We start from the raw sequence: 144,179 nt of genomic DNA, 5'->3' as shown, positions 1-144,179 counted from the left end.
AAATGTTAGAGTCGGACTAGGGAGTCCTCTCTCCCGACGAGCCTCTCGGAACTGTTCTCGGATCCTTATGTCAATCTGGGCGGCCAGAAGAATGAGATCGTCCAGGATAGATGGCAGATCTCGGGCGGCAAGCTCTTCTTTAACCCCTTCCCGCACCTTGACGTAACTGCACGTCGATGTGTGCAGTAAGTTCGCGCACCTTGATGTGCAGTTACGTCTGTGCTTTGACAGTTAACCGCCGCTCGGCGCTAAACCGCAACGGCGGTTAACTGTGCAGGGTGTCTACCCTGCATTCCCCGTTGCCGATCAGCGGCCCATCGCCGCTGATTTCGGCAGTTAACCCCTTAATTGCGGCGTTCGATTTTGAACACCGCAGTTATGGTGGTTAGCGCCAATCGGCATCCCCCACGTGAAATCACTGGGGCTGGCGATGGTACCCATGGCAATCGGACGCTAGACAATGGCTTTCGTGCTGCCATGTACAGAAGCCTATGAGGACCAGCCGGAGGGTGGTCGTCGTAGGCTTCCTGTCAGTGTGACTGTTACGTCACAATGATAGTTAGAATACATTACACTACGTAGGTAGTGTAATGTACTCTAGCAGCGATCAAAGCTGCAAGTCTAAGTGTCCCCTAGTGGGACAAGTGAAAAAAGTAAAAAAAAGAATAAAAATGTTTTAAAAAAAGTGTAAAAATAAAAGTTATAAGTGACATAAACAAGAACTGCTTTTTTTTCCTATAATAAGTCTTTTATTATAGGAAAAAAATGAACACGCAAAAAAAAAGTACACATATTTGGTATCACCGCGTTCGTAACGACCCCAACTATAAAACTATAATGTTATTTTTCCCGCACGGTGAACACCGCAAAAAATAAATAAACGAAAAACAATGCCAGAAACACTATTTTTTGGTCCCCACCCCTCCCAAAATACACAATAAAAAGTGATCAAAAAGTCGCATGTACGCCAAAATAGTACCGATACAAACTACAACCCGTCCCGCAAAAAACAAGCCCTTACACAGCTTTTTTGACTGAAAAATAAAAAAAGTTATGGCTCTCAGAATATGGTGACACAAAAAATAATTTATTTTCTAAATAAGTGATTTTATTGCGCAAACTCTGCAAAACCAAAAAAAAAAACTATATACATATGGTATCGCCGTAATCGTACCGACCCGCAGAATAAAATTTAATGGTCATTTATAGCCAAGGGTAAACGCCGTAAAAAATAAATAAAAATCATTGTCAGAATTTATGGTTTTTGGTCACCTGGCTTGTCGAAAAATTGAATAAAAAGTGATCAACAAAATCGCATGTACCCCAAAATGGTACCAATGAAAATTACAGATTGTCCCGCAACAAATAAGCCCTCACGCAGCTTCGGTGGTGAAAAAATAAAAAAAGTTCCGGCTCCCAGATTATGGCGATGCAAAATGTGCAGAGCGTTCCAAAAGCCATTTATAAGTGCCACACTGGCCACATATCTGCGGATTATTATTTATTTACCCCATGATTGTACCCTCTTATTATGCCCCTGATGTACTCTGCCCAGCTTACATATGCCCCCACATTATAAACTGAAATACCAGCAAAACGCCAGAGCTACTACCAAGCTAAATCTGCGCTACAAAAGCCAAATGCCGCTCCCTCCCTTGTGAGCCCTACAGTGTGCCCAAACAGCCGTTTATATCCACCGATATGGCATCGCCATACCCGGGAGAACCCGGTTAATATTTTATGAGGTATTTGTGGCACAAACTGGGCACAACATATAGTGCACTAAAATGGCACATCAGGGGAAAATTTTAATTTTCACTCTGCACCATCCGCTGCGCATTAAACCCTTTGCGCACCATGACTTAATAGCATGTAGTGGTGTGGGGGGTGATATATGGAGCGTCTCACGCGCTGAGCCCGCACCATACGTATTACAGCTGATACCCGGGACTACTGGACAGAAACAGCGATCGCGCTGTTACAGGAGCCTGTAAAAATCACAATATACTGCAATACATTAAAATTGCAGTGTATTCTACCAGCGATCTAACGATTGCTGGTTCAACTCTCCTAGGGGGACTAATAAAATACGTAAAAACAAAAGTAAATAGTTATTATTAGTGGAAAAAATTTAATAAATATTTAAAGTCCAAAAAGAAACCATTTTCACATTTTTTCTCTAAAGTAATGTAAAAACAAAAAAAATACACAAAATTGGTATCGCTGCATCCGTAAAAGTCCAAGCTATTACAATATACCATTATTGAACTCACACGGTGAACACCGTTAAAAATAAAGAATTTTAAACTGCAAAATCACAGTTTTTTGGTCACCTTGGCTCTACCAAAAAATTTAATAAAAAGTGCTCAAAAAGTCTTATGTACCAAAAAATGGTACCAATAAAAACTACAGCTCGTCCCGCAAAAAATAAGCCCTCACACCGCTCTATTGACGGAAAAATAAAAACGTTGTGGCTCTCGGAAAGCGGGGAGGAAAAACGAAAAAGAAAAAGCAAAACATGGATCAGTTCGGAAAGGGTTAATTACTTTCTAATGAAAAAACATTTATGACCACATGTGGCGTATAGCCGTACTCGGGAGAAATTGCTTTACGAATGTTGGGGTGCATTTTCTCCTTTATCCTTTGTGAAATTGAAAAAATTCAACATTTTAGTGGAAATAATGTTGATATTAATTTTCACGGCCTAATTCTAATAAATTCTGCAAAAGACGTGTGGGGCCTAAATGCTCACTATACCCCTAGATAGATTCCTTAAGTGGTGTAGTTTCCAAAATGGGGTTACTTTTGGGGTGCTTCCACTGTTTCGGTCTCTCAGTGGCTTTGCAGATTCGACATGACACCCAAAAACTATTCCAGCTAAATTTGAGCTCCAAAAGCCAAATAGTGCTCCTTCACTTCTAAGCCCCAGTGTGGGTCCAAACAGCAGTTTATTACCACATATGGGGTATTTACGTAATCAGGAGAAATTGTTTTACAAATGTTGGGGTGCTTTTTCTCCTTTATTCCTTGTAAAAATAAAAAATGTCTAAGTTCTTACAGAAAAAAAGTAGATTTTTACCTTTACAGACTAATTCCAATGAATTCAGCAAAACAACTGTGGGGTCAAAATGCTAACTTTACCCCTAGAAAAATTACTTGAGGGGTGTAGTTTCCAAACTGCGGTCACTATTGGGGGGTTTCCACGGTTTTCATCCCTCCAGTGCATTGCAAACGCGACACGGCACTGAAAACTATTACAGCAAAATCAGAAATCCAAAATCCAAATGGTGCTCCTTCCCTTCTGAGCCCTGCTGTGGGTCCAAACAGCAGTTTATTACCACATATGGGGTATTGCTATAATCGGGAAAAATTGCTTTACATATATTGTGGTGTTTTTCTATTTTTATTCCTTGTAAAAATTGAAAATCTACTTTTTTTGTGAAAAAACGTCAATTTTAATCTTTGCATACTAATTCAAATAAATTTAGCAAAAAAACTGTGGGTTCAAAATGCTAACTATACGCATAGATAAATTCCTTGAGGGGTATAGTTTCCAAAATGGGGTCACTTTTGGGGGGTCTTTACTGTTTTGGTACCACAAGACCTATTCAAACCTGACATGGTGCCTAAAATATATTCTAAAAAAAGGAGGCCCCAAAATCCTCTAGGTGCTCCTTTGCTTCTGAGGCCTGTGTTTCAGTCCATTACCGCACTAGGACCACATGTGGGATAATTTTCTTGAAAATATGAGAAATTGCTGCTAAAGTTCTAAGCCTTGTAACGTCCTAGAAAAAGAAAAGAATGTTCAAAAAATGATGCAAACATAAAGTAGACATATGGGAAATATAAACTTGTAAGTATTTTGTGTGGTATTACTATCTGTCTTACAAGCAAATACATTTAAATTTAGAAAAATTCAAATTTTTGCTCATTTTCTCTAAATGTTGGTGTTTTTTACAAATAAATATTGAATATTGAATTTATCGACCAAATTTTTTCCCTAACATAAAGTACAATATGTCACGAGAAAACAATCTCAGAATCACTTGGATAGGTAAAAGCATTCCGGAGTTATTACCACATAAAATGACACATGTCAGATTTAAAAAATCGGCTTCGTCCTGAAGGCCAAAACAGGCTCAGTCCTGAACGGGTTAATCACGGGGGACAGTCCCAAAATGTTGCCACCAAGGCCTCGTTGTTCCATACCAACTCTCCCACTAGGGTGCGGAAGTGAATGGCGTTCTCGCCCACGGAAGTGTCTCCCTGGCGAAGGTTCAGCAAGGGGGCGGCTGGCAACGAAACTCGTCCAGGTTCCTCAAATACCATACGAAATGTCCGTAGGAACCCTTGGAAATCATGGGTCTCTGGTCCTTGTCGTTCCCAGATGGGGTTCACCCATGCTAGGACCCTGCCAGTGAGGAGAGAGAGAGACGATGAAAGTGACCCTTGCGCCGTCAGTGGAAAATGCTTTGGCATACAGGCTGAAGTGGATCTGGCACTGGTTGAGAAATCCCCTTAAGGTCCTCGCATCACCATCATAGTGATGAGGAAGTGGCAGAGAAAATCGGGGGTCAGCACTGCCAGGAGGTGTAGTCGGAGGATCCGTACTGCTAGGAGGTGTAGTAGGAGGAACAGCAGAGGCAATAGGAGCAGGAATGGGAACACTGGAACTGTAAAACACTCAAGGAACCATTTGCAAAGACAGATACGGGTAGATACAAACATGCTCAGGCAATGTAGGGAGGGGCAGAGCCCTTTTTATAGTCCAGGGTGATGTGGGAGCAATCAGCTCAGACTCACACATGTGTGCGCTCTGGCTCCTTAAGGCTGGACTGAGCTCGCACGCGCACCCTAGTGGTCACTGCGGAACAGGACGGCCGCATGTGCAGACATCTCTGGAGAGAAGAGCGTCTACAGGATGGGAGGAGTTCGTGGTCAGCGACAACGGACGTTACAGTGTATATATAAACTGAGCTTGGGTCTAGTGCTGTATTCATGTACTGAGCTTGGTTCTAGTGCTGTATTCATGTACTGAGCTTGTTTCTAGTTCTGTATTCATGTACTGAGCTTGGTTCTGGTGCTGTGTATATATATATATATATATATGAGCTTGGTTCTGAAGCTGTAATTATATAGGATATATTTATAAAAACAAAATTGCAGGGCAGAGGAAATTGTTTTTAATTCATTGTATATTTAATGGGAATCTGTCAGATAGTTTTAAACCCTTGAACCGCCACCATGCAGTAATACATGACCTGACAATATTTCAAAAAATTCCCTTGTATGTTTTTTTCCGATGCAGCAACATTTATAAAATCAACTTTTAAAATAGCGCACACTATATGCTAATTACTCATTAAAGGTTCATGGGGTGGTGCCACTATCCTGAAGAGTCACATAGTCCTGCCTCCAAACCCACCTTTCCATGCTTGATTGACATCCCCCTGGCTTTTCTACATCACTACCAGTCTCCTCCATCTTTCTCGGATGCGCCATTGCCTTGTACTACATGGGCACACACCGTGCAGCGAGATATACTCTGCTCGACTTCATCGCTGCACCACGCATGCCAGGGGAGTACAAGGCAATGGCGCGTCCGCAAGAGTTGGAGGAGGCTGGTAGTGATGTAGAACATACTGGGGGTTGTCAATCAAAATCTGGGGGGCAGCAGAGAAGCTAGAATCGGGCCTGCGTTTAAGCAATCTGTGTGCTCTATTGATGGTAAGATCAGACTTGTCTGGTTGTAGAGTCATCATTAATTGTTGGAAGTATGGAATCAGTTCTGTTTGAGGGATTGATTCAGGTATTCCTTTAAGGGCTTATTCTGACAAACGTATAATACATCCGTGCAACGCGCGTGATTTTCACGCACGTCGCACGAACCTATGTAAATGAATGGGGCCGTTCAGACTGTCAGTGAATTTCACGCAGCGTATGTGCGCTGCGTGAAACTCATGACATGTCCTATATTTGGCCGTGTTTCGCGCTGCACGCACCCATTGAAGTCATTGGGTGCGTGCAAATCGCGCTCGGCACACGGATGCACTTCCGGGTGCTGCGCGTGATTCGCGCAACAGTAGTAAAATGAACGAATGAAAAAAGACAGAAAAGCACCATGTGCTTTTCTGTTTACAAACATAAAAACAGTGTCATAATGATGGCTGCTGCGTGAAAATCACGCAGCCACGCATCATATGCTGATGACACACGTAGCTTTTGCGGACCTTTTGTGCGTGCAAAACGCTGCATTTTTTGCGCACGCAAAACGCACACGCTCGTGTGAATCCGGCCTGAATGTTATATTGTTGCTATGTGGACGATCTTCAGTATCTTCCAATTTCACAGGTAGTGTAGTAATTGCTTCTTCCAAATTGTTATGAGCATCCACTAATGAGTTCTATCTTCCATATGGTTAACCTGTTCTCCAAGGTCATCTATGCGGGATGACATTTTGTGTGCCATTTTAGCCATGTCTGATTTAATGGAACTTTTTAGAGCTGTGGGCATGTCTTTCATTAAATTTACAGAACTTGTTCCTGTAGATGAAGGGATATGTGCAAAGACCGTTGTGGTTGGAGTAAAGTGGACATCAGATATATCTTCTGTTTCATATTCATACTCCTGATGGGATTGTAATCTCTGTTTTTGTTTTGCTGCATTCCTGATTGTTGGGGAGTCTAGTGAATCTTCCTCCATAAATGGTTGTTTGTATTTGGAACTAGAGCAGAGTTGCCAACCGTCCGTAGATTTATGGATTTACGCAAAAAGCTGGTATTTTTCTCTGCCGTCCCTAGTGTCCAGCAGAAAAAAACACTGTCCGGGATTGTTCTCATTCCCTCGAAACATTGCACTACGCATGCACCAAAATATACATGCGCAGTGCAAACAAGGGAAGAGTAGGCCGCTGCCAAGTGAATGACGGTCTGAGTGAGGTATGTGCCAGGGATGGACCAGTCCAGTCACCTGACCAGTGTCACTAAGACGCTTGAAGACCCTGATAATTGGCGGGCAACAGTGAACAATTATAATATTAAATTGCCAATATTTAAAATATATTCTATATTATAATCTTTATTAGATTAAAAAACAAACCACCCACATGTTAAAAGTATAAAGCAAACTGGCAGAGAAAGTGGAAAAATCAGTGCCTGAGTAGTACTATGCTGTCAGAGTTGCAGCAAAATACTTACTAGTAATCGAGGTCAGCGGCTGCAGTCCACTATTTTTTTATCTATTTTCTAATGCTGCCAGGAAATTGCATTTGTTTAAAATTCAAATAGCCCCCTTGTGTAGTTCGTGTTTTGGTTATCTAATAAAGATTATAATAAAGAATATATTTTAAATAGAACACTTCTATACAATTAGGTAGTTGAAAAAAATGGCTTTTGTTGCCTCTTGCCAATTTGATATTATAATTCTGACCTGAGTCACCTGACCTCACATCAGTGACGTGAGGTCAGGTGACTCAGGTCAGGTGGCTGGACTGGTCCACTACCAGGCCAGCACTGACCTCACTCAGACTGACGACGCATCACCGCTTCATTCACTTGGCTCCATCCGCCCTTCTGCGCTTAAATGTGAGTGACGTCAGGCAGAGCAGAGAGTGGTAGGCTACCATTCTGGGGTCTGTGTGGCACTATGTACAAGGGGGTCTGTGTGGCACTATGTACAAGGGGGGGCTGTGTGGCACTATCTACAAGGGGGGCTGTGTGGCACTCTGTACAAGAGGGTCTGTGTGAGGGGGGCTGTGTGGCACTATCTACAAGGGGGCTGTGTGTGTGGCACTATACGGGGTACAAAGGAGGCACTATTACAGTGTGGCGCCACAATGTAATAGGGGGCTCGGTTACTTATGGGTTACTTTTATTGTGTTGAGCATTGAGGGATAATTATTACCATCTGGAACACTGTGGATTAAGAGTTTGTTTAGAGGATGGGGTATAGGTGGGAGGGTGCTGTAAATGCGAGAAACCAACATGTCTGTGTGTCAAATTCTGCAGAGACATGTCATGGCTAGAATAACTTGTCACAGTGGTCTAGGCTGGATGGAGAAAAAAAGGGAAAGTGATCGACTCTAATCAGAGAAGTGAGTGGTGAGTGAGTCTGACTCACCAATCACAACCCCGCTTGCAGCTTTCCTGCACTAAGTTAGTGTGGGAAAGCTACACGTGGGGTGGTGATTGGTGAGTCACTCCTAGCACAGTGCACTGGCAATGATTTTGTAATGTGTTCGTAACAATTTTGGACTGTCCATGATCTTTAGTTGTCCAGAAATGAATGAAGTGGAGGTTGGCAACCCTGAACTAGAGCAGTATTTGGATTATTTTTATTCCTCATTCCGGAATTGTTGATTTGGTCTATGTTATGTGTATCAATATTGCTAGGAGATACCGTTCTTTAAGAATTTGCCAAGTCTCTATGGCGGGATCTGGTGCTACTATCCTTTTTTCTTTATCCATTAAGACGTCTGTTAGGCGTTTTGGTGGTTCTTTGTTTCTTTTGCCTCGAGTCATACTTGGTTCTAGGGAATACAGTGGTATTAGTTGCTGTATATAGAGGTTATATAGATGATACTCTGTTATATTGACTTATGCAGTCTATGGGATTCATATCTTAATTATTAATATTTTAGGTCTTAAATGACCCATGAAGGATCACCCAGAGGTTGAAATGCAAATGTAGATGTTTAGATTTCTTTGTTCTATTCATATATTGAGTAAATATTTCATGTCTACCTCTTGCGACTTGTGTATTAGCAGTATACAAGACATTGCTCATAAAATTGTACCCCCAATTTATTTGCCTTTAGTGGTATTTGTGAAATATTGTAATCTGCAGCTTTGAGACAGTCGGTGAGCTGCGTTATGTCCTGGGTCTTGTGTTTAACCCCTTCCCGCTTAGCTCAGTAATATTACGTCGCGCTGAGCACATCGTTCGCACTTAGCTCAGTAATAGTACTGACCTGAGTAAACACAGCGCCATTTAATCCCGGCGCGTGTTTGAGCTGTGATAACTGATGTTTCCGACAGCAGGCTATCACAGCTCAATACCCCGGGACCAATTGCAGTGGTCCCACCCCAACGATCGCTGCTATTGGTTAGTTAGTTAGTGACTACTAACCAATAGCAGCGATCGCATACATAATTTCCTGCCCCAGACCCCACATCCTGACGCACCCGCCCTGAACGTCTCTGTTGGCGTTGGAGCAGTTGTGTCGGAGAATTGTTCTGAGAAAACTTGAAAAAAACGTACTAAAAGTTACTTTTTTGTACTTCCCACACCTGTCCTCCTCCTTGTGTTCCCCTTGTCACCCTCGTATTTGGTCAGTGATCTCCTATCACTGACCACTTATTAGTCTTCAGGGCCACATTTTCTGGGTCCCTGTGGATTATTTTTTTTCTTTTTTTTTTCTTTATAAAATACAAAAAAAACGAAACAATATTTATTAAAATTAAAAAAAGTTAGTTTAGAAAACTATCATCTAGCTAGAGCAGCGTTCAGGGCAGCAGGGGATTGCTAGGGCAAGTACCCCTGCTGCTAGTCCACATATTATAGCCCCCCCACAGGCTTTAGAAGCTACCACAGAGTCGGTTCACAGGCCACAAGGCCGTTTAGCTCGATGGTTCGGGCGTAAAGCAGCTCCTCCTCCCCCTGCACTACAGCTTCCCACAGTAAATGCAGCAACACTGCCGCCTAGTGTCGGTTCTGCGGAATTGCAGGTTCAACAGGGAAGAATCTATAGTGATGTAGTTCCCCAAGAGGAGCTTGGCTCTCAGGCCTTTCACAGCTCGGATGAGCTTTTTGATTGCGTGCCAGGCACGCCTACGGATGGCGCTCAGGTCCCCATTGCTGGACAGCGTCACAGGGCCCGTGTATCATGCCAGAGAGATGGGCCCCGTGGTGGGCGTAGTATTTCCCCATCTGTGGCTGGGTCGAGTCGCTGCTTAGATAATAGGCGTAGGAGGCGCAGTCGATCACCTGGGCGTTCTCGTAGCGGGGAACGCCGGAGCGGTTATAGACGCCATTCCAGGAGCAAGCATAGTAGAAGACGTTCCCGCAGTTCCCGCAGGGGCTGGTCTGGTCGCCATTCATCGTCATCGTCTGTGAGCAGTAGGGACAGTCGCTTTACGAGGTGTTCGCATAGGAGCCGGAGACATGGGCGGAGCAGGCGGTCACACGACCGAGGGCAGGAGAGACATCCATCTGCACCTGCTGCTGCGGTTACCGTAGTTCCTCCGCTGCCTACCGTGTCAACTCCTGATGCACTTCCCTCGACGCATATGACTGGTGAGTTGTCCTGCGTTCCAGCTTGGGGTAAGGCCGCCTTGAATGGCGGGGGTGAAATGTTGTTTATTTAAAAATCTATGTTGGCTAAAATGGAGGGTCCTAGCCCCTCAGTGCATTCTCCAGGGGCGCCAATCGCACCGCCTGAGTTGGCCCCGGCTAATCCGGGTTTATTATTTCGGGATTCTTATTTTTGTGGCGTCGCCCCCTTGGGGACGCATTTGTCCTCGGACACAAAGGAAAAAGTGGAGAAATGTGAATTTGTGGATATATGGACATTATTGTCCCCGGAACAGTTAACTGTGGATAAGGAGAGACGGTTTGAGAAAACTGAGGATAAAAAGCCTAAAGTGGCTAAAACATTTGGGAATTGGGTGCAAGCTTTTGCGGTTTTAGCAAGTGTGTTTAGCAAAAAGCACCCGGAGAAAAGTTTTGAGTTGTTTACATATTTGGATACAATATATTCTGCTTATAAATTGCATGGTGGTACAGCTTGGTGGAGATACGATGAGGAATTCAGACGACGTCTGGCGCTGAGGCCGGAGGTCGGCTGGTCTTCAAAGGCTACGGATGTTTGGATTCAACTTATGTTGTCTCAAAAACCGTCTAACTCCTTTCAGTCATCCGCCGCTGCGGGACATTCCGGACAGTCCGCAGCGGTGGGGAGATGTCCCGGAGCGTGCTGGCTCTTTAACGAGGGTCATTGCAGGTTCTTTAACTCATGCAAATTTAAACACGAATGTTCATTCTGCGGTGGCTCGCATACAGCCTTGCGCTGTTTCAAAAAGGGAAAGATGCCTGCCAGACTTGTGCCTTCAGGTAAGCCAGAGGACACCAGTGAGCGTCACAAAGATGCGCCCATGGCTGGACAGGTATCACAGGACCGAGGAAGCCGTAATGTTAATTGAAGGTTTTTCACATGGTTTTTATATTCCGCACGTTAAGCAAGCGGCGGTTGTTTTTGCCGCAAATTTAAAATCTGTTACGGAATTCCCCTCTGTGGTACAGGAAAAGTTGGAAAAAGAGGTTAGCCTGTGCCGCGTCGCTGGCCCTTTCACCTCCCCACCTTTGGAGAATCTTCGGATTTCTCCTTTGGGTGTGGTCCCCAAGAAAGAACTCGGCAAATATAGACTCATCCATCATTTGTCTTTCCCTGAGGGTGATTCGGTCAATGATGGTATACCTAAGGAGGAGGCGGCTGTGTCTTACATGTCTTTTGACTGGGCCGTCCAAGTAGTATCAAAAGCGGGCCAGGGTGCCCTGCTGGCCAAGTCAGAAATTGAATCCGCTTTCCGTCTCCTCCCAGTACACCCTGACTGTTTTCACCTGCTTGGTTGTCAATTGGATGGGCTATATTATGTTGATCTTTGTTTACCAATGGGGTGTTCCATATCTTGCCACTATTTCGAGATGTTTAGCACTTTTCTCGAATGGGTGGTGAGGTCGGAATCGGGTAATTCCGCGGTATTGCATTATCTCGATGATTTCTTGTTCGTTGGCCCAGTTGATTCGCCGGTTTGTCGTTCTACATTAGACTGTTTTCGTTATTTCATGTCCCTGTTCGGGGTCCCGTTGGCAGAGGACAAAACGGAAGGTCCCCCGACGTCCTTGTCTTTTCTAGGTATCATGATTGACACCGAAAAAATGATTCTTAGTTTACCACAGGACAAATTAGCCCGGCTGCAGGACTGCATAGGTTCGTGTCTTAAGGTAAAGAAAGTGACGTTGAAGGACTTACAATCCCTGTTAGGCCAATTAGCTTTTGCTTGTAGGATATTCCCCATGGGTAGAGTTTTTTCGCGTCGTCTATCACTCGCTACGGCGGGTGTTAAGCAACCTCATCACTTCATCCGGCTGCCGGCAGCCTTGAAGGACGACCTGCGTATGTGGTTGAAATTCTTGTCAGATTACGACGGTCTCTCTTGTTTTCCTGAACGGGAGTGTTGCAATGCAGATTTCGAATTGTTCACCGATGCGGCAGGGTCTTTGGGTTATGGCGTGATTTTTGGCAACAAATGGTCGGCCCATCAGTGGCCCCAGGATTGGTTTGCAGCGGGTCTCACTGGGAATTTGACACTGCTGGAGTTATTCCCTATCGTTGTTGCCTTAGAAATATGGGGAGGTGACATGCGCAATAAGAGGATATTGTTTTGGTCAGACAATGAGAGCACTGTCATAGCCATTAACAAACTTACCTCGAGTTCTCCGCCAGTGCTGGCTTTGTTACGTCATCTTGTTTTCTTGTGTTTGTTGTTTATGGTTGTCAAGGCACGTCATGTTCCTGGTGTATGTAATGAGATTGCTGACTCTTTATCTCGTTTCCAGTGGCATCGTTTCAGGGACCTGCACCCGCTGGCGGAACAGGAGGGTTACCCATGCCCCTCTTTCCTTTGGGATCTGCCGGTGAACATCTGATACCATTGGTGCAGTCCTTGGTTGCTCCTGCTACATGGAGCGGGCATGGTAAGGCGTGGCGAGAGTGGTTAGCCTGCGCGGAGGAGGATGTGCTCCTCTCTCCTCAGAATTGCCATGGTATTACTGTTACTTACCTGTCTTGGTTGCGGGATAAAGGGGTGTCTGCCGGGGTGGCTCAAAAGCGTTTGTCTGGGGTAGCCTTTGCGTTCAAGTTGTTGGGTTTGCGGGACGCCACTAAAAGTCCGGTTTTCTCGTTGATCTTGCGGGGTTGGAAGAAGGAAAAGCCAACTGTTGACATGCGCCGGCCTGTTTCTTTCTCATTATTGCAGCGGTTAGTAGGTAGCACGGCGGAGACCTGCGTATCCGCGTACGAGTGTTTATTGTTTCAGTGTGCTTTTATGTTAGCATTCTTTGGCGCATTGCGCATAAGTGAGTTAGTCTCCCCTTCGCGCATGCGTGTAGCGGGCCTCCTCAGAGAGGATGTAGTTTTGCTGCCCGATTCAATCAGGCTGAGGGTTAGTCGTTCCAAAACAGACTTATATGGGCAGGGCGCGTGGTTGTCAATTTTTAGTCTTCCTTCATCCTTGTGCCCGGTAGACGTTATCACGAGATATGTTGCAGTTCGTCCCTCCGGTCCTTGTTTCTTGGTACACGCCGATAGCACCCCCTTAACAAAATTCCAGTTTACGAGGGTATTCAAGCGTTGTTTGGGCGTAGCTGGGGTAAATCCGTCGAAATATGGTACTCACTCGTTCCGCATTGGTGCTGTGACAGTAGCGGAGGCTGGGGGTATGTCTGATGCGGAGGTTAAAAGGTTGGGGCATTGGAAGTCAGATGCTTTCCGCCGTTATGTTCGCCCTCATTTGTTGATTTGATAATTATTTCTATTTTCTTTCTTTCTAGGTTTCAGGAGGCCTGTGGTGTGGCTGCTGGGCCACTCATACATTTATTGGGCTGCACAACGAGCCTCTTATCGGCCCGGGGGTACCAGTCACGGCTTCCGTCAAGCGGATGTGCATTGGAAAGGTTTTAGGGGCCTTAAATGGCTCCAGGTTCTCCCTGAAGCGGTTAATTTAAGCAAGGTCACAAATGGACCAGCAGTTGTGGTCGTGCATGCGGGGGGAAACGACCTATGTTCTGTTAGGGTGACGGAACTCATTTCTATCATTAGGGCTGATTTCAATCGTTTTGCCACCTTTTTTCCGGAATTGGTTATAGTATGGTCCGAGATAGTCCCAAGGGTGTTGTGGAATGGTGCTCGCAACCATTCGGCCATTGAAAGGGCAAGGCGTATGGTCAACATGCGGGTGGCCCGGCATGTTAGGTCTATAGGAGGAGTGGCTATACGCCATCGACAATTGGAGGGGGATAACAAGGGGTTGATGTTACAGGATGGTGTCCATTTAAATGACATAGGGCTGGACATCTTCCTGTCAGGCCTTCAGGATGCCATTGATAGGGCGCTTTTCCTTTTGGCTGGTGGGGGTAGGAGCTCGGTATAGGGGTACACCTCACTCCTGTGGCGGTGTGGAGGGGCCTTGTCCGGTCAAGCTAGGGATGACGGGAGTACAGTCACCTGCCGTATCAACTAGGACGTGCCCACCGCGGCAGCGTGGCACGCGAGGTGACGGTTATTGTCAACGAGATCAAGATCTTCCGGTTTTAGCTGCGGACAAGGTTTTTTCCCTCCATGCTATAAATAATAAAGCTGTGGCCTACCCCCACTTTATACCCACGCTCAGTCTATTGTGTCAATTATTTGGAGAAGACAGACTGTTTCACTTATATCCCTTTAGTCTAATCTAGTTAGCTTTAGTGTCAGGGATTCGTCGCTGTAGTTAGACTTAGCGTTAGGGAAGTTAAAAAAAATCTAGTTAGGTTTAGTGTTAGGAACCCTTGCCCTAGTTAGCTTTAGTGTCAGGGAAGTCCACTTGTTCTCTAAAAAAAAAAAAAATTACGTTTTGGGTAGCATTCTATTGCTTTTAGGGATTTATTTATTTTTTGCTGTATACATAATACTACACGTGTCTAAGCACACAATTTACACGTGTCACACAAATAATAAAATATGTTCCAAAGGTCATTTTCTGCCGAAGAGGCCTTTGCATTTCTTGCCTCCAACACAGACTCGTCGGATGGTGAGACTTTTTTATTTGTCAAACTGCTCATCTAGTTATGAAGAGGAGGGACCACATAGGAGACATCCCAGGACCACCACCACAGTTGAAACCCCCAAGAGAAGTGACCCCATATGGACAACCACACCAGACAATTATGAGCCTCAAATCCCCGAGTATACGGGCAGTCCGGGGATCAAATTTAACACGGCAGGGCTCAGTGAGATGGACTTTTTCAAGTTCTTTTTCACTGATGACTTTATAGAGCTAATGGTCTCCCAGACAAATTCATATGCCCAACAATATATTACTAAGAACCCCACATCATTTTATTCCCAATCCCACAGGTGGACCCCTGTAGACGCAGCAGAGTTGCGCAAGTTCTGGGGACTTCACTTGAACATGGGGCTGCTGAAAAAGCCATCCATTAGGACCTACTGGAGCACAGCCCTGTTATAACACACCCCGATGTACCACATGGCCATGTCCAGGATGCGTTATGAGGCAATACTTCGCTTCTTACATTATGCTGATAATGAGCAGTGCCCACCCCGAGATGACTCCAGTTTTGACCGTTTGTATAAATGGAGACCCCTATTAGACCATTTCAGTGCCCGGTTTTCCCAAGCATACACCCCCGAGAAGTGTATTTCTATTGATGAGTCCTTGGTACATTTTAAAGGGAGGCTTCAATTCCGCCAGTACCTGCCGAGTAAGAGGGCAAGGTATGGTGTGAAGATGTATAAGCTGTGCATCAGGGTATACTTACAAATTCTGAATATTTGAAGGGAAGGACACCAGTATTCAGCCCCCAGAATGTCCCCCTTACTGGGAGTTAAGGCAAAAATTGTGTGGGATTTGGTGCATCCACTGCTGGACCAGGGTTACCTCCTCTACCTGGATAATTTTTATACCAGCGTTCCACTCTTCAAGTGCCTCGCTTCCAGAAGTACTGCGGCACTGCTAGAAGAAATCTGGGAAGCCTCCCTAATACTCTGCTTGGGCAAACACTCAGAAGGGGTGAGAGCAGGGCACAATCTATCAGCAACATATTGTGTGTCACGTGCAAGGACAAGAGAGATGTCCTTGTATTGACAATACATGGCCACACCAGTACTCACGTACCTGTACGAGATACCAGTACAGAGACCCCCAAACCAGATTGCATCCTTGACTATAATAGGTACATGGGAGGGGTTGACTTGTCAGATCAAGTCCTGAATCCAGGGCCGCCATCAGGGTGGTATTAGGGGTACTCCTGTAGGGGGCCCGGCCAAACTTAATTGAAAGGGGGGCCCGGCAACTGCCGCGACTTGCCTTTGGTAGAAAAAAACAGGCCCCTGCAATGGGGCTTGTTTTTTTCACCAAAACAATGTCGTGAGCTGCGGGCCCCCCTCTGGTGAAACACCGCCGTGAGCTGCGGGCCCCCCTCTCATCACCGCCGCGAAACACCGCCCACTTGCGCGCGTACGAGCGAGCGCGCGACCGCGCGCGAACGACCGCAAGCGCGTGCGCCCACGCGCGAACGACCAGGCGCGCCGCCGAGAGGGAGGTGGTGCGCCCGCAACACAAGATCTAGGGGGAAGGACAGCCACACTGGACAGCGTCGCAGTCTACTTACCTGCTGGCCCGCCTCCGACTCGTCGTCCTCGTCCTCCTCCGACTCCGCCTCCTCGTCCGACTCCGCCTCCTTCTCCAGAGCGTGGCTGCGTAAGGAGAGGGGGAGGAGTCTAGTTGTTGCGCGGCGGCAGTTCTACGATCCCCGCCATTTTCTGGAGCCTGGAGGTGAAGGACGACATCTGGACCGAAGACATCGCCTGACGAGGACTGGAGTGGGAGCAGCTCTTCTGACACGGTGAGTAAAGTGTCTCAAAGTGCTGTTTATGTATGGCCCTGTTCACACAGAGTATTTTGCAGGCCAAAAAAATCTGCCTCAAAATTCCTTAAAGAATTTTGAGGCAGATTTTGACCTGCCCACACTATCTTGCCGCATTTTTTGCTGCGTTTTTTGCCCGCGGCGATTGAGGACAACAGACAAAAAACGCAGGGAAAAATGCATTTTCTGCCTCCCATTGATTTCGATGGGAGGTCAGAGGCAGAACCGTGGCAAGAAAGGACGTGCTACTTTTTCTTTTTTCTGCGACTGGCTCCCATTGATTTCAGATTAAATCAATGGGAGGCGGTTTTGGAAGTTGTTTGGTGCTGATTCTGACGCAGTGTCCGAGTCAATATCAAGGCCCAAAAACTCTGTGAACTGGGCCTTATTGTTAGGGCTTATTCAGACGAACGTGTAATAGGTCCGTGCGAGGCGCCTGAAAATCACGCACGTTACACGGACGTATGTTAGTCTATGGGGCCGTGCGGACTGTCAGTGATTTTCACGCAGCGTGTGTCCGTGTGTCCGCTGCGTAAAATTCACGACATGTCCGATATTTGTGCATTGTTCGCGCATCACGCACCCATTGAAGTCAATGGGTGCGTGAAAATCACGCCCAGCACTTCCGCAGCAGTATAAACTATGAATGAAAACAGAAATGCACCACGTGCTACAAACATACAAACAGAGTGTCATAATGATGGCGGCTGCGTGAAAATCACACAGCCGTGCATCATACGCTGCTGACACACGGAGCTGTTATGGACATTTTGCATGCGCAAAACGCCACGTTTTTGCGCATGCAAAAAGCACACGCTCGTGTAAATCCGGGCTTAGGGTAGGAACACACTAGGCATGAACACTGCGGATTTTATGCAACACATTTTACTGTGGAAAATCCGCAGCGTATCACAGTGGCAGCAGAGTGGATGAGGTTTGAACAAATCTCATCCACACGCTGCAAAAAAAATGGACCTGCCGTGTGGCTTTTTAAGCCGCAGCACGTCAATTTATTCTGTGGAGTCGCTGCTCCTTTGTTGCGGAAATGCTGCGGTTCTGCCGCAAAAATCACAAAAGAGAAAAAAAAAAGGTACTTTTTTACATTTATAAAAAAAGTTTAGACTTACCCCGGCCGTAGTCCTGGTGACGCGATCCTCTATTCTTAGCGCAGCCCGGCCTCCTGTCATGACGTTTCATACCATGTGACTGCTGCAGCAGTCACATGGTCTACAGCGTCATCCCAGGAGGCAGGGCTACGTTCAGAAGAGAGAGACGCGTCACCTAAACTACGGCCGGGGCAAGTCTAAACTTTTTTTCCCTTCAGGATTCCCGCAGCGGACACGCCTCACGAAACCTGCGCCACTATTTGGTGCGGTTTTGCTGTCGGAATTCCCTGCGGCTACCGGGGCAGATAAGCTGTGTAGTTTTACTCAGCGTATCCGCCTAGTGTGTCCCTTATGATGTCGCTCCTGGAGCTGCTGCTGGTCTCTAAATAGGCAGTTGGTCCAGTAGAATTTGGAATTATTTTTTTTTGTGAACCAGCTTAAAAAAATACAAAACTTTTGTGTTAGGGCCTGTTCACATCACCTTTCGCTTCCGCTCCGGGGTTCCGTCTGAGGTTTCCGTCGGGTGAACCCCGCAACGGAAAGTGAAAGTGACAGCACAGCGTCCATTTCAGTCACCATTGATCTCAATGGTGACGGAAACATCGCTAATGGTTTCCGTTCGTCACCATTCCGGCTGGTTTTCGGACGGAATCAATAGCGTAGTCGACTGCGCTAATCGTGACGGAAATGTAAGCTGTGCTGTCACTTTCACTTTCCGTTGCGGGGTTCACCCGACGGAAACCTCAGACGGAACCCCGGAATGGAAGCGAACGGTGATGTGAACGGTGTTTAAACCTCATCCACTCTGCTGCCACTGTGATACGCTGCGGATTGTCCACAATAAAATGTGTTGCATAAAATCTGCAGTGTTCATGCCTAGTGTGTTCCTACCCTAAGGCCGGATTTACACGAGCGTGTGCTTTTTTGCGTGCGCAAAAACGTGGCGTTTTGCGCATGCAAAAGGTCCATAACAGCTCCGTGTGTCAGCAGCGTATGATGCGTGCCTGCGTGATTTTCGCGCAGCCGCCATCATTATGATACTCTGTTTGTAGCACGTGGTGCTTTTCTGTTTTCATTCATAGTTTATACTGCTGCGGAAGTGCTGGGCGTGATTTTCACGCACCCATTGACTTCAATGGGTGCGTGATGCGCGAACAATGCACAAATATCGGACATGTCGTGAGTTTTACGCAGCGGACTCACGCTGCATGAAAATCACTGACAGTCCGCACGGCCCCATAGAGTAACATAGGTCCGTGCGAGGCACGTGAAAATCACGGGCGTTGCACGGATGTATTACACGTTCGTCTGAATAAGCCCTAACAATAAGGCCCAGTTCACAGAGTTTTTGGGCCTTGATATTGACTCGGACACTGCGTCAGAATCAGCACCAAAAAACTTCCAAAACCGCCTCCCATTGATTTAATCTGAAATCAATGGGAGCCAGTCGTGGAAAAAAGAAAAAGCAGCACGTCCTTTCTTGCCGCGGTTCTGCCTCTGACCTCCCATCTAAATCAATGGGAGGCAGAAAATGCATTTTTCCCTGCGTTTTTTGTCTGCTGTCATCAATCGCTGCGGGCAAAAAACGCGGCAAGATAGTGTGGGCAGGTCAAAATCTGCCTCAAAATTCGGTGCGCGGTTCTAGGCGGTCGCCGGTGCGCGTGCGCGGGAGTTTGCGGGTGCACGCGATCGGTCGCACGGGTGGCGGTGTTTGACGGCCCCCATGACGACCCCCATGCTACCCAGGGCCGCCATCAGGGGGGGGTATTAGGGGTACTGATGTGAGAGGCCCGGCCAAACCTAATTGAAAGGGGGGCCCGCAGCTCATGACATTCTTTTTGTGAAAAAAACGGGCCCCATTGCAGGGGCCTGTTTTTTTTCTACCAAAGGCAAGTCGCGGCAGTTTGCCGGGCCCCCCTTTCAATTCGGTTTGGCCGGGCCTCTCACATCAGTACCCCTAATACCCCCCCTGATGGCGGCCCTGGGTACCATGATATAGTGCTGGACGGAGTACCGTTAACAGGCGGTGCCACGGTAGGGGGGCCCAGAAAATTTAGCTGTAGGGGGCCCTGAAATTCCTGATGGCGGCCCTGCCTGAATCGCTACAGCGCCATGCGGTGCGGTATAAGAAGCTGGCCGTGCACACCATACAGATGGCATTGTACGTCGATGTACAGGCCAGACGGGAACTTTCCTGGAATTTCAAGAGGTGGTTATCAAAAACCTAATCTTTAGGGACCAGGAAGTGGGGGTACCCAGTACTTCTGAAAGCGAGGCCACACACATCGTACCAGGGCAACACTTTCCAGGAGAAGTTCCCCAAACTGGCAAGAAGGGAAAGAATCAAAAGAGGTGCAGTCTGCTCAAAGAGGGGGATAAGGAAGGACACAATATACCAAATGTGACGTGTCCCGAAAAGCCAGGGCTCTGTATGGAAGAGTGTTTTAAAATTTATCATACATCCCTTGATTTTTAATTTACCCCAGTTTTATTTACCCTGATGCACTCCGCACAGCTTATCCCCCTCATCTTTCCCTTCTGAGCCCTGCCATGTGCCCAGGCAGCTGATAACACATGTAGGGTATTGCCTTACCCAGGAGAACCCAAACTACAATTTATGTGGTGTATATCTCCGGTGGCGCATGCTGGCACAATATATTGGACACTGAAATGGCATATATATATATATATATATATATATATATATATATATATATATATATAGAGAATTGCAAATCTCACGCTGCACCATCTGCTGCGCAATACCTTTTAGACAATACCTGTGGCCTCAAAATGCTCACTACACCTCTAGATGAATGCCTTAAGGGGTGCAGATTTTAAAATGGGGTCACTTGTTGGGGGTTTTAAATGTACTGGTACCTCAGGGGCTTCTGCATTCATGACTTAGCACCAGAAAATCTCCAGTAGGCCAAATGGTGGTCCTTCCCCTCTAAGCCCTGCCGTGTGCCCAGGCAGCAGATAACAGCCACATGTAGGGTATTGCCGTACCCAGGAGAACCCACATTACAATTTATGGGGTGTATATCTCCGGTGGCCCATGCTGAGCACAATATATTGGACACTGAAATGGCATATATATATATATATATATAAAATTGCAAATCTCACACTGCACCATCTGCTGTGCAATACCTTTTACACAATACCTGTGGGCTCAAAATGCTCACTACACCATCTAGATCAGGGGTCTCAAGCACGCGGCCCGCGGGCCGCATGCGGCCCCTGGGGCTGTCATCTGCGGCCCGCGGGACACAGAGCCGCTAGTATCGGCTCTGCTCCGAGACTCTGGAATTCCCTGACATCGCTGTCCACATATGAACAGCGATGTCTGGGGCTTCCCCAGAGCCGGAGTCCCGAGCAGAGCGCTGGTGTCGGCTCTGCTCAGGGACTCTGTGGAATTCCCTGACATCGCTGTCCACATATGAACAGCGATGTCTGGGGCTTCCCCAGAGCCGGAGTCCCGGGCAGAGCGCTAGTACAGGCTCTGCTCCGGGACTCTGTGGAATTCCCTGACATCGCTGCCCATATATGGACAGTGTGTCAGGGTCTTGCCCAGAGCGGAGCAGAGCGCTGGTGTCGGCTCTGCTCAGGGACTCTGTGGAATTCCCTGACATCGCTGTCCACATATGAACAGCGATGTCTGGGGCTTGCCCAGAGCCGGAGTCCTGAGCAGAGCGCTGGTGTCGGCTCTGCTCTGGGACTCTGTGGAATTCCCTGACATCGCTGCCCATATATGGACAGTGTGTCAGGGTCTTCCCCAGAGCGGAGTCCCGGGCAGAGCGCTATTATCGGCTCTGCTCCAGGACTCTGGGGAAGCCTCTGACATCGCTGTCCATACATCGACAATGATGTCAGGGGCTTCCCCAGAGCAGGAGTCCCAGTGATGTCAGGAGCACAGCTGGAGTCCCAGGAAGAGCCTACTAGCGCTCTGCCTGGGACTCCAGCTCTGGGCAAGCCCCTGACATCACTGGGGCAGCCTCTACAGAGGGCACTGGGGCAGCCTCTACAGAGGGCACTTTGGCAGCCTCTACAGAGGGCACTTTGGCAGCCTCTACAGAGGGCACTTTGGCAGCCTCTACAGAGGGCACTTTGGCAGCCTCTACAGAGGGCACTGTGGCAGCCTCTACAGAGGGCACTGTGGCAGCCTCTACAGAGGGCACTGTGGCGTTATCTGAAGAGGACACTGGCATTATCTAGGGGTGTGTTGCATTATCTACAGAGGGCACTGTGGCCTTATCTACAGAGGGCACTGTGGCCTTATCTACAGAGGGCACTGTGGCCTTATCTACAGAGGGCACTGTGGCCTTATCTACAGAGGGCACTGTGGCCTTATCTACAGAGGGCACTGTGGCCTTATCTACAGAGGGCAGTGTGGCCTTATCTAGGGGTGTGTTGCATTATCCACAGAGGGCACTGTGGCAGCATCCACAGAGGGCACTGCGGCAGCATCCACAGAGGGCACTGCGGCACTATCTAAAAAGGGGCTGCCCAATCTTGACATGTGTGCTAACTGAGCAGCCGGACTGCATTTAGCGACACTTAAACTGGAAAGCTGGATTTTTGAAATAAGCACGTGGAGAAATATCTCAAATTTTAAACCTAGCGCTATTATTATAGTAATGTAGTATTATTATTCTAGTAATATAGTGTTATAGTAGTTCAAATAACTAATTGATTAACAATAATTTTGTATTGTATCAAATTTGAAAGTAATGCGGCCCGTCAACTTCCCATTTTTTCTATATGCGGCCCACTTACCCAGCTGAGTTTGAGACCCCTGATCTAGATGAATGACTTAAGTGGTGTAGTTTCCAAAATGGGGTCACTTCTGGTGGGTTTCCATTGCTTTGATACCTCTGGGGCTCTGCAAATGCGACATGGCACCCGAAAACCAATCCAGAAAAATCTGGATTCCAAAGAACACATAGCGCTCCTTTCCTTCTGAGGTATTGCCACACTCAGGACAAATTGGGCAACAAAATGGGGTATTTTGTTTCCTGTGAAAATAAGAAATTTTGATGAAAAATTACATTTTATTGGAAAAAATTTAATTTTTAAAATTTCACAGCCCAATTCAAATACGTGCCGTGTAAAAACGGTGGGGTCAAAATGGTAAATTAATTCTTTGAGGGGTGTAGTTTCCGAAATGGGGTCACTTTTGTGGGATTCCTACTGTTTTGACACCTCAACACCTCTTCAAACCTGGCATGCTGCCTAAAATATATTCTAATAAAAAAGAGGCCTCAAAATGCACTAGGTGCTTCTTTGCTTCTGGGGCTTGTGTTTTAGTCCACGAGCACACTAGAGCCACATGTGGGACAGTTCTAAAAACTGCAGAATCTAGACAATGCATATTTAGTAGTGTTTCTCTGGTAAAACCTTCTGTGTTACAGAAAAAAATTGAATAAAATTGATATTCAGCAAGAAAAATGACATTTGCAAATTTCACCTCCACTTTGCTTTCATTCCTGTGAAATGCCTGAAGGGTTAAAAAACTTTCTAAATGCTGTTTTGAATACATTGAGGGGTCTAGTTTTTAAAATGGGGTGTTTTATGTGGGTTTCTAATACGTAGGCCCCTCAAAGCCACTTCAGAACTGTACCTTAAAAAAAAGGCTTTTGAAATTTTCTTAAAAATATGAGAAATTGCTGTTTATGTTCTAAGCCTTGTAACGTCCAAGAAAAATAAAAGCATGTTCAAAAAATTATGCCAATCTAAAGTAGACATATGGGAAATGTGAACTAGTAACTATTTTGGGTGGTATAACCATCTGTTTTACAAGCAGATGCATTTAAATTCTGAAAAATGCTATTTTTTCAAAATTTTCTCTACATTTTGCAATTTTTCACAAATAAACACTGAATATATCGACCAAATTTTACCCCTAATATAAAGCCCAATGTCTCACGAGAAAACAATCTCAGAATCGCTTGGATAGGTTTAAGTATTCCGACGTTATTACCACACAAATTGAAATATGTCAGATTTGAAAAACGGGCTCTGAGCATTAAGGTCCAAACTAGGCTGCGTCCTTAAAGGGAAGGTGTCATGATTTTTATTTTATTTTTTTATTATATTGCTTTTAATATAATATTAACAACATTTTTATTTGTGTTCTCATTTTTAACTTTTTAATGTATTTTTACTTTTACTTCTCTATGGGGGCTGCCATTTTTTTTTTCATCTCTGTATGTGTCGATTAACGGCACATACTCAGATGGAATATGGCACATACAACCCCATAGAGAATCTGAACGGGAGCCGTTCCATTCTCAGAAGCGTACACCATCTGTGTGGGGACGGCGCATGCGCCGCTCCCACACAGACTAAAATGAAGCTCGTTCATAGAGCGAAATCTGGCACCATTTTTATGTGGACCGGAAGCAGCTGCCGGACAGTAAGATGACGACTTCCGGCCGCGGCTTCCGGCCGTATTCAACGAAGCGAAGGCGCAAGGAGTAGGAGCGTAGACCAGCGGAGGCGGTGGCAGCAGAAGCAGACAATTTATGTTTGTGTATGTGATGTGTGTATTATGTTCGTGTATGTTCATGTTATACTGCCTGCTGAGCCCTGTATCTAATCCTCCTACACTGTGCAGTCGCTCAGAAAATGGCAGTACAAAGTGTAGGAGGTTTGAAGACATTGAAACCCTTCCTTTTCCTGGCACTAGCCAGAAGAAGGGAGGGGGGATTGTGTGAGGACACTAGAGGAGAGTGTGTCCACCCCAAATTTGCAGCATAAATCAATGAGGTTGCTTTACCACAGTGAGCATGCTGCAATTTTGGGAACTGCTCCCTCTAGCAAATGGAAAAGTTATAAATTAGAATCTAATTTATAATATTTCCTGACTTGTGAAAAAATTTAAAATATTAAAACAATGTGTAATCACTTAAATACTAATTGTTTAACTGAAAAAAAAAAATATAATAATTTCTAGCGACACATTCCCTTTAAGGGGTTAAGCTAGTATATAGGCTATTATTACCAAAGCCGTTTTCCTAGTACCTTTGCCTTTAATGGCGTTTGTTAATTTTTGCAGGCCGCTGCTAAGAGACAGCAGGTAGGTCACGTTTTAAAAGCTGTCACCCTTTCTGCAGTACAAAACTGTCACCTCTTTATTTTAGGGGATTAAAGTGTCAGTAGGCTTATAGTGCAAATAAAAGGGAGGGATCTAAAATTGACTGTGAAATTTTCTACATCAACATTTTTTAATGTTTCTTTCCTGCCTCTGACTCTGCAGGTCTCCAGAGAGCATTCATTTAATACCGGGGAATTCGGCGCATATTCCTTTTTCAGACATTGGAACCTGCGCTGCCCTTGGCTAACAGCATAAAACTATTTCCCAGATGGTAATAAAATCAGAGAATTGTGATGTGAGCTGTTGAGCGGCTTCTCTGTGCCGCATTCCTCCCAAATGATCTACTACCTTTTATTCTGACACAAGGGATTAGTTCGAAGCCTAATGGAATCCTATGCAGAACGTTACGTGATTTACTAATGACAATACAGCTGAGCCATAGACAAGACACTTAGAAGAGGAAGAGTCAATAACTATCATATTATAGGAGATCGCACCATATAACTACCCTGTACATGATCTAATACTGATAAATGTAAAACTCATCAGGATGTAACTCATGGAATTCAGATTTAGCCGGTCATTCATTCAGGAGGATGCAATCGGTTGGGTAGGGGGTGGAGGTTCATAACTAATGGGTAGTGAATATTTCAAGTGAATCCCTAGTTCGGAGCCACTTTATACTGAGTGTTCATCTTTTTATACCATGTGCCAAAATTCCTAATGTTGATTAATTTATTTGGGTGAATTCACACACTGAGGAATTGCCATGGATTTTCGATGCAGACTCCACACTGAAAGTCTGCAGCAATTTACAGGTCAATACATGTGGATGGGGTTTTCAAAAGCACATTCACATGTAGCAAAATAAATGCTCTAATCCACAGCATGTCAATTCTGCTACGGATTTGTAGTGGAAGTTAACAGCGGATTTCATCCCATACATGGCGTAGGGTGAAATCCACTGCAAATCAGCATGTAACATGAAAATATGCAACGTGTAGGCCTCAGCTTTATTGTATCTTTCTAGCAATCTGAGCTCTGTTTTTAAGATAGAGAGCGTGAAATAATAAAAAAATGTGGGACTTTTGATGCAGTTTACAGCACTTTTGAAAGAGCGAGTGGAACTTACCGGAATGGGGTGGAGCCACCTACGCCTGACAAATTTACTATAATTTACACCAGAAGCTTGCGTAAGCTATAGCATAAATCTATGCCAGCTCCTAGCTGTCTTAGATTTCGCTCTGTAATAGGTAGAGATCCATACTGTCTTAAATAGCAGTCTTAATAAATTTTCCACTGTAGATTTAAAGAGGCTCTGTCACCAGATTTTGCAACCCCTATCTGCTATTGCAGCAGATCGGCGCTGCAATGTAGATTACAGTAACGTTTTTATTTTTTAAAAACGAGCATTTTTGGCCAAGTTATGACCATTTTTGTATTTATGCAAATGAGGCTTGCAAAAAGTACAACTGGGCGTGTTGAAAAGTAAAAGTACAACTGGGCGTGTATTATGTGCGTACATCGGGGCGTTTTTACTACTTTTACTAGCTGGGCGTTCTGACGAGAAGTATCATCCACTTCTCTTCAGAACGCCCAGCTTCTGGCAGTGCAGACACAGCCGTGTTCTCGAGAGATCACGCTGTGACGTCACTCACAGGTCCTGCATCGTGTCAGACGAGCGAGGACACATCGGCACCAGAGGCTACAGTTGATTCTGCAGCAGCATCAGCGTTTGCAGGTAAGTAGCTACATCGACTTACCTGCAAACGCGGATGCTGCTGCATAAAAACGTTACTGTAATCTACATTGCAGCGCCTATCTGCTGCAATAGCAGATAGGGGTTTCAAAATCTGGTGACAGAGCCTCTTTAAAACACATTCTGGCTGCCTGCAGCCACCACTAGAGAGAGTATCAGAGCATCAGAAGTACGGAGCTCTGACCGCTATAAACATATATTAAGAAATTAACCAACACAGAATTGTGGACCTACAAATGACAGGATGATAAACAGGTGGAGATTCACTTTAAGGAGTTGCAATTCCCCATCAGAATATCATTCAGCAGCAATGTGGGGAATTCAAATTCCCTGACAGAGTACATGCTCCATTCATGGCAGTCTGTATTCTGCAAATAAAATGCTGACAAAGACATGTGCACACAGGCATCGTATCAACAGATTCTTAAAAATATGCAATCAACTTTCATTCAGAATTATTATGTATATTGTTATTTATTATACTGTACAAGTTACTCCACCAAATAAGAGGCGTTAAATACGAGATTATCAGGGTTATGATGTCCCAGATTCTTTTACTTTTGTTACCCATAGTTACAATGAATTTGTCACATATTTTCTTAAAATGCGGGAACGATGGTCATTATTCAAAAGCAACCACTTTTAATCCCGGCATTCAGACTAAATTGATGCCAAGTAAAACCATAATTTCCAATTATACAAAGCTTTTAATGAATAATGAATGGATAAAAAAAAACCAAAACGAAGGATGGTTGATAAAGCCTGAATCTGAAATGTAGCATTTAACCATTTATGATAATTATAAGGATACATTTTGCTAACAATTTATGAAGATTTTCATGGCAAAGTAAAACATGTGAAATAACTATGTGAGTTTGAAGGTAAAGGCTTTTGTGACAAACAGGTACAGGTAACAAAGAAGGGCAAGGAGTCTCAGAGACCGTTTTTTGCACAGTTTATTCTACTTGATCTGTCCAAAAAGCTGTAAAAATTGGTCCTCTCGGTCCTCTGATGTCACATGTGCCTGTTTTTAATACACACACACACACACACACACACACACACACACACACACACACACACACACACACACACACACACACACACTACGATGTGAACAAATCCTTAAAGGATGTTTCATCATCATCTGAATGGTAAGAATTCGATAATCTGCCCCTCTCCCCAATTCCTAAAACAAAAAGGTAGTAGCATGACTTGCCTAAGTAGAGTCATGTGTTATTGAACATTTTATTTCTCCCTTTTTCCCCCATTCGCCCGAGAAAAAAGACACGTGGCAACCAAGGTTGGATGTGAAATGGCCACAGCAGCCGTTTATTAACCCCTTCCCTCTTTAGCCACTTTTGACCTTCCTGACCGAGCCTCATTTTTCAAATCTGACATCTGTCACTTTATGTGGTAATAACTCCGGAATGCTTTCACCTATCCAAGCGATTCTGAGATTGTTTTCTCGTGACACATTGGACTTTATGTTACTGGCAAAATTTGCTCGATATGTTCAGCATTTAATTGTGAAAAACACCAAAATTTAGCGAAAAATTGCAAAAATTAGCATTTTTTCTCAATTTAAATGTATCTGCTTGTAAGACAGGCAGTTATACCACACAAAATTGTTTCTAATTAACATCACCCATATGTCTACTTTAGATTGGCATCGTTTTTTGAACATCCTTTTATTTTTCTATGACCTCACAAGGCTTAGAACTTTAGCAGCAATTTCTCACATTTTCAAGAAAATTTCAAAAGGCCATTTTTACAGGGGCCAGTTCAGTTGTGAAGTGGCTTTGAGGGCCTTATATATTAGAAACCCCCAAAAAGTCACCCCATTTTAAAAACTTCACCCCTCAAAGTATTCAAAACAGCATTTAGAAAATGTCTTAACCCTTTACACATGTCACAGGAATTAAAGCAATGTAGAGGTGAATTTTACAAATTTCATATTTTTTTGCAGAAATAAATTTTTAGTACAATTTTTTTTATAACACAGAAGGTTTTACCAGAGAAATGCAACTCAATATTTGTTGCCCAGTTTCTGCAGTTTTAGGAAATATCCCACATGTGGCCGTAGCGTGCTACTGGACTGAAGCACCGGCCTCAGAAGCAAAGGAGCACCTGGTGGATTTTGGGGCCTTATTTTTGTTAGAATAAATTTTAGGCACCATGTCAGGTTTGAAGGGCTCTTGCGGTGCCAAAACAGTCAAAATCCCCCAAAAGTGACCCCATCTGGGAAACTACACACCTCAAGGAAATTATCTAGGGGTACAGTGAGCATTTTGACCGCACAGCTTTTTTACAGAAATTATTAGAAGTAGGCCGTGAAAATTAAAATCAACATTTCTTCAAAGAAAATGTAGGTTTAGCGATTTTTTTTCTCATTTTCACAAAGACTAAAGGAGAAAAAGCACCGTAAAATTTGTAAACCAATCTCTCCCGAGTAAAACAATACCCCACATGTGGTAATAACCGGTTGTTTGGAGACACGGCGAGGCTGAGAAGGGAAAGAGCGCTATTTGGCTTTTGGAGCTCAAGTTTAGCAGGAATGGTTTGTGGAGGCCATGTCACATTTACAAAGCCCCTGAGGGGACAAAACAGTAGAAACCCCCCACAAGTGACCCCATTTCGGAAACTACGCCCATTGAGGAAATTATCTAGGGGTATAGTGAGCGTTTTGACCCAACAGGTTTTTTGCATAAATTATTGGAAATAGGCCCTGAAAATGACAATCTAAATTTTTTCAAAGAAAATGTAGGTTTAGCTAATTTTTTCTCATTTCCACAAGGACTGAAGGAGAAAAAGCACCGTAAAATTTGTAAACCAATCTCTCCCGAGTAAAACAATGCCCCACATGTGGTAATAAACGGTTGTTTGGAGACACGGCAGGGCTGAGAAGGGAAAGAGCGCTATTTGGCTTTTGGAGCTCAAGTTTAGCAGGAATGGTTTACGGAGGCCATGTCACATTTACGAAGTCCCTGAGGAGACAAAACAGTGGAAACCCCCCCACAAGTGACCCCATTTTGGAGACTACACCCATTGAGGAAATTATCTAGGGGTATAGTGAGCTTTTTGACCCCACATGTTTTTTGCAGAAATTATTGGAAGTAGGCCCTGAAAATAAAAATCAACATTTTTTCAAAGAAAATGTAGGTTTAGCTTATTTTTACTCATTTCCACAAGGACTGAAGGAGAAAAAGCACCACAAAATTTGTAAAGCAATTTCTCCCGAGTAAAACAATACCCCACGTGTGGTAATAAACGGCTGTTTGGAGACACGGCTTGGCTTAGAAGGGAAAGAGCGCTATTTGGCTTTTGGAGATCACATTGAGCAGGAATGGTTTGCGGCGGCCATGTCACATTTGCAAAGCCCCTGAGGGGAAAAAACAATGAAAACGCCCAAAAAGTGACACCATTTAGGAAACTACACCTCTTGAGGAATTCATCTAGGGGCGTAGTGAGCATTTTGACCCCACAGATGTTTCATAGAATTTATTAGAATTGGGCAGTGAAAATAAAAACAATCCTTTTTCTTCAATAAGACGTAGCTTTAGCGCAAATTTTTTCATTTTCGCAACAAATAAAGGAAAAAAAAGAACCCAACATTTGTAAAGCAATTTCTACCGAGTACGGCAATACCCCATATGTGGTCATAAACTGCTGTTTGGGCACACGGCAGGGCTCAGAAGGGAAGGACCGCCATTTGGAGTGCAGATGTTTCTGGATTGGTTTCTGGGCGCCTGTGGGCCCAAAACAGTGGAAACCCCCCAGAAGTGACCCCATTTTGGAAACTACACCCCTCAATGCTTTTACCTAGGGGTGTAGTGAGCATGTTAACCCTGCAGGTGTTTTGTAGAAATTAGTGTGAACTCGATGTTGCAGAGTGAAAATGGGATTTTTTCCACAGATATGTGGACAATATGTGGTGCCCAGCTTGTGCCACCATAACGAGACAGCTCTCTAATTATTATGCTGGGTTTCCTGGTTTTAGAAACACCCTACATGTGGCCCTAATCTCTTGCCTGGACAGTCGACCAGGCTCAGGAGTGAAAGCGTACCATGTAAAATTGAGGCCTAATTTGGCGATTTACAAAGTATTGGTTCACAACTGCAGAGGCTCAGATGTGAAATAATAAAAATAAACCCCTGGGAAGTGACCCCACTATGGAAACTGCATCCCTCAAGGCATTTATTAAGGGGTGTAGTGAGCATTTTCACCCCACAGATCTTTTCCATAAATGAATGCGCTGTGGATGGTGCAAATTAAAAATTTATATTTTTCCCTAGATATGCCATTCAGTGGCAAATATGTCGTGCCCAGCATATGCCACTGGAGACACACACCCCAAAAATTGCTAAAAGGGTTCTCCCGGGTATGACGATGCCATATATGTGGAAGGAAACTGCTGTTTGGGCACGCTGTAGGGTTCAGATGGGAGGAAATGCCATTTGGCTTTTGGAGCGTGGATTTTGCTTGGTAGTAGTTTTGTTTGGAGTCTTACTGGTGTTTCCGTTTATAATGTAGGGCATATGTAAGCCGGGCGGAGTATATAAGGGGCATAGTCAGGTGGTATAATAACGGGGTAAAAAAAAACAATAAAATAATCCATAGATGTGTGTTACGCTGTGAAGCAATCCTTTCTGCACAGGCCGGTGTCGCACTGATAAATGGTGTCATTTCTTATCCCCCTTTTGGTCCACACTCCGCGCCTTTGTAGTTTGGGGAATTTTGCTGGGAAGTGTTGTCCTGGTATAATACGGGCACCGTCGCTTCCAGCGGATATGTTTGGGCCCTCCCTTTCCTGGTTCCCTAATTTTAGGTCCTTGAAAAATCGCCTCTTCAAACAGAAGAAATGTTCCCCTCGGGCACAACTGCATATTTTTTTATTTCCTGACTTATTGGAGCCATAACTAATTTTATTTTTCATAGACGTAGCGGTATGAGGGCTGGTTTGTTGCGGGATGAGCTGTAGTTATTATTGGTACCATTTTGGGGTACATGCGACTTTTTGATCACCTTTTATCCTATTTTTTGGGATGCCAGGTAAACAAAAAAACGCAATTCTGGCACAGCTTTTTTCGGGTTTTTTTTATACAGCGTTCACCATGCGTTATAAATTACATGTTAACTTTATTCTGCGGGTCAGTACGATTCCGGCGATACCTAATTTATAGAACTTTTTCATGTTTTACAACTTTTTTGCACAATAAAATTACTTTTGTAAAAAGAATGTATTTTTTCTGTCGCCAAGTTGTGAGAACCATAACTTTTTAATTTTTTTGTCGACGGAGGTGTATGAGGGCTTGTTTTTTGCGGGACGAGCTATAGTTTTTATAGGTACCATTTTTGGATACGTGCGACTTTTTGATCACTTTTTATTCTAATATTTGTAGGGCAAAGTGACCAAAAAACAGAAACTCTGGTAACGTTTTTTACGGTTTTTTTTACGCTGTTCACCGCGTGCAATAAATAATATAATATTTTGATACCTCCGGTCGTTACGGTCGTGGCGATACCAAATACATATGGTTTATTATTATTTTTCAATAATAAAGGACTTGATAAGAGTAAAAGGGGGATTGTGTTTTATTTGATTACTTGAAACTTTTACTGTTTTCAAACTTTTATTTTGTGCACTTTTTTTTACACTTTTTTATACTTTTTTTACACTTTTTCTCAAGTCCCACTAGGGGACTTGAAGTTCCAACGGTCAGATTTTTTTTTTTCTAATACATTGCACTACCTATGTAGTGCAATGTATTAGATCTGTCAGTCATTCACTGACAGCAAGCCGATTAGGCTTCGCCTCCCGGCGGGGCCTAAATCGGCTTCCGTAATGGCAGAGCAGGAGACCATTGTGTCTCCTGTTGCCATAACAGCAGTCGCCAGTCCCGATTGCCTGTCAGGGCTGGCGATCTGCTAGTAACCGCTACGATGCAGCAATCGCTTTCGATTGCTGCATCGAAGGGGTTAATGGCAGGGATCGGAGCTAGCTCCGGTTCCTGCCGTTACAGGTGGATGTCAGCTGTACAGTACAGCTGACTTCCACCGCTGATGACGCCGGATCAGCTCCTGACCCGGCGCCATCTTGCCGACAGCTACGGAAGCCGATCAGGCTCCGCCGCCGGGCGGATCTTGACCGGCTTCGGTGCTAGGCAGACCGGGAGGCCAGTATTAGGCCTCCGGTTGCCATTGCAGCCACCGGAACCCCGGCAATTTCATTACTGGGGTTCCGATGAGCTGCAAACACCTTAAGTGCAGCGATCGCGTTTGAGCGCTGCACTTAAGGGGTTAATGGCGGGGATCGAAGCTAATTTCGGTCCCCGCCGTTACAGTCGGATGTCAGCTGTAAGATACAGCTGAGATCCGGTGATGATGGGACCGGCTCAGCTTCTGAGCCGGTCCCAAACATTTGGCGTACATGTACGGCAAGATGCGGGAAGTCAGTACTTTCCATGACGTACATGTACGGCAAATGTCGGGAAGGGGTTAATTTACATTGTTTATAAAATGCAATTTAATCCGAAACATTCGGATAACTACTTAGGAATTCAACCAGAGAATTCCTCCTATAATTCACATGACCCAACATGGGTCAGAATTAATAAAACAAATCAACATTAACACTAATCAGAGCAGGGGAAGTCCTTGAAGCCATTTTTACGATATGTTTACCTCGAGTTAGCCATCTGCAACCACCACCAACTATTTACCTCCAGCCGTAAACCAGCTCGGAGGCACCGCTCACCTCTGCAGATGGCTCCAACCACCAGAAGACCACTTCAAAGGGATAACACCCTATGAAGTCTTCAAATAATGTACCTTTTTGGGGGACGCATACCCCCGATGCGACCCCCCCACCATTTCGTACTGACCAACCTCAAGGACTCCCCCCGCCACAGCGAAACAGGCCTTGACCACCTTAAGCCTGTGAGTTCCGGCTAACCACCACCGCTCTTTCAATTCCTTCTGCTAGTGCTAGGCTCCACAAATCAATCCCAACCTCGGTCAGATGCACTCCATCACTCCTCCAGTAATTCCCCTCTCCTGACTCCAAATCCCTGTGCCGCACAAAAATGCCCCCGTTCTTGGCCACAAAACGTGACACCGCCCGATTCACTTTAATGCGGGCTTTGTTAACCCTCTCCACAGACCGTGCCAGCCGCCAATACCTCCTCGGAACTATGTCCGACCAAACTATCACTAGGCAGGGATAAGATGCCCATAAACACAACATATCGTGTTTGCCAACTCCCGAAAGGGGCGCACCCCCAAATCATTTCCCCCCACGTGCAATACCAGAACCTCCGGAACTCTATCCAGCCGAGAGTATGTCTGAAACTCGGCTAAAACCCGGCTCCATAACATACCTCTGAATCCCAGTCAATGCAAAAACCGCATCATGCCGCGGAATGCGCAGCTGATGGCCGTCAGGGCGGATGTCCACCCTCAAGGCCCCCCAATGCACGTAAGAGTGTCCTAACAACCACACCAGGCAAGGGCGCTTATCTGAAACGAAAAAGGACAAGCACACACGCTTTTAACACCAAACAAGCAAACAACAACACGACTCATAACAAATGAGGGCGCACGTATGTCCGAAACCTGTTGGACTCCCAACGGCCAATGCGACGCACCCCCTCGTCATCCAACCCCTAACGCCCAGCCTCAGTCGCTACGCCAATCTGAAAGGAGTGAGAAGAGTAAGGACCCGAACCGACTCCGACCGCTGCTAAACATTTCTTAAATACTGCGCCAAATTGATATCTGGACAAAACGACCCATTTTCATGACGTAGCAATGGCAACTCGGGCGCCTCCACCCGTGGCTTGAAAGCAAGCATACAAGCGACCGGACACATCGCCGATCCCGGGAGGGCAAACAAAACTATGCGCTTCCCTTTCCCATTTGGTCAGTTTTTGACCGCCGCAAAAACAACTCAAGTCTATCCCCATATAGACCCACATCCTCCAATCTCAACCCCCCTGCCCGCTCGTTACTAGGCGAAACCAACTCACCAATTCGAAGAGCACAAAAAAACGCTAAGGAAAACGCTAACTGAAATAACTCAACCTCAAAAGGCGAACGACAGACAGATGCTAGCGATAAACCCAAAGAACCGAGGAGAGTAAAAGACACGGGACGCCTCCGATCTGCTTCGACCCTGCCTCGACGCAAACCCTTCAAAGCTTGCCCTACCAAAAAATCCTTAGACAAATCCCGCAGACCCAGCAACTTACAACCAAAAGCCAATGCAGAGACGAAACGATTGACCTTAGCCAGGGAAAACCCCGCCTCCCAAGCGTCCCCCAACCAATACAAAAGTGCCACCAACCTGTCTTGATCTGTGCTGACGTTACCCAAACCTCTTACCCACTCTTTGCACTGACTCCAACAAGCAGAATAAGCACTCCATGTCGTACTCGCCAACGACCTTTCAATCAACCGTTCTACGGAACCGAAACCAGATCCCAGAGATGTTCCGGACAAGCCAAACCGAGCAGCTCCACTCCCGGTGATAATTGACGGAATCGATCCCACTTTGAGCGAGAAAGAGCATCAGCGATACAATTCCGAACCCCCGGCACATGCACTGCAACCACCCACGCGTTTAAGGACAAGCACACCAGAACTAAGTGTCGCAACAACTGAACCACAGGAGGAGAAGTTGCAGACATGTTATTAATGGCCAACACCACCCCCATGTTGTCCCAGTAGAAACGAACCTTCTTGTCCCTGAACCTATCCCCCCAAATGGTCACTGCAAGCACGATAGAGAACAGCTCGAGCAGGGCCAGATTCCGCGTAAGTCCACTGACCACCCAGCTAGCCGGCCAGTTACCCGCACACCATGGACCTCCACCATACGCGCCAAAACCACCTGCCCCAGCCGCGTCCGTAAAAATGTCCAACTCACTCGTATAGGTACGCCCATAGGTAATCAGTCTGCACCTGCTTCTATGTAGGTGAGACTGACTCCATCTTCCACCACTCAGGATGGCAGGCTTAGGAGTGGGAGAGCCTATCACAGCCTGGCCAGACGGAGCTAGCTCCCGCCCTCTGTCTATTTATACCTGCCTTTCCTGTTCCTACTTCCTTGTGATTCTTCTCGTGTGGTTTCCTGGCCCTGCTGCAGCTTCTTGATCTATTTGACCCTGCTTCATATTGACCCTGGCTTACTGACTACTCTCCTGCTCTGCGTTTGGTACCTCGTACACTCCTGGTTTGACTCAACTTGTTCACTACTCTCCTGCTCTGCATTTGGTACTTCGTACACTCCTGGTTTGACTCGCCTCGTTCACCACTCTTGTTGCTCATGGTGTTGCCATGGGCAACTGCCCTTTTTCCCTTGCTTCTGTGTACCCTTTTCTGTTTGTCTGTCGTGCACTTATTGAGCGTAGGGACTGTCGTCCAGTTGTACCCCGTCGCCTAGGGCGGGTCGTTGCAAGTAGGCAGGGACTGAGTGGCGGGTAGATTAGGGCTCACTTGTCTGTTTCCTTACACCCATCATTACATAATCACAAGCCCTTATACCTAGTCTACCCTGGTCCCTCACACTACTATGGACCCCCTTGAGACCCTGGCTTAGCAAATGCAGGGTCTCTCCTTACAGGTCCAGGCCCTGGCTCAGAGGGTCAACCAGCCTGACGCTACCATGGTAGTGCCCCTCACCTCTTGAACCCCACCTCAAGTTGCCTGACCGGTTCTCAGGGGACCGGAAGACTTTTCTCTCCTTTCGGGAGAGTTGTAAGCTCTATTTTCGCTTAAAGCCCCACTCCTCAGGTTCTGAGAGTCAGCGGGTGGGTATAATTATGTCCTGGCTCCAGGAAGAGCCCCAAGAATGGGCCTTCTCCTTGGCTCCTGACGCCCCTGAACTTTCCTCCATTGATCTTTTCTTTTCTGCTCTCGGACTCCTTTATAACAAGACTGACAGGACTGCCTTTGCCGAGAGTCAGCTGGTGACCTTACGTCAGGGTAAGAGACCTGTGGAGGAGTATTGCTCTGACATTAGGAAGTGGTGCGTAGCTTCTCGGTGGAATGACCCTGCCTTAAGGTGCCAGTTTAGGTTGGGTCTGTCGAACGCCCTGAAAGACCTGCTAGTTAGCTATCCCTCTTCTGACTCCCTAGACCAGGTTATGGCTTTAGCGGTACGACTTGACCGACGTCTCAGGGAACGACAACGTGAACATTTTTGTGTTTTCTCCTCTGACTCCCCCATGATGCATCCCGAGGTTCCGTTGCTTCGTTCTTCCACGGAAGACTCGGAGGTACCTATGCAACTCGGGGCCTCCGTGTCCCCCCAACTACGTAGAGAGTTCCACAGGAAGAATGGTCTCTGCTTCTATTGTGGGGATGACAAGCATCAAGTGAACACCTGTCCTAGGCGAAAGAATAAGCAGCCGGAAAACTTCCGCGCCTAAGTGATCATCGGGGAGGTCACTTGGGCGCACAGGTATTTCCCGTAAATATGAAACGTAATAAAGTCTTGCTTCCCTTTCAGGTCTCTTTTGGTGGTAGGTCTGCTACCGGCAGTGCCTTCGTGGATTCAGGGTCGTCTGCTAATATCATGTCTGTGGAATTTACTATGTCTCTAGCTATGCCTTTGATTGATTTGCCTAAACCTGTCCCGGTAGTGGGTATCGACTCCACTCCTCTTGCTAATGGTTATTTTACACAGCATACCCCTGTTTTTGAACTCCTTGTTGGCTCCATGCATTTGGAGCAGTGCTCTGTACTGTTGATGCAGGGATTATCGTCCGATTTGGTTTTAGGCCTTCCCTGGTTGCAGTTGCATAATCCCACGTTTGACTGGAATACTGGGGATCTTACCAAATGGGGTAATGAATGCTTGATGTCATGTTTTTCTGTTAATTCTATTTCTCCCCCTGAAGAGGTGAACACGCTACCTGAGTTTGTTCAAGACTTCGCTGATGTTTTCTCTAAGGAGGCCTCCGAAGTGTTACCTCCTCATAGAGAATACGATTGAGCTATCGATTTGGTACCAGGAGCTAAGCTCCCTAAGGGTAGGATATTTAATCTCTCTTGTCCCGAACGTGAAGCCATGAGAGAGTATATCCAGGAATGCCTGGCTAAGGTTACATTCGCCCCTCTACTTCTCCGGTAGGTGCTGGCTTCTTCTTTGTAGGGAAGAAGGATGGTGGTCTTAGGCCATGCATTGACTACCGTAACTTGAATAAGGTCACTGTAAGGAACCAGTATCCCCTTCCTTTGATTCCTGATCTCTTTAATCAGGTTCAGGGGGCCCAATGGTTCTCTAAGTTTGATCTACGGGGGGCGTATAACCTAATCCGCATCAAAGAGGGGGATGAGTGGAAGACTGCGTTTAACACGCCCGAAGGTCATTTCGAATACCTCGTCATGCCCTTTGGGTTGTGTAATGCTCCCGCGGTCTTCCAGAATTTCATAAATGAGATTCTAAGAGATTACCTGGGGGTATTTCTTGTAGTGTACCTTGATGACATACTTGTGTTTTCCAAGGACTGGTCCTCCCACATTGAGCATGTCAGGAAGGTCCTCCAGGTCCTTCGGGAAAACAAACTGTTTGCGAAGACCGAAATATGTGTGTTTGGGGTGCAGGAGATACCATTTTTGGGTCAAATCCTCACTCCTCATGAATTCCGCATGGACCCCGCCAAGGTCCAGGCTGTGGCGGAATGGGTCCAACCTGCCTCCCTGAAGGCGTTACAGTGCTTCTTGGGGTCCGCTAATTATTACAGGAGATTTATTGATAACTTCTCGGTCATCGCTAAGCCTCTTACGAATCTCACTCGCAAGGGTGCTGATCTCCTCCGCTGGCCTCCTGAGGCTGTCCAGGCTTTTGAGGTCCTTAAGAAGTGCTTTATCTCGGCCCCAGTGTTGGTTCAGCCCAACCAAATGGAGCCATTTATCGTGGAGGTTGACGCGTCCGAGGTGGGAGTGGGGGCTGTCTTGTCCCAGGGTACCAGGTCCCTCACCCATCTCCGTCCCTGTGCCTACTTCTCCAGGAAGTTTTCGCCCACTGAGAGTAACTATGATATTGGCAACCGTGAACTCTTAGCCATTAAATGGGCATTTGAAGAGTGGCGCCACTTCCTGGAGGGGGCTAGGCACCAGGTAACGGTCCTTACCGACCACAAGAATCTGGTTTACCTAGAATCTGCCCGGAGGCTAAACCCGAGACAAGCTCGATGGGCGTTATTTTTTACCAGATTCAACTTTTTGGTTACCTATAGGGCTGGGTCTAAAAATATTAAGGCTGATGCACTGTCGCGTAGCTTCATGGCCAGCCCTCCTTCGGAGGAAGATCCTGCTTGTATTTTGCCTCCAGGTATAATCATTTCCTCTATTGATTCTGATTTAGTTTCTGAAATTGCTGCTGATCAAGGTTCAGCTCCCGGGAACCTTCCTGAGAACAAGCTGTTTGTTCCCCTGCAATTCCGGCTAAGGGTACTTAGGGAAAATCATGACTCCACACTATCTGGTCATCCAGGCATCCTGGGTACCAAGCACCTCATTGCCAGAAACTATTGGTGGCCTGGGTTGCTTAAAGACGTTAAGGCCTATGTCGCCGCTTGTGAGATTTGTGCTAGGTCCAAGACTCCCAGGTCCCGACCAGCGGGCTTACTACGTTCTTTGCCCATTCCCCAGAGACCTTGGACCCATATCTCCATGGATTTTATCACCGATTTGCCTCCATCTCAAGGCAAGTCGGTGGTGTGGGTTGTAGTAGACCGCTTCAGTAAGATGTGCCACTTTGTGCCCCTCAAAAAACTACCCAATGCTAAGACGTTAGCTACCTTGTTTGTCAAACACATCCTGCGTCTCCATGGGGTCCCTGTCAATATTGTTTCTGACAGAGGGGTACAATATGTTTCTTTGTTTTGAAGAGCCTTCTGTAAAAAGTTGGAGATTGATCTGTCCTTCTCCTCTGCCTTCCATCCTGAAACTAATGGCCAAACTGAGAGGGCTAATCAGTCTCTAGAACAATATTTAAGGTGTTTTATCTCTTACTGTCAATATGATTGGGTCTCATTCATTCCCCTCGCCAAATTTTCCCTTAATAACCGGGTCAGTAACTCGTCGGGGGTCTCCCCCTTTTTCTGTAATTTTGGCTTTAATCCACGGTTATTCTCCGTTTCACCTGGTAGTTCCAACAATCCCGAGGTAGATGTCGTTCATCAGGAACTGGGCCCAGGTTCAGAAGAACCTAGAGGCGTCCCAGAGCATACAAAAAACTCAGGCAGATAGAAGACGTTCTGCTAACCCCTTGTTTATGGTCGGGGATCTGGTGTGGCTATCGTCTAAGAACTTGCGCCTTAAAGTCCCATCCAAGAAGTTTGCTCCCCGGTTTATAGGGCCGTACAAGGTCATTGAAGTCCTCAATCCTGTCTCCTTCCGACTGGAGTTGCCCCCATCGTTTCGAGTACACGACGTGTTTCATGCCTCCCTCCTTAAACGCTGCTCCCCGTCCTTGGCTCCCTCGAGGAAACCTCCTGTCCCTGTTCTCACCCCTGAGGGGGTAGAATTCGAGGTGGCCAAGATTGTGGACAGCAAGATGATCCAAGGCTCCCTCCAGTACCTGGTCCATTGGAGAGGATACGGGCCTGAGGAGAGGACTTGGGTACCCGCCCGGGATGTTCACGCTGGGGTATTGGTCAGGAGGTTCCACCTTCGTTTCCCCAATAAACCAGGTCCATCTAGTAAGGGTCCGGTGGCCCCTCATAAAAGGGGGGGTACTGTTAAGGATCTGCCAGGCACAGCTTCTGTATCTACGCCCATAGGTAATCAGTCTGCACCTGCTTCTATGTCGGTGAGACTGACTCCATCTTCCACCACTTAGGATGGCAGGCTTAGGAGTGGGAGAGCCTATCACAGCCTGGCCAGACGGAGCTAGCTCCCGCCCTCTGTCTATTTATACCTGCCTTTCCTGTTCCTCCTTGCTTGTGATTCTTCTCGTGTGGTTTCCTGGCCCTGCTGCAGCTTCTTGATCTATTTGACCCTGCTTCATATTGACCCTGGCTTACTGACTACTCTCCTGCTCTGCGTTTGGTACCTCGTACACTCCTGGTTGGACTCGGCTTGTTTACTACTCTTCTGCTCTGCGTTTGGTACTTCGTACACTCCTGGTTTGACTCGGCTCGTTCACCACTCTTGTTGCTCACGGTGTTGCCGTGGGCAACTGCCCTTTTTCCCTTGCTTCTGTGTACCCTTGTCTGTTTGTCTGTCGTGCACTTATTGAGCGTAGGGACCGTCGCCCAGTTGTACCCCGTCGCCTAGGGCGGGTCGTTGCAAGTAGGCAGGGACTGAGTGGCGGGTAGATTAGGGCTCACTTGTCTGTTTCCTTACCCCCATCATTACATATACTGACCGAGAAAATCATCCCAAACCTGAAGATCAGCCCGATGCTCCTCCCTGAGCCGCACAAAATGATGTGGTGCACGAACCCCCGCCGTCGCTGCCGGCAATCGCCTACTAAAAACTCTACCCATCGGCATAATCCGACAGGCAAAGTTCAACTGCCCCAGCAGAGACTGGAGATCGCGCAACGTGATCTTCTTCAATCGACATACCCGCCGCACCTCCTGACCCAATGACCTTAATTTATCCTCGGGAAGTCGACACTCCATCGCCACCGAGTCAATCTCAAGCCCTAAAAAACAAATGGTGGAGACAGGGCCCTCAGTCTTTCCCGGCGCTAGGGGAATACCAAAGTCCTTTGTAACTTTCTGTAACTAATACAATAAATTACCGCAAACAGGCGAACCCCCAGGGCCGATGCACAAAAAATCATCAAGATAATGTATCAAAGAATCAACCCCGGCTACGCCCTTCGTCACCCATTCTACGAAGCTACTAAATGCCTCGAAATATGTGCAAGAAAGGGAACACCCCATAGAAGACACCTATCCACATAAAACGCCCCGTTCCAGAAACAACCCAACAGCCGCTGGCTCTCTAGATGAACTGGCAACAAACGAAAAGCCGCCTCAATGTCGGTTTTTGCTAACAACGCGCCAGGCCCCGCCTCACGAACTAACCCTACTGCCTTGTCAATGGACGTGTACAATACCGAGCATAAATCATGATTAATCCCATCATTCACCGACGAGCCCCTGGGAAAAGATAAATGCTGAATCAAACAAAATTTATGGGGCTCCCGCTTTGGCACAATTCCCAAGGGGGACACCACTAAATTTTTTATTGGCGGATCAACGAAAGACCCCGCCATGCGACCCAACGAAACTTTCTTCAAAAGTTTTTCCGACACGACCTGCGAATGCAAGTAAGCCGACTTAAGATTGCGCCGAGTAACTGGAACCTCATAAGGAGGAGGAGGAATAACGAAACCAAAACAAAACCCCTCATAAATTAACTTAGCCGCAACCCTATTTGGTTATTTATTTAGATACGGGGCCATCCTTTCCACCCTCACTGGCGACAACCCCTTGACCAGTTGAGGAGGTCTTGTTACCTGACCGCTTCCCTTTCCGCATACACTTGGCAGCCCCGTGTGAGGATCCGTTACATTCTGAACACACGTGCTTGAATTTACATGTAGCCCCGAACTTACACTGGCCGTCATTATATTGCCAGCAAAAACCAAGTTTTGACCCTGAACCTTGCCCGGCCTGGCTGGACTGACCTCCGTGGCCAAAGCTCCCGGGAAAGGACTGCTTAACCGGAGCCGTCACCCTCAACCAAAGCGCAATATCCTTCTGGTCCCACCGAATCTCCGGCCGAACCGCCTTTCGCTGGCGAAATTGCTCATCGTACCGCAACCACGCCTGATCCCCATATACCCTATGAGCCTCTCCGATGGCATCGAAATAACAAAATAACACCGAGAAATTTTCAGGCGCCTTCTCTCCAATCACGCTGGCCAAAATGGCAAAAGCTTGCGACCAATTGACGAACGTCTGCGGGATAAGCCTATACCTCCGGCATCCTGGACAGCGCTGCCACGAAAAATCGGAAGCAGAACACCTCTAAACATCTGCCCATTGATTGCAATGGGAAAAACGGCGTTCTGTTGGGGCTGTTTTTCATAGACTCTATTGAAAACAGCTCCAAAGATGGCCGTAAAAAACGCTGCAAAAAACGCAGCGAAAATTGTGACTGGCTTAATAAACGTCTGAAAATCAGGAGCTGTTTTCCCTTGAAAACAGCTTCGTATTTTCAGAAGTTTTTGAGTTTGTGTGTGAACATACCCTAATAGAACAACCTATGCTTTTGTTCAGGACCTATCACCTCTTCTGACATTTTTGTAAATAATTGTATTCCCCTTGAAATAACAATTCTGGAGCATCTTTTCTTTACGTAGTGCCCTTCCTCTGTTATTCCCTCTAGAAATGTATGAATAAAATGACAGCTGGGTGTTACCAGTTTTGCAGGTGTCTCTACACAGACTGACAATGTCCAATCAGGGCTGACAGTGTGAGACTGTATAGGAATACACCCCTTTGGCAACGGGAATAGTAACACCCAGTTGTCAATTTAGTCATACATATCTATGAGGAATAACAGAGGAATGGCACAATGTTGAGTTAGAAGAAAAGATGATCCAGAATTTTTATGTTATGGGGAATACAAGTAATTACTAAAGTAGACATGTCCGGAGAGGTGACATGTCCTCTTTAAACAACGCCATACAGACCTAAAAAAAATTATATAAGTTTCCTGTTAGGGTATGTGCACACACAAAATTAAAAACGTCTGAAAATAGACGTTTTTCATTCAAAGTCGCTTTTTTTGCAGCGTTTTTAATGGACGTTTTTGGAGCTGTTTTTCTATAGAGTCTATGAAAACGGCTCCAAAACGTCTCAAGACAAGACATGCACTTCTTTTTTGCGGCCATTTTTTTACGCGGACGTTTTTAAAAACCGGCATGTCGGAACAGAACGCCGTTTTTCCCATTGAAATCAATGGGCAGATGTTTGGAGGCGTTTTGCTTCCAATTTTTTTGCCATCTTTCGGACGTTTACGGCCTGAAAAATTGGCAAAAATAAGCCGTGTGAACATACCCTTACGCTGTTGGTGGTGCTCGAGACCACAACACCAGAAATCACTATCACTTGGGTGAAGCACACATCAACACTGACAGAAAACAAAAGGCACAAGTCACTCACCAGTGGTTGAGCAGAACACCATCATTGAAGGTAGTAGATGATGGACAGACAGTGGACAAGACTTAACACCACTTACTGTCCCTACCTGAATACTTTTTCACAGCAGGGTAAAACAACAGATTGGCAGCAGACCAAACACATAGGAAAGGCAAACAAACCAGTGGAAATACTGATCCCAGGATTCACATAAAACCACTATACAAAAACTAGAACTCTCAGAGGACCAACAGGCCCACAGTACAAACAAACACAAAGACACAAAGACAAGAACAGACTAGAATCTGGAAAGAGTTTAGCATATTCCAGGAACCGTATAACCAGCACCTCAGTAATCCAGGCCTGAAGTATATATAAGCCCAAGAAAAGTATTCCGCCCTAATTAACCAGGCAAAGCTAAATGATGACCGAATGCAGACTCAGACCAAAGGAATTTCCTACAAACGCCCAAACACAGAGATAAGAGAAATCATTGATTAGCAGCAGGCCTGCTGCTAATCGTAACATTACCCCCCTCCCCTACAATAATCCTGGGTTTATCTGGATTGGCTGCATGAAAGATTTATCAATCTATCAGCATGGATATTTCTAAAAATCCTGGGTATTCTCATGCTTTGTGGTAAATCCAACATAAAGGAAACTGGATTCATTTGTTTTAAAATGTTAAAAAGACCAATAAATCTAGGCCCCAACTTGCCACATGGTTGTCTTAACCAGATGTTTTTTGTGGACAACCACACTATCTCTCACTACTTTGAACTGATGTTGCCTGCTTTGGCATCAAACTTGCGTTTTGCACGAAGGGATGCTGAGCCCAAAGCTCCATAGACCTTACTCCACACTGACTTCAACATCTTAATCCTCAGACTGAGCAGTGGAATGTCAAAACCCACACTGCCAGTAAATGAAGATACCTTTGGGTGAAAACCATAATAAGGGAAAAACATTAGTGGATGTAAACTCTGCCCACGGCAAAAACTGGACCCATTCATCATGTAGTTCTGAAACATAACACCGGGGATATTGCTCTAATGTCTGGTTCACTCTTTCAGTCTGACTATTGGTCTGCGGATGATAGGCGGTGGAGAAACCCAAATCAATACCTAAATTTGCACAAAAGGCCTTCCAAAATCAAGCCACAAACTGTGAACCCCTGTCAGATACAATATATTCAGGAATACCATAAAGTCTCACCGCTTGTTGAACAAAGTGAGTAGCCAGTTGATCAGCCGAGGGCAAGCCAGACAAGGGTATAAAATGGGCCATTTTACTGAACCTGTCTACAACAACCCAAAGGGTATCTCTCCTCCCGGATCTGGGCAACTTGAAAATATACAAGAAAAATTGGTCCGCTCACCACTCATTTGAAGGATGCCACATTCCATGATTGATCGGTGCACTGGCAAGAGAGGTACGTCGGGAGTAGGTAGAAATCCAAGGAACAAAGTTAGAGGTCGAGCACACTATATGATATGCAAAAATACAAAACTGTTTGTTTATTTCAGTCAAAATTAAAACAAGAAATTGAAAAATCCCGGGGAGAGAACGCATACGCGTTTCGAACTTTTCAGTTCTTAATCATAGCTACTCTCTGGTATATGGAGCCTGCTTTTATGGATCAGATAATCCATAAAAGCAAACTCTATATACCAGAGAGTAGCTATGATTGAGAACTGAAAAGTTCGAAACAAGTAGGCGTTCTCACCCCGGGATTTTTTAATTTCTTGTTTTAATTTTGACTAAAAAAAACAGTTTTGTATTTTTGCATATCATATCGTGTGCTGTACCTCTAACTTTGTTCCTTGGATTTCTACCTACTTCCGATGTAGCTCTCTTGCCAGTACATCGATCAATCATGGAATGTGGCGTCCTTACTTCAGTCTCACAGTGGATACTTCCTACTGACAATTTAAGACCAGGAGTACGGTATCTTACCGATCGTTCAGAGACAGGAGTATCGCACAAAGACCACAAGTCAATCAGTTTTCTCAAGAGGTACAGGGGTAGAACCCAATTTTTTTGTCCAAATCAAAATTTAGAAAATCTGCTGCAGCAACAGAATAAACCAAGACCTGCATATGCAAAGATATGCCCTCCAATTTCATCTTAGAGGGCAACACAATATTTTTAAGAGCAAAATTAAGTATGCCCAGAAGAACCTTCTCATTGACTTCTAGGCTCTGAAGTTTTCCCAATTTGAGGGGACACTTTAGGGCAAAATGTCCCTCTTTACGCTGGGTTCACACGACCATGTTACGTCCGTAATGTACGGAACGTATTTCGGCCAGAAGACCCGGACCGAACACAGTGCAGGGGGCCGGGCTCCTAGCATCATAGTTATGTACGATGCTAGGAGACCCTGCCTCGCTGCAGGACAACTGTCTCGTACTGTAATCATGATTACAGTACGGGACAGTAGTTCCACGCAGAGGCAGGGACTCCTAGCGTCGTACATAACTATGATGCTAGGAGCCCGGCTCCTTGCACTGAGTTCGGTCCGGGTCTTCCGGCCGAAATACGTTCCGTACATTACGGACGTAACATGGTCGTGTGAACCCAGCCTTACAGCAATACAAACAAAGACCTAAGTGTCTCCTCCTATCCTTCTCTGCCTTAGAGTGCCTCAGGGGAACCAGTTGCATTGGTTCTTCCTCAGCCACACTAGAATAAGAGACATCAACAGGATGAGACAAAGCAGTCTCCCTCTCTGACCTTCGATCCCTAATACGCCTGTCAATATTGATGGCTAAAGACATAAGGATATTAAGAGACAGAGGAAATTCTACCATAGCATCCTTTACCTGGTCAGAAAGGCCCAAATGATACTGACTACTGAGGGCGGCATCGTTCTAATCACTAATAGTGACCCTCCGTCTAAATTCTGCTGAATATTCCTCAAGTGCTCTGTCTTCCTGTTTCAAAGCCATAAAAGAATAAATAGAAAAAAAAATTAAAAAAAGTAATACCACCCCCCTGCATATTATGAGCAAGTTGTTACTGAGAAATCAAATGAGCTATAACACACTGCATCAAAGAGCCCAAGGTCTGAATCTGATCAGTCAAATTCTATACAGGAATAGCATCAGACCTGATGTGTGCTTTCGGTGATCCTGATTATATTTTTACACCACTTTAGACCAGATAATCTATTACATGGGTGAAGCATGCATCAACACTAACAGAAAACAAAAGGTACAAGTAACTCACCAGTGTATGAGCGGAACCGAACACTAACGGTAGCAGACGATGGAGATGAAGCATAAATGGAGTGGATGGCAGATGATTAGTATGCAAGCAGTAAACAGATAAATAAACTGTGGAAAAAAACTTAACAACACTCACTGGCCCTATCTGAATAATATCCCAGAGCAGGGTGAGACAAGAGCTTGGCAGCAAACCAAATGCACAGGTAAGGCAAACATAATAGTGGAACTACTGATCTCAGGATACACATAAAACTACTATACAAAAACTAGATTTCTCAGAGGACCAACAGTACAAACAAACAGAAAGACAAGAACAAAGTCACCAACTAGAATCTGGAAAGAGTTTAGCACATGCCAGAAACAGTATAACCATCACCAGAGTGATCCAGGCCTGAAGTATATAAAGGCCCAAGAAAAGTACTCCATCCCAATTAACCAGGCAAAGCTAAATGATGGAAAAGAGAGGAAGCCTCCAGCTCACCTTGTATGTGGACTTATACTGTTCACCGCGCACGGGTCCTCGTGTCAGCACACGATGAAAAGGTAGGAGAGAAGAGGAAATGGATCCAGCGCTGGTGTTGGTACAACGGAAACTTTTTCCAAGTTTTATTGAGTCTTGTTAAAATAGGATTCAAGGGATGATATCCTGGCGTGCAAGGAGAGGTTTCAATGCTATGTAGAGCCTACGCGTTTCAGACACCTCCTGCGTCCTTATTCATGGCTTGTAACTAAAAAGCTAAATGATAACCAATTCCAGATTCAGACAAAAGGCATTGCCTAACAAAGCCCAAACACAGAGATAACAGAAATCATTGATTAGCAGCAGTCCTGCTGCTAATTGTAACATCTACAACACCTTAAATTTTTACTCGCCATTTACAAGAAACAACTATTGTTCAGATCTGAACAATTAAACTGTTTCATAACTACAAATGACCCATGTTAATGGGCAGAATTACTGTAAAAATATTGTTCATCATTGATTGATCATATATAACAATCTGAATGTTCATCTATGCATGTGTGGGAATTTAACCCCTTCCCGACATTTGACGTATCCATACGCCAAAGTCGGGTAGGGGAAGTATAGAGCGGGCTCACGGAGTGAACCCGCTCCATACGATGCGGGTGTCGGCTGTTTGTTATAGCCGACACTTCAGAGTAAAGAGCGGCATTGCGCTCGAACGCGCGATCCCGCTCGTTTAACTCGTTAAATGCTGCAGTCAATAGCGACCGCAGCATTTAAATAGTTAGAAAGAGGGGGCGACCCCCTCTAACAGCTCAGCGCGCCCCCCGAAACGCAATCGCGGGGTGGTGATGGTTACTATGGCTGCCTGGGGGCCTAATGAAGGCCCCCAGGTCCGCCATCTTTGTGCACCTATTAAGCCCTGCCTCCGGCAGGACTTAATAGTTGCCTGTCAGAATCACGATATACTGCAATACAATATCGCAGTATATCGAGCAAGCATTCTAATGATCGCTGGTTGAAGTCCCCTAGGGGGACTAATAAAAAAAAGTAAAAATGAGTTAAATAAAGTTTTTTTTGTGAAAAAAAATATATATATTGAAAGTTCAAAAAAAAACCTTTTCCCCCTAGAGAATATAAAAAAAAAAAATAAATAAACATAATTGGTATTGCCGCGTCCGTAAAAGTCGGAACTATTACAATATATCATTATTTAACCCGCACGGTGAACGCCGTAAAAAAAAAAAATTGTAGACGCCAGAATCTCTATTTTTTGGTCACCTAATCTCCCGCAAAAAATGAAATAAAAAGTGATTAAACCGTCGCATATACACCAAAATGGTATTATTAAAAACTACAGCTTATCCCGCAAAAAATAAGCCCTCATATCGCTTAATCGACAGAAAAATAAATAAGTTATGGCCCTCGGAATTTGGCGACACAAAATAAATTATTTTTTACTCTTAGGGTTTTACTTGTAAAAGTAGTAAAATATAGGGAAAAAAACTATATATGTTTGGTATCGCCATAATCGTATTGACCCAGAGAATAAAGTTAACATGCTGTTTTAATTGCACAGTGAATTCCGTAAAAATGGCGCGAAAAAAACCATGGAGAAATAGCTGTTTTTTTCATTTTCTGCCCCACAAATAATTTTTTTCCCGTTTCCTAGTACATTATACGGCAAAATAAATGGTGCTACAAAAAACTACAACTCGTCCTGCAAAAATCATCCTCATAGGACTATATCGACGGAAAAATAAAGACGTTATGGCTTTTGGAAGGTGGGGAGGAAAAAACGAAAATGAAAATCTGAAAAACGGCTGCGGCGGGAAAGGGTTAAGATCCCGCTCTTAAGGTGTAAACAGAATGGACCAATATTGCTACCCGGTGATCGCTCATTGGCAAGTAAATGGGTCTTTTCCATTGAATTCATTGTTTCGCGCAAAGTATAATAATTTGCATTTATATTTCCAGCTTTCCATTCTCTCTACTATTCATGCCATGCTATTTACCAGTTATAAACAAAAGCTTATTTGTTTCAAGTTAGCTGGTATCGGATGAATAACCTACTAGAAAACATTGGCAGTGTCACCGTCTCAGGGGATTGGGTTTCACAAAGTGTAAAATTCCTAAGTGCTGTCAAAAGGAAGATAAGGCACTCAGTGGGAGCAGGAGGATGAAAACAACTCGAAAATCAAATTACTGTCTCTAAAGACAAATGCCTTCTGAATCAAATTACAATTGCTGCAAATTATGCGGTATAATGAACACAAGGGGCTTCACGCTGATGCAGAAGTGCATGTATTTAGAATGGCAGCGAGGTTCAGCCGCACTGATACAATGTATTGAGACAATAAATAGACGTTGCATAATTGTGGCTGAAATACAATTTTTGGAATGTGGTTCTATCGGCTTTGTCTCAGCTCAGAAAAAAATGTTGAAAGGAAGATTCTGCTGAATCTCCATGACACTATGCAAATCCAGTTTTATAATGGTTTCTATTTATTCTGCAATTTCAATGCACGTTTAAAAAAATAACTTATTTCTTGTAAGGCTCTGTTCATACTTCACATGTTAGGAGCCTCCTTTCTGGGTTCCTTCATTCCGATCTGAAGAGCTATTCTTCCTATCAAAAATTCGAGAACCCAGAGGAACTGGTTTTGCAGCAGGGCAGGAGTGAAGGATGTATCATTGGATAAGTAGGTATTCCGACAGGATTCTAGGAAGATGGTTGACAATCTCTGTAGAAGCTCTAATGTTGTTATCTGGAACAGAGCACATCACAGCCACTGTTTGCCTTGTCATCATCCAGTTCTGCCCGTAATTGGAACTGCTCCCAAAACTGGTGTTGCGGTACAGTTAGGAATGCATCATGTTACCAGTTACAACAGTTGTATCGATTGATACTTGAGTGTAGATGCGAAACCACAAGTGTTTGTCCTGCTGATAGGTGAGCAGGCACCTTTTTTTAAAGAAAAATTCCAGGAGTAAGATGCAGATACTCTTGGTCCTCCAATCCTCCTAACCATCACACTAAAAAAATCTACACATAAAAAAATAAATGCCTACCCAAAATCCAGATTTGGGTCTTGGCTACATCTTAAGAGTCAGTTCACACTGAGTTTTTTGACGCGGAAACCGCATCAGAAAATGCACCAAACAATGGCCAAAAATGCCTCCCATTGATTTCAATGGGAGGTGGAGGCGTTTTTTTCCCGCCAGCGGAGAAAACGTTTCCCGGGAAAAAGAAGCGAGATGCCCTATCTTCAGGCGTATGCGTCTCTGACCTCCCATTGACATCAATGGGAGGCAGAGAAAGCGTATTTCGTGGCGTTTTTTGCCTGCGGTGCTCAATGGCCGCGGGCAAAAAATGCCATGGAATTCGGCGTGCAGGCAGAGCAAAATCTGCCTCAAAATTCCAAACTGAATTTTGAGGCAGATTTTCTGCCTGCAAAAAACTCAGTGTGAACCCAGCCTAAGGGCGGATATACACGAGCGTGTGCGTTTTGCGCACGCAAAAAACGTGGCGTTTTGCGTGTGCAAAAGGCACTTAACAGCTCCGTGTGGCATGTTCATATGATGCGCGGCTGCGTGCTTTTCACGCAGCCACCATCATTAATGACACTCCGTTTGGATGTTTCATTCATCCTTTTGACTGCTGTTGCGCGAATAACGTGCGTCCCACGGAAGTGCTTCCGTGTGGTGCGCATGATTTTCATGCACCCACTGACTTCAATGGGTGCGTGATCAACACAGAAGTATAGAACATGTCGTGAGTTTTACGCAGCGGACTCACGCTGCGCAAAACTCACGGACAGTCTGCACTGCCCCATAGACTTGCATAGGTCCGTGCGACCCGCGTGAAAACCACGCGGGTTGCACGGACGTATAGCATGTTCGTGTGAATCCGCCCTTAGACTTCACTGTTTTAACTAAAAAAAAAAGTGTGGGCTGGACCTAATGAAAAATTTACTTTGGGAGTTGTGTTTAACAGAGCTATTTACATGGACCTTTTAAAGAGGCAAACTAAAGGTCCTATTACAAAGCCAAATATGGACTTGAAAACAAGCGCCAATCAACGAGACAGCTCGTTGATTGGTGCTCGTTTGCTCCTTTCACAAGGAGCAATAATTGGTCATGTATGAGGATGAGCAATCGTTACTACGGACGTTCATCCCCATACATTTCCATCATGTCAGCAGCGCTGTTTTTTTTTTTTTTAACTTTCTCTTTAAGGGCATGGCCAGACGTGGCGTCTTTCTGCAGACACTGTCCGCATCAATGCCGCACATAATCTGCGTTGCAGATTCTGTTGCGGCTCTGCCTAAAATGTGCATTAAATTGATGCAGATTAGCCATTGCGTATTCAGGTGAAGACTACTTCCCTTCTCTCTATCAGTGCAGGATAGAGAGAAGGGACAGCCCTTTCCCTAGTAAAAGAAATTCATACTTACCGGCCGTTGTCTTGGTGACGCATCCCTCTTTCGACATCCAGCCCGACCTCCCTGGATGACGCGGCAGTCCATTTGACTGCTGCAGCCTGTGATTGGCCTGTGATTGGCTGCAGCCGTCCCATGGACTGAAACGTCATCCCAGGAGGCCGGACTGGAGGAAGAAGCAGGGAGTTCTCGGTAAGTAGGAACTTCTATTTTTTTTAACACGTTTATCTATAGGGTGCTGAAACAGTTACTGACAATCGTTTAACTCTTTCAGCACCCTGGACAGGGACTATCTCCTGACGTCACCTAGCAACACTCCCGTAATTACGGGTGCACACTCGTAGTCACCCGTAATTACGGGAGCCCCATCGACTTCTATGAGTCTGCCCGTGCCGTAATAACGGCCCGTGATTACGTGCGTTTTTATGTTAGTGTGCATGGGGCCTCAGTCTGGCTATAGACCTAGAAATACATAGGTCGAGCCAGAATGAAGAAATATCATGTTCGTAAAACTAATACGCAACGCAACACACATAACATCTGCGTATTTCATTCTGGAATTTTGAATCTCCATTGAAGTCATTGGAGAAATTCTGCAATGAATCCGCAACAAGTCCGCTGCTCGTCCGCAACAGCCAGTGTAAGCTGTGGACACCAAATTCCGCACCGCAGCCTATGGTCCGCAGCGGAGTTTTCCGTAACTAAAAAGCAATGGAAAGTAATGGAGAAAATGTCCGCTGCGGATTTCCGCAGCGGACTGGCCGCAGCGGAATTCCAGAACAATTCCGCCACGTCTGGCCATGCCCTAACAGTGCCACCACAGTACCCTCATTAACCCCTTAGTGACCGCAAATATGCCTTTTCACAGCTGTCACTAAGGGGCCTTAGGCTAGGCTGCTGCCTTTTTTATGGGAGCCTACTCTAAGTCCTGCACGGGTGTCCCGTACAGGCTGGAGCGGGTGCTCAGTTGTCTAATGACAGCCGTTCTCCAGCTCCAACGGTAGCGATCGAAGTTTACTTGTTAAAAGCTGCGGTCAATAGCGACAGCGGCATTTAACTTGTTTACAGAGGGAGGGAGCTCCCTCTCTCACGCATCGGTGACCCACAAAAGCAGTTGCGGGCCTCCGATGGAGTGTCATGGCAGCCGGGGGCCTATTAAAGGCCCCCAGGCCTGCCCTCGCTATATGCCTATTAGGCCATGCCAGGGGCACGTCCTAATGGATTGCCTGTCAGTTTTATACTGACATGCAGTAATGCTCTTGTATACTAAGTATAACAAAGCATTATAGCAGCGATCAAGAGATCGCATAGTGAAGTCCTTTAATGGTACTGAAAAATATTAATAAAGATTACAGTAAAAAACCCAAACAAATTTTTTTAGCCATAAAAAGTGTTTTTTTATTTAGTAAAAGTGTAAAACATAAACAAAAGTACACATTTGGTATCGTCGCGACTGTAATGACCCAAACAATAAAGCTAACGTGTAATTTAAACCGCAAGGTGAATAGCGTAAAACAAATGCAAAATACAAAGGCGAAATTGCTATTTTTTTCCATTGTCCCCCCAAAAAAGTCAAAAAAAGTTAATCAATAAGTCCTATGTACCCCAAAACAGTACCAATCAAAACTATGTCTCGTCCCGCAAAAAACAGGCCCCCATATCACTACATTGACGGAAAAATAAAATAATGACGGCTCTTGGAATGCGGCAATGCAAAAACAAATAATTTTAGTTCAAAAGAGTTTTTAATGTGCAAAAGTCGTAAAACATAAAAAAAACTATACATATGTGGAAACGCCATAATCGTACCGGCCTATAGAATAAAGGTAACATTTTATTTACGCCGCACACTGAACAGCGTGAATTTAAAATGCATAGAAAAGGGCGGAATTTCACTTTATTCTATCCCCCCTAAAAAAAGTTAATAAAAGTTAATCAAAAAATGATATGTACCCCAAAATGGTGGCATTAAAAGTTACAACTAATTCCGCAAAAAAACAAGTCCTCATACAGCTATGTAGACGAAAACAATGAAAAAGTTATAGCTCTTTGAATGTGACTATAGAATAACGGAAAATAGCTTGGTCGTTAGGGCCTAAAATAGGCTGGTCACTAAGGGGTGAATGATATAATTTTTAGGGCTCGTTTACATGAGCGTGTTATACGTCCGTGCAGCGCGCGTGATTTTCACGTGCGTCGCACAGACCTATAATAGTCTATGGGTCCGTGCAGACAGGTGCGTGATTTTCACGCAGCGTGAGTCCACTGCGAAAAACTCACGACCTGTTCTATATTTGTGCGCTGTTCGCGCATCACGCACCCATTGAAGTCAATGGGTGCGTGAAAACCACGCATGTCACACAGAAGCACTTCCGTGGGACAAGCGTGATTCGCGCAACAGCAGTGAAAGGATGAATGAAAACTTAAAAGCACCACGTGCTTTTCTGCTTACAAACATCCAAACGGAGTGTCTTAATGATGGCGGCTGCGCGAAAATCACGCAGCCGCACATCATACGCTGATGACATACGGAGCTGTTAAGTGCCTTTTGCGCACGCAAAACGCTGCGTTTTTTTGCTAAACGCACACGATCGTGTAAACCCGGCCTAACATGGCCACAGGAACCCAAATAACTGTGACAGCCACAATCCCCCAGGAAAAAGAATAGATTATTAGGTGGCAAACTCAGGCGCATCGCATGGCAGCTTTGGAACAGTTTTGTCTGTGGATCTTGTTCAGACCCTAAAACCCCTGTGTGATATCCATTAGTTCAATGTTGCAGCGCCCATCCACAATCTACTGGTAGATCGCGATAGATGGGTTGCTGATCCCTGCCGACCAGAAAGTCAGTGCACAGACAGCATAATAAACCAAAAAACCACCAGTGAGAAAAAAATGAATCAGGTTATTGTCGCACATACACTGAGGTAAATGAGTCTTGGGGTATGTGCACACGATAACGACCATTACGTCTGAAATTAAAGGAGCTGTTTTCAGGAGAAAACAGCTCTTGCATTTCAGACATAATTGCTCGTACTCGCGTTTTGCGAGGCGTCAATTACGGGCGTAATTTGGAGCTGTTCTTCATTGGATTCAATGAAAAACGGCTCAAATTACGCCCCAAGAAGTGTCCTGCACTTCTTTGCCGAGGCAGTCATTTTACGCGTCATCTTTTGACAGCGACGCGTAAAATTAAAGGTCGTCGGCACAGTACGTTGGCAAACCCATTGAAAGCAATGGGCAGATGTTTGCCGACGTATTGAAGCCGTCTTTTCGGACGTAATTCGTAAAACGCCTCGTTTACGTCTGAAAATAGGTCGTGTGAACCCAGCCTTAGTGTAGGGGGCCTTTAACTCTTTAACCCCTTCCCGCCGCAGCCAATTTTTAGATTTTCATTTTTTACTCCCCACATTCCAAAACCCATAACTTTTTTATTTTTCCGTCTATATAGCTCTATGAGGGCTTGATTGTTGCGGGAGTGTTCGTTTTTCATGGCACCATTTATTGTACCATATAATGTAATAAGTAACGGGAATAATATTCTTTGTGGGGTGGAAAATTAGAAAAACAGCGATTCCTTCATTGTTTTTTGCACTTAGTTTTTATGTTGCTTACCGTGCAATTAAAACGATATGTTAACTTTATTATAAGGACAAAACTGAATGTAAATAATAAAATTTATTTTGTGTCGCCAAATTCTGAGAGCCATAACTTTTTTATTTTTCAGTCAATTGAGTGGTAAGAGGGCTGATTGTTTGTGGGACAAGCTATAGATTTTAATGATACCATTTTGGGGAACATGCAAGTTTTTGGTCACTTTTTATTCAATATTTTGTGAGATGAGGTGACCAAAAAATAGCGATTCTGGCGGTTGTTTTTTTACGACTTTCACTATGCGTGTTAAATAATGTTATATTGTAATAGTTCAGACTTTTACGGACGCGGTGATACCAATTATGTTTATTTTCTAATTACAATGATTTATAGGGTTAAAATGGGGAAAGGTGTGTTTTTTGAACTTTTAATATTGTTTTGCAGTATATCGAGTTTCTGACAGGCCTCCGGCAGAGCTTGATAAGAGTACAAAGATGGCAAACTCAGGCTTCCATGCCAAACATTGGCACCCCGCGATCACGTCACGGAGGAGTTGATAGGCTGTCAGAGGGGGACGCCCCCTCTTTCTAACGCTTTAGATAACTCGGCCACTATAGACCACAGCATCTAAAGGGTCAAACAAGTGGGATACCGTGTGTTGTATGGAGGGGACTCGGCCTGTAAGCCCGCTCCATACTTCTCCTACCCGGATATGATGTGGATATACGCCATGTGTAATGTATATATATAATGTACCAGGGAGTTGTGAGACCATATACTATTATAAAGCACGCCTCGTAGAAAGGTGAATGTCAAATATTAACTTTATTTGCTTTCAACTTAGAGCAAGGCATTCTCTGCTGTCAGTCAGTGTATGCTATTAGTAACGTGTGAGATTACCTGCAGGTATTCAGCTACGTCAGATGTCACTTGACTGTGTTCTAGCTTGCCCCACCCATTATACCAGGTTACACTATTGGAAGTTGCCTTTCGAGTTTTACTTGACAGGATATGACAGGTGCCTGAATACAAGATCAGATCTCTATTTTTTCTCTGAATTCCGAGCTCTTTTTAAAGGATATCGTATAACACTGGATGGATTTTGCTAACTAGCGCTAGTCAGAAAATCAGATACAACAATGAGTAAGATCACCAAGCTTTTCAAGACTTCTGGATCCTCTTCAAAAAGTCATAAGGGGGGCCCGAGTCCTCAGGAAGCCCTCTTCAGACTCAGAGAAACTGAGGTAATGTTAACCAAAAAACAAGAGTACTTGGAAAAGAAAATTGAACTAGAGCTGGCTACGGCAAGGAAACACGGAACGAAGGACAAGAGGGGTAAGTGGTGAGGACATTGCTGAACCCTAACGTGTCAGAGGACTCTTCTCTGCTAATAAATAATTTACACTTAGATAAAAAAGTCTTCTATTCTTTACATGAAATCTAACAATACATTCCAAGTACAGCTCCTCAGCAAATTATACTTTCTTTCGTCCAATAGTTTATATTGTGTTTAAAACTAGGCCAATGCCTCCTAAAACAACATATGAACTTACAAAATTCTCACCTATAAAAAAAAAATGTTAAAATATTGATACAGCTATATTCTCCCAAAGGTTGTTACCAAGCTTTCACGGACTCCTGAATAACATTTATTAATTTAGTTATCCCTAGTTAGGCAGATGTACTGTGATATGTATCACTGCATAATTAGGAATGACCATTCAGGAATCTGGGAAAGTTGGGTAATAACTCTTCCGTGTTATAATGGCAGCCCTTGTTGGTTGTCATCTGTGTTTTATAAAAAGTTGAACGAAGAGGACTCATATCAGAAGTTTTCATACGGTTCCATTAGATAATAGAAATGTTCCTCATGAAAACATAGGGTTTAGTATACCAGAAGATTTCTCAGAAAACAGCAGTCTTAGGTTATGTTCACACGCAGTGGTTTCAGACGTAATTCGGGCCGTTTGCGCCTTGAATTACGCCTGAAAAAACGGCTCCATTATGCCTCCAAACATCTGTCCATTGCTTGCAATGGGATTTACGGTATTCTGTTCCCACGAGGCTTAATTTTACGAGTCGCTGTCAAAATACGGCACGTAAAAAGACGCTCGCGAAAAAGAAGTGCCGGACACTTCTTGGGCCGTTTTTGGAGCCGTTTTTCATTGACTCCATTGAAAAACAGCTCCAATAACGGCCGTAAAATACGTCGCGAAAAACGCAAGTTGTTACAAAAATGTCTGAAAATCAGGAGCTGTTTTCGCTTGAAAACCGCTCTGTATTTTCAGACGTTTTTGAGTTTGCATGTGAACATACCCTAACGATCCAGGTCTATTCTTATCCCCAGCAGGAAAGGCGTGACTTGTTTTCCTTCTATTACGACTATGTGATTATAGACATTCATATCACAGTAATGCTTCGCTTCATAATTTCTGCTGGGAGAAACACCGGCCTTCAATGTCAATTTTCTAAGTTGTTCGATTTGTGAATGTCTTCTACTGAATTATTGATGGACGTAATTTGCTATAGAAGAGAATTGGGAAGTGAAATAGTATCTTGGAGTAAGAGAACTGATGTTTTGTCTTGATAGGTGGAAACACAAAACCACTGAAAGATACTAATCCTGATGAGCAAAGGGTATCCCTGTCATTGTACTCATTGGTGTAAAGCTTACCTCCAGTCATGACCTGCCTAAGTAGAGTCGTGTGTTAGTGCACCTTCCCTTATCCCTACCAATCCCTTCACCCCCACCTTTAGGAAAAGACACGTGACACCGAGGTTGGATGTGAAATGGCCACAGCAGCCGTTTTATTAATTTCACAGTTTTAAAACCAAATTAAATCCGAAACATTCGGATAACTAATTAGGAATCCACCAGAGAATTCCTCCTAATAATTCACATGACCCAACATGGGTCAGAATCATAAATAACAATTTAACGTTAACATTAGACCGAGCAGGGGCAGTCCTTGAAGCCATTTTAGATATTCCTTTTTTACACACCTCGAGTTAGCCATCTGCAAACCACCAATTACCTCCAGCCGTAAACCAGCTCGGAGGCACCACTGACCTCTGCAGATGGCTCCAACCACCAGAAGTCCACTCCAAGGGGATAACACCCGATGAAGCCTTCAAGTGCTATACCGACCACTAGAAGTCCACTTCAAAGGGATAACACCCGATGAAGCCTTCGAGTGATATACCTTCCACCAGAAGACCACTTCAAAGGGATAACACCCGATGAAGTCTTCAACCATGTACCTTTTTTGGGGGACGCATACCCCCGATGCGACCCCCCCACCAATTTTGTACTGACTGGCCTCAAGGACTCCCCCCGCCAGCTGCCATGACACCAGGACCTACTCCGAATGAAAAGAAAAAAAAAAAAAAAACATGTTAAATAAGCACACAATAAAATTGCCACACTCATAAACAGAATTAATAAAGACCACAAGGGATAACACCAAATGGGAGGGAGGGTGGGAGCTTACTTGTGTGAGTGTTACTTCTCCCGCTGCTTCCGGCTCACTGCCGAAAAACAGCGGGAAGCTCCGTAACGGCCCCCTAACTCCTCCCTGTCCCTCCTCCACCTCTAACTTTCCCTACGAAGTTAACCCTTTCCCTCCTAGGGCTGTCATGGAGGCTTCCCTCCTAAGCCCTGCAGGCTGCGTCCAGCCTCGTCTTGACCTGCCTAAGTAGAGTCGTGTGTTAGTGCACCTTCCCTTATCCCTACCAATCCCTTCACCCCCACCTTTAGGAAAAGACACGTGACACCGAGGTTGGATGTGAAATGGCCACAGCAGCCGTTTTATTAATTTCACAGTTTTAAAACCAAATTAAATCCGAAACATTCGGATAACTAATTAGGAATCCACCAGAGAATTCCTCCTAATAATTCACATGACCCAACATGGGTCAGAATCATAAATAACAATTTAACGTTAACATTAGACCGAGCAGGGGCAGTCCTTGAAGCCATTTTAGATATTCCTTTTTTACACACCTCGAGTTAGCCATCTGCAAACCACCAATTACCTCCAGCCGTAAACCAGCTCGGAGGCACCACTGACCTCTGCAGATGGCTCCAACCACCAGAAGTCCACTCCAAGGGGATAACACCCGATGAAGCCTTCAAGTGCTATACCGACCACTAGAAGTCCACTTCAAAGGGATAACACCCGATGAAGCCTTCGAGTGATATACCTTCCACCAGAAGACCACTTCAAAGGGATAACACCCGATGAAGTCTTCAACCATGTACCTTTTTTGGGGGACGCATACCCCCGATGCGACCCCCCCACCAATTTTGTACTGACTGGCCTCAAGGACTCCCCCCGCCACAGCGAAACAGGCCTTGACCACCTTAAGCCTGTGAGTTCCGCCACACCACCACCGCCCTTTCAATTCCTTCTGCTATTGCCAAGCTCCACAGATCAATCCCAACCTCGGTCAAATGAACCCCATCGCTCCTCCAGTAGTTCCCCACTCCTGACTCCAAGTCCCTGTGCCGAACACAAATGCCCCCGTTTTTGGCTACAAATCGGGACACCGCGCGATTAACCTTAATGCGAGCCTTATTGACTCTTTCCACTGACCTAGCCAGCCGCCAATGTTTTCTTGGGACAATGTCCGACCACACAATTACCAACCTGGGATAAGAAACCCACAAACACAACATATCGTGTTTAATATCCCGCACCAACTCACGAAAAGGGCGGACACCCAAATCGTTCCCACCCACGTGCAAGACCAAGATCTCCGGGACCCTATCAAGCCGGGCATATGTCTGGAATTCCGCTAACACCCTACTCCACGACATACCTCTAAATCCCAGCCAATGCAAAACCGCATCCTGTCGCGGAATGCGCAACTGGCGACCGTCCGGGCGGACGTCCGCCCTCAAAGCCCCCCAATGCACGTAAGAGTGGCCCAGCAACCACACCAAACACGGAGGCGGATCTGAAACGGAAAAGCAAGTTAAATACCACCACACAAAACATTCTTATAAGTGCAAACGGCAAAACTCATAACAGATGGGGGCGGACATAAGACCTAAATCTGTTGGACTCCCAACGACCGATGCGCCGCACCCCCTCATCATCCAACCCCCAGCGCCCTGCTTCCGTTGCTGCGCCAATCCTGAAGGAATGAGATGAGTACGCGTCCGCCGCAACACCGACCGCCGCCAAGCATTTTTTGAATACAGCTCTAAATTGAAATCTAGACAAAAATAACCCGTCCTCGTGACATAGCAATGGCAACTCCGGAGACCCCACTTGTGGCTTAAAACCCTGCCTGCACGCCACCGGGCACATAGCCGAACCCGGGAGAGCGAACAACACTATCAGCTTCCCCTTTCCTAATTGGTCAGTCTTTGACCGACGCAACCATACCTCCAACCGATCTGTATATAGGCTCACGTCTCTCAGTCTCAACCCCCCAGCTTGCTTGGTACTCGGCGAAACCAACTCGCCGATTCTAAATGCCCCAAAGAACGCCAAAGAAAAAGCTAACCGAAACAACCTCATCTCGGCCGAAGAACGACAGACCGATGCTAATGATCCGCCCAAAGAGCTCAGCAGAGAAAACGACACAGGCCTTCTACGATCCGCCTCGACCCTACCTCGGCGCAAACCCTTCAAAGCCTGCCCCACTAAGAATTCCTTAGACACATCCCTAAAGCCCCGTAACTTGAAACCAAACGCCACCGCCGACATGAAACGGTTAACCTTTGCCAATGAAAACCCCGCCTCCCAGGCGTCCCCTAACCAGTACAAAAGTGCCACCAACCTGTCTCTATCCGTGTTGACATCACCCAACTCTCTTACCCACTCCTCCCACTGCCTCCAGCAAGCAGAATAAGCACTCCACGTTGAGCGCGCCAAAGACCTTTTCACCAATCGTTCTACGGGACCGAGACCAGATCCCAAAGATGTTCCGGGCAGACCAAACCGAGACGTTCCGCTCCCGGTGCCAATTGCCGAAACCGGTCCCACTGCGAGCGAGAAAGAGCATCAGCGATACAATTCCGTACCCCCGGCACGTGCACCGCCACCACCCACGCGTTCAATGACAAGCACACCAACACTAAATGTCGCAACAACTGAATTACCGGAGGAGAGGACGCCGTGATGTTGTTAATGGCCAGCACCACCCCCATGTTGTCGCAGTAAAAACGAACCTTCTTATCCCTGAGCCTGTCCCCCCAGATGGTCGCCGCAACCACGATGGGGAACAGCTCGAGCAGGGCCAGATTCCGCGTGAGTCCACTGGACACCCAGCTAGCCGGCCATTGACCCGCGCACCACGGACCCCCCCCATAAGCTCCAAAACCGCCCGCTCCAGCTGCATCCGTAAAAATATTCAAATCACTCGTATCCTGCGCTGGAGCCATCCATAGCGACCGACCGTTATACTGGCCCAAGAAGTCATCCCATACCTGCAAATCAGCCCGATGCTCCTCCTTGAGCCGTACGAAGTGATGTGCCGCACGCACTCCCGCCGTAGCCGCCGCCAACCGTCTACCGAACACCCTCCCCATTGGCATAATCCGGCAGGCGAAATTCAACTTCCCCAGCAACGACTGAATCTCCCGCAGCGTAATTTTTTTTAACTTGCAAGCCCGACGTACCTCCTGACTCAAAGCCCCCAACTTATCCATCGGAAGACGACACTCCATAGCCACCGAATCTATCTCAATTCCCAAAAAACAAATCGTCGTTACCGGGCCCTCAGTCTTTTCTGGCGCCAAAGGGATCCCAAAATCCCTCGCAACCTTCTGCAGTGCGTGAAGCAGATTACCGCAAACGGGCAAACCCCCCGGGCCGACGCACAAGAAATCGTCTAAGTAATGTATCAACGAATCGACCCCGGCTACACCCTTCGTCACCCACTCCACGAAGCTACTAAAAGCCTCGAAGTACGCGCAAGAAAGGGAACACCCCATCGGAAGGCACCGATCCACGTAAAAAGCCCCATTCCAAAAACAACCCAACAGCCGTTGGCTTTCTGGATGAACTGGCAACAACCTGAACGCCGCCTCGATGTCGGTTTTTGCGAGCAGCGCGCCTGGACCCGCAGCACGAACTAACCCCACCGCTTTATCGAATGAGGTATACACTACGGAGCACAACTCATGATCAATCCCGTCATTTACCGACAAACCCTTGGGAAACGATAAGTGCTGAATCAACCGGAATTTTTGGGGCTCGCGCTTTGGAACAATACCCAATGGGGACACGACTAAATCCTTTATTGGCGGATCAATAAAAGGCCCCGCCATGCGGCCTAACGAAACTTCTTTAAACAACTTTTTTGACACGACCTCAGCATGCAAGTAGGCCGATTTAAGGTTCCTCCGCGTAACCGGGACCTCATAAGGAGGCGGAGGAATAATAAAACCAACACTAAACCCTTCGTAAAGCAACTTCGCCGCAGCCCTATCCGGATACTCATTTAGATAGGGGGCCATCCTTTCCACCCTCACCGGTGACAACCCCTTGACCAGCCGAGGAGGACTGGTTCCCTGACCTCTTTTTTCGCATACATTTTGCCGCCCCATGGGATGCACCATTACACTCCGAACACACGTGCTTGAACTTGCACGTGGCCCCAAACTTACACTGGCCATCGTTGAATTGCCAGCAGAATCCCAACTTTGCCCCACCGCCCTGTCCGACCTGACTGGACTGGCCCCCTTGGCCAACGCTCCCGGGAAAGGGCTGCCTAACCGGAGCCGTGACCCTTAACCAGAGAGCAATATCCTTCTGGTCCCACTGAATCGCCGGCCGAACCGCTTTTCGCTGACGGAATTGCTCATCGTATCTGAGCCAAGCCTGCCCCCCGTACACCCGATGAGCCTCCCCAATGGCGTCAAAATAACAAAACAACGCCGAACAATTTTCCGGCGCCTTTTCTCCTATTACACTGGCTAAGATGGCGAACGCCTGCGACCAATTAACGAACGTCTGCGGGATAAGCCTATACCGCCGACGCTCCTCCTCGTCCTTCTTGCTCTCATCCCGCTTGCTCCTATCCAAATTGAATTTAGCAAGCGGCAGAAGAGAAAAAAATCTCAACGTATTCGTCCTTCCAAATACGCTCACGCACCTCCTGCTTTAAGTGCGCCCCCAACGGACCTTCAAAGCAAACATACACCTCCCCGCGAGCACGATCATCAATACGCACCCGATCGCCGTCTTTTTGGGCCTCGGTCTGTACCGACACCGCGACCGCCTCCGTAGCCGCCATTACGGGACGCGCCTGTAACAGTCCCACTTCCCTGGGGCCTTCCCAAACTACCGCCGGGGACACCTCCGTAACTACTGGCGCCGCCGCCCTATCTAGACGCCCGACCAGCTCCCGCAAGCAACCCACCAAGTCCGCTAGACCCGCGCCGTCGCGCCCGCCCGCGCCACTACCGGCCACCGATGCGACGCTAGCAGCCCCCCTGCCGACACCCGACATAAAAATCGCTGGATACGACAAAGATGGAGTTATGCACTCACCGGGCTGCACAGGCGCTGTGTTCCCGTCAGCCGGACCATCCTGCCCTCGCCGATACACGTCTATTTCACCGTCTTCCAGCTCCTCTCTCGCCGACGACTGGCCATCCCACCGACATCTCCGAACCGGGGATGATGACGCGCTGGCAGATGGGCCGGCAACCTGCCGCCCGACCGCTGGGATCCAAACTTCCGACCGGACCTGTTGCCTCGACGTCGCTGCAGGTCTAGGCGTCCGTCTCGACGATCCTGATGAAGCCTGCCCCCTGGCCGGAGCATCACCAGGCGGGGCGGCCGTAACCAGTCTTCCCGATCTTGCATCTGATGGGGGGGGGGGGTGACAGGGAGCCCGGCCTGCGACTCCCTGAGAACCGCCGGACCCCGTCGCGGCCTGGGATTCCTGCCAGGACGCAGGGCCTGGGAAGGGACGGTCCTCCCAGCTGCCTGGCCTGCAGCGTCCATATTAGGGCTCCCCCTGCGACGCCGTGTCCGCGGGACCACCTCAGGGCTGAGGCGTTCTGGAGGTCGGGACCGCCGGGAGCGACGGGCAGACCCGGCCTGAGTCGCCGTCACCCCCGGCGACGCTCTCTGCCTCCTCTGAGCAGGAGCGGGTGTTGTAGACTCCCCCCCCGCCGCCATATTACTGCCAGGAAGGGGGCCGGGGGAGGGGAGCCTGTCCCCCACTGCAACAGACCTCATATGCCGTGCCTGACGTGGCGAATCGGCGTCGGGGATCATTGTAAGTGCAGCCACGGTCTCCTCCAACCAACCGGGACCGTGGTGCACAGCAGCGGCACGCAGCCGCGCAAGAATCTCAGCCTCAGACATGCAGTACAGAGCGGGGCAACGGGAGCTTACTTGTGTGAGTGTTACTTCTCCCGCTGCTTCCGGCTCACTGCCGAAAAACAGCGGGAAGCTCCGTAACGGCCCCCTAACTCCTCCCTGTCCCTCCTCCACCTCTAACTTTCCCTACGAAGTTAACCCTTTCCCTCCTAGGGCTGTCATGGAGGCTTCCCTCCTAAGCCCTGCAGGCTGCGTCCAGCCTCGTCTAACCCGAAAGTTCAGGATTGGGTGCAGGTGATTTCATTGTCCCCTCCTCCCCCTAAGTCATACTCCCGCAGGTCCAGAATGCAGAGATGTGGGCTGCTGTATGAAGGGCCCTCAGACTAGAGACCTTTTGAGGCAGTTTTTGAGTCTGCAGGACTGATATGGATGAATGCAGATAGTCATTAGCAAGTTTCTTTAAAGGGGTTACCTCCTGAGATGGCGCTTATAGCTATAAAATTCCCCCGCAGCAAAAATGTTGTGGTTTAAGTGCCCATTTTAACTTCGGTTGTCTACGAGCTGCAGTGGATGTGTACAATTATCATACAGGGTACACTTTTTAGCAGTGCCCCGAACAGGATTTTGAGGGGCCGATCATTGATTGCATGTTGGCTTGTTTCTCTCTTTTTTTGTTGAGGATGTCTGTCCTGGTGACAGACTCCCTTTAAAAAGGGCTTCATTTATAAGCAATAAACTTAGGCCTCATGCACACAGCAGGACGGGCAGCTGCATGTGTGTTATATAAAAATCCTGAAAATTTATTTTCATTATGATTGTGTTTCCATGGACTCCAGATCATATGCATATAAAAACAAAATAAGTGAATACAGAACTATTCTGTCCCGTTATTATGGCATAATTACTGGAAGAGACAATTGGTTTTAGAGGCTTTTAATTAAAATGGAGATCAGTTGTGCAGTCAAGCTGCCTCAATAATTTGGAGTATGAATTCCTCTACATCTGGAATAGCCAGCTGCAGATGAGACAGTTTCCTACAAAAAACACCATGAAGACAAAAAAACACCTACTGTAAGTAACAATACGAGAAGGTTATTAAAAAGTGCCAGTCAGGGAATGGATACACGAAACTTCACAAGTCACTGAATATACCTTCAAGTACAAAGACACCCCCTGTCCATATGCCCTAATACATTTAAATATATAGCCGACAGCTCCCCCAGTCAAAATTAGCTGTTGCCCAGGGTGTGCTGATCGCCGAGGTGACTTCAATCAGAAAAGGGGCTGTCTTTGTGAAAGAGGTTGTCGTTGTAAAAGGGGTTGTCGTCGTGTTGCACTTGTCTGTTCCTAGAGTCCCCCTTTCTAGCTATCGGTAAGATGACAGGTTACATCGTAATCTCGCGAGATTACGCTTGCCTTGCTGTAAATATCACAGAGACGCTTAACCCATTACCCAATAGCGACCCTGGCATTTAAATTGTTAGAAAGAGTGGGGCGAAACCCCACTAACAGCCCATCACCCCCACCCCCAATCACGGGGTGCCAAAGGTTGTTATGGCAGCCGGGAGGCCTAATGCCACATATATGAACCACAAGCCAGGGTGGACTGACCATTAAGGAAGTGCATGGGTGTCAATGTCTAGTGGGGACCTTCAACCCCTTGGCCAATTAGATGAAAATGGAAGTGCAGGGTCTGCAGAAAAAAGAAAAGCAATGCAAGTGATAAGTGCTCCTCAAATACTTTTCATTAGTCCAAATCAAGTGTACTATGGTTATAGTGGACGGTACAAGGCCCATGACCTTTAGTACCCGAGGGCCTAGATCACTCAGTCCAGCCCTGACGACAATGCTAATATATCTGCATCACTGCTGTGCAAACTACTCCTATGTATGGGAAATGTTATAAAAGGGACAGCTAGTCAGAATGGCCCTCACTGCAGATAGTTAGTGGGGCACAGCTATCCCAGGCTTTATCAAATTTTATGACAATTAAAAAGTCATTAAGGGGCAGTCTGTATTTTATGTTAATTACTCATTTTTAATGAATATATGTATTTCCTCAGCAGATTTGCCTTTTAATATTGTTCTTTACTCACATGTCTATACTGTTAAGTCATCATCTGAGTCGATTTTACAGAATACTTAACTAGTGAAATCATATTTGTTGCTCTTACTTCATAAAATGTAATTTGCTTTCATAAATATCCATGATTAGGTAAGAAGAAAAACGACTCACCGATTGTATAAAAAGTAGACGCCATTATTCTTTTGAAGTTAATATATATGGCCAGCGAGACCGTCACCTTCAAAAAAAATTTACGCTTCACATCCTCTGACGGTTTTTCAAGCCCCTGCAAGGGCGTTCTGCACTATCATCATTTACTTTTCTTCCATTTACTTCAGGATCAGGGACTAAGGGGACTAGACCAACCCCTGAAATCAACCCCATAACATTATCCCTCCTCCACCACCAAACGTTACAGTTGGCATAATGCAGGCAGGCAGGTAACGTTCTCCTGGCATTTGCCAAACCAAGACTTGTCCATCAGAAAACTACACTTATTTTCACTGCAATCCATATACCGTATTTTTCGGACTATAAGACGCACCTGACCATAAGACAGAAGATAGGAAAATAATTATTTGTTTCACCACATTCTGAGAACCATAATAAAATTTTAATCGATTGAGCGGTGTGAGGGATTATTTTTTGCCGGGACAAGCTGTAGTTTTATTGGCACCATTTATTGGTACATACGACTTTTTTTATTTCATTTTTTAAGCTCTAAGGTGACAAAAAAACTATTTTGATGTTTTCAATTTTTAAACTCGGCAAGTTACGCTGTTTCAGTAACTCCACATGTAATCAAGTGGCCGGGAGAGAACAGAAAGCTAGAATGGGGTTTAGGGGGCCCCGTTCTAGAGATAGGTGCGTGTCCCAGAGGTGGGACCCGCATCTACCTGACATTTATAACATATCCTGTGGATATGTCATAAATGTACTTCATAGAAAAACCCCTATAAATGCCGCAGTCACTATTGACCACAGCATTTAACTATTTAAAGGGGTTTGCCATAAAACACATCTATCCCCTATACACATTATAGTGGCTACAATTGGGGTAGCTGGGGGTCCGACCGCTGGGACCCCCCCAGCGATAAGGAGAACAGAGGACCGAAAGTCACCCAGAGCACTACATGAGAAGCTTGGACTTCTGGGTTCTGTGTTCGGCTAATTTGTTCTGCAGCTCCATAGAGATCAATGGAGAGCTGCTCGCGCATGCGCAGAAGAATCCCATTCATCTCTATGGAGCTGCCAGACACAGAACGCAGAAGTCGAAGCGTCTCATGCAGCGCTCTTCGTGACTTTCGGTACCCGTTCTCCTTATCACATGTATCCCTATCTACGGATAGGGGATACATGTGTTTTATGGCACAACACTTTTAAACGGCCAGGAACAGAATCACTGATCCTGGCCATTAGAGCAGCGTGTCCGCTGTAAAACACAGCTGACCCCTGCAGTGTATGGAGCGGGCTCAGCGCGTGAGCCCGCTCCATACATCACCCCCCCTACATGATGTGCCGGCACGTCATGGGTCGGGAAGGGGTTAAGTAATGAAGCGGTCAGACTGTGGAATATAAGACACAGGGATTTTTTATCAAGATTTATTCTAGCTAAAACTGAGTCTTATAGTCCGAGAAACACGGTATATGTAATATAATTAGGGATATTTATCATTACTGGTGCAAAGAAAGAGTGGAACAGTTGCACAATAAATGTTTTTTTTCCCTGAGTCTCAAGTCCAATCTTTTTATCTGCGTTTGATTAATAACCCCTATGAACACCTTTCATACGAGACTTGTACTGTGGTGGTGTTGTTGTTGCAGGTGTTGCCAGAAAGTGTGCTGGGAAATATTACTGTGGCCAGGTATAATAGCTCAGCAGTCACACCCTGAGTCTGTATAATATAGACACGACCAATCCGTCTACTTTCAAAAAAACATTAAGATTAGTTATAGGAAAATGATCGTACTATATATGAGTGCAAAAGTAATGTTTTATATTAGACAATAAAAAGACTTCTACTACTAGTTGCAGCTACATTGGCCTATACTTTGTAGTCTGTCTCATTTGGACAACCCTATATAGGACTGTCGGAAGCTTTCGGCCAGAAGCTGATCAGCTGCTTGTAGGCATAGTATTTCTGCTTGTTTTCCCTATAAAGCATGACATATGCGCCCAAGATAATCCATGCTATCCCTTGTTTACATGCAACATCCTCAATGCCAAAAGATGGGCTGGAAACTCAGCTTTAGAAGGATATCTCCTCCATTTTTTTTATTGTCCTCAGTTAATTTTATAAATACACCCCCCATGCGCCATGCATGGTGCTTATACGCTACCCCTTTATAAAGTGGAGGTGGAGAAAGCACACGGACTTTATAGCTGCTAAAATGTTACCCCGCTGCAGTCAGGGCAGGGTGCCTTGTGAGGTAAAGGCCTCACTGCGCTGCATGGATAGTGAAACCCTGAGTGGAGAATTTAATTTCCTCACGCCTGCGCTCCTCTGTAACCTAAATTGTACTGTACGTATGTATTAGGGAATTGATATAAATTGATATAAATTCGGTACCCTAATAATGTAAGTGAAGGTTAACCAAATGTGATACCTAAAGTAGAAGTTAAACATTTAAAAAAAGAAAAGGGGCACAGAGAGCGGTGAGGAAGCCTATAGCTGTTCTTTATCCCGGGTATGTTCACACACTAGACTAAAAACGTCTCAAAATACGGAGCTGTTTTCAAGGGAAAACATCTCCTGATTTTCAGACGTTTTTGAAGCCTCTTGTGATTTACGCGGCGTTTTTTGCAGTGTTTTTTTACGGCTGTTTTTGGAGCTTTTTTCAATAGAGTCTATGAAAAACAGCTCCAAAAACGTCCCAAGAAGTGTTCTGCACTTCTTTTTCTAATGCGTTTTTTTACTCGGTCGTTTTTCAAAATGGCTGCATAAAAAAAACGGCCCATCAGAACAGAATGCCGTTTTTCCCATTGATTTTAATGGGCAGATGTTTGGAAGCGTTCTGCTTTCGACTTTTCGGCCGTTTTTCAGGCGTTTACGGCCCGAAAAACAGCCAAAAACACTCTGTGTGAACATATCCTCACCGTACTTATACAAAATGGCCTAAAGAACACGTGACTATAGTAATAGTAAACAGATGAATCACAAAAATGAAAATGCTATATGTCATCGTCTTATTACACGAGAGATACTTAGTAAAGTTTAATCCAGTGATGTTGCAACCAGATTGCAGCGCTGTCATAATACATATTTGCTCTCTTCCTACAATTGTATACAATTATTGTATATCTGTCAAGTCTTATCTGATAGGTGGAATGTATTTTGTCTCCTCAGCCGCTTTACAAGCATTGAAGAGAAAGAAGAGATTGGAGCAGCATTTAACACAGATAGATGGGACACTGTCCACCATTGAGTTCCAGAGAGAAGCTCTTGAGAATTCCCACACCAACACAGAGGTTTTGAAAAACATGGGTTATGCTGCCAAAGCCATGAAAACAGTCCACAAAAACATGTAAGTGATGTACAAACTGACCTTACACACGTATGTTCTAGAGATTCAGTTCTTTCCATTCCAATATATGGGTTAGGACAAAATGGGCAATATGGTGAATGGTAGATTAATGGCAGATATCAATGTAAAATAGGTAGTTATACAAGGTAATATCATTTTTGACCGGTACGAAGTGACTTGAATTTGGGTTTATCGAATTTTAATATTTTTATTTATAGGTTTTATTCAGCTTATTGTTTGTGTACATTTTATACCCTTTTCAAAAAATGTTGTCTTTTTAGAATATTACACTTGAAATAACAAAACTACAGCATATTTTCTTAGAACTTTACATTGTGCTGTCCCTCTATTATTCCTCTTAGATATTTATGAATAAATTGACAACTAGGTGTTACCTTTTGGAGTGTGTCCTGTCCAATCAGTGCTGACAGACTGAGACTGTAGTGATACGCCCCATTGACAAGAGAAATGGTAACATCCTCTTGTCAATTTATTCATACATTTCTAGGAAGAATAACAGAGGAGCAGCACAATGTTGAGTTCTAAGAAAATATGTTCCAGAATGGTTATTTTTATGAGAAATACAATTATTTACTAAAAAAAAGACATGACAGGAAAAGTGACAGGTTCTCTTTAAGCAGATTTTTAAGGTTGGATTCATATGCGGCAGATTTTGTTGCAGAAATTTCTGCGTCTGAATATCAGTTTCATTCATCTGAATGTGATTGTTTCTGCATCAGGTGTATGGATTTCTACATTCCATAGGTGCAGAAATTTGCCAAAAAAATAGAGAAAATCCACATGAATGACAATAGCTAGAACAGCATCACAAAGGCCAGCAGCTGACGTGGAACCACAAGATAGTGCTGCCATTTTCTTGAGTTGAACTGGAATACCAGTTGACTAACTACAAGTCCACGGAAAATGGTGTCAGTTTCTTTTGTTCCTTTTATCATAAAGCTATTTTCAACCAATGCCACCATACAGTATGCTTTTTGAGTGACAGAAGACTCCTAATATTGTCTGTTCATACTCCCTCTAAATTGTAAAGTGCTGCATAATATGTTGGCGCTATATAAATAAAGATGATTATTATTAATAATACATCTGTAGATTATGGAGAACCAGGGCTGAGAAGAGGGGTAGGCTGACAACGCTCAACATTGGGGTGAGAAAGACACAGAAGGGCACTCTTGCTAGAAATTGAAGGTGAATTATGTCCCCACCTTGTAGGTCTGTGTAAGCCCAATAATGGTAACTTTAGTAGAGTAGGGATATGATGGGTGTGCTAATGTAGAACTGACAGCACCCGGACTGAAAACTGACCCTTATAGTTGTTGAGCCAATTTAGAAGTCAGTTTTTTGTTTCATGGACCATCCACCCGTAATGAGAATCGCAGCATGCTCTATTTTTGTCCTTTTTTCATGCAGGAGTGGCTCATAGAATCCATAGGTCTGCGTGAAAAATTGACGCCTCAGGTATGATATCCATTCCATTCCGTCTTTCACTAATGGTTCACAAATGGTTACCTGGAGATACTTAAGAAGTGAAACTAGGAAGTAGAACCGAAAATAGCGCGGCTCACCGTGCTACGCTGTTTGTGTAACTCCCATTCACTTCTATGGCAGTTACGCAAACAGCGTAGCTCATTGTAGCTCGACTGTTTCTGTACTGTCGAACACCTTGTCAAACAGAGACCAGGGAGGAGAGGAAACTGGATAAGGTAGGACGGGCGTCAAGGGGGGCCCTGTTTTACAGATAGGTGTGAGTCCCATATATGGTCACGCATCTATCAGACATTTATGGCATATCCTGGGTTGTGAGGTACCATCTACAAAGGGGTTGTGCGGCAACATCTTCAAAGTGGTTGTGTGGCAGTATATATAGAGGGCCCTGTGACTGTATCTACAGAGGGCACTGTGGCATTATCTATACAGAGACCTGTGACAATGCCACAGTGCCCTCTGTACATACTGACACAGGTCTCTGTAAAGATAATGCCACAGTGCCCTCTGTAGATACTATCTATACAGAGACCTGTGACAGTATCTACAGAGGGCACTGTGGCAGTATCTACAGAGGGAACTGTTGCAATATCTACAGAGGGCACTGTAGCAGTATCTACAGAGGGCACTGTGGCAGTATCTACAGAGGGCACTGTGGCAGTATCTACAGAGGGCACTGTGGCAATATCTACAGAGAGCACTGTGGTATTACCTACAGAGGGCACTGTGGCAGTATCTAGAGAGAGCACTGTAGCATTATCTACATAGGGCACTGTGGCAGTATCTACAGAGAGCACTGTGGCATTATCTACAGAGGGCACTGTGGCATTATCTACAGAGGGCACTGTGGCAGTATCTATAGAGGGCCCTGTGACAGTATCTACAGAGGGCACTGTGGCATTATCTACAGAGGGCACTGTGGCATTATCTACAGAGGGCACTGTGGCAGTATCTACAGAGGGCACTGTGGCAATATCTACCGAGGGCACTGTGACATTATCTACAGAGGGCACTGTGGCAGTATCTATAGAGGGCCCTATGACAGTATCTACAGAGGGCACTGTGGCATTATCTATAGACAGCACTGTAGCATTATCTACAGAGGGCACTGTGGCAGTATCTACAGAGAGCACTGTGGGATTATCTACAGAGGACACTGTGGCAATATCTACAGAGGGTACTGTGGCATTGTCTACAGAGGGATCTGTGGCAGTATCTATAGAGGGCCCTGTGACAGTATCTACAGAGGGCACTGTGGCATTATCTATAGAGGGCCATGTGACAGTATCTACAGAGGGCACTGTGGCAGTATCTACAGCGGGCACTGTGGCAATATCTACAGAGGGCACTGTGGCAATATCTACAGAGGGCACTGTGGCATTATTTACAGAGGGCTCTGTGGCAGTAGCTATAGAGAGCACTGTGGCATTATCTATGGAGGGCACTGTGGCAGTATCTACAGAGAGCACTGTGGCATTATCTATGGAGGGCACTGTGGCAATATCTACAGAGAGTACTGTGGCATTATCTACAGAGGGCACTGTGGCAGTATCTACAGAGGGTACTGTGGCAGTATCTATAGAGGGCACTGTGGCAGTATCTACAGAGGGCACAGTTGCAGTATCTACAGAGGGTACTGTGGCATTATCTACAGAGGGTACTGTGGCATTATCTACAGAGGGTACTGTGGCAGTATCTACAGAGGGCACTGTGGCAGTATCTACAGAGGGCACTGTGGCAGTATCTACAGAGGGCACTGTGGCAGTATCTACAGAGGGTACTGTGGCATTATCTACAGAGGGCAATGTGGCAGTATCTACAGAGAGTACTGTGGTAGTATCTACAGAGGGTACTGTGGCATTATCTACAGAGGGTACTTTAGCAGTATCTACAGAGGGCACTGTGGCAGTATCTACAGAGGGCACTGTGGCAGTATCTACAGAGGGCACTGTGACATTATCTACAGAGGGCACTGTGGCAGTATCTATAGAGGGCCCTGTGACAGTATCTACAGAAGGCATTGTGGCATTATCTATAGATGGCACAGTGGCATTATCTATGGAGGGCACTGTGGCAGTATCTACAGAGAGCACTGTGGCATTATCTATGGAGGGCACTGTGGCAATATCTACAGAGAGTACTGTGGCATTATCTACAGAGGGCACTGTGGCAGTATCTACAGAGGGTACTGTGGCATTATCTACAGAGGGCACGGTGGCAGTATCTATAGAGGGCACTGTGGCAGTATCTACAGAGGGCACTGTTGCAGTATCTACAGAGGGTACTGTGGCAATATCTACAGAGAGTACTGTGGCATTATCTACAGAGGGCACTGTGGCAGTATCTACAGAGGGTACTGTGGCATTATCTACAGAGGGCACGGTGGCAGTATCTACAGAGGGCACTGTGGCAGTATCTACAGAGGGCACTGTTGCAGTATCTACAGAGGGTACTGTGGCATTATCTACAGAGGGTACTGTGGCATTATTTACAGAGGGCACTGTGGCAGTATCTACAGAGGGCACTGTGGCAGTATCTACAGAGGGCACTGTGGCAGTATCTACAGAGGGCACTGTGGCAGTATCTACAGAGGGCACTGTGGCAGTATCTACAGAGGGTACTGTGGCATTATCTACAGAGGGCAATGTGGCAGTATCTACAGAGAGTACTGTGGTAGTATCTACAGAGGGCACTGTGACATTATCTACAGAGGGCACTGTGGCAGTATCTATAGAGGGCCCTGTGACAGTATCTACAGAAGGCATTGTGGCATTATCTATAGACGGCACAGTGGCATTATCTATGGAGGGCACTGTGGCAGTATCTACAGAGAGCACTGTGGCATTATCTACAGAGGGCACTGTGGCAGTATCTACAGAGGGCACTGTGGCAGTATCTACAGAGGGCACTGTGGCATTATCTACAGAGGGTACTGTGGCATTATCTACAGAGGGCACTGTGGTAAGATCTACAGAGGGTACTGTGGCATTATCTACAGAGGGTACTGTGGCAGTATCTATAGAGGGCCCTGTGACAGTATCTACAAAGGGCACTGTGGCAGTATCTACGGCGGGCACTGTGGCAATATCTACAGAGGGCACTGTGGCATTATTTACAGAGGGCACTGTGGCAGTATCTATAGAGGGCACTGTTGCAGTATCTACAGAGGGTACTGTGGCATTATCTACAGAGGGTACTGTGGCATTATTTACAGAGGGTACTGTGGCAGTATCTACAGAGGGCACTGTGGCAGTATCTACAGAGGGCACTGTGGCAGTATCTATAGAGGGCCCTGTGACAGTATCTACAGAAGGCATTGTGGCATTATCTATAGACGGCACAGTGGCATTATCTATGGAGGGCACTGTGGCAGTATCTACAGAGAGCACTGTGGCATTATCTACAGAGGGCACTGTGGCAGTATCTACAGAGGGCACTGTGGCAGTATCTACAGAGGGCACTGTGGCATTATCTACAGAGGGTACTGTGGAATTATCTACAGAGGGCACTGTGGCAGTATCTACAGAGGGTACTGTGGCATTATCTACAGAGGGCAATGTGGCAGTATCTACAGAGGGCACTGTGGTAGTATCTACAGAGAGCACTGTGGCATTATCTACAGAGGGCACTGTGGCAGTATCTACAGAGGGTACTGTGGCAGTATCTACAGAGGGCAATGTGGCAGTATCTACAGAGGGCACTGTGGTAGTATCTACAGAGGGTACTGTGGCATTATCTTCAGAGGGTACTGTGGCAGTATCTACAGAGGGTACTGTGGCAGTATCTACAGAGAGCACTGTGGCATTATCTATGGAGGGCACTGTGGCAATATCTACAGAGAGTACTGTGGCATTATCTACAGAGGGCACTGTGGCAGTATCTACAGAGGGTACTGTGGCATTATCTACAGAGGGCACGGTGGCAGTATCTATAGAGGGCACTGTGGCAGTATCTACAGAGGGCACTGTTGCAGTATCTACAGAGGGTACTGTGGCATTATCTACAGAGGGTACTGTGGCATTATCTACAGAGGGTACTGTGGCAGTATCTACAGAGGGCACTGTGGCAGTATCTACAGAGGGCACTGTGGCAGTATCTACAGAGGGCACTGTGGCAGTATCTACAGAGGGCACTGTGGCATTATCTACAGAGGGCAATGTGGCAGTATCTACAGAGAGTACTGTGGTAGTATCTACAGAGGGTACTGTGGCATTATCTACAGAGGGTACTTTAGCAGTATCTACAGAGGGCACTGTGGCAGTATCTACAGAGGGCACTGTGGCAGTATCTACAGAGGGCACTGTGGCAGTATCTACAGAGGGCACTGTGGCAGTATCTATAGAGGGCCCTGTGACAGTATCTACAGAAGGCATTGTGGCATTATCTATAGATGGCACAGTGGCATTATCTATGGAGGGCACTGTGGCAGTATCTACAGAGAGCACTGTGGCATTATCTATGGAGGGCACTGTGGCATTATCTACAGAGAGTACTGTGGCATTATCTACAGAGGGCACTGTGGCAGTATCTACAGAGGGTACTGTGGCATTATCTACAGAGGGCACGGTGGCAGTATCTATAGAGGGCACTGTGGCAGTATCTACAGAGGGCACTGTTGCAGTATCTACAGAGGGTACTGTGGCAATATCTACAGAGAGTACTGTGGCATTATCTACAGAGGGCACTGTGGCAGTATCTACAGAGGGTACTGTGGCATTATCTACAGAGGGCACGGTGGCAGTATCTATAGAGGGCACTGTGGCAGTATCTACAGAGGGCACTGTTGCAGTATCTACAGAGGGTACTGTGGCATTATCTACAGAGGGTACTGTGGCATTATTTACAGAGGGTACTGTGGCAGTATCTACAGAGGGCACTGTGGCAGTATCTACAGAGGGCACTGTGGCAGTATCTACAGAGGGCACTGTGGCAGTATCTACAGAGGGTACTGTGGCATTATCTACAGAGGGCAATGTGGCAGTATCTACAGAGAGTACTGTGGTAGTATCTACAGAGGGCACTGTGACATTATCTACAGAGGGCACTGTGGCAGTATCTATAGAGGGCCCTGTGACAGTATCTACAGAAGGCATTGTGGCATTATCTATAGACGGCACAGTGGCATTATCTATGGAGGGCACTGTGGCAGTATCTACAGAGAGCACTGTGGCATTATCTACAGAGGGCACTGTGGCAGTATCTACAGAGGGCACTGTGGCAGTATCTACAGAGGGCACTGTGGCATTATCTACAGAGGGTACTGTGGCATTATCTACAGAGGGCACTGTGGTAAGATCTACAGAGGGTACTGTGGCATTATCTACAGAGGGTACTGTGGCAGTATCTATAGAGGGCCCTGTGACAGTATCTACAAAGGGCACTGTGGCAGTATCTACAGCGGGCACTGTGGCAATATCTACAGAGGGCACTGTGGCATTATTTACAGAGGGCACTGTGGCAGTATCTATAGAGGGCACTGTTGCAGTATCTACAGAGGGTACTGTGGCATTATCTACAGAGGGTACTGTGGCATTATTTACAGAGGGTACTGTGGCAGTATCTACAGAGGGCACTGTGGCAGTATCTACAGAGGGCACTGTGGCAGTATCTATAGAGGGCCCTGTGACAGTATCTACAGAAGGCATTGTGGCATTATCTATAGACGGCACAGTGGCATTATCTATGGAGGGCACTGTGGCAGTATCTACAGAGAGAACTGTGGCATTATATACAGAGGGCACTGTGGCAGTATCTACAGAGGGCACTGTGGCAGTATCTACAGAGGGCACTGTGGCATTATCTACAGAGGGTACTGTGGCATTATCTACAGAGGGCACTGTGGCAGTATCTACAGAGGGTACTGTGGCATTATCTACAGAGGGCAATGTGGCAGTATCTACAGAGGGCACTGTGGTAGTATCTACAGAGAGCACTGTGGCATTATCTACAGAGGGCACTGTGGCAGTATCTACAGAGGGTACTGTGGCAGTATCTACAGAGGGCAATGTGGCAGTATCTACAGAGGGCACTGTGGTAGTATCTACAGAGGGTACTGTGGCATTATCTTCAGAGGGTACTGTGGCAGTATCTACAGAGGGTACTGTGGCAGTATTTACAGAGGGTACTGTGGCAGTATTTACAGAGGGCACTGTGGCAGTATCTACAGAGGGTACTGTGGCATTATTTACAGAGGGCACTGTGGCAGTATCTACAGAGGGCACTGTGGCATTATCTACAGAGGGCCCTGTGGCATTATCTAAAAAGGGTCTGTCCAATAATTACAATCTTGTGTCCGCCAACACTGCCAACTGAGCCGCCAGACTGCATTTAGCGTCACTTAAACTGGAAAACTGGATTGTTAAAATAAGCAAGTAGAGTAAACTCGCAAATTTCTGTTACGTTTAAACCTAGCGATATTATTATAGTAATGTAGTTTTATAGTAATGTAGTATTATTATAGTAACGTAGTATTGTTATTATAATAATAATGTAGTATTGTTAAAGTAATGTAGTATGTTATTATAATAATGTAATGTAGTATTATAGTAATGTAGTATTATAGTAATGTAGTATTGTTATAGTAATGTAGTATTATAGTAATGTAGTATTAGAGTAATGTTGTATTATTATAGGAATGTAGTATTGTTTTTATAGTAATGTAGTATTGTTTTTATAGTAATGTAGTATTATTATAGTAATGTAGTATTGTTAATTTATTATAGTAATGTAGTATTATTATAATAATGTAGTATTGTTATAGAATTCATAGGTATGGGAAAAGAAGGAAAGTAGGGCAAGAGTAATCAATGTTATGTCGCCTTCAATTGTAGCTTATATTGATACCGACCGTTATAGGAAAAGGAATGTACAGTGCAATGTCCCCTTAAGTTGCACTGACAAGGCAATTCTGTTTATTTTTATTTTTTATTATTTATTATGTTTTATTTAGATATTTATTATTATTATTATTATTATTATTAATAATATTTGTATTATTATTCTTATTATTTAGTATTACTGTGTTTCAAATCATTAATTAAGGACACCATCCTGTACGAATGGCTACATACACATCAATGGGAAAAAGGAGGGTGTGCTCATTGAAGCTGTATTTAAGTAGCTTTAGTGTTTGAACGCGCTCACGGTTGCTTGAATTGAACCTCAGTCTATAAAGTCATATGGACATACCTTGCTGGTAGTAGCAGGCAGTTTATAATGTGCTAAACCAAGAAAGGCTACACTCTCCCAGTCCGTGGTTAAAGAGGCTCTGTCACCACATTATAAGTGCCCTATCTCCTACATAAGGAGATGGGCGCTATAATGTAGGTGACAGTAATGCTTTTTATTTAAAAAAACGATGTATTTTCACCACTTTATTAGTGATTTTAGATTTATGCTAATGAGTTGCTTAATGACCAAGTGGGCGTTGTACAGAGGAATGTATGACGCTGACCAATCAGCGTCATGCACTCCTATCCATTCATTTAGGCAGCGCATAGGGATCCTTTTAGATCGCTATGTGCTGTCTTATACTAACACATTAACAATACTGAAGTGTTTAGACAGTGAATAGACATTCCACGGGATGTCTATTCACAATCTCTGCACTTCGTTACTCTGTCTGTGGTAGTTACAGCAGAGGACGCGTAATCTCGTTGTAACCTGTCATTTACCGCGTAATCTCGCGAGATTACGCTTCCTCTGCTGTAACTACCACAGACAGAGTAACGAAGTGCGGAGATTGTGAATAGACATCCCGTGGAATGTCTATTCACTGTCTAAACACTTCAGTATTGTTAATGTGTTAGTATAAGACAGCATATAGGGATCTAAAAGGATCCCTATGCGCTGCCTAAATGAATGGAGAGGAGTGCATGACGCTGATTGGTCACTGATTGGTCAGCGTCATACACTCCCCTGTACAACGCCCACTTGGTCTAAAGTAAAAACACGCCCACTTGGGCATTAAGCAACTCATTAGCATAAATCTAAAATCGCTAATAAAGTGGTGAAAACAGATTGTTTTTTTAAATAAAAAGCATTACTGTCACCTACATTACAGCGCCGATTTCCTTATGTAGGAGACAGGGCACTTATAATGTGGTGACAGAGTCTCTTTAAGTCTACCGAGACTGCCGCTATCAGCTGTCACAGCGTCGCTGCTCTAAGAGTTCTCTATGGAGCAGCGAGATCGAGTAATATTGAAATAACGAATTGATTAACAATAATTTTTTATTGTATCAAATTTAAAAGTAATGCGGCCCGTCAACGTAATTTTTTTCCTATGTGCGGCCCATTTACCCGCTTGAGTTTGAGACCCCTGATCTAGACTGTACTTGGCCCATAACTCAGGTGCCATAAAGCAACACTCCGGTCAAAAATGAAAAATCAGCCAGGACATTATGTTTATATGTATTCCTTACTTTTACATTGTACGGTCTTTGTACTTCCTGTTGTTTGCTGCTACTACGTATTTTCTACATTGCATCACTGAGTGGCTGCTATCTCCATGACTCCATGACAATAAGTCGGCTGCCTGTTAATTACCCCTCATTACATAGATATAAGAAGGCAGGCGCTCGCAACTATGAAAATGAAACCAGCAGTTAAAACGATGCGTCATGGAGCCTGACTGACAGAAAACATGAGGGACTTATACATTTTAACATTATCTAAGCCCCATCATCACTGGTGTCCTATTAGTATACTGCAGGGGAGTAGTCATCAGTGTAACAGTATGTGATTTTTTGGGGGGGTATATTTGCTGTACTGACTCTCGGCTCAGGACATTACTGCTCTATTGCTATGGCCGGCAGAGGCTTTAGATAGGTGACAGTAGGGGATCTCAGTAACGGAACCATTCAGTTAAATGAAAATTTGGGATCTCGTACAGCTTCATAACCCTGACCAACAGCTGATTTTTTTGTTTTTGATCACTTGGACTGATGACTTCCGTGAACGCTCGTCATGTGTGTCTGACACGCAGGATCCAGCTAATAAGGATCCAGATAATAACGATCAGATCTAAGTTCATAAACTTAGATGTGATCATTATTAGCCGGATCCTGCGTGTCAGAGACATACAGACATACCTCCCAACCATCCTGGTTTCTCACCACTGTCCCGCCATCCCGGGCGTTATGCAAAATCTCTTGCTGGGTGCTGCATCAAAACAGCTGATCGCTGCTGACTGCATCAGCGATTAGAAGAAGGCAGGAGTCTTGCGGCGGTGTTCTCACTGGGATCGATGCCAGCCCGGGAGTGGACCAGTACAGTCACCTGACCTGTCATCTGACCTCACCGGTCAGGTGACTGAACTGGTTCCCTCCCGGGCCGGAATCAACACCAGTGAGAACGCCGCTGCAAGACTCCTTCCTTCTTCTGACGGTGAGTGACGTCAAAGCAGAGCGGAAAGTGGCAGCAGTAGGGCTGGCTACCTCTACCGCTCTCCACTCTGGCGGCATTGTGGCAGAAAGTATAAGGGGGTTGTGTTGTGCTACCTACTGGGGGGCTGTGTGTGGAGCTATCTACAGGGGGGCTGTGTGTGGCACTATCTACTGGGGGGCTGTGTGTGGCGCTATCTACTGGGGGGCTGTGTCTGGCGCTATGTACAGGGGGGCTGTGTGTGGAGCTATCTACAGGGGGACTGTGTGTGGCGCTATCTACTGGGGGGCTGTGTGTGGAGCTATCTACAGGGGGCTGTGTGTGGAGCTATCTACAGGGGGGCTGTGTGTGGAGCAATGTACAGGGGGCTGTGTGTGGAGCTATGTACAGGAGGGTTGTGTCTGGCTCTATCTACAGGGGGGCTGTGTGGCGCAATCTACAGGGAGGCTGTATCTGGCGCTATGTACAGGGGGCTGTGTGTGGAGCTATCTACAGGGGGCTGTGTGTGGAGCTATGTACAGTGGGCTGTTTCTGGCGCTATCTACAGGGGGGCTGTGTCTGGCGCTATCTACAGGGAGGCTGTGTGTGGAGCTATCTACAGGGGGGCTGTGTGTGGAGCAATCTACAGGGGGCTGTGTATGGAGCTACGTACAGGGGGACTGTGTGTGGAGCTATGTACAGGGGGGCTGCATCTGTCGCTATCTACAGGGGGGCTGTGTGGAGCAATCTACAGGGAGGCTGTATCTGGCGCTATGTACAGGGGGCTGTGTGTGTAGCTATCTACAGGGGGCTGTGTTTGGAGCTATGTACAGGGGGCGGTTTCTGGCGCTATCTATAGGGGGGCTGTGTCTGGCGCTATCTACAGGGGGGTTGTGTCTGGCGCTATCTACAGGGGGGGCTGTGTGTGGAGCTATTTACAGGGGGCTGTGTGTGGAGCTATCTACAGGGGGGGCTGTGTGTGGAGCTATCTACAGAGGGCTGTGTGTGGAGCTATCTACAGGGGGGCTGTGTGTGGAGCTATCTACAGGGGGGCTGTGTGTGGCGCTATCTACAGGGGGGCTGTGTCTGGAGCTATCTACAGGGGGGCTGTGTCTGGCGCTATCTACAGGGGGGTTGTGTGTGGAGCTATCTACAGGGGGTTGTGTGTAGCGCTATCTACAGGGGGGCTGTGTATGGAGCGATCTAAAAGGGGGCTCTGGTGGATGATTTTTCCATTGACCGGTAGCAGAGTCACACAACTGGGAAAAAAAATCCCCATCATGTAACTCTGCTACCTGTCAATTGAAAAGTCATCAACCACAGAGTCTCCCTCTTGACTTTCATTGTTCTCAGTCGTTTGGTTTGTCCTGCAGCTGCTGCCGTGATGAGCAAATCTTATACCCAAGTTAGGAAAAGTAACATAAAGACGACATAACTGGATCCATAATATCTGTGATATCCAGATAGTCTAGAGATCCGCACTGAGAATGTGCGCGTTTTATTTGCAGAAGGATCTGGCCGTGATTTGATGTGTTTACGCGGGATATTGGGCGTGGTTAGGGGGCGTGGCTTAAAATTGCCCTCTTTTCCGAATTCAAAAGTTGGGAGGTATGATACAGGACCAGCATTCACCGGAGCCATCAGTCCTGCTGACCTGATGGATTTGGCTTTGACGGGAGGATAGGGCTTGAACGCATACAGGAAACATAGAAGCTGTATCTCCAAAAGTATTTTTTTTAAAAAATAAAAACAATTAAATATCTGCTTAAAATCATCTTAAACATTGTTTTATTAAAAAAATGAGTTTAAAGGTGTACATAGCCCTTGAGGGCCAGTAAAACATTTTCCCAGTCTGTGCACAAGTGAAACTTGAGATTTTTGGGAGGAGTTTTTATAGGCACCATTTTGGGGTACATATAATGTTTTGAACAACGTTTATGAATTTTTGGGGAAGGATGGAAAACAGCAATTTCATCATTGTTTTTTTAATTGATTTTAATGGCATTCGCCATGCGGTATAAATGTAGTGTTAAATTTATTCTACAGGTTGTTACGATTATAACACCAAATTAATTTAGTTTTTGCTATGTTTTACTACTTTTGCAATAATAATTTTTTTTACAATTTTTTTATTTTGTGTCTCTGCATTTCAGGACCCATAGCATTTTTATTTTTATTCTTTTTATTGCAGGATGACCTATAGTTTTCATTGGTATAATTTTGGGGTACATATGACTTTTTAATTACCTTTTATTTCTGTTGCTATTCTGGCATTGTTTTTTTTATGGAATTTACATTACAGGATAAATATGGATATTGTGGTATGAATTATGTGTAGATTTTTACACTTTTTATATTTTTAATAATAAAGCATTGTGCAAGGGTAAAAGATGCTGTTTTTTGTTTTTTTTACATTACTTTCTTTAAAACCACTTGTATTAACACAGCATTGACAGCAGCATCTGAGGAGTTAAATGGTTGGGTCATGGATAAAAAAAAAAAGAAAACAGAACCCCCTTATGTGACATCTCGAGAGCAAGTATTCTCTCTGATTGATATGGAGGGTGATATAATAAACAAAAGTCCATGTTACCCCTCATCTGAAGTCATACAGGGACAGGAGGAGAGTTTACAGATCATCCTCCTGCCTCTGCATGCTGCCAGAATATCCCCCTCTGCCCTCCCTTCACACACCTTGAAGTGAGAGCAGGAAGTATACAAGTATATGCAGCATCCAATGCAACCTGCTCTAGCTCAGGCTAAATATTGGCTAGAGCCACGATACCGGTATTGTTTTAAAGCTAAAGTTCTTAGATTAAAACCATACCAAAACCACATTCTGGCGAGGGCTAGAGCTAGAGTAGTAGCTCTTCTGCTACACTGCCACAAGTGAGGTCCTTTTCCAGAAGCCTCATTGCTAAAGGGAGGGGCTTTTTTATTTTATTTAATTTTTATTGAGATTTTTTGTTTTACAAAAGGTTGTGTATAAAACACAATAAACAGTATATCTTACATGGCTATATAAAAGTTACACAGTAAATGCTGCATCACAATTCAGACGCAATGTTATAAAATGACAAGGAAATAACAACGAACATCTTTCCATGTTTGGAAGCAGATCAGTATACGTTTTGAGATATAGAAGGTAATTTGTATATATGTTGTTAAAAGATATAATCCCTAATAGGCACAAAGGAGATAACATAGATATAAAAGGAGAAAAGCCAGAGGCATTCAGACCCAAAATTTGTGATACATAGTTAGGGCTATTTATATTTTATGAAAATAGTTACTAGACATTAGTACTTCTGATACAATAATGTACACTCAGAGCGGGATAGAAATGGGGGGAGGGGGGAAGCCCCGAATGTAATGTAATCAGACCACAGAGACCATTGGGTTGAAAATTTGCCAACTAAATTGAGTCGTACTGCCACCATTTTTTCCATCGTGTAGTCAAACTTTATCCGATTGATCAATTCTATTGTGAGGAGAAACTGAGGATTTCCATGACCTGGCAATTATTAATCTAGTGGCCAGGATGATATGACCTACTACATGGTGGATCGATGCTGGAATATCAGAAAATCCAATAAAGCACAATGCTAGTGCGGTAGATGGGTAATCTTGATAAATGTTATGAAACTAATAAGGGTAAATGTGGCTTTCCAAAAATTAAAAACCAGTGGACAGTTAAACCACACATAAGGGAGGGAGTTTTTTAAGCAATTATTCTTTTTCGTTTTGTGGAGTGTTACAACTGTTTTCTGTTCTGTAATGGTGACCACTGTTTTATTTGACCGGCTTCAGGGCATGTATGGAAAGTCTACAAAAAATATTGAAATGTTTTCAGCTTAAATACAGTTGACCCCGTCTTCACGGGTCCTAAAAGCGGCAGGTACTGTTTAGTGAATAGTACACAACCTGCTATATTATAGGTCCTCAAATCCAGGCTTGACTCCATCCCAGGGCCCCACGTCACATTAAGCCAGAGCTGCACACCTATAGAATTTGTTTACATGGTAGTATTTGTGGTTCCCCATTACAATTTGTTTTTTTTTGCCAGAAGTGAAAACCTTTTCCAAAGTAATGGTTTAATTTCTTCCCTCTGCCTAAGTTCATCTTGTGTTTGGCACAATACATACATAGTGAAAAATGATGAACAGAGCCAGCCACAGTCTTTTAAAATGTCACTTACACTAGTCCCCATAAGGGGCACATTCAGACATGGCAGAATTGCTGTGGAATTCCGCTGCAGACAGACCGCAGTGGAAATCCGCAGGAAACTTTTTTTTTTCCATTACTTTCTATGACTTTTAGGAAACTTAGTGCAGATGTTGCAAAAAAAGTCGTTGTGGAAAATAGACTGTAATGCAGAATTTTCATTTTGCAGCATTCATGGCCGCCAGCGGGGAAGCAGAGGATTTTCACTGTGGATTTCAGCCTTTGCAATGCAAAGGCTGAAATCTGCGGAAAGTCCGCTGTGATATCCGTAACGATTGAGTTACCTGTCAAATATGCAAATTGTCGCAAATTTGTGGCAAAATCTGCAGCGGAAAATTTCTGCCACGTCTGAACATGGCCTAACAATGGCAGCCGGTGTCTCATAACTGCAGGTGTCTGGCACGCCACACTTCAGGCCTCAATAGCAGCACACAATAGGGGAGAGAGGAGGCTGCTGATTTTTTTTGCCTAAAGACCTAAGGGTATGTGCACACGAGAACTGCCTTTTACGTCTGAAATGACAGACTGTTTTCAGGAGAAAACAGCTGCGTCGTTTCAGACGTAAATGCTCCTCCTCGCATTTTGCGAGGCGTCTTCGACGCCCGTAATCTTGAGCTGTTCTTCATTGACTTCAATGAAAAACGACTCAAATTACGTTTCAAAGTGTCCTGCACTTCTTTGACGAGGCAGTAATTTCACGCGTCGTCTTTTGACAGCTGTCAAACGACGAGGCGTAAATTACTGGTCGTCGGCACAGTACGTCGGCAAACCCATTCAAATGAATGGGCAGATGTTTGCCGACGAATTGTAGCCGTATTTTCAGGTGTAAATCGAGGCATAATACGCCTCGTTTACGTCTGAAAATAGGTCGTGTGAACCCAGCCTTACAGTCAGTAGTTCAGAAGACACTAGAAGTAGTTAGTCTGTATCCTGACTTTTACTTCATTGACACCAACCTAGACGTAAAAGTATAATTGCATTTTTGGCCATAATATTCAATAACCCTGCAGAAGCTGCTAAGGCAATTCTTTAGCATTATGTAGAAATTTCCAACTATGTAAGCAGTGTTTTTAATCTTTTCATACTGGCGCTTCAATTGTGATGTATTTGCTTTGTGTGCGCTATGAACTTTATGTCGCATATTCATATATCTGCTCTGAGTCATCCAATAAAATATCTTTTAACTTGTTCATTGTTCTTTTTGATCATTCTGCAGAATACAGATAGCACAGAACTCACAGCAAGTGTAAAATACTGATTCCTGTGTGCCATTATACAAACACTACTCTAAGGCCTGGGAAATAAAGGCTCTCTATTGTCCTCTTACCTGTAAAGATAATATAATTCATGGAGCCGGCCAATGACAGATTCACAATTTAATTAAGGACACATTCTCAACGGACAAGAGCAGTAGAAGCTCTAACTGCGACTTGAAGTTTCCTTTTCTATATATTTTATAGCATTATATATTTTCATAATATGTGACATGTTGTTACCTGCAGGGATCTGGATAAGATTGATGATTTGATGCAGGACATCAACGAACAACAAAGTGTTGCACAAGAAATTTCAGATGCCATTTCTCGACCCGTTAGTTTTGGTGAAGATTTTGATGAGGTAATTGCGGGTGACAAAGTTTGAGATTTGTGTCTGTTTGATACCAGATTTCTTTTATATACAATATAGTGTTCTGTACAGTTGTGTTGCAGTACATTAAAAAAAACAACACAATGTGAAATACAGTTATTTATGCTCAAGCAACTGTGATATCACGGTGGTATACATTTACCAATAATATTGGGGGACTTAGGAACGGATTTATGCAAGTTTTCTGGCGTTGACAAGCTGCAAATTACCGCACACACCATATTTGCGCACTAATTTGCGACTTTTATGCCCCACACGACACTTTAATTTTTTTTTTAAAATGAGCAGGGCTTAGCAGTGCAGTTCTACCGACTGGCAGACAGATTTACTAAAATTTATGCTAGAAGCTAGCGTAAATTATAGCGGAAATCTCTTAATACATTTTTCGCATCTTACTCTAGCAGCCTTTAGTAAATCTAAGCCTCTGGCTTAGAAATGTCTCCAACGGCTCAAAAGTCACAAAATTTGTGACTTTTCAGCCGTTTGTGCACTGGTTTTTTTTAAGCGATTGTCGGAGCTTAGATGGAGGGAGAAGGATCGTCTGCGGCCCGACGTATTTAGTACTGGCTGGTGTCGATTTCAATCAGTAGCGCACCAACAACCAAAGATGCGACAAAAAGATGAGCGCCTCCTAATTATTTTTGTTGCATCTTATTTCTTATTAAGACTGGCGTACAAAATACCAGTCTTATTAAATTACCCCCTATGTGTTTAAAGCAATGCCATACAACTTTACATTGTCCAAAATTCTCTCGAAACAAGGTAGAAGCCCCAGACTTCTGGCAGAGAAGGCAAGTCTCTAACAAAAGACTTGTTGGCAGCTGCCCCTAGTGGGCGCTAATGGTGTATGTAATTACATTGCTTCTTCCATAATAGGTGTAAAAATACGTATGTATTGAGCTCCCCCAAATCACAGCTACAGACAGATAGAATTGTATCATTGGGTGCATGAAGGTAAGAACTATGCTGTCACCGTGTACTGGCGCTGTTAATGCATTTTGACTTTCGTAAGGCTATGTTTCCACAGGCAGGATACACTGCAGATTTCCTGCAACAGAATTGACATACTGCGGTATTGAAAGTCGCACCTTATAACACTTTCTGCACTACTTTTCTGTGGTTTTTTTCCGCAGCGTGTGCCTCAGATTTGCTTATTCTCACTTTGGTGCTATTGTAAGAGCTGCAGAATATCCATACAGAATTCCATTGCGGAAATTTCGCAGCGTTTACGCTACGTCGGAACCCAACCTAAAGGGGATCTAGCCTGTACTTATTGGTGGAGGTTTACATAGAAAAATAAAATACCAAATGAAATGGTGATTTTACATTTATACATACCACGATGTAGAGGTCGAGTCTGCCAGTTAGGTTTACCTGATTCCTATGATACTGGTCACACCTAATAAACAAATTGTTCTTCATATATTTCTACATATTACATAACCATTTATATGAGGTGCTTGATTTGGTTAGATTTACATACGCAATCTGCTGTACATAATGGGCCCTAGAGAATGCCACTGAAAACTTTGACTTTTGCAGGATGAGTTGCTGGCAGAATTAGAAGAATTGGAACAAGAAGATCTCAACAAACACATGGCCAATGTCACTTTACCAAGTGTGCCATCCACAAAACTGCCCTCCAGACCAGGTAACCAGCTTTGTTGTGTCTGGGATGGAAATAACACATACGTGTGTAAGCTGTGTATTCAAACCAAGAAATCTCGCCATGTACTCGTCGGTCAATTGTGTTTCAAGCAGTCTTTCCCTCCAGCCATCTTCGCGCTCCTTTGTTTTATAGTTGGTTACTACATTTTGTTGTTTTTGAGTCATACTTAGGTTGTGTAGTTTCCCATAAATTACTCTTTGAGGGCGCAGTCACGAGTAGTGAAATGTTCCGTAGCATAAAAATCTGCTGCAGAAATTTACACAATGTATTCATATGGGTGGAAACAAAATGTGCAAAACCAATAAAAACAAAGTCCACCGATAGGTGGAAATAACATTTCTGTGCAAAATTTCCCGCTGCAGAAATACTTTCTGCAGTGTTTTTTGTATGTGTTGCAGATTTCAGACTTCAATGTCATGTGAAATTCTGCACTAAAATACGCAACAAAAATACACAGAAAATTTCCCACAAAATCCTCAAAAGTAACTCTGTTCCAGAATTACAGTTGCGTATTTTGTGGTGTATTTTTATGCCACTTGTAACTGCACCTTAATGCTGCACAATTTGCACCATGAATTAGTACAGTATGATAATGACCTCTGCTGTAGGTTCTCCTGGGTCTCATCTTGGCCATCTATAGGGGATGCTACTCCTCTCCCTCACATAAAAGTAAATAGTAAAATTGGAGGTACAAAGAGCAGAAATCACTCTCCCCACCCCACTAGACCTAGGAGATATTTATATTTGGTATCTTACAGAGTTGTATCATAGTCTCAAATTGGAAACCAGTTAAAAAAACAGCACTTGAGTAAATATTTTTTTGCTAAGTTAGTTCTCATACTAGGGGATCAAAGCCATCTACCCCTTCAGGTGCCAGATGTCAGAAAGCATTGGGGGCGATTCATCAATATGCACCAACAGACCTTCTGGGGCATAGGGTGTGGTAATGCTGCTTTGCACAGGAGCATAGAGATCAGGCATTGTCATCCATACACTGAAGTGCCTGTTGCTAAGCAACAGCCCAAACCAAACCAGGCTAATTATAATAAAGGAGTTCCCCTTTAATTATAAAAAGCAAAACATGGTCTATAAGGGCATATTCACACATAGCAGTGGGTATCCGGCTACAGAAAATGTACCTAATTAGTTAGGAAATGTAAAATGGAGACACTTACTAATATACTTTCACTTTTGAAACTGCAAGGGTGTCCAGATTTCCCTGGTCTGTGATATGGTCCTGGAAATGGAGCTTCTCCCCTTAGCTGTGACACGCCAACACATCTTCAGGATGCAGGGAGCTTTCCCCCCTTCTCTTTGTGTCATTGACGTGATGAAGGCTTATCTAATGAACTGGGCCAGGCCCTTCTGTGTCACAGCTAATTCACAGTAGCTTTATGTCCAGTCTGCAATTGTTCCTTTTCCACCTGCTCTGCTTATTTGCTATCTCATTTGCCCCTCTTGACTGTCAGCATGAAGCTATCTGCTTTCAGTGTGAGCCGTACACAGGAATAATAATGAAGACGGCTCACAGTGAAAACAGATAGCTCCGTGCTGACAGTCAAGATGGGGAAGGGAGCTAACAGATAATGAGAGCAGAAGGCAAAGGAACACTTGCAGACTGGACATAAAGCTACTGTGTTTTAGCTGTGACAGAGAAGGGGCAGGCCTATCTAATAAACAGAGCCAGGCAGCCAGCCCCTTCATCACTACACACACAGAGGGGGGTTCCCTGTAGCCTGAAGCTGACTTACACATCACAGCTAAGGGAGAAGCTCCACGTTTGGGACCACATAATAGGACAGGGAAATCAGGACATTCTTGCAAGTTCAAAAGTGAAAGTATATTAACAAGTGTTTCAATTTTAAATTTCCTAACCAATTAGGAACATTTTCTGTTGTCGGAGAACCCCTTTAATGTGCGGTTAAAAACGCATCAAAACCTCATCTGAAAAAATGCATTTGGTTTTACAGTGCAGTAATTGCCCATGCTTTTTTTTCTACAAAGGAAACACATTTATTCTATGTTTCACCTATCAAAACCACGCATCCAATCACTTCATCACAAAACCACAGGATATCACGTTAAAATCATGTCCGTTTTGTCAAATGCACCTTCAATGTGGTTTTTGACCGGACCTCAACCGCTAAGTGTGAATATACCCTATGTTTCGACAGGTCAAAGATTAGCTAGGGTCATTTATATGTTTATCGCAATCAGTCTGCTACAGAAATGTTAGTATTTTATGTATGATAAATTTAGTAAAATCTAATGGGGCCCTATGTCCAAATTTAGCGTGTACGTCAGAAGCTTTCCTGGCATAGGCAACAAACGTGATGTGAACAGGGCCTAAGATGTGCTTTCTGTATCTCCTGTACTCCCAAATCACCAATATGACAAAACTGTATATACTAAGAATTTCTCTGCGAATAATTTATTCCATTCATTTTGTGTCAGCGGCATCCACAAGGAAGAAGGTGGAAGATGATGATGACATGCAGATGCTGGCGGCCTGGGCTAACTAATCAGGAACTATTTATTCCAGCGTTCCCAAACCAGTATCACAGGAGCAACATTTGCCCCCCCCCCCACCCCCACACACACATTTGGCTCCCCAGTTGTTAACAGCTGCAGGTAATATTGTGGATCAATGCCACCAGGGATGTCAGAGCGTTAATGAAACTTTTATTAATGTACCAGCATCTGCACCTTAACTGGCAGTTGACACCATGCGAAGAACCAGTGTCACGTGGCTTCCGGGTCAGGATCATATTATGGGCGCTTGTCACTACGGCCTGGACTGACAAACTGGACATTACGCCAACAAAGTTTTCACTCTGAAATTTTCTGGTTCATTATTTCATTTGTTCTTATCAGTAATATGGATGTAAATTGCAAACAGAATTATTTGATTTCGGTCATACATTGATTTTTGTTTCCTTTAAATACATCACGTGGCTCATCCAGACCTGTTATATTACAATGTGACTCAAGCTAGTACAGGTTGGGGACCTCTCCTTTATTATATTGTACAGATGTGTAAATGGTGTGATAAACATTCTCTATATTAATACTGGTGCCTTTCTACTGTGGCTCAAGGATAACAAATGTGACCGGAACTAAAAAACACACAAACACACACGATTGTCAATGCTATTTCCCCTTTTAAAACAGGAAGAATCATATTTTCTATGATGTAAAGTAATAAAAATCTGTAAACCCTGTAATGTACATTTTATACACACTACAATTGTTAATTTTGTTGTAGGGTTTCCTGCCCTCTATTGTTTGTTTGTCATAATAAAAATACTATTGTGCTTACAGTTTGGTACCTACAGATAAGTGTTGTGCTTTCATGTAAAGCAGAGACTGTTCAGCTTGCTGGGAGTTAGGGTATGTGCACACGCAAAATCAAAAACGTCTGAAGATACAGAGCTGTTTTCAAGGGAAAGCAGCTCCTGATTTTCAGACGTGTTTTAAGCCACTCACTGCTATAGCTTTGCAATAAATAGAGAAAATCACCACAAAAGCACAACAGAATTTAAATATATATATATTTATTTATTTTTTCAACATGCAGCAACCTTAAATTTTAAGCAGACTTATTTATAATTTATGGAATATTTGGATGCATCAAAATGAAATTCAAGTGTGAGATTGGCCCTAAAAACCACTTGTCCTGTATGTCATACCTTATGTGACCACTAGATGGCAGTGTTACCTACCATTGTGTGTGAATCGCACATACAGTAAACATTTGTTCTCTCCCAAACAACCTCAGGCCATTACATACAATGCACAATCTTTCCTGAACCTGCTGCTTTTTTGCAAATGGTCAGATTTTGTGTCTTACTGTACAATTTCTATGTCTACTCAACAGAATTTCCTTGGCCTCCTAGTTTGCATTTTTATTCCTTTTGCCCTTCTAGGCACAGTCTCTCACTCGAGGGGTTATCTGGTTCCGGTTCAAGTGAATGGACGAGCCGCTGTACCTATGTAAACAATCGCAGGAGCATCTTCGCCTTTACCAAATCGGAATCCCAATCAAACATTGATGGTCTATCCTAAAGATAAGCCCTCAATTAAGTCCAGGAGAACCCTAGGCCCTGTTCACATGTGATGTACATTTAGCGTGTACGCCAGGATAGCTCCCAACGTGTCCATTATCCCGACGGAGGCCAAAAGACCTTTGGACTTCATTGGGCTGGTACACATAGTTATACAATTTTTTTTTGAGGATGGAATAACATAGTAGACTATGCTATTCCATAACAAGGGTTCCTGCAAAAAGCATGTATATGCGTGGTCCGTTTTTTTTTTTTTTAAACATTGGAGCCTATGGGTGACAGATGCTACTGTATGGCATACGTCACAGGCATCTGTTAAATGTATAAGCCATGAGCTGTTTATGGTATATATGTTATACGGAAGCCACAAACGTCTATGGGTGACGGATGCCTAAGGCTATGTTCACATGGCATCTGTATATATTTGAGTCAGAATAATCCAGGGCTGATTTCAAGAGAAAACTGACTGAATCCAGGCATTTTTTAAGCGGATATTGAATGTTGTTTATTTTATTTATTTTTTTATAGCGTCAATGGAAAATCATTGCAAGAAGTGACATTTTTATGAGGCTTTTTTTTTTTTTTTTTTTTTTTTTTTAAATTCATCAGCAGTGTAAAAATAAACCTCATGAACTACAGTCTTTCTTACTGAAATCAATAGGAAAGTTCGCATAGGAAAGTTCGCAGGCGTATTTCAGAGCGTAATACAAGCGTTTTATGATGCGAAATACACCTGAAAATAAGCTGTGTGAATATGCCCTAACAATGATGTCTGTCACCCATAGGCTTTTATGGCATTGGTTTAAGGTCATGTACTCTCGAAAGCTTTTCATGCTGTATACATTAAACATATCCCATAATAGTCTATGGGTGACAGATGCCACTGACAAAATGTAAAAATAATACTTTAATATAGGAAAAAGGTCTATATACAATGTACAGTAAAGACCAATATTCTGTCTCGCCAGTTTATTCCAGATTAAATGAGGATACAAATTGTAGAAAAAACTTTTGTGAACTTAAAGGGGTCGTCCCGAGATAAAAGGTTACCCCCTAACCACAGGATAGGTGAGAACATGTGGATCGTTGGGTGTCAGACCGCTGGGACCCTCAGAAGAATGGGGGTCGTTTCTCCGAATGAATGAAGCAGCAGGTCACTCCTCTCATTCGGATAAACGGGAACCCCGTTCTCATGATTGGTGAGGGTCCCAGCGGTCGGACCCTTCGCGGGACGACCCCTTTAATAACTGAACCGCAGCTGCAGAAATCTCAGTTTGCTACAATGTATCTGTCTAGAGTCCAGGCTGTTTAGCTCACAGACCATTACCATGACTGGATACAACGGAGAGCTGGACTAGGTATCGATGGGTTTTCCACCTCTGAATGTAAACAAGAGTAAATAATCCTAAAAAGAGGAGGATTCTGTGTTTTCGGCCTGAAGATGATGAATAGTTGCGGTACAACAGTGGGAATAAAAGACACGACAGGTAATGAAGAATCACTTTAATATTAGTGTTACAATTCTCTGTACAGACAGTGCAAAATATTCTGGATTATAAAACAAGCCCAGGTGATCCCCTCCACCAGCTACGTAGACATAGCATTCGTTCACACCTTGATCAGAGTGCGTTTGCACAGATTACCTGGACAATGTTTGCTGGGGAAGGGTTGGTTTCATGAATACAGATTAGCAGACATGATGAAATACAGATCTCAGGCACGTGGTGCACGATGTATTGTCAGACACAACTGACCTTCATCCCCATGAAGAACAGGACATATCTTACATAATGGCACATACAGACTCATCAATATATTTTGACTTTAAAATCATTGGATGTTTGGTGTCAGGCTGCTTCATTTATATGTGTTGCGTTCCCCCACCCCCCAATCTAGAAGAAATCAAAGAGTAATAACACACCCCCCCCTCCCAAAAAAAAGCATCCATCCTATGTGGTTTTCCTTTTTCTATAAGGGTATGTTCACACAGGCTCTTTTCAGCAGTTTTTCGAGCTGTAAACGTCCCGAAAAACGGTTGAAAAAGCGGCGGCAGAACGCCTACAAACATCTGCCCATTGATTTAAACGGGGAAATATGGCGTTCTGTTCCGATGGGGCCTTTTTTTTATGCCTCATTTTTTTTTTTTAAATTGCACATTTTTCATTGACTCAATAGAAAAACAGCTCCAAAAACGGCCGTAAAAGAACACCGCTAAAAACGCAAGTTGCTTAAAAAATGGCTGAAAATCAGAGGCTGTTTTACCTTGAAAACAGCACCGTAAGTTCTCCATAGGTCAACGTTAGATGCTCTGATCAAATTTGAGGATTGTTCCTACTGATCCATTGATGGTTTTTGCACCTTTGGGGGTACATTCACACGCAAAATCAGCTGAAAATGACGGAGCTGGTTTCAAGGGAACACAGCCTCTGATTTTCAGCCATTTTTGTAGCCGAGAATGTTCCTTTGAGGCGTTTTTTTTTCATTGACACATGCCCCTTTTTATGGGGCGTTTTTTTTATGCGCCTTTTTTTGAAACAGTTCAATGAGATTTATTCAAGTGTTATCCACTCTGCTGCTACTGTAATACGCTGCGGATTTTCCTCAAATTCGTTGCAGAAAATCCACAGTATTTACGCCTAGTGTGTCCCTACTCTAAGGGTATGTTCACACACTGTTTTCAGGTGTATTTTAGGACGTAAACACCTCGAAATACACCTGGAAAATGCTAGCTAAATGCCTACAAACGTTTTCCCATTGAATTAAAAAATCTGCTGAAAAACCATTCATAAATCGACCTGCAGTGTGTTTTTTTTTTAGGCCGCACCAAGTCAATTTATGCTGTGGAATCGCTGCTTTTTTTCTTTCCCCATTAAATTCAGTGGGGCAGTAAAACCCACAACAAAGATGTACATGTTGCAACTTTTACAGCGGATTCTCTCCAATTCCACCGAAAAAATTGCAAGTGAGGGAAGAAAAAAACCCGACAAAAATAAAAACTATTTTCTATTTGAAATAAAAAAAATAAAAAAAAAAAAAACTTACTTACTCTGGCCCTTGTCTTAGCGACACAATCCTATGTTCTGAGCCTGGCCTCCTGGGATGATGTATCAAAGGCTGCCGCAGTCACGTGGACTACAGCGTCATCACAGGATGCCGGGCTACGCTCAGAAGTGAGAGACGTGTCACCAGGACTACAGCCGGGGTAAATATAAACTTTTTTTTTTTTTATCCGTGCAGGGTTTCCACAGCGGACATGACCCCTTAAAAACTGCACCACAATTTGGTGCAGTTCCTCAGTTGAAATTGCCTGAGGCTTCGAGGGCGGATATGCTATGTACTTTTATGCAGCGTATCCACCCAGTGTATTCCTACCCTTCGAGCTCAGGGTGTTCGGCAAACTTTGCAAGCCGATCCGAACGTAAACATTTTCTTGGTATAAACCGGTAGTAGTGACTGTATGAAACTTTGTTGTATACATTATTTGTGGAGATTTCAAATCGGCTTAAATCTTCCCGCTTAGCTCCTCGTACCCAGTCTGCAGGATCGGATCTAGTTCAGAGCACACGGCACAGCTCTTACATCGCACCAGGAAGGTCCCACCCATTCAGAAAGCATGGAGGAAGGAGCAAAATCTATAGGCGAGTGCTCATACACATGGCAGAGCGGTAGCTGGAGTCTGTACGAGGTCATACAACACCCTAGCACGGAGACACAAGGCCTCCATGCACCGCCATACCGGCTCCGTGGGTTGCTACAGTATATCTACAGAGATATTCTCCCTGAGAATACCTTCATTCATACGGAGTCAGATGGAGCAACTATCAGCAATTTTCCTTCATTAAGCTCACCTAGAAAACCCCCCATAACAAACGCAAAATACAAGTGCAAGTCTCTTTCGTGCACATTGGGACGTGAGTTTTCCATTTAAACAGAAGTTCACAGCTTTACTTTTCCCGCCTTCCCTTTTCTGTGATTATATGGTTTGTGAAATTCTCAACCACACTCAGTGTCCCTATGTGATGTACACCGGATGTCACACTGAACACTATTTTATCTGGAAATTAAAGGGTACACTATTGCAACCATTTGTTATTGCCCCCCCAATATATTTATCCCGATGAGTCTCCCTGGTTACAGACTACAAACAAACATTGTGTAGTCAGATCCATAGGGCTTGTTTGCAGTGTTACCGTGGAGGCATAAATCCGCATTAGAGCTGTATACAGGAGGTTTTTAATCAAAGTTATTTACAAAGTTGTTTCATTTTCTTTATTATAAGTGCACTGGAGTAATAAAAATGGCTAGTAAAAGTTTACATAGCTAACTGTAGGCACTTTGGAAAAATGGTTATGCGGTAGATTAATATTGATTAAGTGGTCAGCACCGTACAAAAGTAAAATTGTGCAGGAAGATTATCAGATGTGTAAGAGAATATAATTAGCATAAATAGGAAGTACATAGAAAACAAATACACATTACTGAAATAATAGATCACAGGCACTCAATGATTTATGGGCAGAGAATGTAATAAATCCACATGACGTCACCTGATCAGACCTCGCTAAAACTTCTACATGATGTGTCGCCAAGTAAAGGCGAGTATTCCACCACAAACTCCATTCTGAGATCAGTGTTTTTATATTTACCATAAAATATTTTGTCAGAGCCATATCCTCAATGCCGCTATTGAACATTACAAGGGTTCTACTGGACAATCAAATAAGGGCCTGTTCACAACAGTGTTGGTTTTTCTTTTCTGCTTTGTCAGAGCGGCAGAAAAACGTAAATACCGGAAGCTGTGTTTCTGTTGTACGACAATGTAAAAAGTAGAGATCCAGGCATGTGCTGCTTGGATCTTTTCGGTTTACATTGGTGACTAGGACGGTTGGATCCAGTCCTGTTGGGCTTCGCAGTCCGCATTCCTATACTATTCTGGTGCTGTTATTTCCTCCTTCATTTTGACTGTTGTACGAAAGACACGATCGGTGGCCAATGGAACTCGTTGACTTCAATGGGTTCCATGAGAGTGTGCGCGGTTTTAGCGGAAATAATAGTGCAGCGTACTACACTACCGTTTCCGTTTTTTTTCAGCCCGATCTGCGACGAAGGCTCCAGCGGAGCCTCCAACACAGATGTAAAACAGGCTAGAAGTCCTCACCTTCCAAATGATACATTGGATTTAATGTAGAGCAGGGGACTATCATTGTTGTTAATATACACATATAAACTCCCAGCATGCCCTAAAAACCCTGTGGCTGATAAGAGTGCTTTTACACAGTCTTTTCCATGCGGTTTTCCACTAAGGAAAACCACTCGCATTTTACCATAAATTGTTGCGGTATCGCAGTCTGGTTTTTTTGGCCGCACGGCTTCTACAGGTTAAACATCACGGAAGCACTGGTTTCGGTAACTGGGTGTGCCAAAAAAGCGGATGCCGTTCAGCACAAGTGAAAAGTACCCTAAATCCAGATGTGGCAGATAATCTCCAACATGGATTATGACAGGAATTTGCATGAAAATCCCCATGTGTTAAATGCAGATCGTGTCTTGATTTCACCCTACGCATTGCAAAGGGAGAATTCCGCTGTGAAAGTCTGTGGCTGTTCCGCACATGAATGAGCACGATGCGGTTTTTAAATTCTGCCGCATGCTCAGATTTTCACATGGATTTTCTTCCACTGCACATTTGTAAACCTCATGTACTTGTGCTGTACTGTGAATTACTGCAAAATTTGCGGTGCGGAATTGGCAACTCAAATCCGCCGCAAATTAGCTGCATCTGGTACCAGCCTTAGGCATTCTGGGGAGTTGTAACATACCAACAGCCGAAAAGCCACAGGTCCAGAGAAAGTCATTAGACTAAGGCCTCATGGCTGCATTACAGATCCACGTGGTATGAATCTGCAATACAATGCCTATAGACCTTGTGTCTATGATGATATTTTGGATTTTTTTTTTACATGGAGTCTGTTGGAGGGAGAGGGTGGGGTAAATGCCATAATACAGAAGCATTACCTCTAGGAATGTATGCGGTGCCTCAGGAAGGAACCATACAGTTCACACAAAATACAGACCTCTCGCCAATACCAGTGCCGCAATACAGAGTCCATGCCCACAGCAATATCATGTGCTTGGACCCTAATCTCATTGGCTTGCGCATTAAATTATCTTAAAGAATCTCTCTAATATTATATGTATGACAGCCTTAACTAAATCCAGTCAGGACCACTGGCAGATACAGTCACAACCTGCGGATGGGCCCCAGTGATGTCTCTATTCTGACTACAAGCCGCCACATGGTGTGCACACCACAGACAGCAACTGCAGTGGAAAATATATTAAAATTTCCGTGCAACCCTATTTTTGGACTTTTACCTGCATATAAAATGTGATCATAAACATAGTTATACTCCGAAATGGCCCAGATCAATTTTTTTTAAAAAACAAAAACCTTTCGGGAGACAACAAATAACACTAACCTATGTTACAGCCAATATAGTAAAATAAAGGCACTATAGAAAAGAAAAATATACAATCTGTGGTATAAAGCGTTATGCCGTGTTCACACAGTTTAGCTGTGATGTAGTTTTTAAAGGGCAACTAAACTTTAATAGTGACAGGTCAGAAGTTTAGATGGGCGACGCTCAGACTTTCTATTGAGCCGTACACCACTTGCTTGGCTTTCTAAGAGAAGTAGATCAGAAATAAAGCGGCACAGCACTTTAAATCTCATCTGATAATCCGGTACAGAACAGTTTTAGAATGTAGAATTTAACAAGAGCAGAAGACCAATAACTTTCTCTAAAAAAAAACAAGTTACTGATTGGGTGTTTTCCTCTTTTCCATCAGGGGTTTTGGTGTTTTTGAGGACAAGAACAGCAAAGTCTGCTGCGCTATCGACAAGATCTAGAAATTTTATATACTTTTCAAAGACCATTTCATAGTCCAGAATATTGGAAAATCCACCACCTACCCATATTAAAGAAAGTTGTAGGCATTGGTTCTTAATGTTACAGTGCAACCGTGCCGGGCCTAAAAATCTGAGCTTTTCATAGGACTGTAAAGAACAGCACACGATACCATCACTGGCTGTCAGAAATAAGTAGGGAGTGATGTAAAATTTACTGTATACCCGTGTACAGTTTGTGAAATTTCCTACATCAAAACGTAATGATTCTTTCCTGCCTCTGAATCTGCAGGTCTCCAGAGAGCATTCATTTACTACCGGGGAATTCGGCACATATTCCTTTTTCAGACATTGGAACCTGCGCTGCCCTTGGCTAACAGCATAAAACTATTTCCCAGATGGTAATAAAATCTGAGAATTGTGATGTGAGCTGTTGAGCGGCTTCTCTGTGCCGCATTCCTCCCAAATGATCTACTACCTTTTATTCTGACACAAGGGATTAGTTCCAAGCCTAATGGAGTCCTATGCAGAACGTTATGTGATTTACTAATGACAATACAGCAGAGCCATAGACAAGACACTTAGAAGAGGAAGAGGCAATAACTATCATATTATAGGAGACCACACCATATAACTTTGGGAAAAGTGGGTGGGGCTTAGTGGAAAGGGGCCTGGTCATCCGCAGCCCAACAAGTCTACTATAATTTATGCTAGAAGCCGGCATAAATTATTGCGGAAAATATACGCCAGCTCTTTGATTTCACTCTGTGGGGCTTAACAAGGTGGGGACCCGTGCTGTTTGAAATGCCAGATTTAAAAACACATTCTGGCTGCCTGCAGCCACCACTAGAGGGAGTATCAGCGCTTACTGCATACTGCTTATACACTGAACTCAACAATGGCGACGGCAGGCAGGCAGGCAGTCAGTCAGCAGGATATGTGACATGTATGCCTAGGTGGGGGATATGAAGCTCTGCATCAGAAGTACGGCGCTCTGACCGTTATAAACAGCTATTAAGAAATTATTCAACACAGAATTTTTGGACCTACAAACAACATGATGATAAAATGTGGAGATTCACTGCAAAGAATTGCAGGTCCTCATCAGAATATCATTCAGCAGCAATGTGGGGAAATCAAATTCACCATCACTGACAGAGTACATGCTTCATTCACGGCAGCCTATATTCTGCATATACACTGATGACATTGACATATGCACAGGCATTATGTCAGAAGAACCTTAAAAAAAATGCAATCATCTTTCATCCAGAATTATTACATAGATTGTGATTTATTATACTGTACAAATTATGCACTCAAATAAGAGTAAAATAGGAGATGATCAGGGTTATGATGCACTGGATTCTATTACTTTTGTCCCCCAAGTTGCGAATAAACTTGTCTTGTCCAACAACTGCGGCCCCTCAGAGAACACGCGATACCGTTAAAGTGGTTGCACAAGATATTATTTATTTTCCCAGATACTCTTGCTCATAAACTGCGTTTGGTATTGCAGTTCAGTCTCATTCAAGTGAAAGGGACAATCTTGCAATACCAGACACAGCCAAATGGACAAGGGTGGCGCTGTTTCTAAAAGAAAACATCCATGTTTTTCTAATCTCATGCAACCCTACCAGTGGTGGAGTGGTAACCTGTTTTATCATAATGCAGGACCGATGGTTATTATTCAAAAGCAACCACTTTTAACCCCGGCATTCAGACTAAATTGTAGCCAAGTAAAACCATAATTTCTAATTATACAAAGCTTTTAATGAATAACAAATGTATAAAGAAAAACCGGATGGATAATAAAGCCTGAATCTGAAATGTAGCATTGAAGCATTTATGATCATTATAAGGATACATTCTGATAACAATTTATGGAGATTTTCATGGCAAAGTAAAACACGTGAAATAACTTAGCTTGAAGGTAAAGGCCTAAAAACAGGTACAGATGACAAAGGGGTCTCTGAGACAGTTTTTTTTTTTTGCACTTTTTGGATGGAAAACCGCTCCGCTTCCTTTACATGATCGGTCCAAAAATCTGTAAAAATTGGTCCTCTCCGTCCTCGGTGCCTGACACACACACACCAATCAGACGGTGATGCATCCTTTAAGTGTGTAAGAACTTTATCAACTGCCCCCCCCCCCATCCCGACCCTAAAACAAAGGCGTAGCAGCATCAGCATTCTGATCACCATCGACAAAATGCTGATGGCATCTCCTTTTACTATGGGAGTTAAACCATGGCTGGCATTATTACCGAAATAAAAGCACAGAATTTAAAAAAAAAAAAAAAAAAAAAAAAAAAAAAAAAAAGTTATATACCCTATAAATGTACATACACACAAAACTACATGTGCACCAGAAGCTGCAACTACACCATAGAAGACCAGCTAAATATGGTGCAGATTGTTTAAATAGTGTGAGCCATTGTTTTATACTTGCAATCAAAATAGCCGACCACTGTGTTGGATAAAATGGGAATATCCATATAATCTTATCCAAGTGCAAACAATTTATTTTTCATTTTTCCCAAATTTAGCTCCCCTCCCCCCATGGTGTAAAATATACATGACCAGTCACTTTCTCTCAATTTATAAATACATTACTTTTACATTTGGTACATCTAGTCTTCGATTGCTTTGCTAAAATATATTGGAAATTCACACAGGTCAGTCTTAAGTAAAAGCAGGTGTTATTTGGAGATATGCCGGGTGGTGATTGTGCCATCTTACCTATCACTTCTGTGCAGAGATTCTGCTTATTCAGACAGCGGCACACGCACTCCGTTTAGGCAATTAGTTTGGCAGGGAGTTGCCAGACGTCAGGCGTTTCTTCCATGAATCCTTGTATTCTAATAGAACAACCTATACTTTTGCTCAGTTACTAGAACAGTTTTCCTTTCTGAGCTGCAGTTGATAAAAATAACTTGGTTGGCAACATCCACGGCAGTGAACAATTGATTCTTTGTGTATAAAAATACAGAAATAAAAGTCTTGGCACAGCAGAACATGCCCTCGTGGCACTGATGAGAATAGTGAGGATTTCTACCAAAGTGCTTGAAGCAGTGCCACATTCAGACAGATACCACTAGGCCATTACTGGTATATTAACAGTATGTGAGTCCTTAGATGGGCCATGGACTGTTTCGCCTTCTATCACGCTGGTCAAATAGCAGCAAGGACCGCACATCCTTTTGTAGAACTTGTTTGTGTAAACTACTAGTGTTGTCCTCTTATAGACTTCTACATATGCCAACGGTTCAGCATATGTGAGGATCCACAGATCACATCCCATATCACAGGCACATTAGACTTCTTCATCGGGATCTGCCACCTCGGCTACTTCTATCTCTGGGAGGGACTCATTCCAGCAGTTCTCATGGCTCGCTTTAAAGGAACTGGATACCAGGGTGACAGAAGGGGTCATGGGTTAGATATACAACACTGGTGGGGTCAACAGTCATAGGTTTCAAGAATTCATTGCAATTATATGACAAAGCATTTTATAGGGGAAAAAATGCCATTAGGTGCAACATTAAAAAAGCAACCTCCTCCATTGTGGTCTGGAACATTTTTATAGGATACATTTGTGCCATACAGTCTCCAAAGGATACTGGCATACAGTGCCGAAATAAAAATGCTGTTGAGGGACATACAATCCGTAAAGTGGACCTATCATTTCGCAAAGGAAATTTTTAAAAGTGCCATAAAAGCATAACATCTATAGACGAGAAAAAACCCCCCCAAAAAAACGAAAAACACCCGGTGCACATCATCGCTTGTTTAAAGTGACAAAGGGTCGGGGGTAAGCGGTTGTGCTTACCTTGTGGTATTGTGCTAGGAGCACAACACCGAGAAGTGCCTGTATGGTCTCAAAGGACTGCAGCTGGTAAATCCATGCAGGGGTTGTCAAGGCTCCCTCAGTAGATCGAGAAAAATGGAGAAAAAAAAAGGGGATAAAATTCTCCAGCGCTGTCCAAATGTGAAATTGAAGGATTCAATCCAAGACAAGAAGTTTTAAATAAGATATAGGTTTAATGGATAAGAATGCTACGCGTTACGAGGTCGGACCGATCTCTTCATCAGGCAAAGAAACATACAATGTAGGTTTCTTTGCCTGATGAGATCGGTCCGACCTCGTAACGCGTAGCATTCTTATCCGTTAAACATATATCTTAATTAAAACTTCTTGTCTTGGATTGAATCCTTCAATTTCACATTTGGACAGTGCTGGAGAATTTTATCCCTTTTTTCTCCATTTATCTCGATAAAAGCATAACAATCCGATTTAAAGGAACGCAATGCATTATTTATTTATGTTTTGACCCTGTTTTTAGCGGAATTCAACCTCCCCACGCACCGTTACCTCTTCTCACAATCATGAACCTTGTTCTGCAGTTGCCAGTACATGCAGCACTGACGCCGTTGCCTTCACGGCATATAATCTATAGCGGCCGAATCGGGGGGCGCGGACAGAACCGGTGCCAGCACTGAGCCTCTACCACAGCAGATGACGTCAGCACAGAGACGAGGGTCGTCTGCTCCTACAGACAGTACTTCGGCAGATTCAGAGAATACTTTGGAAGACCCGCAGGAGCACGCACGCTGAAGGACGGGCTGAAGTGCGTATTCACTGCAAAGCACTTTGGTAGACTGATTTCTCTTGGCAAAGGACAGCAGAATATTTGTTTAGCAGCAAAAGGCCACATGGCAACGGGAGAAACCGGGAGGAATAAAGTGGGTAAGGAGACAGAACTTGTTATTTTACTAAATTATGGAATAAGCTATCTGCCAATGTTGAGATGAAATAGGGAAAATACATTTAAAACGAGTGACCCTTTAGACAATGCTGTAAAAGTCCCTAAAATGTTGCCATGTAGACAAAAAACAAAACCATTTAGTGGCCCACATAACTCCACCATTTCACAGCACTTGTTATAGCAGCTCTGTAACAGCCAGCCATAGTCGGCCAGTTATAACTGGACCATCTCAGATGTCTCAATATCTCTAAATAAAACGAGAAGCCAGCAGATTCAATGCCTTTGCTCAGAACCGTAAGAAATCCGTAGCTCAGCCTCATAAAAAATTTATTTGGTCAAAATTAACAATGTAGTATTACAATTTTCAGTGGTACGGATTGAACAATGTTGCAGTTTAGACCCTCTAAACTTGTAGGTAGGTTTGGTTCCAGAGATACATCGTATTGCTAGTCGTAAAACGTATATAATTGTATCCAATAAGAAAACAGGGGTGATAAAGGTCATGACACTAAGAAGCGTTAGACCCCCCCACACCTTATCCTTCCATTACTAAACGTACTTGCCTGCAAAGGAGATATAAGGAATTTACAATCACTTCATGCAATTCTCCCTGGGGTGTCAGTTTTGGAGGAACATTTTAGCACAAAAAAAACTTTAACATGTGGGCCTAAAAGGTGACGGATGCCACTGTATGGCCTCCGATAAACGTATGTGTCAGGAGGCTCCAGTGACATAACTGTTCGTATATATCCTCTTGGATCCACACATAGAACTCTCCACCCGCATGGCAGTCCTATCGCACCTTCTGAGCAGCCGGAGTTCCCCGGCTGCTATCATGACCCGGGGAAGCAACGTCACTGGAGCTTACCTGTGGTAGCCCAGGAAAGTGCAATAGGGCCGCCGTATTAATGGGTGGCTGTCTGTGTGAATCCCAGAGGACCACACAGACCAGACATTGGTACATCATGGGAAGACAGGCAGCCCGAGTTTGCAGGCAGGGCGGCCTCTGCTGTGTCGGAAAGCTCCAGTGATAACTGCCCAAATATGGACAGTTACAGAACTGGAGTTTTATGACGCATACGTTAAACGGAGTCCAATGACTGAAGCCTAACAGTGGCATCCGTCACTCAATCTATTATGGTACCCATTTAATGGAAACGTCATGAACTCTTGACCCTTTTCATGGCATAGCCGTTAAATGGATACCATTATAGTCTATGAGTGTTGGATGCCGCTGTTAATGGATTAGTCGAGAGCTTATTCCTGACGTTTATGTTAAACGTAGGCAAAATACGTGAAGTGCGCAGGGCCCAACATGTCTAGCAAGATGCACTAAATTAAGGTCATTTCCACACCGTGCAGATTTGCATGTATTTTCGAAGCCAAAACCAGGAACGGAACCTAAAAGGAAAAAATATATAGAGTAAGTCCTTATAGGTCTGCTCTCTGGGATCCAATTCTGGTTTAAAAAAAAAAAAAAAATGCATGTAAAAATCGGCAGCAAATCTGCACTGTGTGAACAACGCTTTATCGTACAGAACTTTGAGGCATTTGGCGCATCATCTACTGCCTGTCTAGTCTAAGTTTATGCGGTCTAAATGTTAGACAGAATTAGTAAATCTGCTCCATAGTGTTTTTACTGATTCTTTCTAGGGGTCAAGTGCCTGGAATACAAAAACAGCAGCAATTCCAAATGTCAATTCTATTATGCACCGACATCTTACCTATTGTCTGCAGAAGCCACCTGATCTGCTTCTATGGCCGAGGACTCCACCTCTCCACTGCACTCGCTCTCTTCTCCAGAAGGTCTACGTGCCTTCCCATTCTCGGTGCTCAATTCCCTAACAAGAAGTGGTTATAGGCTGACATTTTTAGGATGATCAAGGCAATAGAGGATCTCTAGATATACTACTACTATTAGTAGTTTCCATAAAATAGTGAACTGTAAGAACACCACTAGAACGTTATTTATGAAAATTGCTGCCAGTAGCATCTGAAAGGAAGTAAAACTAGAGCAGAACCTTCAGAATTACATGACGTTGTCCTGTGTGCGGACCAGAACCCTATAGTCGGCTGTTACTCACAAACAGGATACGACCTACCGACAGCCGAATACAATGTATAGCATGCTGATGGGTAACCGGGATGCTGCAGGAAATGTGAAATTCACCAATTTTAAAGTCCCGGATAACCTTTATAAGAATTTAATAGAAATGTAAAAATCAGTAGGTGGTCTGTATAATGCATGGAAACGCTAGACCCCTGGAGTGGGTGCTGCTATTTGCAATGGCTCTTATACTCTAGCTGGGCCCAGAATGGGTGTCCCAACTTCTATTACATCCATATGACATAATAATGGATAGGGGTTGTCTTAACCAAACATTTATTAAATGAAGTTTCAATTCTAATGGCCATCTTGATAAGAAAGTTGTTGCTTAAATTTGCTGGGGACTCCCCATAATTCTAGTTTTTAAGCCATACTTACATCTACATTAGATATTTTATGACCCCGGGCGTTATGGCTGTGTGTGTGGTTGTTTTACCTGGTGTTACAGCAGAATGGAATCCTACAAAATCCAGTTTTACCTTGCGGATGAAACAAAAATGGCATTTCCAGGAGAGGTTGCATTTTTATTTTCCAAATGACATAATCCCCCAATCCCTGCAGCACACCGGGAAAAACTGCATGTGAAACTAACAACGCGTTGCCTAGACCTTTAAGAATAACCCCCCCCCCCCCACCCAAAAACAAAACAAAAACACACGCAGAGTTAATAGGATATACTCACTGGATCCGGCTTTCAAGTGACTGAATGTGCAATTGCTTTTCATTTAACAGCTTCTTCAAGGCTTCAAGCTCCTTCTGTTTCTCGGCAAGATCCCTTTGAAGTCTGTAATTTGTTTCTTCTAAAGTTTCGCAAAAAGCCTGGACACATATACACTCCGTCAAAATTTGCAAACAGAAGAAAAATAAAGAAAAAAATAATGCGCTTGGACTAGCATATTGTAGATGATACCCAAGAGACAAGATGTCCCAAAAAGGAAAAAACTAAATATAAAAAGGGTTATTAAAATGTACTCACTCTGCTTTCTTCCAGGCTATCAAAAGGACCAGGCGGATCGTCCAGGCACAGAAAGAGCCTCACATGGGCGCTGAAATCAAAGCAGGATCTTTAATCTAGTTTACATAAACTTCTTAAACTGTATGTTCATCTCTGAAAACTTTTATAATAAAAAAAGATAAAAAATAAATAAATATATATACATATATATATATATATATATATATATATATATATATAATATATATATATAAAAAAAAAAACACACACAAAAGCAGCACCGTTCCTGCAGTATCAGGTGCACAGGTTCCTGTTCAGACACACGACCAGTGTCCCAAATAGCCAACGATATCCAATACACGAGACAGAACTCCAAATTCAGTGAAAAAAATCGGATCACTTTAATCACCACTTGCAAGTGGTGATTAAAGTGATCCGATTTTTTTCACTGAATTTGGAGTGCTGTCTCGTGTGTGTGTGTGTGTATATATATATATATATATATATATATATATATATATATATATATATATGCGCGATTTTGCCCAAAAATTGAATCTAGATATTTTTTAATTTTTTTCAACACTATAGAAAGATCCAGTAATACACGCTTAAGGCCCTTATACACTTCGCAATTATCGGGCAGACAAGCGTTCATAGAGCGCTCGTTGCCGATAATTGCCCTGTGTAAACAGCTTGTTCATCAGCTGATCGTATAGTTTTAACCCCTTCCCGACTTTTGCCGTATGGGTACGTCATGGAAAGCATTGACTTCCCGCAAATTGCCGTACCCATACGCCAAATGCTCAGCCGGTGCCATCATCGCCGGATTTCAGCTGTATCTGACAGCTGACATCCGGCTGTAACGGCGGGGACCGAAATTAGCTTCGATCCCCGCCATTAACCCCTTAAGTGCAGCGCTCAAACGCGAGTGCGGCACTTAAGGTGTTTGCAGCTCATCGGAACCCCAGCAATGAAATTGCTGGGGTTCCGGTGGCTGCAATGGCAACCGCAGGCCTAATACTGGCCTCCCGGTCTGCCTAGCACGGAAGCCGGTCAAGATCCGCCTGGCGGCGGAGACTGATCGGCTTCCGTAGCCGCCGGCAAGATGGCGCCGGCTCAGAAGCTGATCCGGCATCATCAGCGGTGGAAGTCAGCTGTATGTTACAGCTGACATCCACCTGTAACGGCAGGAACCGGAGCTAGCTCCGATCCCTGCCATTAACTCCTTCGATGCAGCAATCGAAAGCGATTGCTGCATCGTATCGGTTACTAGCAGATCGCCAGCCCTGACAGGCAATCAGGACTGGCGACTGCTGCTATGGCAACAGGAGACACAATTGTCTCCTGCTCTGCCATTACGGAAGCCGATTAGGAAATGCCGGGAGGTGAAGCCTAATCGGCTTGCGGTCAGTGAATAACTGACAGATCTAATACATTGCACTATGTAGGTAGTGCAATGTATTAGAAAAAAATAAATCTGACAGCTGGACCTTCAAGTCCCCTAGTGGGACTTGAGAAAAAAAAAAAGTGTGAAAAAAGTATGAAAAAAAGTGTAAAAAGAAAGTGAAAAAAATAAAAGTTTGAAAACAATAAACGTTTCAAGTAATAAAATAAAACACAATCCCTTTTACTCTTATCAAGTCCTTTTATTATTGAAAAATAATAAACCATATGTATTTGGTATCGCCACGACCGTAACGACCTGAGGTATCAAAATATTATATTATTTATTGCACGCGGTGAACAGCGTAAAAAAAAAAACAAAAAAAAAACAAAACTTAACACTATACCAGAGTTTGTTTTTTGGTCACTTTGCCCTATGAATATAGGAATAAAAAAAAAAGTGATCAAAAAGTCGCACGTATACCAAAAATGGTACCTATAAAAACTATAGCTCGTTTCGCAAAAAAACAAGCCCTCATACAGTTCAGTCGACAAAAAAAAAAATGAAAAAAAGTTATGGTTCTCACAACTTGGCGACAGAAAAAATAAATTTTTACAAAAGTAGTTTTATTGTGCAAAAAGTTGTAAAACATAAAAAAGTCTTACAAAATAGGTATCGCGTGAATTGTACTGACCCGCAGAATAAAGTTAACATGTAATTTATAACGCATGGTGAACGCTGTATAAAAAAAAAACTACATAAAACTATGCTAGAATTGCGTTTTTTTTGTTTACCTGGCCTCCCAAAAAATAGGATAAAAGGTGATCATAAAGTCGCATGTACCCCAAAATGGTACCAATAATAACTACAGCTCGTCTCCCTCTCTCTCACTGTGGACATATTGTTTTTCATATGCCATAGACTTCAGCACATTGTCAGCCCCAGTTTTATATGTGCACACTCCAAGACAACCCCTTTAAAGAGGACCTGTCACTAGATACTACAAAATGAGTTACTAGTTGCACCTAATAGCTGCTGTGTCTAAGAGTCCAGCGGTGTTTGTGCTGTACTTGGGGGTCCCCTCCGTTGCGGAGCTATATACCCCTCTTTAATTAGCAACTAATATGGAAACGAGCCGCTGGCTAGCCAAGTGGGTTTGGCCGCCAGCAATACTTAATGGGAGGAGCTACCACTGAGCCTCTGACGCTGACCTATCAGCATGAGGCTGACACACAGCGATACCCATCACTGGAGGTACTCCCCTGGATAATACTGCCTGCCATAAATGTCCGATAGATCTATCTCTAGAATGGGGCCCCCGTTCTACCGCTGTGTGTTACGGTCGACGCGTCTGATACCAGACTATTAGGGTATGTGCACACGACCTCTTTTCAGACGTAATGGAGGCGTTTTACACCTCGAAAAGACGGCTCCAATACGTTGGCAAACATCTGCCCATTGCTTGCAATGGGGGTTACGATGTTCTGTGCAGACGAGCTGTCATTTTACGTGTCGCTGTCAAAATACGGCGCGTAAAATGACGGCTCGTCAAAAGAAGTGCAGGACACTTCTTGGGACGTTTTTGGAGCAGTTTTCTCATAGTCTCTATTGAAAACAGCTCCAAAAACGGCCGTGAAAAACGCGAGTTGCTCAAAAAACGTCTGAAAATCAGGAGCTGTTTTCCCTCGAAAACAGCTCTGTATTTTCAGACGTATTTTTTTCATCGTGTGAACATACCCTAAAGGAGAAAACAGCGTAGGGGTTTTGGGGGCTCCGTTCTAGAGATAGAAGCAGGATTATCCAGGCGAGCAACTCAAGTGATAAGTCAGCGTCAGAGGCTCATTGGTAGCTCCGCCCATTAAGAATCGCTGGCGGCCAAACCCACTTGGCTAGCCAGCGGCTCACTTCCATATTAGTGGCTAAACAAAGAGGGCTCCACAGCTCAGCAACAGGGGGGACCCCCAAGTTCAGGACAAACACCGCTGGACTCTTAGGGGAGACTAACTCATTTTGTAGGACCTAGTGACAGGAAGAGTCAAGCTATTGTGAGGCTCATTGGTCAGAGTGAAAACTGCAAGAATAATTATATATATATATATATATATACACACACACATACACAAAAATCCGCAAATTCTTAAAAACTTTAATTGAAACCATAGGTCATTTTCTGATGACACATTCCATTTAAAGAGGCTCTGTCACCAGATTTTGCAACCCCTATCTGCTATTGCAGCAGATCGGCGCTGCAATGTAGATTACAGTAACGTTTTTATTTTTAAAAAACGAGCATTTTTGGCCAAGTTATGACCATTTTCGTATTTATGCAAATGAGGCTTGCAAAAGTCCAAGTGGGCGTGTTGAAAAGTAAAAGTACAACTGGGCGTGTATTATGTGCGTACATCGGGGCGTGTTTACTACTATTACTAGCTGGGCGTTGTGTATAGAAGTATCATCCACTTCTCTTCACAACGCCCAGCTTCTGGCAGTGCAGACACAGCCGTGTTCTCCAGAGATCACGCTGTGTCGTCACTCACAGGTCCTGCATCGTGTCAGACGAGCGAGGACACATCGGCACCAGAGGCTACAGATGATTCTGCAGCAGCATCAGCGTTTGCAGGTAAGTCGATGTAGCTACTTACCTGCAAATGCTGATGCTGCTGCAGAATCAACTGTAGCCTCTGGTGCCGACACGATGCAGGACCTGTGAGTGACGTCACAGATCTGCACTGTCAGAAGCTGGGCGTTCTGAAGAGAAGTGGATGATACTTCTCATCAGAACGCCCAGCTAGTAAAAGTAGTAAAAACGCCCCGATGTACGCACATAATACACGCCCAGTTGTACTTTTACTTTTCAACACACCCACTTGGACTTTTGCAAGCCTCATTTGCATAAATACGAAAATGGTCATAACTTGGCCAAAAATGCTCGTTTTTTAAAAATAAAAATGTTACTGTAATCTACATTGCAGCGCCGATCTGCTGCAATACGAGATAGGGGTTGCAAAATCTGGTGACAGAGCCTCTTTAACCCCTTCCCGCTCCTTGACGTACTATTACGTCATGGCAGCTGTATCGTTCGCGCTCCATGCCGTAATAGTACGTCTCAGGAGTAACGGCCGTTTCGGCCGTCCTCCCGACACATACAGGAGCTGTGACGCTGCTGTCTTGTTCAGCAGCTGTCACAGCTCCTACAGCGGGGACCGATCGCTGTGTCCCCGCTGATTAACCCCTTAAAAGCCGCGTTCTATAGAGATCGCGGCTTTTTAGGGGTTAAGCTGCCATCGCCGGCCTGCTACGCGACAGCGGCCGGCGATGGTGACTATGGCAACCGGACACCAAACAATGGCGTCCGGCTATGCCATAGACGGAAGCCTAGTGGGTCCTGATAATGTCAGGACCCACTATGCTTGCTGTCAGTGAGTAGCTGACAGTTCTAATACACTGCACTACGCATGTAGTGCAGTGTATTAGAATAGCGATCAGGGCCTCCTGCCCTCATGTCCCCTAGTGGGACAAAGTAATAAAGTAAAAAAAAAAGTTAAAAAAAGATGTGTAAAAATAAGAAAATAAAAGTTTTAAAAGTAATAAAAGTAAAATCACCCTTTTTCCCTTATCAGTCATTTATTATTAATAAAACTATATAAACAAACAAATAAACTATACATAATTGGTATCGCCGCGTCCGTAACGGCCTGAACTACAAAATTATTTTGTTATTTATCCCGCACGGTGAACGCCGTAAAAAAAAATATTAATAAACCGTACCACAATCACAATTGTTTGGTCACTTCACCTCCCAAAAAATGGAATAAAAAGAGATCAAAAAGTCGCATGTACCTAAAAATGGTCCTGATCGAAACTACAGTTCGTTACGCAAAAAATAAGTCCTCGCACGGCTTTATTGATTGAAAAATAAAAACGTTCTGGCTCTTAGAATAAGGTAACACAAAAAGTGAATGATTGTTTACAAAACGTATTTTATTGTGCAAACGCCATAAGACATAAAAAAAAACTATAAACATCTGGTATCGCCGTAATCGTATCGCCCCGCAGAATAAAGTTAATATATCATTTATAGCGCACGGTGAACGCTGTAAAAAAAAAAGTATACAAAAACAATAGTAGAATTGCTGTTTATTAGTCACCACGCCACCTAAAAATGGAATAAAAACTGATCAAAAAGCCGCATGCACCCCAAGAAAACTACAATGGATTCCTCAAGGGGTCTAGTTTCCAAATTGGGGTCACTTTTGGGGGGTTTCCAATGTTTTGGCACCACAAGACCTCTTCAAACCGGACATGGTGCCTAATAAAAAAGAGGGCTCAAAATCCGCTAGGTGCTCCTTTGCTTCGGAGACCGGTGCTTCAGTCCATTACCGCCCGAGGGCAACATGTGGGATATTTCTCTAAACTGCAGAATCTGGGCAATACGTATTGAGTTGCGTTTCTCTGATAAATCCTTTTGTGTTATAAAAAAAATGGTATAAAAAGAGTAAATTTCACCTCTACTTTGCTCTAAATTTCTGTGAAACACCTAAAGGGTTCATAAACTTTCTACATGCTGTTGTGAATACTTTGAGGGGTCTAGTTTCTAAAATGGGGTGTTTGATAGGGGTTTCTAATATATGGGCCCCTCAAAGCAACTTCAGAACTGAACTGGAACCTAAAAAAATAAATAAATGAGGCAATACTTCGCTTCTTACATTATACTGATAATGAGCCGTGCCCACTCCGAGATGACCCCAGTTTTGACCGTTTGTATAAACGGAGACCCCTATTAGACCGTTCCAGTGCCCGGTTTTCCCAAGCATACACCCCCGAGAAGTGTTTTTCTATTGATGAGTCCCTGGTACATTTTAAAGGGAGGGTTCAATTCCGCCAGTACCTGCCGGGTAAGAGGGCAAGGTATGGCGTGAAGATGTATAAGCTGTGCGAGAGTGCATCCGGGTATACCTACAGGTTTAGGATATATGAAGGAAAGGCCACCCCCAAACCAGACTGCATCCTGGACTACAATAGGTACATGGGAGGGATGGACTTGTCAAATCAAGTCCTGAAGCCCTACAGCGCCATGCGGTGTGGTATAAGAAGCTGGCCGGGCACATCATACAGATGGCTTTGTACAATTCGTATGTGCTACGTCGATGTGCAGGCCAGAGGGGAACTTTCCTGGAATTTCAAGATCTAATCTTTAGGGACCAGGAAGGGGGGGCACCCAGTACTTCTGGAAGCGAGGCCACACGCATCGTACCAGGGCAACACTTTCCAGGAGAAGTTCCCCAAACCGGTGGAAAGGGAAAGAGTCAAAAGAGGTGCAGAGTCTGCTATAAGAGGGGGATAAGGAAGAACACAATATACCAATGTGACACGTGTCCCGAAAAACCAGGGCTCTGTATAAAAGATTGTTTTAAAATGTATCATACATCCCTTGATTTTTAATTTACCCTGATGCACTCCGCACAGCTTACCCCCCTCATCTTTCCCTTCTGAGCCCTGCCGTATGCCCAGGCAGCTGATAACAGCCACATGTAGGGTATTGTCGTACCCAGGAGAACCCACATTACAATTTAAGGGGTGTATATCTCCGGTGGCGCATGCTGGGCACACTATATTGGACACTGAAATGGCATATACATATATAAAATTGCAAATCTCACACTGCACCATCTGCTGCGCATTATCTTTTACACAGTACCTGTGGGGTCAAAATGCTCACTACACCTCTAGATGAATGTCTTAAGGGTGTAGTTTTTAAAATGGGGTCACTTCTCGGGGGTTTCAACTGTACTGGTACCTCAGGGGCTTCTGCATACATGACTTAGCACCAGAAAAGCTCCAGTAGGCCAAATGGTGGTCCTTTTCTTCTGAGCCCTCCCATGGGCCCAAACGGCAGTTTATCACCACAAATGGGGTATTGCCGCACTAAGGACAAATTGGGCAACAAAATGGGGTATGTTGTTCCTTGTGAAAATAAGAAATTTTGATCAAAAATGACATCTTATTGGAAAAAATATCATTTTTTTCATGTCACAGCCCAATTCAAATAGGTGCTGTGAAAAAACTGTGCGGTCAAAATGATAACAAAAACCATAAATGAATTCCTTGAGGGGTGTAGTTTCCAAAATGGGGTCACTTCTGGTGGGTTTCCATTGTTTTGATACCTCAACGCCTCTTCAAACCTGGCATGCTGCCTAAAATATATTCTAATAAAAAAGAGGCCTCAAAATGCACTAGGTGCTTCTTTGCTTCTAGGGCTTGTGTTTTAGTCCACGAGCGCAGTAGAGCCACATGTGGGACATTTCTAAAAACTGCAGAATCTGGACAATACATATTTAGTAGTGTTTCTCTGGTAAAACCTTCTCTGTTACTAAAAAAAAATTGAATAAAATTGAAATTCAGCAGAAAAAAAATGAAATTTGCAAATTTCATTTCCACATTGCTTTAATTCCTGTGAAATGCCTGAAGGGTTAAAAAACTTTCTATATGCTGTTTTGAATACTTTGAGGGGTCTAGTTTTTAAAATGGGGTGTTTTATGGGGGTTTCTAATACATAGGCCCCTCAAATCCACTTCAGAACTGAACTGGCACCTTCAAAAAAAGGCTTTTGAAATTTTCTTAAGAATATGAGAAATTGCTGTTTATGTTCTAAACCTTGTAACGTCCAAGAAAAATAAAATAATGTTCAAAAAACGATGCCAATCTAAAGTAGACATATGGGAAATGTGAACTAGTAACTATTTTGGGTGGTATAACCATCTGTTTTTCAAGCAGATGCATTTAAATTCTGAAAAATGCTATTTTTTGTAAATTTTCTCTAAATTTTGCAATTTTTCACAAATAAAGACTGAATATATCGACCAAATTTTACCACGAACATGAAGCCCAAAGTGTCACGAGAAAACAATCTCAGAATCGCTTGGATAGGTTTAAGCATTCCGACGTTATTACCACATAAAGTGAAATATGTCAGATTTGAAAAATGGGCTCTGAGCCTTAAGGCCAAAACAAGGCTGCGTCCTTAAGGGGTTAAGGCCTGTTCACAGTGTTTTTCTGAATGTTATATATATATATATATATATATATATATATATATATATATATATATATATATATATATATATATTTTTTTTTATTTTTTATTTTTTTTTTAAGTGAACTGTGCACGAGCCCTCTGACTAGCATTAACAGCCTTCACCGTAACAGGATTATTTAACACATTTCCCACTCAATTCTCCTTGGGAGTCGTCGCCCTTTTACAACAGCTGAGCCCCTTCAGTAATGCCACATGCTCCATTTGGTATGTCAGCACCCTTCACTATATCTGGGTCTGACCACGCTGACGTCCACACCTGCTTCCACTGCTGCTAAAACAAAAACTTCCTATGTAGTGCCAGCAATAAAAATTCCAGATTCCTATTCTAAAAATAAAAAACAAAAACATGAACCAATAAACCACAGAAGGAAAAACAATTGCTGCTTTTCAAGTCTCCATCCACTGCAAGTTATGGAGACCTCCAGGCTTCCTAATGGGGAGAATCCACAGCACACAGTGGACACTGTACACACATTGTTCAGGGAGAGCGATTCCCACACAAATCGACATTTTATACAACATACGCCGCCAAACGCGTACTACATCCTTCCTAGTCAGTTATGAGCGGGCCGCTAGCCCACGTAGTCACAACAGCCGGGAGAGGAGAATGAGCAATTCTTCTGTTTCCCCAATATAAGGCTCCATTATACCACTGTGCGACATTGTTCTCCTCCCAGACAATCTCAAGTGACCTCCTTCACCCTCTGCTGATGGGGCAATGCTCCAAACATGAATATTTCTGCCATGCAAGCACAGCTAGAAAGACTGCGAAAAACAATGAAATTAGACTATGTGCTCAATGCAAGCCCCCTCCGCCCTATACATTGTAGCTACAGACGCAGCATTACCTACTGATCATCATCAGGATTAAAAAAAAAAAAAAAAAAAACATCTAATTCTGGTTTCGGATTTCTGTTTGCCCACATTTCCATGCACTGTACCCCATTTCAAACACTGACCTGACTGGATGGGGCTTATATCACTACTGATCTTCCTGGTTCACTAACAACAAACATTTCAGTATTTACTGTCAGAGGCAGAGCAGAGAGTATTTAAAGAAGTGGTCCAGGATTAAAAATACGTGTCTGTGTTTTATTCCCCACGAACAGCGCCCCTCGTGTCTATGGTGGGTAGGTGTGTGCGTTCGAGTTCAAGTCGCAATACCAGACAGGTGAATTTTTTTGGGGAAAAATAAAATAACCTCAAACTAGAGCTGGGCAATTAATCGTGAAAACACCGAAACCGAAATTCAGCGCAATTAACAGACATTATTTTGCTCATTTTGGTTTCTTTTCCCTCGGTTTCAACTGTATGTCCATCCTCAGGATGCAGATACAGTTGAATCCAATGGTAGAGCAGGGAGCACTGAGGTCCCTGCTCTACCATTCACTATGTATCGCCTGATGCTCACGGCTCAGCGCAGACAGGTAGTGTTTTCAACACAACGGTCTCCGTCTAAGCCACATAGGCCAGAGGAGCAGAGGAACAGGGGCATTATACGGTGTGGGGAGCATTATGGGGGCAGTATCAGGGTGTTATTATATACAGCAGGCTCAAGTGAAAAATATTAATTCAATAGTGTAGCATGCATATAGGGGGCATGGTATGCAAAAAGGGTGAGGCCTAAATCATCATTAATTGTAATCGGTTACATGTTCAACTAATCGGGATTTTGATTTAGCTCAATCGCCCAGCCCTACCTCAAACCCATTTTCTAATTTTACACAACCCTTTAACTCCGTAGAACAGTGCAAATTTTATTCTCCATTCAGGGCTTGTGAAAAGTTGGTTGTTGAAACTGTACAGACCCTGTAAAGTGCAGATGAAAGTTTGCGGCCATGGCCGATTTCTACAATTTTGCCCAACAATCATTTTAATATTTTTAGCATACGATCGAGAGGTCTTACCGATATCTGCCCAAAAGGATTTCTTGAGGCCAGTATCCAACCAACTTTATATGTTTCTTTGTGCATGCATTTTTGTTTGTTTTTTACGACACCTCATCCCAGGTCTGCCAGTTCAGTTGGACATGTTCATTATCGGCCACATGCTGGCTTATCTTGATCTAATGTGTGCGGCCAGCCCAAAGGTGGCCATATACAGATTGTCGGCCAAACCTGCCAATTTCAGTCGACCATCTAATGGGTATGGGATCGTCCCGACGCTTACGTCAGATGTCGGGGTAGAGAAGGATTGGGGAGTTGTATTTCAAGATGCCCAATGCTTTTGTTCTCAGGGTAGAAAACCCGCTGCCAGGTGTTGGACAGCGACTTACTGCCCATTCAAAATATATGCACACTCAGCAGAGCACGCATGGGAGATATCAGGGGGGGAGATAGCTGTCAGCTAAAAGATCATTCGTTCGACAGCTATCTATCGTGTATGGCCAGCCTTAGGATTATGGACAACCAATAATTATAGCCCTCTTTTACACGTGTTGGGGTCCAATTTAACATCTGGTTCACACAGTGAGGTTTTAATAATTGCTATTTCACGCAAATTAACAACTTTCTAAATTATACTTTAAAGTCTAATGGTAAAAAAAGGCGACCACCAATGGTTAAAAGCAATAATCCTTGGCTGGGTGGATTGAGTTACACAGTTAGGTGTGTATTAGACAAGCCGTACTTATTATTCTGAACTAGATTAGAACTGGTCTAACAACTCCTCCAGGGTGAAACAGGATATCTAATAGTCAGTTGTGATACGCCGTTAAAATAGTTATCCTCTGTTAACATCACGTTAGGTGAACACATTTGTCATATGCACCAGGAACGCTCCCAGCGCATAGGTGAATGGGGCCTATGGCTGTTTTCGCATGACCGTGTCCTTTTCGACTCCAGTGGGGTGGTAGAAGTCAGAATACTTTTTTTATTCTTTACTGTAAAGGAAGTCGAGGCAAACTGTGCTTTCCTATACAGTGGGTGCCACGAAAAAATAAAAAAAATAAAAATAAAAAAAATAAAAATAAAAAAAAAGTGTATACCGCATGGTATATATTTTAACACTGTGCCCATTGGGCGACATATGCCACTGTATGGCTATACAGTGGCATACATCGAAACCGCCCAACGTATACCTCCAATGTATTGCTCGGACAGGATGTGAACAGAACTTGAAAAAAACAAACCAGGTTTATAAAAGAGTTATCAATATCAGCGCAGCATATAAACGGTGCACCAATCTCTCCCCCGGTACAGTGAGCAAAAGATTCATCGACAGGGCCCCAATATTATTTGATAGAGAAGTTGCGCTAAAGGAAACTCTAAACCCCATCTGCAAAATGTGGAACAGGAGCTTCAGAAATGCGGAGTTCACAGCTTGACCCTCCGGATGCATTTGGTCAAGGAAAGCAAGGATCGGGCATGCCAGTTTATAATGTAACGGTTTCCTGTTAGATAAGAGTGGCTAGAAGTGCATGGCACCCATGTCATAAACACGCATGTGCGGCTGATCATTGCGTCAATGTTTACAGTGGAGCCGGGGAAGGGGCGGTGACAACTAATGTGTTAATCTGAACTTGGGGTTGTGCTCACTAATTGGTCCCAAAATTGACAATCAGGCCAAGTCTTGTCCCAAAAATAAGTCCCTAACCCTTCATCAAGGTGTAAAGGGAAGTTATTTGGTCATCTGTTATGTAGAAGTACCTGTTCTAGTCTTCCCTTTATATCAACAAGGAGCATAACAACTCAGTCTGTCCCGCCTCAGCCTCTGGTATGAATAGTATAGCTGATTTTGCAGTAAAATACCTATGTATCCGCCATGAAAGTAGACCGGGGTTAATGTATTCCTGCTCTTTCCAAGATGCAGAGAAATCTTGCTTTACGTAAATGTAAGACTTCTCAGTGGCTGAAGGTATCTGCTAGTTTTTCGACCAGACCACGCCAGATTTGCCTGCTCTAAGGCGACGGATCAGACTATAGGTTCACAACTTTTCCCTATTTGGCTAAGATAATGCAACATTTATTTCCAGTGTTAAAATAGTGCACCCTTCTTTTTATTCAGGTGTATATTTTTCGGCTATTAAAACCGTAAACATGAATAAAGACTATGCTATCGTCAACTAACATAAGTGTCTATAGAAGGCAAACTAGCGCATTCTGCAATTCCTTATACGGAAACGGAGTCTACAAATGCTGGAATCCAGTCTTATATGGACTTTGGGGATTTAGGGTATGTTCACACGCAGAGTTTTCAGGCGTATTTTGGGGCGTTAACGCCTCGAAATACGCCTGGAAAAACACTAAACCTCTACAAACATTTGTCCATTGAATTCAATGGGGAAAAACTCTAGTTCAAACAGGGCCTTTTTTTCAATGGAAAAACAGCTCCAAAAACTGCTAAAAATCAGAGGCAGTTTTTCCTTGAAAACAGTTTGGTTTATGATTTTGGGTGTGAACATACCCTTATAGTAGGTGACTGCTCCAGTTTCAGACATGTCTGCTTTCATTTGGAACAGATAAGTGCACAAGATGAAGAGCAGAGAACTAATGTTATTACGGGCAATAAGGAGTAAGTGGGAATAATGCCGGACATACCAGTTTGCAATGTCCTTGTGGGCTACCAAGTTCTGTAAGAAAGCCTGCAGGCCCAACTGCCTTTCCTCAAGGAAATCATAGTCGTAATTGTCCTTAAACCAGCGTTTAGGAGGAAGAGCAAGCCGGAAACCAGGAAACATTTCTTTCAGCTGTTAAGGATTTAAAAGTACAATTTAGTAGAGGATATTGTATAAGAACAAGTAAAAGCAAGCGTTAAGAAAGCAAACAATTTCATATATAAAGACCGGATTCTGTGAGTATAAACTGCTAGGGCATATAAATGTATAGGACGTCTATATATTGTGGAAAGAATTCCAAAATGACAGTGTTTACAGACTATAAATTCAGTGCTTATGTGTAATCTATCTATTACTGAAATGTATAGGGAGATGGAGTAACCTATAGATACTGGATGCCCATGCCTATAGGCAGTCTTCCTAAAAAAATTAAAAAAGATATGAAAACCATAACAAATGTGCTCTACATCTCCTCTGTTGGAGAACCTCAGTAGAGAAAGCCACTGTATATATTTTTTCTTTTTGGGGAGAAGATGTATAGTCCTATGTGAACTACATAAAAAAGATCAGCCAAAGATCAGCTTCTTTCACAAGGAACCATGATCAGTAATGTATGGGGATGAGCGATCATAAGGGTATGTTCACACGCAGAGTCAAAAACGTCTCAAAATACGGAGCTGTTTTCAAGGGAAAACAGCCCCTGATTTTCAGACGTTTTTTTGAGCAACTCGCGTTTTTCAGACCTGTTTTCATTGAGAAAACGGCTCCAAAAACATCCCAAGAAGTGTCCTGCACTTCTTTTGACGAGGCTGTAATTTTGCGAGCCGTTTTTTGACAGCGACGCGTAAAATGACAGGTCGTCGGCACAGTACATCGTAAGAACCATTGAAAGTAATAGGCAGATGTTTGCCGACGTATTTGAGGCGTTTTTTCAGATGTAATTCGAGGCGTAAAATGCCTCCGATACATCTGAAAATAGGTTGTGTGAACCCAGCCTTACACCGATCGTTCTTACCCACACATTTCTATCACATCGGCAGCACGTCTACCTGTTTACAATACATCGATGATATTTTCGGCTCCATAAGTAATACGATCAGCTGATGAATTAGCCTTTGCTCGTTCATCGGCTGATCGTTGCCCTGTTTACACAGGGAAATCATCTTGAACGGAGCGCTCATATGAACACTCGTTTCCCAGATCATTGGCCCTTGTCAAAGCCTTAAGGCAGGAACTTTAGGTGGGGATTTATATGCTGCGCAGATTCCACAGCGTGTAAATTCATCCTAAGGCCTTGTTCACACATTAACTATTGGATACAGATTTTGCAAATAAAAAAATAAATAAAAAAAATTTAAGCCAAAACCAGAATAAAATCCAGGAGAGTAGACATATACGGCATTCCGTCATATGTTTCTTCGGTTTAGGTTCCATGACTGGGTTTGGCTTAAAAATACATGCAAAATCTGTACTGTGTGAACAAGGCCTTAACGTTCGTGCAGCCCCATTGTTTTTTTTTTATATACTTTGGCTGATGTTTTTTTATGTAGTTCATTTAGGACCAAACCGCAAGGCAACCTCTGTCCATTTATTTTCCACTGCCAAATAGGTGGAAGGCATCAAATACATTACAACATTTTCAACATCCTTCCTCTTCAGTTTTCCATTCATCTACATAAACAGAAGGATGATGAAGGTTGTGCATCAACGACGGTGTTTCAGGAGAGAAGTGCGTCATATGACCACTGGATTCCTAATAAACCAGTGAGAACACTAGATTTCCAGTAACATAGGATTTTAGATATATTTTCTGCAATTACCATTGTAAATACTCATTAACCAGTCCTACAGACCGCATCAAAATGCAGATAAACGCAGGTAATTCCGCACTTTTGGTGTGGAAATTACATTTTAATGTGGAAGCCGGCGCAGATTTTATGCTGCGCATTTCGGTGCGTTTTGTTCTAAACTTGTCAGATACAATTCCGAGATGGAAACACAAGATAAGTTGACGTGCTGCGGATTGTAAAAACTTCACCACACGTCAATTTATGTACAAAAAAAAAAATGACTTGAGATGTATTACACTGCGGATATGCCGCAGGCAAATTTCCTTATGCACAACCGATCACAAAATTGGTAAAAAAAAAAAAAAAAAAAAAAAGAAGAAGAAGAAGGACCCATGTATAATAGTATATACACAGCAACTATGACATCATAGCTGGCAGAGCTTACCTTGTCATTCAGCCGCGAAAAATCTGTGTACCTCCGGAACACCACCCAGCTCTCATCCGGGCTTCTTCTAGCCAAAATCTTGTAAACCTGTCATGGAGACAACACCAAAATAAAATTCATCTGCATGTAAATAAAATAGTTAAATCCCAAAGAAGAAATAAATAAATCCATATATCCAGTACAAGCATAAAGGTTTCTACTTAATCAGAAGATGGATAAATATGTATTCAATGTAGAACTCTTCACCTGATCACATCATACATTGAGAGGTACGGTTCAAACATTTTTTACAAGGAAATATTATTGAACATAAGTAAATAAATCCCTTTCAGGACACCTCTTCTAAAGTGCTTTTCTCTCCCGTCCAATCTGGCGGTGGGCACCTTAATTTGCATTCAGCATGGGCATTGAATTGGCTTTCCGACCCGGAGTTTATTGGCTGCAATAGGAACCACCGTTAGAATTGGCCCAAAATAGACATGAAGCTTCGCGATCTATCACTAGGACTGCTAAGTCACGGTTGGATGGACTACATTTTCCTCACAAGTATTCCCATTTGCAGCACAAGACAAGATCAGCTGAAGCCCAGGCCATGAGTAAGAATCCAGAAAAATATTCAGATTATAGATGTATGAAGAGGACGACGGTCACCAAAACAATGAGGAACTTCTGCGCTATCTGCAGAAAAAAGATAATCCTAGAAACTTTTTTGAACAATCACCACAGTGTTGGACATTGGTACTTCCTGGTGATTTCCCAAAGTATTATAAAATAGGTAAACACCGACAGAAGAATAGACCAGTCTGTTCACCAAGTTCAAAGTAAAATATTTACAGAAACCTTTGGTGAAATTTTTTTTAGGTCATGTTTGTGATACTACGTACATTTCTAGCATACTTTTATTAAACATTTTGCTTGGTTCCTGTTTTGCAGCTTCTATGTATCCGCTGCACATAGAAGTTGCAGAACAGCGGCCAAATTGGTCTCTCGATCAGCAGTGACGGTGGAAGGGCTGATCTGATGAATAGAGCCAAGCAGCCGGCCCCATCATTCGTGTCATTGACACAGAGTGAGGGGGCAGAGATCGTGTCACCACAAGATCGCCACTCCGAATCTCCGGGTCTGTGCGACTAAATAAAGAATACTACATTTCATAATTTCAGATAAGCAAAACGATAAACCACTTTTCTTTTCGTCAGACATCGCACTTTAATCTGCTCCCTATTAAATAAACCCCATGATGGTGTGTTTACAGAATGGGGAAACTAGTGAGGCCCAATGGGGAAGGGACTTCTGTAGATCATCCACACTATATAAATAAGCGATCATTAGAAACTTGATATTATAAAAAGGAATGGCTATAAAGTAGACGTTACATGAAACTTTACTTCATTCTATGTGACCTATAAAATATGACAGCTTTGTAGCAGCAACAACCACATCAGTCCTGGAGCTAAACCTTCCCTTCTGATCACTGCAAATCCATTTTTGGTTTCCTCCCTAAGTGCAGGAATCCCAATGAACTTTGTTTGTAATAGGATTGTGAACGGTTTAGCAAGTCAATAATGTGAAGTCAGAAGTGACTCCATTATTAAGAATAGCGACTGTCCGGTGTGACAGTCACTTCAGATCGGATGTCAGGGCTGAATAGTGTGACTTCAGACTAGCGATTCCCCCCAGTAACAATATGCAGGGAACCTGTAGCCCAAGACTGCGTTGACGCCTGTAGTAGACAACGGGCTACTAAAGGAGAAATGTCTACATGCCATAGAGGTCTGATAGGTGTAGGTCCCATCTCTGGGCAACCCCATCCAGGTCCTCCACATTGCAGCTGCCGTCTACAGCTAATCAGGGGTGTCAGAACCCCTGTTCTCGTGATAGAAGGTCCTACCTCGGAGATTCCACCTATTAGACATTTAGGTCATATCCGTAGGATATGCCAAAAGAGTGTCTTGTCGGAATTCCCCTTTAATACAGTTTTTCCCAGTGAGAAATGGGCACCTTCTATTAATGCTGCTCTTTGCTTTAGCTAAAAGAGGGGTTTACAGATTGTATCAATGCCCCTCTATAAAGGTACAGGATTAGACCAGGACAGCTTTGTTCCAAAAACAGCACCACATCCGTTCCACGGGTTATGTGTAGTATTACAGCTTAGCCCCGTTCACTTCAAATCAACAGGAGTGGCGCAGTTTCAGGAAAAAATCAGTAATGTTTTTCTACTCCTGGAAAGCCCCTTTAAGATGCCCAAAAGGGCACATAAGGTCCTGCCTTTAAGTGTGTCAGCTACTCTAGGATATTCTACATGAGGACAACATAGGAAAGAGGAGCAGACACGGAGCTCTAAGATATATACAGGAGTTTCCTATCATTCCATTCCAGGACCTGCTTCCTCCACCCGCAAAGTGATTGACCGCTTCTCCTCTCCGTGTGCGCGTGCATTAAGCGCTGCCAATGAAATAAAAAAAGTGCACCGACTATATGAGTTATAAGGATACACGTACTGTAAACTTTGCTCTTTCCTCCATCACTTCATATCCTAAGATGGTGGGTGTTGAAGGCCGCTCTTCCAGCTCTGCGGAGTTAGGAACATGTTCGTGTGGCACTGGTCGGGAGCTGTACTCTACAGAGGAGTCAAATTTAGTCCTTACGAGGGGGCTACTACACACAGAGGACGTACAGCTCAGCTGATCGGGGGCACTAAGCTTCTTGCGGCTTCTAGGGTTGCCATCTTCAGGTGGCTCTTTTGAGGAGGTTGAACTTGTTGAGCTGCTTCCAAGGGATGAGCTTCTATGGCTTCTAGTGGATATGTTGCCTGAAGAAGGATTTCCTATTGGCACAGGTACATAAGGGGTTGCCATCCTCTCTGCACTTTTCTGCTGGTTAACACTGCCAAATAACTCCACACATTTAATCAACCATCATGTTCCTTCAGAAAAGTGACATCTGTAAATATAAAAAAAAAACTTATTTCACAATATATCCAAAAGGTATAGTAACAAATAATAATTAAAAAAAAAACATAAAAAAAATAAAGCAGACTCCATGGACAAAGCTTCCATTGATACACACAACACAGGACGACCGGGATTTTCATGACGACTTGTGCCGTTTCACGCTCCCTTGACTGAAAACCGTAATATGATGTCCTCGCAAACGTTGTACCAGGACAGACTCTAGTTCCCATGAGGTGAATTTGGTACCAAAAATCCCACAAACTGCTTGGAGTTTAGAAAACCGCATTCACACAATCCAGAAAAAAATAAAAAAAATAAGCATCTGTGCGGATTTGAGGCCATGCCGTCGATTTCCTGCAGAATTGCCTCAGATTTCACCCACTGTAGTGAAATCCGAGTCATAATTCATGTGAATATCTTGATTTTTTTAATGCAGATTTACAGATTTTAACGGTAAATCAGTCACAAGCGAACACTAAAAAACAAGCCAATGAACGCCATAAAAGTTTTGTTATTGGGGATCCAACATATGGGACCCCTACTGATCCAGAGAACAGGGTAACATTCAAGTCATTGGGAAGTATGGAAACAGCCAGACATGCCCACTCACAAGATGGATATTGCATAAAAATACTCAATTAAAACCTCCCTATAAAAGAGTTTGTCACCAGGATAAACATTTATCCACAGGATAGGTGATAAGTGTCTAATCACGATGCCCCCCCCCCCCCCCCGATCACTAAAACAGGGTTCCTGAGCACACGGTTCCTCCTCACTGTCAACCCCCCCCCTTAGTGAGGAGGAGCTTGAATAGCGGCATTGGAGCATGCACCCTACCACTCCGCTCGATGTCTATGGGACTGACGGAAGCCGCTGGAGCCTGTTTAAGGGTATGTTCACACGCAGTGTTTTCAGGCGTATTTTGGGAATTAAAAACCTCGATATACAGCTTGAGAAACGCAGACAAACAGCTTTCCATTGAAATCAATGGGAAAACCGGCGTTTAGTTCTGATGGGGTGTTTTTTTACGCTGCGGTTTTAAAAAACTGCACATAAAATGACCCTGCGTAAAAAGAAGGAGCATGTTACTTCTTGAGATGTTTTTGGAGGTTTTGGAGCGGTTTTTCATTAGGTCAATTGAAAAACAGCTCCTAAACTGGCTTTAAAAAAAAAAAAAAAGCCCTGTCAATTTCAGCTGTTTTTAATTGTATATGTGAACGTACCCTAACAGGCGCTCCATCCAAAGTTCTCCTTTGGAAGAGGAACTGGGAGCTTAGGGTTCGTTTTAGCAATCGGTGGGGGTCCCAGTGGTAGGGCCCCTAATGAGGAGATAAATTTTGATTCTGGGAATACCCCTTTAACTAACGTTATCTTTAAGCGTGTTTATGGAAAATATATATGGCTCCACGAAAACGTTGTTGGGGCATCATCTAAACGCTACATAAAACGCGGCAAAGAAAGCGCAGGCAGGTCAAAATCTGCCTCAAAAGGCAGATTTTTCTGCCTGCAATAAAAAGCTATGCGAAAATACACACACAATATATATTATATATATATATATACATATATATACACACACACACACACACATTACATATAATGCACAATTTAAATTAGACAAGTATTTGGGGGGGGCGCCATAGCAACATCCCTCATGTATAAGCAACAGCGCCACCAAATCATTTATATATCGTCGTCATATTCCGCAGCGTTGTACAGATTACAAACTCCCCTGTGGGGCTCCCAACCCGGTCTATCTCAAGGATTTGCGCAAACATATATAGATGCACACCAACAACTTAATCTCGCTATATGTAAGGCTTCATTCACATCTGCATCGGAACTCCATTCATGGGTTCCGTCGGAGCTTTCCGTCAGGGGAATCCATGAACTGAACCCAAACCGAAACCACAGGTTTCACAACGATGACAAACGGAAACCATCTGCACCGGATCTGGTGATGCAAACAGAAACCGTAGAGTTTGGATTCCGTGCACGAGTTCCCGACGGAAAGTCCCGACGCAGATGTGAACGCAGCCGAAGACCTACATACTATATAGACTCCAGGGCAATTTCATTGTAAGCGAGTTCACATATCAGTAGGTTTCTAGAGTTGTAGAAACGTAAACATTGTAACATAGTACGGAGGAAAAGGATGTAAAGACAAAGGTCGTCCCTGGTCATGGTCCCTGGCCGGAGTATAAAGGTCATGCTTTGTATTGATACAGCTGTAAACAGTAATAATATTGCCCCTAAGCAGCAGAAAACCCACGAGCCGGCCATTGACTTGAAAGAGCGAACAGTAAAACAATAGTTTATCAGCCCCGATCTCCCATAGATGTCGGGGTGAGATCGCATGTTATGTAAATGTCGGGAGGGGGACAAGCAGCCACCAAGCCCATCAGTTGCCGCTTATCTCAAGAAGAAACACTGGCTGAAGGACTGTTGTATTCCTGTATAGCAGTGCATTACACAGCATCTTGGTGGATCCTGTCGGAATAGATCTAAATTAGGTAAGATCTGCTGTCCGGAGTGTGAAGCCATCCTAATACTAGACATAAGCAGAGCGAAGTACACAAGATTTTGTTGCAAAAAGTTTAGATGAATGGAACATTCACAGCTTTGTAGTCACAGAAATTACTGCAACAAAATCTGCAGCGTGTGAACCAAGACTTAGGTGCCAATAGAGTCTCTAGGACATGAATCTCCAGTCTGTGTCTCTCCAACTGTCAAGGAATTCTGGGAGTTGTAGTTTCGCAACAGCAGGAGAGCCACAGGTTGGAGACACTGCTCTGGGGGGGTTGGTTTCCTATAGGAGTGGAGGGAAACAGCATTTTAAGGGTGCGTTAGTCATCGGTTGCCATTGGCACGTTATTAGTGGCTCCGCAAATAATAATAATGACCAAACTTACGTATTTGACCTATATCATAGATTTTCACATTCCCATAGAGATCCATCGTAACAAGCGCCGTCACATGAAGATTAGAATAGTCGCAGTTTTCATCACACGCATTAATAACCACATCTTAACAAAACTAACAATGTTATTACATATCAGATACGAGGTGGTAACAGAATACAACGTCATCACACGATCCCCGCACATAATACAGCAGCAAACACGGATATCAGACACGCTGCAGCCAACTACTTATAATACGCAGCCAAAGTACAGACACAAGACGAGACCAGCGCGTTATATAAGAACATAGCGGACGGGGAGACTGCTGCGCACCTGTAGATCAGGACCCGTGCGGCCGTATGTACTTACATAGCACGGTCACTGATCATAACCGCACGAGCTGACAGCAGTGACGACACTCACCCGCAGCTCCGCACACTCATACTACACGGACCGCAGCGAGCCAAAGGACCTTTGATGCTGTCACGGTCATGTGATCAGTCACATGTATGGGCGGGGTCAGGATTACAGGAAATGTCGGAACGTGAGCAAGAACAACAACAACTTACATAGTGTGTGCAGGGAAGAATACTGTGTGTATGTGCGTGCATACATACATACATACATATATACATACATACATACATACATACATACATACATACATACAGTGCATATACAGCGCATATACAGCATGAGGGCTTTATATTGTGTCGAGGCACTATGTGGGCATTCAACTGTGGGTGACCCTATGGGGTCATGATACTATGTGTGGGGCTACTATAAGGCATTGTACTGTGTAAGGGACACTATAGGGCATGATTATGTGTAGGGGCATTATGTTGGAAGGTGCTATAGGGCATAATACTTTGGGGGGCACTATGGGAGCATTTTACTATGTGGGGGAACTATAGTGGCATAATACTATGTATGAGGCATAGTCTGTAATTACTGTGCTATAGGTGTATTATTTGGGTATAATGTCAATCTGTCTGGGGTGCGAATAATGGGAGTCTGTCAGGGCTCCCCCCCTACATAGGTGTATAGGAGACAATTTTAGTCATACCTACTTTGGTGTTGTAGTTGAAATCCTCACCCTGAAAAAAAACCACGCTGAATATGAAGTGTCCGGCTCCCGCTGTAACTTCTTCCTAACCCCTCCCCTCTGCTCTTGAGTGACAGCTTTACTGGTCCTCAGCCTCATGATCTGTAGGATCCAAGTGGAGGCTGAATTCTGTCATGTCTCCACAAAGAAGAGGAGAATTCCGCTCTCCTGTCTCTATCTACCACATATAGACACGTAGCAGTAGCATGGAGGAGAATATACACCAGTAATGAGCAGTGTAGCTAAGAATCCAGCACTGGGGTGACATATAATCCTCTCCAGCAGCCTGTGTCTCCACTCTGCTCCTTAGATCCTGGAGAGACCCTAGTAGTTGGCAGGTATATATTAAATACAGAAAAAACAACAAATGTGCCCCGTTTTGATCCCCTGAGGACGCTGTGCTAACAGCGAAACATGTCGGGGGGGGGGGGGGGGCTAAATTCATCCTTTTAAATAGCCAGATTTAATCAGCATCCAGAGCACGCTTACTATTGTGTATCCATGTAGACTCGGCAGTCTGCAGCTGCTGGTCTGACATACACATTTAAAATTCAATCACTTCATACTCTGTCTAGCAACAGTGCAGATAGAGTCTCAAAGAGCGCGTGCTAAATTAACAGTGGCTACAAATTTTAACTGTTCGTGCTGACTGTATGTGTCCCCTTGGACATCTTTAATGAAAAATAATAAAAGTTAAATTTTAACACTTTGGCTGGGTTCACACGACCATGTTACGTCCGTAATGGACGGAACGTATTTCGGCCGAAAAACCCGGACCGAACACACTGCAGGGAGCCGGGCTCCTAGCATCATAGTGATGTACGATGCTAGGAGTCCCTGCCTCGCTGCAGGACAACTGTCCCGTACTGTAATCATGTTTTCAGTACGGGACAGTTGTCCGGCAGCGAGGCAGGGACTCCTAGCGTCGTACATAACTATGATGCTAGGAGCCCGGCTCCCTGCACTGTGTTCGGTCCGGGTCTTCCGGCCGAAATACGTTCCGTACATTACGGACGTAACATGGTCGTGTGAATCCAGCCTTTCAGTTAGTAGTTGGGAAATTGGTTTTCAGTGTGCCCCAGGCACATTTGTGTTTTCCTCTCTGCTCCTTTCTCCATAGACTCCTTTGGGATCGTGTCTGTGTATCTCCCTGCTTCCTCCTCCTGCTCCCCCCCCACTCCAGAGACTTCTATGGGCAGCGTCTGTGTCTCTTTCTCTGCTCGCTCTCCATATTAATGTATTGGCCGGCTGTAAAGGGACACACCGCCACTTCCTGTAATCCGTCTCTTCTGTAACTAGGAAATCACATAAAAATATCAGCTAACCAAAAAAATGACACAGTAAAACATGACCTGTAATAAAAAAAAGGAAAAATGATTATCCTTCCAAATAATGATGCAAAAAAAATAAAAATAGTGAGGGGAGTTTTTTGTTTGTTTTTTTCTTTGAGTTGAGAGAAGAAGAAAAACCAACTGACCCTGGTATACCCTATCTGGTCAGCTTTCCTAGTCAGAGTAATTCCCCTACTCAAGGGACAACTCCAACCTGTACCCTAGATAACCTATTAATTGCCTAGCCAATTCGTTATGGTGGATATCTGGTACAGAGGTGGGACCTAGATAGGCAAATGCACAAATACAAAAAGCAAAAATGTGAAAAACTTTAAACTGTGCACAACAATGGGTAGGCACAAAGGAAGAAAAAACGATACCCAGTAAAAAGATATAGGGCTCATTCAGAAGAGCGTGTTACTGTCCGTATGCTGTCCGTTGAAATAACTGACAGCACACGGACTCATGCATTTCAATGGGGCTATTCAGAAATGCGTGATTATGTTTTTATTTGTGATCTAGGGAAAAGGGAGTGATTTAACCCCTTCCTGCTCCAGCCATTTTTCGGATTTTCACTTTTGTTTTTTCCTCCCCACCTTCCAAAAGCCGTAACTTTTTTATTTTTCCATCAATATTGCCACATTAAGGATTTATTTTTTGCGGGACGAGTTGTAGATTTTTACGGCACTATTTATTGTACTATATGATGTAGTGGGAAACTGCAAAAAATATATGTATGGGGTGGAATAAGAAATACTGTGATTCCTCAATGTTTGGGTGGTTTTGTTTTTACGGCATTCACCGTGTAGTAAATTCGGCATGATAACCTTATTCTGCGGGTCAATACGATTACAGTGATACCAAATTTATATAGTTTTTTTTATGTTTTACTAATTTTACAAGGAAAAAACTGATTTGAGTTTTGTCGCCATATTCTGAGCCATAACGTTTCATAGCGATATGAGGGCTTATTTTTTGCGGGGCGAGCTGCAGTTTATATTGGTACACTTTTGGGGTACATGAGACTTTTTGATCACTTTTTATTTCATTTTTTGTGGGATATTAAGTGACCACAAAATAGCAATTCTGACGTCTTTAATTTTTTACGGCGTTCACCGTGTGGACTAAATAATGATATATTGTAATAGTTCAGACTTTTACGGACGCGTCAATACTAGTTATGTTAATTTTTTATTTTTTTTACCTTGTGCTTGAGGGAAAATGGGAAAAGGTTTTTTTTTTTAACTTTTAGTTTTTTTGTTTTTATTTATTAAAAAAACTTTATTTCACTGTTTTTTACTTTTTTTTTACTGGTCCCCCTAGGGGACTTGAGCCAGCGATCATTAGATCGCTTTCACGATATACTGCAATACTAATGTATTGCAGTATATCGTGATTCTGACAGTCTACTATGAGTACAAAGATGGCGGACCTTTGGGCCTTCATCAGGCTGCCATGCCAAACATTGGCGCCCCCGACCTCGCCGCGGGGGGGGGGGGGCATTGGAACGTTACAGCGGGTCGCCCCCTGTTTTCATTGATTTAAATTCCGCTATTGACTGCAGCATTTAGCGGGTTAAACGAGCAGGATCCCACTCGTTACCCAGAAGTTACACCCGATGTGCGCCTTATATATACGGCAGGTGTCAAAAAGGGGTTAAATATTAATTAAATTTTTTTATTATTTTTTTAGCCCCCCTAGAGCGCTTGAGCCTGCGATCATTAGATCGCTTATGTCATAGACTGCAATATTACAGTATTGCGGTCTCTAGCAAAATCAGTGCATTGCTATTGAGAACTGCCACAGGGAGATCTCAATAATAATCTTCCTATATCAAGCCTGGGAGCGTTCAAAAGGCTCCCAGCTGCTAGAGGAATACGCCGGCTCCCGTGATCTCGCCGCTCGGGAGCCGGTGACCGACCCCCAAAGGGAAAGGGGCAGTAAAAACTCCTCAGATTCCGGTGGTCACATCTGACCATTGCATCTGAGGGTTTAAATTCTTGCGATCAGAGATGTTTCTGATCGCAAACATTGGCGCTGGGTCCCTGCTGTAGAACACAGCAGAGACTCGGCGGCTATGGCACCCGCTCAGCTTCTCAGCGGGCACTATATTTAAAAACCCTTTCCCGATGTTAAAGAGGCTCTGTCACCAGATTTTGCAACCCCTATCTGCTATTGCAGCAGATCCGCGCTGCAATGTAGATAAGAGTAACGTTTTTTTGTTTTTTTTTAAAACGAGCATTTTTGGCCATGTTATGACCATTTTTATATTTATGCAAATGAGGCTTTCTAAAGTACAACTGGGCGTGTTTAAAGTAAAAGTACAACTGGGCGTGTTTAAAGTTATGTACAAGTGGGCGTGTATTATGTGTGTTACATCTGGGCGTTTTTTACTTCTTTTACTAGCTGGGCGTTCTGACGAGAAGTATCATCCACTTCTCTTCAGAACGCCCAGCTTCTGGCAGTGCAGACACAGCGTGTTCTCGAGAGATCACGCTGTGACGTCACTCACTTCCTGCCCAGGTCCTGCATCGTGTCAGACGAGCGAGGACACATCGGCACCAGAGGCTACATTTGATTCTGCAGCAGCATCGGCGTTTGCAGGTAAGTCGATGTAGCTACTTACCTGCAAACGCTGATGCTGCTGCAGAATCAACTGTAGCCTCTGGTGCCGATGTGTCCTCGCTCGTCCGACACGATGCAGGACCTGGTGCAGGAAGTGACGTCACAGCGTGATCTCTCGAGAACACGCTGTGTGTCTGTGCACTGCCAGAAGCTGGGCGTTGTGAAGAGAAGTGGATGATGCTGATTCGTCAGCATCATACGCTTCTATTCACAACGCCCAGCTAGTAAAACAAGTGCTTGGATTGTGATTTTTTTTTTTTTTTTGCCTATGGCGTTCATCTGGCAGGCTAAATAGTGTGATATTTTACTAATTTAGAGTTTTTGCGATACCAATTATGTTTACTTTTATTTCTATCAAAATTTTTTGTGAAAAATGGGAAAAGAGAGTGTTTTGAACTTTTCATTTTTTTTCGATATTTGAAAATGTTCTTAAACATTTTTTTTACTTATTTTTTTAAAATTCCCCTAGGGGGCTTTACAATACGATTGTTAGATCACTCATGTAATAAACTGCAATACATATATAATTCAGTGTATTGCCTTTATTTGGGGCAGACCTGGTCTGGTATTTTAGAAAAGCAAAACTCAATCAACTGGGGGATACATTTTGTCTTATAGACAAGAATCATTTACTTGTAAACAGGGATAAGGAAACTAAATTAGTAGTTTTTAAAAATATATTGCATGAATCGTATAGTAAGTTTATATCCTCTGGTAATAAAATGTCTAGAAATAAAAGAAGATCAATATGGCTGAATAGGGAGGTTCGAAATATAATAAGACAAAAACTGTGGGCATATAAAACATCGAAGGCCGAGGATTCAGAAAAAGCATTCCAGACTTCCAGAAAGGTCTCAATAGGAAATGTAAAAATGAAATCAAGTAAGCAAAATTAGCCACAGAAAAAACAAATGACATTAAAATAAATCCCCCCAAATTTTCTAAATATATAAATGCTAAGAAAAAATCTGACAATATTGCCCCCTCTAAAAGTTGATCATGAGAAAATTAATTGTAGAGGAAAAATAAAACGCTGAGATATTAAATCAGTGTCTATCAGGGCAAGAAAGAGGAGGGGTTGTAGAAGGAGAAAGCAGTGCCGGAATGAAGCTGTGCTGATATATGAGAGATTGTGAAGGTAGCAGCATCCTGGAATCACATCCAGAATGTATTACTTTGAGGGAAACGCCCACATGAAAATAGTCTGAAACTAGGAGCAGTTTGTAAACTGAATATTATTTTGGTTTTGTGATTAGATGTAATATATTGTGAATCAGGTGCTATATACAATTCTGACAGTATAAAATCTGACTTATCATTTAACTCATTCAGGACTGAGCCTGTTTTGACCTTGTGGACGCAGTAGATTTTTTCAAATCTGACGTGTCACTTTATGTGGTAATAACTTGGGAATGCTTTCACTTATCCAAGCGATTCTGAGACTGTTTTCTCGTGAGATATTGTACTTTATGTTAGTGGAAAAATGTGATCAATAAATTCAGTATTCATTTGTGAAAAACACCAAAACTTTAGAGAAAATGTGCAAAAAAATTAGCATTTTTCTAAATTTTAATGTATCTATTTGTAAAATGCCACACAAAATAGTTACTACTTAACATTTCCCATATGCCTACTTTATGTTGGCATCGTTTTTTGAACATCCTTTTTTTTTTTTTGGACATTACAAGGCTTAGAATTTTAGCAGCAATTTCTCACATTTTCAAGAAAATTTCCAAAACCTATTTCTATAGGTGCCAGTTCAGTTCTGTAGTGACTTTTCAAAACAGCATTTAGAAAGTTTCTTAACCCTTTAGGTGTTTTATCTGAGAAATATAACTCAATATTTATTGCGCAGATTCTGCAGTTTTTATAAATATTCCACATGTGGCCCTAGCGTGCTTATGGACTGAAACACCAGCCCCAGAAGCAAAGGAGCACCTAGTGGATTTTGTGGCCTCCTATTTATTAGAATATATTTTAGGCACCGTGTCAGGTTTGAAGAGATCTTGTGGGGCCAAAACAGTGAAAATAAACGTACCCCTTGTGCCCTCACTCATCTGGCTGTTATACAATTAACACCTTCCCGCACTTTGCCGTTAATGCACTTCGAGGTGAGCAGTAACTTCGCGCACCTCGACGTGCAGTTACGTCAGTGCTTTGACAGTAAACTGCAGCGCGGCGCTACACTGCAGCGGTGGTTAACTGTGCAGGGTGTCTGCCCTGCATTCCCCGTTGCCGATCAGCAGCTCATCGCCACTGATTTTGGCAGTTAACCCCTTTGATGCGGCGGTCGATTGCCACATTTAAGGAGTTTTTCGAAGATCATCAGCCCCAACGTGAAATCACGGGGGCTGGCGATGGTACCTATGGCAATCGGACGCCAGACAATGGCTTCTGAGCTGCCATGTACCGAACCTTATGAGGACCAGCCGGAGGCCGGTCCTCGTAGGCTTCCTGTCACGTCACAATGTTACGTCACAATGACAGTTGGAATGCATTACACTACGTGTGTAGTGTAATGAATTCCAGCAGCGATCAGAGCTGCAAGTCTAAGTGTCCCCTAGTGGGACAAGTAAAGAAAGTAAAAAAAAGAATAAAAATATTTTAAAAAAAGTGTAAAAATAAAAGTTATAAGTGACAAACAAGAAATGCTTTTTTTTTCCTATAATAAGTCCTTTATTATAGGGAAAAAAATGAACACGTAAAAAAAAGTACACATATTTGGTATCACCGCGTCCGTAACGACCCCAACTATATAACTATAATATTATTTTTCCCGCACGGTGAACACCGCAAATAAAATAAACGAAAAACAATTCCAGAAACACTATTTTTTGGTCACCACCCCTCCCCAAATATATAATAAAAAGTGATCAAAAAGTCGCATGTACACCAAAGTAGCACCAATACAAACTACAACCCGTCCCGCAAAAAACAAGCCCTTACACAGCTTTTTTTTATTGCGCAAACGCTGCAAAATGTAAAAATAACGATATACATATGGTATCGCCGTAATCATATCAACCCGCAGAATAAAATATAATGGTCATTTATAGCCCAGGGTGAACGATGTAAAAAAAAAAAAAACATTGTCAGAATTTATGGTTTTTGGTCACTTTGCTTGCCGAAAAATGGAATGAAAAGTGATAAAAAAAATCACATGTACCCCAAAATGGTACCAATGAAAACTACAGATTGTCCGACAACAAATAATCCCTCACACAGCTCCAGTGGTGAAAAAATAAAAAAGTTCCGGCTCCCAGAATATGGCGATGCAAAATGTGCAGTGTTCCAAAAGCGGATAAGATCGGGCGCCAATTATAAGTGTGACACTGGCCACATATCTGCGGATTATTATTTATTTACCCCATTATTATACCCTCTTATTATGCCCCTGATGTACTCTGCCCAGCCTACATGTACCCCCACATTATAAACTGAAATACCAGCAAAACGCCAGAGCTACTACCAAGCTAAATCTGTGCTCCAAAAACCAAATGGCGCTCCCTCCCTTCTGAGCCCTACAGCATGCCCAAACAGCCGTTTGCGTCCACCGATATGGCATCGCCATACCCGGGAGAACCCAGTTAATATTTTATGAGGTATTTGTGGTACAAACTGGGCACAACATATAGTGCACTAAAATGGCACATCAGTCGAAAATTAAAATTTTAGCTTTGCACCATCCACTGCGCATGAAACCTTTTGCGCACCATGATTTAATAGCATGTCGTGGTGTGGGGGGGTGATGTATGGAGCGTCTCACGCACTCAGCCACAGGTGTCAGCTGTGTATTACAGCTGACACCCGGGACTAACGGACAGAAATAGCGATCACGCTGTTACAGGTGCCTGTAAAAATTACAATATACTGCAATACATTAGTATTGCAGTGTATTCTGCCAGTGATCTAATGATTGCTGGTTCAAGTCTCCTAGGGTGGGGGGGGGGGGGACTAATAAAATGTGTAAAAACAAAAGTAAATAGTTATTATTAGTGGAAAAAATAAAATAAATATTTAACCCCTTCCCGACATATGACATACAGTTACGTCATAGCCGGGTAGGGGAAGTATGGAGCGGGCTCACAAAGTGAACTTGCTCTATACGATGATGGTGTCGGCTGTATGTTACAGCCGACACTTCAGAGTAACTAGCGGCATCGCGCTCGAGCGCGATTCTGCTAGTTTAACTCGTTAAATGCCGCGGTCAATACTGACCGCAGCATTTAAATAGTTAGAAAGAGGGGGGCGGCCCCCTCTAACAGCTCATCGCGCCCCCCACCCCCCGCAACACAATCGCCGGGGGGCGATGGGTGCTATGGCTGCCTGGGGGCCTAATGAAGACCCCCAGGTCCGCCATCTTTGTACACCTATTAAGCCCTGCCTTTAATAGATGCCTGTCAGAATCACGATATACTGCAATACATTGGTATTGCAGTATATCGTGCAAGCGATCTAACGATGGCTGGTTATAGTCTCCTAGGGGGACTAATAAAAAAAGTAAAAATTAGTTAAATAAAGGTTTTTTTTTGTGTAAAAAAAAAAATAATATATTAAAAGTTCAAAAAACCCCCCTTTTCCCATTTTCCCCCTAGAGCATAGTAAAAAATTAAATAAATAAACATAATTGGTATCGCCGCGTCCGTAAAAGTCTGAATTATTTCAATATATCATTATTTAACTCGCACGGTGAACGCCGTAAAAAAAATTAATTGTAAACGCCAGAATCTCTATTTTTTGGACACCTAATTTCCCATAAAAAATAAAATAAAAAGTGATTAAACCGTCGCATTTACACCAAAATGGTATTATTGAAAACTACAGCTTATCCCGCAAAAAATAAGCCCTCATACCACTTAATTGACGGAAAAATAAAAAAGTTATGGCTCTCGGAATTTGGCGACATAAAATAAATTTTATTTTTTACACTTAGGTTTTTACTTGTAAAAGTAGTAAAATATAGGGAAAAAACTATATATGTTTTGTATCGCCGTAATCGTATTGACCCGCAGAATAAAGTTAACATGTTGTTTTAATTGCACAGGGAATTCCGTAAAAACGGCGCGTAAAAAACCATGGAGGAATCGCTGTTTTTTTTCATTTTCTACCCCACAAATAATTTTTTGCCCATTCCCTAGTACATTATACGGCAAAATAAATGGTGCTAAAAAAACAACAACTCGTCCCGAAAAAATCAAGCCCTCATAGTACTATATTGACGGAAAAATAAAGACGTTATGGCTTCTCAAAGGTGGGGAGGAAAAAACGAAAATGAAAATCTGAAAGTTGTTTACGGGAAGGGGTTAAAGTAAAAAAAAAAACCTTTTCATATTTTTTAACTAAAGTAATGTAAAAAAAAAAAATACACAAAATTGGTATCGCTGCGTCCATAAAAGTCAAAACTATTACAATATACCACGGTGAACACCGTGAAAAATAAAGAATTTAAAACGGCAAAATCGCTGTTTTTTGGTCACCCTGGCTCTACCAAAAAATGTAATAAAAAGTAATAGAAAAAATGGTACCAATAAAAACTGCGGCTCGTCCCGCAAAAAATAAGCCCTCACACCGCCCTATTGACGGAAAAATAAAAAAGTTATGGCTCTCGGAAAGCGAGGAGGGAAAAATTAAAAAGAAAAAGCATTTATGACCACATGTGGGGTATAGCCGTACTCGGGAGGAATTGCTTTACAAATGTTGGGGTGCTTTTTCTCCTTTATCCTGTGTGAAATTGAAAAAATGCAACATTTTAATGGAAATAATGTTGATATTAATTTTTACGGCCTAATTCTAATAAATTCTGCAAAAGACCTGTGGGGTCTCAATGCTCACTATACCCCTAGATAGATTCCTTAAGTGGTGTAGTTTCCCAAATGGGGTTACTTTTGGGGGGCTTCCACTGTTTTGGTACCTCGGGGGCTTTGCAAATTCTACATGACACCCAAAAACTATTCCAGCTAAATTTGAGCTCCAAAAGCCAAATAGCGCTCCTTCCCTTCCAAGCCCCGCTGTGTGTCCAAACAGCACTTTATTACCACATATGTCGTATTTACATAATCGGGAGAAATTGTTTTACAAATGTTGGGGTGCTTTTTCTCCTTTATTCCTTGTAAAAAGTAAAAATGTCTACGTTTTTTCAGCAAAAAAGTAGATTTTTACCTTTACAGACTAATTCCAATGAATTCAGCAAAACAACTGTGGGGTCAAAATGCTAACTTTACCCGTTTCCAAAATGGGGGCTATTTTGGGGGATTCCACTGTTTTCATCCCTCCAGTGCTTTGCAAACTGCACTGAAAACTATTCCAGCAAAATCAGAAATCCAAAATCCAAATGGCGCTCCTTCCCTTCTGAGCCCTGCTGTGAGTCCAAACAGCAGTTTATTACCACATATGGGGTATTGCTACAATTGGAAGAAATTGCTTTACATATGTTGGGATGTTTTTTCTACTTTATTCCTTTTAAAATTAAACATTTCTAACTTTTTTCAGAAAAAAAGTAGATTTTCATTTTCACATACTAAGTCAAATAAATTTAGCAAAAAAAAAAATGTGGGTACAAAATGCTAACTATGCCCCTAGATAAATTCCTTGAGGGGTGTATTTTCCAAAATGGGGTCACTTTTGGGGGTCTTTACTGATTTGGCACCAGAAAACCTCTTCAAACCTGACAAGGTGCCTAAAATATATTCTAAAGAAGAAGGAGACCCAAAATCCACTGGGTGCTCCTTTGCTTCTGAGGCCGGTGTTTCAGTCCATTAGCACGCTAGGGCCACATGGGGGATATTTCTAAAAACTTCAGAATCTGGGCAATAAGTTTTTTTTTTTTTGCAAAATCTCTTTTTATTAATTAAAGAAACAATACATACATGGAATCACATCTCTTAATGCATGTCAGAAGTCAGGTAGAACAGCATAATGACAAAATGCAATTACATATAGTGGGTATGGATTTAAAACTCTATAAATGTTGCCGTGCAGGCAATGCATAGGATAAATCATCCTCGCAAAACAGGCGAAACCCAAAGTCCTCTGACCCGACATGCACCACAGTACATAGGTCAACAGAGACAAAAAGAAACATAACACAAGAATAACATTGAAATGGCATCGTCCGGCATCACGTCATGAGAACAGTATTACAGCATATAACATGTGTAAACATTACTTTAAATGCCACTGACTGAGAGAGTAACAAGTTGTGTGGGTTCATGAATATGTTATAGGAGGAACTTACATTCCGAAGATGCTGAATGCACCACCCTCCCAGATTTAACAGACACAGTACCCAAACAGTTAGGTAATACGAAGACAAAGTTATCTAGAAGGAGGATCGAAAGGACAGCCAGATCACATTGGGGCATGCAACCCCCTACCCCTGGCCAGCCAGGGGCTCCATAGTTTTAGGTATTTATCTCTCGAATGGTTTATCCAGGCTGCCAATTCCTCCAATCTACAAATCTGATGTACCCTATGTAACCATAAGTCCACCGTCGGCTGATTAGATTGTCCCCAAAGGGTGGGGACCAGCAATTTAGCCGCGGAGATCATGTGAGTCAGAAGACTGTGCACAGATGGGCAAAAATCAGGTTGAGGCAGCCAAAGCAATATCAATGCAGCAGTCAGCTTAATATCCGTAGAACAGATAGAATTAATTAAGTTTTCAACACCCCTCCAAAAACCTGCCAATTTGGGGCAGGACCACCATATGTGAAGATAGGAGCCTGGTCCCTCATGACACCTCCAGCAGGAACTATCGGACACCAAGCCAATGGAGGAAAGGAATTCTGGAGTTCGATACCAGCGCATAACAAGTTTGTAGGAGTTTTCCTGCATGCGCACACATTTGGAAAAACCCTGGGCGGATCTCAATATAAACTCTACGTCAGATTGTGAGAAAGACGATCCCAGTTCCTTCTCCCATGTTCTTACAAAATGGGGCGTTTGGGGAGACATCCCCAATAAAACACCTTTATATAATTTAGACAAGATTTTAGCCGGGGTGGCCGGCAATAAAATGTAATTTTCTAACCAAGTCGGATCAACTAGGACAGGTGATGACTGAGCTTTAAATGTTGTAGTGGTAGCTGTGTAATCTGCCAGTTGTATTGCATTTGGCTGACCCCATCCCGCTCCCTAAAGACAGAGGATAGATCAGGTGGCCCCTCCGGTCTCCTCAGCTCCGATATTCGTAACTTGTGTAAGCGCCGCCAAAAATCTGCCGTTCTATCAGGTGGTCTACCCAAAAAGGAGGGCAAGAGGAGAGAGGAGATTCCCTAACATATTTAAGGCTCCTGCCTTGTGGCACACCCCAATCGTCCCCCTAGTAACGGGGCTCAAGTCTCCCCTTTTAGAGTGCACGGCAGACCGTACCCAGAGCAAACTAAGCATGTCAGGCCCCAAAAGAGTTCTTTCCATGACCACAGATAATGAGGTATTGCCCCCATCCGCTAATTGCGTCCAGCAAGCTAAATGGTTAGCTATGAAATACGTTTCCAAGTCGGGCAGTGAAATGCCCCCTTGTTCCTTTTTTTGTATCAGATAAGAATATGCTAGTCTAGGCCGCTTAGAATTCCATAAAAAGGAAATGAACAGGGTCCTGAAGTTCCGAAAATAGCTCTTCGGAACAGCTATTGGCAAGGCACACAGTAGATACATGATCTGTGGGAGTATGTAGGTGGCTAGTAAGTTCTTCCTGCCAAACCACGACAGAAACGGCAAACTAATGGATAACACTAGTGTCTGGATTTTGGTAAAGAGAGTCTTATAATTAAGACTAAAAAGCTCCCTCAGGTCAGCAGGTATCATAACCCCAAGGAATTTAATAGCCTTAGGAGGCCACTTGAAAGGGGTACAGCTTTGCAATTGTGAAATGGGCTTCCCACACCACGGGCATTGAGACATCTGTGGTTCTATTGAGATGGAAGTATTCTTCCAATTTTACATCCAAAGCCACCGTGTGAACCTCATCTGAGAGTACCGTATCATTAAGCCACCAAGACCACGATCTATTGGGTACGTCTTGTACGTGAATCTTAGCCAAAACCGGGGCATGGTCTGAGACAGTAATGTGCCCAGTAGAAGCTGACTGCAAATTCGAAAGGTGCGACGTAGACAGAAAAACGTAATCTAGCCTATGATACACCTTATGTCTATGGGAATAGAAAGTATAATCTCTACCCTGCGGATAGAATTTGAGTTTGTGCATAGCTCGATGAGTGGTCACACGGGCGGCCGAAGTAGAGTCAAGGTCTGATTCCAACGCTACATTCAGATCCCCCCCCCACAACCATCATCCCCTCCCCAAAACCCTTAAGTATCCGCAAAGCCCTCAACAACCAAGGGATTTGTTTATCATTTGGGGCGTACAAAATAGCTATAGTCATTTTGGTGTTACAGAGTGAACCTTTTAGAAAAACATAACGACCTTCCGGATCAACTTTTGAGGTTTCCACTTTAAACGGGAAGTCTTTATGGATACCAACAGATACACCTCTGGAGGCAGAGGTATGGGTGCTATGAAACCATTGACTATAGGTGGACACTGGTAGACAGGGCACATGCTTGTGGCGGAAATGCGTCTCCTGCAACATCAATACTCCAGGCGTCTCCTGTCTAAGCACTGTGAAAACCTGGGACCTCTTTTGCGGCGTACTGAACCCATTCACATTTAGTGTCAAAAAAGTAATCGGGGCCATGACCCAGTAGAAAAACTGTCAGCTTCAGAATAGTATGCGGGCGAGAGTACCGGACCAGTGCAAAACATATACATAACGATATACAAATGAGATATCAAATAGAAGTAAAAGAAGGCAGCGATATTCCAAAGAAGATGTGGTATTAGGGGGGCGCCTCTTATCCCACAGAGAACGCCCCACACCCTAAAATGCGGCAGCCTACGTGTAGAGTTACGGGGGGGGGGGGGTGATACGAGGAAACCAACCTCATTACACGTATATAGAGAGCACAGATTTCTATAAAAGCATCAAATCATAAGCATTTTAAGGAGGGTGGATATAATGACATACAATAGACGGAGCAGTGGCTCCGGGTCGCAATGGGCGGCCCACAGCAACTGGCTCCCAGCATTCTGGGAGCAACATGGTAGACCCCAAAGTGTTGTGCAAAAACGACATAATGGCAGAACAGCAATCAAAATGCCATCACCAGCAAATAAGGGGGGAAAAACACTGGATTACTCCCAATCAATGAAACACCTAGAAGAACTCAGGGAGCGTCCGGGAGGTGGTCTAATCCTCTCCTGTTGTTGCTGCGTGGAGCTTTAAACTTCTGGGGTTTATGCCAAGCATGTGGATCGGAGACCCCTTGCGGAAGATCATCACGTTGTATCGGCATCCAGTCCGGTAGGTAAATTTTTTCCATGCCGAGCTTCGACCAGGC

The 144,179-nt window shown here is 43.9% G+C and overlaps 2 protein-coding genes across 10 annotated transcripts; one reads left to right on the top strand and one right to left on the bottom strand.

Annotated features, from left to right (window-relative positions):
• Positions 1 to 56,642: 56,642 nt before the first annotated feature.
• CHMP4C (charged multivesicular body protein 4C) lies at positions 56,643 to 91,311 on the top strand. Of its 3 annotated transcripts, none has more exons than XM_075828135.1 (5): positions 56,643 to 56,838; positions 70,203 to 70,380; positions 86,976 to 87,090; positions 88,663 to 88,771; positions 91,244 to 91,311. In XM_075828135.1, exons 1-5 carry the CDS (start codon positions 56,643 to 56,645, stop codon positions 91,309 to 91,311), a joined length of 666 nt encoding a protein of 221 aa, XP_075684250.1. The 3 variants fall into 3 exon arrangements, with proteins under 3 accessions (XP_075684250.1, XP_075684251.1, XP_075684249.1); XM_075828136.1 differs by having other exon boundaries at positions 88,663 to 88,778; positions 91,257 to 91,311; XM_075828134.1 differs by having other exon boundaries at positions 88,663 to 88,783.
• A 10,781-nt stretch (positions 91,312 to 102,092) lies between these two features.
• On the bottom strand, positions 102,093 to 129,859 carry SNX16 (sorting nexin 16). Of its 7 annotated transcripts, XM_075826076.1 has the most exons (9): positions 129,090 to 129,171; positions 125,365 to 125,806; positions 122,864 to 122,950; positions 120,612 to 120,760; positions 107,612 to 107,681; positions 107,318 to 107,454; positions 106,253 to 106,369; positions 105,884 to 105,929; positions 103,074 to 103,166 (listed from the first exon to the last, which is right to left on the bottom strand). In XM_075826076.1, exons 2-9 carry the CDS (start codon positions 125,719 to 125,721, stop codon positions 103,158 to 103,160), a joined length of 972 nt encoding a protein of 323 aa, XP_075682191.1. In that variant the 5' UTR covers positions 125,722 to 125,806; positions 129,090 to 129,171; the 3' UTR covers positions 103,074 to 103,157. The 7 variants fall into 7 exon arrangements, with proteins under 7 accessions (XP_075682190.1, XP_075682189.1, XP_075682187.1 ...); XM_075826075.1 differs by lacking the exons at positions 105,884 to 105,929; positions 129,090 to 129,171 and adding an exon at positions 129,787 to 129,859 and having other exon boundaries at positions 102,093 to 103,166; XM_075826074.1 differs by lacking the exons at positions 105,884 to 105,929; positions 129,090 to 129,171 and adding an exon at positions 129,791 to 129,850 and having other exon boundaries at positions 102,093 to 103,166.
• Between the last annotated feature and the right edge of the window lie 14,320 nt (positions 129,860 to 144,179).

Source organism: Rhinoderma darwinii, chromosome 5, assembly GCF_050947455.1.
Source record: "Rhinoderma darwinii isolate aRhiDar2 chromosome 5, aRhiDar2.hap1, whole genome shotgun sequence".
In the NCBI taxonomy this organism is placed as follows: Eukaryota; Metazoa; Chordata; class Amphibia; order Anura; family Rhinodermatidae; genus Rhinoderma; species Rhinoderma darwinii.
The sequence above is the reverse complement of the archived record's forward strand: the minus strand, read 5'-3'. Positions and strand labels throughout refer to the sequence as shown.

What these genes read in the sequence shown, in the direction of transcription:
- SNX16 (XM_075826075.1), bottom strand. Translation starts at nt 125,721, where the DNA reads ATGGCAACCCCTTATGTACCTGTGCCAATAGGAAATCCTTCTTCAGGC. An exon ending in AGGAAAGAGCAAAGTTTACA is followed by an intron (nt 122,951 to 125,364) that starts GTACGTGTATCC and finishes TCTCCATGACAG; the next exon opens with GTTTACAAGATTTTGGCTAG. An exon ending in ATAGCCTGGAAGAAAGCAGA is followed by an intron (nt 107,455 to 107,611) that starts GTGAGTACATTT and finishes ATATGTGTCCAG; the next exon opens with GCTTTTTGCGAAACTTTAGA.
- CHMP4C (XM_075828134.1), top strand. Translation starts at nt 56,643, where the DNA reads ATGAGTAAGATCACCAAGCTTTTCAAGACTTCTGGATCCTCTTCAAAA. An exon ending in TTGGTGAAGATTTTGATGAG is followed by an intron (nt 87,091 to 88,662) that starts GTAATTGCGGGT and finishes TGACTTTTGCAG; the next exon opens with GATGAGTTGCTGGCAGAATT. An exon ending in CAGACCAGGTAACCAGCTTT is followed by an intron (nt 88,784 to 91,243) that starts GTTGTGTCTGGG and finishes ATTTTGTGTCAG; the next exon opens with CGGCATCCACAAGGAAGAAG.